This window comes from Anabrus simplex, chromosome 8 (genome assembly GCF_040414725.1).
Source record: "Anabrus simplex isolate iqAnaSimp1 chromosome 8, ASM4041472v1, whole genome shotgun sequence".
Classification (NCBI taxonomy): Eukaryota; Metazoa; Arthropoda; class Insecta; order Orthoptera; family Tettigoniidae; genus Anabrus; species Anabrus simplex.
This window is the reverse complement of record NC_090272.1, coordinates 79,212,091-79,356,269: the sequence shown is the minus strand read 5'-3', so window position 1 is coordinate 79,356,269 and position 144,179 is coordinate 79,212,091. Positions and strand designations below refer to the sequence as shown.

The 144,179-nt window shown below is 40.9% G+C and overlaps 1 protein-coding gene across 2 annotated transcripts; it reads left to right on the top strand.

Moving 5' to 3' along the window:
* The first annotated feature begins 52,382 nt into the window (after window positions 1-52,382).
* Window positions 52,383-121,965, top strand: RagC-D (Ras-related GTP binding C/D). 2 transcript variants are annotated; one of them, XM_067152297.2, is made up of 9 exons: window positions 52,383-52,687; window positions 58,701-58,837; window positions 66,622-66,850; window positions 79,804-79,981; window positions 80,057-80,193; window positions 94,622-94,764; window positions 113,408-113,556; window positions 119,759-119,952; window positions 121,651-121,965. In XM_067152297.2, the coding sequence occupies exons 1-8, from the start codon at window positions 52,685-52,687 to the stop codon at window positions 119,923-119,925; spliced, it is 1,143 nt and encodes a 380-aa protein (XP_067008398.1). In that variant the 5' UTR covers window positions 52,383-52,684; the 3' UTR covers window positions 119,926-119,952; window positions 121,651-121,965. The 2 variants fall into 2 exon arrangements, with proteins under 2 accessions (XP_067008398.1, XP_067008397.1); XM_067152296.2 differs by having other exon boundaries at window positions 52,393-52,687; window positions 121,645-121,965.
* Window positions 121,966-144,179: the final 22,214 nt, after the last annotated feature.

Sequence of the window (144,179 nt, the reverse complement as noted above, 5' to 3'; positions counted from 1 at the left end):
AGGTGTGTAGTGTTATGTGTTGGTGTATTTTAGTCTGGGTTTTGTAGTATGTCTTTTATTAAGAATATGTATTTGGGTAAGCGATATTTTGTCGTGACGGTCTGGTTCGTATTGGCCTAGTGTTCTGATTAATGGGTTGTTATGTTGCTGTGTTTTGTTGTAGAAGTTCGTTGTTTGGTCGAGGGCGAAGTCTAGTATGTATGGTATTTTTGTAATGGAGTGTAGATCTGCAATGCTTGTGTGAAAGTTTTTGACTGCTAATTTTAGTGCCCAGTATTGTATGTACTGAAATTTTTGTATATTTGTTCTGGAGAGAAAGCCTATTGCTGGTAGTGCGTATGTAATGATGGGTCTGATGAAGGAGGTGTAGATTAGTAGTACGTTCTTTCTGGATAGTGAGCTCTTGCTGTGTATGAGTGGGTAGAGTGTTAGTATTTGTTGTTTGGCTCTCTGTAGTGTTAGGTTTACGTGTTCTTGTAGGTTCAGTCTTGTGTCTAGTGTGACTCCTAGGTATTTGTGTTTAGGGACCCATTCTATGTTTTGATTTAGTAGTGTTAATTGTTGTTGGGGGCGGCGAGTTCTGCGTGTAAAGTGTACTGCCTTTGTTTTCTGTATGTTGACTTGTATTTTCCATTTGGTGAGCCAGGGTTCGAGTTGTTGTAGGTGTTGTTGTAGGTGTTCTGTGGCTAGATCTGGGTTTCTGCTTTTGGCAAGGATTGCTGTGTCGTCGGCATAGATGGCTATGAGGGTGCGTGCGTTACGTGGGATGTCGTTGATGTATTGTAAAAACAGGGTCGGGCCGATAATACTGCCTTGTGGCACGCCTGTGTGTATGTTTTTGAGCTGGGAGTTCGTTCCATCTAGGTGTACGAAGAATTTTCTGTTTGTGAGGTATTGGTTTATGATTTTAATGTATGTAGGGTGTAATTGCAGTTTTATTAGTTTGTATATGAGGTATGGGTGGTGTACTTTGTCAAAGGCTTGTGTATAGTCTAGGAAAACTGCAGCTGTGCCTTGGTGATGTTGGAAACCTTGTGTTATGTGTTCCGTGACTCTTAGTAGCTGTTGTGTGGTTGAGTGCTGGGGTTTGAATCCAAATTGTTCATTAATTAAGTTATTATAAATGGTGTGTTTTATTCTGTTGTGAATTAATTTTTCGAAGACTTTAGAGATTATGCTTAGTAGGCTTATGGGGCGGTAGTTAGCTGGGTTTTTGTGATCTTTACCTGGTTTGGGGAAACAGATTATTTTAGCTATTTTCCACTGATGTGGAAAATATTCAAGATTTAGCATTGCATTAAAGATGTTTGTTAGGATATTTATCATGTTATTATTGAGGTTTTTTAGCAGTAATGATGGTATTCCATCTTCCCCTGGAGCTTTATTATTAGGTAACTTTTTAATAATGTTTTTAATTTCAATAGGTTTAAATTGAGAGACGGGTGAGTGGTTCGGCGTGTTTAGGTAGTTTATTACTTTGGTTTTTATTTGTTCATCGTGGGCATTGTTTATTAGCTGAGTATTAGGAGTAAAGTTAGTCTTTAGTGTGTTGGCTAGTAGCTCTGCTTTTTCTACATGTGAAGTTATTTGTGTTCCGGCTGAGTTTACTAGGGGAGGGACTGGGCGTTCTGTGTGTGTGAAAATTTTGGCAGTTCTCCAGAGATTATTATTATCACTATTAGGTTTAAGGTTTTGCAATTTAGCGGTCCACTGTTCGTTATAGAATTTTTTAATTTCTCTTTTGGATTTAGAGTGTAGTCTGTTAAATTGTATTTTGTTTTGTAGTGTTCTTGTTTTCTGAAAAAGTGTACGGGCTTTGTTTTTGTCGTGTATTAGTTGTATTATGCGTTCCGGTAGTTCGTGTAGCTGTCCTTGTTTAGCTGTGGGTTTTGGTCGTGTACTAGCTTTAGCTGCGGTGGTAAGAATGTTTGTGAAATCGGTTATGGCTGTGTCTATTTCTGCTGTTGTTGTTGGGGTGGGTATGGGGTTCGATTCCTGTAGGTAGTAGAGTTGTTCTTTAAATTTGTCCCAGTCTATTCTATGTGTTTGTATTTTCTTGTGCGTGTTTCTGTAATAGGGGTCTACTCCCAGTTGCATGAGTACGGGTCTGTGGTCTGATCGTAGGGCTTGCATGGTGTCAATTGTAATGTTACTTGGTACGTTGCGCAGTAGGGCTATGTCGTTAGTGTCGGAAAGTAGTGTATTGTTGTGCCAGTAATAGAATGTTGGTTCTGCGGGGGCGATAATAAAGTAGTCGTTGTTTAAGTTATGGTTACGTAGTTTATTGCCAGATGTGTTAGTGGTTTTACTATGCCAGTCAGGGTGTTTGCAGTTAAGATCACTGGCTAGTATAACTTGATCGTGGTCTAGTAAGATGTCAATGTCTTGGGTGGAAGGTATGCTGATATGAGAGTTAGTGTGTCTGGTCCGTTTTGGATTTGTATGGCTGTTGCTTCTATGTTCTGTGTTTCTGGTAGTAAGAGATGGTTGTGGGAAATGCGTCTTTTAATAGCGACCATAGTCCCACCCCCATCCCCGTCCCTGTCTGTCCTGTAAATGTTATAGTTTCGGAGTGAGAATCGTTTTGTGGGTTTTAGCTTGGTTTCCTGTATAAGTATGATGTCAATGTCGTGTTGTGTGATGTAGTGTGTGAGTTCCGCCTTCTTGGCCGGGTCATTGAGACCATTTGCGTTCCAGTAGGAAACTTTTAATGGTCTCTTACCCATGTTTCGGTGTTTGAGAGTTGGAAGGCTAACTGTAGTAGGGAGTGATTAAGCTGTTGTATTGTTGTGAGTATGTTGTCCATGAATGTTTTCATCTGTATTTGAAGTGTCTCCAGGATGTATTTTACATAGGGTGGGGTGCTGTCTGAGATGGGAAATTTTGTGAAAAGTTTGTCAGTTGGTGGGTGAGGTGTGTTTGTGGGGGGGGGGGGGATTTGTGTAGTGTCGTTTGGTAGAGTGGCTGGTATTGTTGTGTTGTTGGCTGTCTGATTGGTCGTTGGTCCTGGTGTATTTCTGGTAGTGAGCGAGTTTTTTGAGTAGGTGGTTTCTGTGTTGGTGGTAGTTGTTGTTGTGAGTGATTGGTACGTTTCAGCCGAGGGAAGTTCTTTTCCAGCCATGTTTTATGTGTCTGGTCGGCTGTATTACTCGGTTCTGCGTCGTTGTCCGGGACTTCTGACGCGAAACCTGGAACATTCCAGCGGTTTGTAAGGGGGGGTGGGGCTGGAATGAATTGCTGGGGGGGGGGGTGTTGGTGGTAGTGATTTGCGGTGTTTGTGTGGTAGCTTTTTGTCTTTTCTGCATGTAGTCTAGGTATGCCTTGCACCGTTTGGAGGAGGCGGGGTGGGCTTCTTCGCAATTCGCGCATTTGAGCCCTTCTGAACCCCGCATTTGGCAGTTAGCTGGCTTGTGTGGTCCTGCGCACTTAACACACTTGGGTTTTAAGTGGCAGTGTGTTCTGAGGTGGCCGTAAGCTTGGCAGTTGTAACATTGTTGGGGTTGGTGCACTTCATCTATTCTTTTGGGTTCAATTCTGATCGGGATGTTGAGTATTTCCTTTAGTTCGGAGAGGTCCTTATTGGTTGGGGTGGTTTGAAAATTAATGATGTAGAGTGGCATTGGTGCTTTCCTGACTGTATTGTCTTCTTGTTCGACGTTTCTGTACATTTGTACTACTGTAAGGTGTTGGAATCCCTGTTCTGTGAGGTCATTGGTAATTTCTTGTGGAGTCAGATCAATTGGTAGTCCCCTAACTACTACTGATTTTCTGTTAGTTTTTTCTAACGCATGAGTGAAGTAGTTCATGTCATGCTTGTTGAGTGTGCCTGTGAGTAGTGCATGGTCTGTTTTACTTTGAACACGGACATTAGCTCCGGTCCTAGTTGGTTGAATTTGGAACTGTTTGTGTTTTAGCGCTCTTTCCAGCCCTGGTCATCCGTATGTTCCACCTATCTCCGTAGAGATAGATGGTTTGTGAGGTGCCGATACCGGTGCGCTATTCCGCGCTCCTCTGTCGGCTTTTATGTGTTATTGACTGTTGTGTGATTTTTCTTATGTGTATAATTGATCAGTTATGTGTTAGATTCATGTTGTAGTAGATTTCTGTGTGCGTATGTGTTTTGGTCACCCATCCAGTGGGTGACCATTCCCAATGTTGCTTAACTGTCTGTGTGTGTGTTTGTGTGTATGTGTGTGTGTGAGTGTGGTGCGTCTGAGTAGTAGTGTTGTAAGTGTGTTAGTTTGGCCGGACAAAACGTGACATTCAGTGATCATGGCTAGCACAGTTATTGTGTATACGATGTTGCTCGCCCTGATTATAGGGCTTGCGTAGCTGGTGTTGCTTTCTGAGATCTGCAACGCTACATCGTATTTACTGTCGCAGCATACTATTTTGTATTGTAAAATAGTAGCTATTACGGGTGTTATGTAATGAACAGCATTCAGGTGTTAAATTTGGAATAGTAGTTAGCATCTGATATGTGCAGTTGTTGGCACACCGCCTCGGCTGTACCCGAGTTCCAGTGCTTTGGAAGTGAGGACAATTACTTGGTAGTTCTTCTTGGCGGGAAAAGGGGGGGGGGGATTAGTTGATGATGAGCTGTCTAGTGGGCATGGGAATTGTGGTCTGATTCTGGGGTGTAAGGAGTTTGAGTAGTAGTAGGTGGATGAGGGTAGAGATGTCCTGGTTTATCTGGATGGGTTGCTCTGGGGTGGTAGGTACTGGGTTCGAGTGAGGAGAGACTGGTGTACTGCGTGTGAATAGGTGTCGTGAGTGTCTGTGATGTGCTTTAACTGCCTTTTTGATGAAGGGGCATCCAGGGAAAGAGGCGGCGTGGCCGCCTTGACAGTTAGCGCACTTTGCCTCCCTCCGTGGTACCGTGCAGACAGTGTGACGGTGGGAACCGCCACATCTGTTGCAGCGGGTGGGTTCAGTGCAATTGGCAGCTGAGTGATGGAGTTTGAGGCAGTTAAAGCACTGAGTTACAAGTGTGGGTCTGGGGGGGGGACGGGTTCGAGTTTCTGTAGTTGTGTGAGGTGTTGGTGTTTGCTTGGACTTGGGAGCAGGTTTTTTACGCCTGCTCCTAGTCTGAGTGTATTTGTGCAGTGTTTCCGTGCTCGGTGGTGAGACTGATGAGATCCCACGCCCGGGCTCGGTGGTTGTTTGGGGGGGGAGGGGAGGGGTCGAAAGGTGGGTCCACGACTATATCCAAAAAGTCGGACCGCGCTGGGAACGGCAAGATGGCGGCCGTTGCCGGGAGACTCTTGCTGCGGCTGGCGGTCGGTGACTGGGGGCGAGACGGGGCTCGCTCAGGCTGGACACTCGGCGAAGCGCTCCTAGCGGCTGGGTGCAGTACTGAGAAGTACCGCAGGCGAGAACAGTGACGGGAACTGCCGGTGAGCTGGCGGTAATCAGGAAGCAAGCTCGGTGGAGGGTTCTCACGAGGTCTTGACTGCTCGGAGCATAAGCATCGATCGTAGAAGGCCCGCACGCAGGACCGTCTCATTGAAGCAGGCAGGGCCTGCACCGTGAGGATTATAGCCTATCAGCCTACTTAGGCTTTGAGCGCTGTTTCTTGACGTTTCTTCTTTCTTCCAAGATTGACGCTCTGTTGGTGTTGGTCGGTTTGTTTTTACATCAGAACTGGACAGAATATGCCCTACGCCCAGAGGGCGAGTGGGTAGGGTGAAGCAAGGATCGGGCATATGGGCATTCACTCCACAGCAAGGATAGACAGTACCTTAAGCTTCTAAGTGGTGCCTTGTCCGATGTTGCTTAACTGTCACGAAGAGTTAGTTGATGAAGTCATGAGAATTGAAGAATAAAGACAGAATCAGGACGATTGGGGAGGAAAGGTGGGGGTCGGCAGGGAGGTGGATGTGGTCACCCATCCACTCGTTGACCACGGCCGATGTTGCTGGAGCGCTTCACGATACTACGCAAAGAGCTTAGTGCCTCGAGGTGGTGAATGGGGTCATGAGAGGGGCTTGGTACAGTTGGCAATCTTGGCGGGGTTAATTAATGAGGAGTTGTCTGGTAGGCATGGAGGGAGGGTTAAGGTTCATGAGGAGTCTGATTAGGAGCTGGCTGAGTAGAGTGGAGTTGTCTTGGCTGGGAGGAGTGACTGAGGGAACAGGTGGAGGAGCAGTGTGTAAGTGTTGTGCCCGCCTGTAGTGAGCTCGAATGGCCTTCTTCAGAAATGGGCAACCAGGGTAAGAGGCTGCGTGACTGCCTTCACAGTTCGCGCACCTCGCCTGAGCCTTAGGCACAGTGCAAACAGTGTGGCGGTGAGCACCCCCGCATCTGTTGCAACGTGTATCATTAGGGCAAGAGGCCGCTGAATGATACAACTGAAGGCAGTTGTAGCATTGAGTCACCAAGGCGGGACGGGAAGGGGGGTGGGTCCGAGTCGCTGTTCTGGAGGTGTGAGGTGTTGTTGTGGTGGGAGACAGCGGAGCAGGTTTTCTACGCCTACTCCGCGTCTGAGTGTATCTGGAGTGAGTGACCTTACTCGGTTGCGAGAGTAAAGGGGTCTCGCTCCCGGGTTCGGTGCTAGTTTGTGGCGGGGGGGGTGAGGTGGTTTGTGTGTCTTGAGAGGTGGTAGCTGGTGGAGTGAGGGTGGTGGCAGACTCAGGAGGGAGGGAGATGTCGGTTTGGTTTGGTCTGGAAATGGTAGGACGGGGTCGCATGGTTTGGGTTATTTTGTGCTTGGATTTGGTAGGTGGAGGAGTGTAATTGACGGAAGCTTGGGAATGAATTGTGAGATGGCTGACAGAAGGAGTGGTTTGGCAGGAGGTGTTGGCAGTAGGAGCATCATCAACACAGCGCTGGTAGGCAATGTTATGCTTGATGAGCTGGTCTCGGATTTTGTAAAATCCCTCATGGCTATGAGGGAAGATGAGAACATAGCCGTTGTTAAGTTCCTGCATGTGTTGGATGTGGTCCAGGACTGGGGAGGTGGCGGTGGAAATGACATAGCGGTGTGCGTGTAGGGCCTGGAGCTGTTGGAGGGGATTATCTTCAGGGTCATTGATGAACGGTAAGATGAAAGGCAGGTAAACGGAATCAGGTAGGTTAGTTTGATGTAATATTGGGTGGTGATGTGCGGAGTCAGGAAGAAGAAGTTCGGAGTAAGGGTCGGAGGTCATGATGGGAGTACCGGGGTCTTGGCTACTCAATCCACCAAGGGGGTCCCGGTGGAGGCAGGATGAGTAGGGGGGGGGTGGTGAAGCACTAAGCGGTCAAACTCCTAGGAGGACCAGCGTAGGGGCACTCAGCGGGCACCAGTCGTACCAGGTGTAGTTTTAACGGATCGCGCCGGGACAAGGCACGAACAGGTACCCGCAGAGTGCAGACAAATTGCTCTTTCTGATGGGCGAAGTCTTCACCGCGCTGGGCAGGACCAGTGGATGCTTGAAGAGCCGGTGGAGAAATGGCAGACCGCAGAAAGACTGGACCCAGAGTATATCTGAGAAGTCGGACCGCGCTGAGAACTTGGCAGGCTCGTCGTTGATTGGCTGGCGCTGGGTGCGGGCAAGGGCTCGTGGCGAGTGCGAGAGCGGGTGGGCTGTGCTGGTACTTGACGGGCGACGACGGTGAGCTGGCAGTTGGCAGGGTGCTGGCTCGGAGTGACGTCTGCTCAGGTCAGGTGCTGGCTCTCGAATGGTATGAATGATGGTGGGAAGGCCCGGAGACCCTAAAATCAGCAGTTTATATACTCTCGCGGAAAGTTCGAGGTGTTAGGGGAATGAGAACACCCTCCAAAAATCACTTTATTGGTTAGGGATAAGCAGCATATTCAAGTTGGGGGAAGATACATCAGATTGGTCAGAAATTAATTAAAGAAATTCGGGATTGGCTAAATACAAAACAAGGGGAAAGAGAGGGGTATACATCCAACTTAAACAATAACAGAAAGAAATTTAACAAGAAACAAACTTTTGAAATAAAAATTTCTCCAAAAAACAGTTCTTTCACATCGCACTAGGGTGCACCATTGTAGTTTTTCAGTAGTGTCCTCTAGAAGAAAAAGTTCACACTTCTTACTACAGGTAAAACAAAAATACATCAAAAGTGACACAGTTCAAAAACTCCAAAATTTCCAAGTAGTGACATCTTCTGAGAAACTTGAAAATTAATACCGTAGATAAAGTTCAGACTTCCTCCAGCAGAGGAGTTTCAAATGGCGCAAATTTTAAATTAGCGGCGTGGAGGTGTACCGCCCGGTACAATTATTATTATTAATATTATTATTATTATTATTATTATTATTATTATTATTATTATTATTATTATTATTATTATTATTATTATTATTATTATCATCATCTAATCAGGCTCTATTAACACTAATCAGAAGGAATCTAGAAGATGCCCGATCTTCGAAGAATGAAGGCATCTGCAAAAGAAAGGGAAGGTGGACGAAAGGGGTGAAAATTAAAGACACCCTAGGCCTTTCAAACCTAATGAAGTCGGGGTCGAAAAAGAACAAGTGTTCCACCAAAGGTGGTTGGATAGGCAAGTTGAAAGTGAGGAGTCTGACACAAGTGGATGCAATGCCAGAGTCAGCTAAAGTAGCCGTAGTTGCCAATCCACGCTCCCAAATTGAGTCCCCTCCTTCCCCTACCCAAGTCTCACAGACGAGGACAGTTATTGTACAGGGTGGTCCATATGGGGTAGGAAAGAAGGCCTGGGAGTGGGAATGGAGCGGCCGTGTCCTTCAATAAAGTACAGCCGCAGCATTTGCCTGGTGTGAAAATGGGCTGCTGACAATGGAGCTCGAACCAACTATCTCCCGGACGCAAGTTCACAGTTGCGCGCCCCTACCCACATGGCCAACTCGCCCGGTCATTCCGACTTTCTACAAGCTGCTAACAGTTGGCAGAGGGTAGCACGTGAATTGTGACAAAGACACCAGTGACATCATGCGGAGGGTTTCAGAACAATGTCTGCCACCGAATGTAAATTTAAGGTTGAATGCGTTACGTTCTTAACTCCATTTGCTCTCTCTTTCTTTCTACAGTGGATTAGATGGCGAGGCCTCTTCCTTCTCTTCTACTTTCCTCAACATCTGCCTCAACCTAATTCCTGGATAACACTCTACCCTGGTTCCCTTTCCTCCACACATTCTCCTCACATGTCTAACGATGAAATCCCCCATGACCAGAGCCTCAACCCTACCCACCTCATTTGATCCCCTGCCCTCCTTGTCAGCCCTATCTTCTCTCACTGCTGCAGAAGCTACTTCCTCCTCCCTTTTCTCCCTTCCATGACCCTGTTCCACCTGTCTTTTCCTTTCCACTACACTACATTTCCCTTTCCTACCTTTTCCCTTCCTCCTACTTCCACACATCTCAGCAACAGTTCCCTGTTCCTCATCTTCCCTCGGTTGTTCTACCTGTAGTGACTCGTACAGATTTCTCTCAGACAACTGTCCTGAATTCTGATCCTGAACAGAGCCCTTAGCCTGCAATCTCCTTCCCCTTAAGTAGTATAATTGGACAGATCGGCCGCCTCCTCCTCCTCCCGCCGCCTCCTCCGCCTCCTCCTCCGCCGCCGCCTCCGCCGCCGCCGCCCGCGGGAAATTTGAATTTTGGCGGGAAATTTGAATTTTGGCGCGAGATTTGAATTTGTAAACAAAGCCACGTGCTTTTTGACAGCTGTCATCGACAACAACGCAACGCAAACCTCACTGCTGCCATCTTGACGGGCCTAAACCTCACTAGTGCCAACTTAACCTAACTAGCATGAGGTAAACAAAGCCACGTGTTTTTTGACAGCCACGTGCTTTTTAACAGACAACAACGCATCGCTAACCTCAGTACTGCCATCTTGACGGGCCTAACCTTAGTGGTACCAACTTAACCTCACTAGCATGAGGTAAACAAAGCCACGTGCTTTTTGACAGCCACGTGCTTTTCGACAGATTTGTAAACAAAGCCACGTGCTTTTTGACAGACAACAACGCATCGCAAACCTCAGTACTGCCATCTTGAAGGGCCTAAACCTCAGTAGTGCCAACTTAACCTAACTAGCGCGAGGTAAACAAAGCCACGTGCTTTTTGACAGCCACGTGCTTTTTGACAGATTTGTAAACAAAGCCACGTGCTTTTTGACAGCTATCATCGACAACAACGCATCGCTAACCTCAGTACTGCCATCTTGACGGGCCTAAACCTTAGTGGTACCAACTTAACCTCACTAGCATGAGGTAAACAAAGCCACGTGTTTTTTGACAGCCACGTGCTTTTTTGACAGCTGTCATCCGCCATCTTTAAACCACAAAGCACTGTGCTGCCCTCTATATCGGAGTAGCCGCAAAATTCGTCACCTGTCATCAGCAGTGCTGCCATCTTGACTGGTCTAAACCTTAGTGCTACCAACTTAACCTAACTAGCGCGAGGTAAACAAAGCCACGTGCAGATGTCATCTGCTATCTTTAATCCAGAGAGCATCGTGCAGCCCTCTTTAGCTACTTACCTTTGAAATGTGGTACGTCACAGCTGTCATCCGCCATCTTGCATCGCAAACCTCAGTGCTGCACTCTATGTAGTGGCGGCAAATTCCACATGCTCTTGTTTGGAAACAAAGCCACGTGCAGTTGTCATCCGCCATCTTTAATCCATAGAGCACCGTGCTGCCCTCTTTAGCTACTTACCTTTGAAATGTGGTACGTCACAGCTGTCATCCGCCATCTTGCATCGCAAACCTCAGTGCTGCACTCTATGTAGTGGCGGTAAATTCCACGTGCTCTTGTTTGGAAACAAAGCCACGTGTAGCTGTCATCCGCCATCTTTAATCCAGAGAGCACCGTGCTGCCCTCTTTAGCTACTTACCTTTGAAATGTGGTACGTCACAGCTGTCATCCGCCATCTTGCATCGCAAACCTCAGTGCTGCCCGGTGGCGGCAAATTCCACGTGCTCTTGTTTGGAAACAAACCTATGCGCTTTTTTGTCAGCTATCATCCGCCATCTTTAATCTAGAGAGCACCGTGCTGCCCTCTATGTGGTGGTGGTAAATTCTACACGCTTTACAAACCCATGTGCTTTTCTGACAGCTGTCAACCGCCAGAGAGCACCGTGCTGCCCTCTTTATGCCGGTGGCAAATTCTACATGCTTTTTGACAGCTGTCACCCGCAAGAGAGCACCGTGCTGCCATCTTTAGCTAGATACCTGTGGTAGCGGTAAATTCCACGTGCTCTTGTTTAGTAAACAAAGCTACATGCTTTTTTGACAGCTGTCGTCCGCTATCTTTAATCAATAGAGCACTGTGCTGCGGGTAATTTCATCAGCTGTCATCCGCCATCTTTAATCTACACAACACCATGCTGCTCTCTGTAGTAGCGGGCAATTTGAAAAGTTCTGTTAGCTATCATCCGCCATCTTTAATCAAGAGAGCACCGTGCTGCCATCTATATGGTGGCGGCAAATTCCACGTGCTCTTGTTTAGTAAACAAAGCCACGTGCAGCTGTCATCCGCCATCTTTGAGCACCGTGCTGCGGGCAATTTCGTCAGCTGTCATCCGCCATCTTTAATCTACAGAACACCGTGCTGCCCTCTGTAGTAGCGGGCAATTTGAAAAGTTCTGTTAGCTATCATCCGCCATCTTCGAGCACCGTGCTGCCCTCTATGTGGTGGCGGCAAATTCCACGTGCTTTACAAACTCACGTGCTTTTTTGACAGCTACCATCCGCCCTGCTCTCTGTAGTAGCGGGTAATTTGAAAAGTTCTGTTAGCTGTCATCCGCCATCTTTGAGCACCGTGCTGCCCGGTGGCGGTAAATTCCACGTGCTTTACAAACTCACGCGCAGCTGTCATCCGCCATCTTACATCGCAAACCTCAGTGCTACACTCTTTAGTTGAAAAATGGTGGCGGATAATTTAAAAAAGAAAAATTCTACAGCGGCCATCTCTCGACGCTAATTGCACAAGATGGTGGCTATACATGACTCCTTAAAGGTGCTTATGCGAGATGATCGCTATACATAGACGCCCTTGGGATGCTTGCGCAAGATGGCGGTTATACATGGCTCCTTATGAGGGATGCTTGCGCGAGATGGTGGTTGCTCTTATGAGGCGGCTTAAGGATCCTTGGCTAGAGCCTCCCTAAGGATGCTTGCGCAAGATGGCGCATGCAAGATGGTGGCTATACATAGCTCCTTATGAGACAGCCAGTACAACATGTGATCAGAACATTGATTGATGTGTTCAGAACACAAAATAAGTAGAATCGAACACTGTACTCGATACAACATGTGATTAAAACATTGTTTGGTGTGTTCAGAACACTAATCGAACGCTGTACAACATGTTAGGGGATACCTTTGTTTAGATTGAAACATAACAAGACTAGAATTGAACACTGCACATTGATTGATGTGTTCAGAACACAAAATAAGTAGAATCGAACACTGTACTCGATACAACATGTGATTAAAACATTGTTTGGTGTGTTCAGAACACTAATCGAACGCTGTACAACATGTTAGGGGATACCTTTGTTTAGATTGAAACATAACAAGACTAGAATTGAACACTACACTCGATGTCGTTACATGTGTTCAGAACAATGATTGATGTGTTCAGATCACTAAACAAGTAGAATCGAACGCTGTACAACATGTTAGGGTATACCTTTGTTTAGATTGAAACATAACAAGACTAGAATCGAACACTGCACTCGATGTCGTTAACCTTAACATGTGATCCGATACAACATGTTAGGGGATACCTTTGTCCTAAGAACCGAACACTGTACAACATGTTAGGGGATACCTTTGTTTAGATTGAAACTAACAAGACTAGAATCGAACACTGCACTCGATGTCGTTACATGTGATCCGATACAACATGTTAGGGGATACCTTTGTTCTAAGAAAATTAGATTGAAACATAGCAAGCCTAGAATCGAACATTGTTTGATGTTTTCAGTACAACTTCAATGATTAACACACACACTGTGCACATATCGCATAGCTATCTCGCCTAGTATGAAAATCAAAAAACACACTGTGCACATATCGCATAGCTAACACTTCAAATGATTTGCTTAGTACGAAAAAAAATCTATACCGCGTAGCTAACTCGTTCATCACACTGCTCAGACGCTTAGTAATTGTGAATACACTCATACGAAAATCAAGAAAGCACACTGCGTAGCCAACTCGCTCGGCTCACTCGCTTAGTAATTACAACACTGATACACACACGGATAAGAATGTTCCGAGATACTACATACTTACATGTTTTTTAAGGGGGGGGGTGAAAGATCATAAATTATATGTACACATGTTGTCTCCTCCAAGTTGTAAGATGAAATAGACGCAGTACTGCGAGTTTCCGCTCTAGCTGGCGAACGGAAGTAGCATGATATCTCAGCAAAAAATAAAAATACGCGTGAGCTTGCAAGTCAGACACAATGATGGATACCGCGATTCAAATCCTGGTAACTTATGCCGTCGGGAAGGGTATCCGGCGAGCATCTAGCTGTAAATCCCCGATTCTCGACAGATTCTTAATCCCAGTTCTTTGACGTCAGGAAGGGCAACCGGTTGAAAACAATTATCGAACACGCATCGCGAAGGCAAGAGTGTGCAGCGATATGCTTGTTTAGACTTGTAGATTACGAAAGAAACATAACAAGACTTGAGTCTTAAAACAAATTCTTGCGATTTAAAATCTTAGTCAGGAAGGGCATCCAGCCGTAAAACAATAGTTCGTGATACTGCGATTTAAAATCTAGCTGTATATCCCCCGATTCTCGATAGATTCTTAATCCGAGTTCTTTGACGTCAGGAAGGGCAACCGGTCGAAAACAATTATCGAACACGCATCGCGAAGGCAAGAGTGTGCAGCGATATGCTTGTTTAGACCTGCAGATTATGAAAGAAACATAACAAGACTTGAGTCTTAAAACAAATTCTTGCGATTTAAAATCTTAGTCAGGAAGGGCATCCGGTAGTAAAACAATAGTTCGTGATACTGCGATTTAAAATCTAGCAGTAAAACCCCCGATTCTCAACAGATTCTTAATCCGAGTTCTTTGACGTCAGGAAGGGCAACCGGTTGAAAACAATTATCGAATACGCATCGTGAAGGCAAGAGTGTACAGCGATATGCTTGCTTAGACTTGCAGATTACGAAAGAAACATAACAAGACTTGAGTCTTAAAACAAATTCTTGCGATTTAAAATCTTAGTCAGGAAGGGCATCCAGCAGTAAAACAATAGTTCGTGATACTGCGATTTAAAATCTAGCTGTATATCCCCCGATTCTCGATAGATTCTTAATCCGAGTTCTTTGACGTCAGGAAGGGCAACCGGTCGAAAACAATTATCGAACACACATCGCGAAGGCAAGAGTGTGCAGCGATATGCTTGTTTAGACCTGCAGATTACGAAAGAAACATAACAAGACTTGAGTCTTAAAACAAATTCTTGCGATTTAAAATCTTAGTCAGGAAGGGCATCCGGTAGTAAAACAATAGTTCGTGATACTGCGATTTAAAATCTAGCTGTATATCCCCCGATTCTCGACAGATTCTTAATCCGAGTTCTTTGACGCCAGGAAGGGCAACTAGTTGAAAACAATTATCGAACACGCATCGCGAAGGCAAGAGTGTGCAGCGATATGCTTGTTTAGACTTGCAGATTACGAAAGAAACATAACAAGACTTGAGTCTTAAAACAAATTCTTGCGATTTAAAACCTTAGTCAGGAAGGGCATCCGGTAGTAAAACAATAGTTCGTGATACTGCGATTTAAAATCTAGCTGTAAAACCCCCGATTCTCGACAGATTCTTAATCCGAGTTCTTTGACGTCAGGAAGGGCAACCGGTTGAAAACAATTATCGAACACGCATCGCGAAGGCAAGAGTGTGCAGCGATATGCTTGTTTAGACTTGCAGATTACGAAAGAAACATAACAAGACTTGAGTCTTAAAACAAAATTCTTGCGATTTAAAATCTTAGTCAGGAAGGGCATCCAGCAGTAAAACAATAGTTCGTGATACTGCGATTTAAAATCTAGCTGTAAAACCCCCGATTCTCGACAGATTCTTAATCCGAGTTCTTTGACGTCAGGAAGGGCAACCGGTTGGAAACAATTATCGAACACGCATCGCGAAGGCAGGAGTGTGCAGCGATATGCATGTTTAGACTTGCACTTAATCCGAGTTCTTTGACGCCAGGAAGGGCAACTAGTTGAAAACAATGATCGAACACGCATCGCGAAGGCAAGAGTGTGCAGCGATATGCTTGTTTAGACTTGCAGATTACGAAAGAAACATAACAAGACTTGAGTCTTAAAACAAATTCTTGCGATTTAAAATCTTAGTCAGGAAGGGCATCCGGTAGTAAAACAATAGTTCGTGATACTGCGATTTAAAATCTAGCTGTAAAACCCCCGATTCTCGACAGATTCTTAATCCGAGTTCTTTGACGTCAGGAAGGGCAACCGGTTGAAAACAATTATCGAACACGCATCGCGAAGGCAAGAGTGTGCAGCGATATGCTTGTTTAGACTTGCAGATTACGAAAGAAACATAACAAGACTTGAGTCTTAAAACAAATTCTTGCGATTTAAAATCTTAGTCATGAAGGGCATCCAGCAGTAAAACAATAGTTCGTGATTTAAAATCTAAGAAGTGCATCTAGCTGTATATCTCCCCGATTCTCGACAGATTCTTAATCCGAGTTCTTTGAAGCCAGGAAGGGCAACTAGTTGAAAACAATTATCGAACACGCATCGTGAAGGCAAGAGTGTGCAGCGATATGCTTGTTTAGACTTGCAGATTACGAAAGAAACATAACAAGACTTGAGTCTTAAAACAAATTCTTGCGATTTAAAATCTTAGTCAGGAAGGGCATCCAGCAGTAAAACAATAGTTCGTGATTTAAAATCTAAGAAGAGCATCTAGCTGTAAAACCCCCGATTCTCGACAGATTCTTAATCCGAGTTCTTTGACGTCAGGAAGGGCAACCGGTTGAAAACAATTATCGAACACGCATCGCGAAGGCAAGAGTGTGCAGCGATATGCTTGTTTAGACTTGCAGATTACGAAAGAAACATAACAAGACTTGAGTCTTAAAACAAATTCTTGCGATTTAAAATCTTAGTCAGGAAGGGCATCCGGTAGTAAAACAATAGTTCGTGATACTGCGATTTAAAATCTAGCAGTAAAACCCCCGATTCTCAACAGATTCTTAATCCGAGTTCTTTGACGTCAGGAAGGGCAACCGGTTGAAAACAATTATCGAATACGCATCGTGAAGGCAAGAGTGTACAGCGATATGCTTGCTTAGACTTGCAGATTACGAAAGAAACATAACAAGACTTGAGTCTTAAAACAAATTCTTGCGATTTAAAATCTTAGTCAGGAAGGGCATCCAGCCGTAAAACAATAGTTCGTGATACTGCGATTTAAAATCTAGCTGTATATCCCCCGATTCTCGATAGATTCTTAATCCGAGTTCTTTGACGTCAGGAAGGGCAACCGGTCGAAAACAATTATCGAACACACATCGCGAAGGCAAGAGTGTGCAGCGATATGCTTGTTTAGACCTGCAGATTACGAAAGAAACATAACAAGACTTGAGTCTTAAAGCAAATTCTTGCGATTTAAAATCTTAGTCAGGAAGGGCATCCGGTAGTAAAACAATAGTTCGTGATACTGCGATTTAAAATCTAGCTGTATATCCCCCGATTCTCGACAGATTCTTAATCCGAGTTCTTTGACGCCAGGAAGGGCAACTAGTTGAAAACAATTATCGAACACGCATCGCGAAGGCAAGAGTGTGCAGCGATATGCTTGTTTAGACTTGCAGATTACGAAAGAAACATAACAAGACTTGAGTCTTAAAACAAATTCTTGCGATTTAAAACCTTAGTCAGGAAGGGCATCCGGTAGTAAAACAATAGTTCGTGATACTGCGATTTAAAATCTAGCTGTAAAACCCCCGATTCTCGACAGATTCTTAATCCGAGTTCTTTGACGTCAGGAAGGGCAACCGGTTGAAAACAATTATCGAACACGCATCGCGAAGGCAAGAGTGTGCAGCGATATGCTTGTTTAGACTTGCAGATTACGAAAGAAACATAACAAGACTTGAGTCTTAAAACAAAATTCTTGCGATTTAAAATCTTAGTCAGGAAGGGCATCCAGCAGTAAAACAATAGTTCGTGATACTGCGATTTAAAATCTAGCTGTAAAACCCCCGATTCTCGACAGATTCTTAATCCGAGTTCTTTGACGTCAGGAAGGGCAACCGGTTGAAAACAATTATCGAACACGCATCGCGAAGGCAAGAGTGTGCAGCGATATGCTTGTTTAGATTTGCAGATTACGAAAGAAACATAACAAGACTTGAGTCTTAAAACAAAATTCTTGCGATTTAAAATCTTAGTCAGGAAGGGCATCCGGCAGTAAAACAATAGTTCGTGATTTAAAATCTAGCAGTAAAACCCCCGATTCTCGACAGATTCTTAATCCGAGTTCTTTGACGTCAGGAAGGGCAACCGGTTGAAAACAATTATCGAACACGCATCGCGAAGGCAAGAGTGTGCAGCGATATGCTTGTTTAGACTTGCAGATTACGAAAGAAACATAACAAGACTTGAGTCTTAAAACAAATTCTTGCGATTTAAAATCTTAGTCAGGAAGGGCATCCGGTAGTAAAACAATAGTTCGTGATACTGCGATTTAAAATCTAGCTGTATATCCCCCGATTCTCGACAGATTCTTAATCCGAGTTCTTTGACGCCAGGAAGGGCAACTAGTTGAAAACAATTATCGAACACGCATCGCGAAGGCAAGAGTGTGCAGCGATATGCTTGTTTAGACTTGCAGATTACGAAAGAAAAATAACAAGACTTGAGTCTTAAAACAAATTCTTGCGATTTAAAATCTTAGTCAGGAAGGGCATCCGGTAGTAAAACAATAGTTCGTGATACTGCGATTTAAAATTTAGCTGTAAAACCCCCGATTCTCGACAGATTCTTAATCCGAGTTCTTTGACGTCAGGAAGGGCAACGGGTTGAAAACAATTATCGAACACGCATCGCGAAGGCAAGAGTGTGCAGCGATATGCTTGTTTAGACTTGCAGATTACGAAAGAAACATAACAAGACTTGAGTCTTAAAACAAAATTCTTGCGATTTAAAATCTTAGTCAGGAAGGGCATCCGGCAGTAAAACAATAGTTCGTGATTTAAAACCTAGCTGTAAAACCCCCGATTCTCGACAGATTCTTAATCCGAGTTCTTTGACGTCAGGAAGGGCAACCGGTTGGAAACAATTATCGAACACGCATCGCGAAGGCAGGAGTGTGCAGCGATATGCATGTTTAGACTTGCACTTAATCCGAGTTCTTTGACGCCAGGAAGGGCAACTAGTTGAAAACAATGATCGAACACGCATCGCGAAGGCAAGAGTGTGCAGCGATATGCTTGTTTAGACTTGCAGATTACGAAAGAAACATAACAAGACTTGAGTCTTAAAACAAATTCTTGCGATTTAAAATCTTAGTCAGGAAGGGCATCCGGTAGTAAAACAATAGTTCGTGATACTGCGATTTAAAATCTAGCTGTAAAACCCCCGATTCTCGACAGATTCTTAATCCGAGTTCTTTGACGTCAGGAAGGGCAACCGGTTGAAAACAATTATCGAACACGCATCGCGAAGGCAAGAGTGTGCAGCGATATGCTTGTTTAGACTTGCAGATTACGAAAGAAACATAACAAGACTTGAGTCTTAAAACAAATTCTTGCGATTTAAAATCTTAGTCATGAAGGGCATCCAGCAGTAAAACAATAGTTCGTGATTTAAAATCTAAGAAGTGCATCTAGCTGTATATCCCCCCGATTCTCGACAGATTCTTAATCCGAGTTCTTTGACGCCAGGAAGGGCAACTAGTTGAAAACAATTATCGAACACGCATCGTGAAGGCAAGAGTGTGCAGCGATATGCTTGTTTAGACTTGCAGATTACGAAAGAAACATAACAAGACTTGAGTCTTAAAACAAATTCTTGCGATTTAAAATCTTAGTCAGGAAGGGCATCCAGCAGTAAAACAATAGTTCGTGATTTAAAATCTAAGAAGAGCATCTAGCTGTAAAACCCCCCGATTCTCGACAGATTCTTAATCCGAGTTCTTTGACGTCAGGAAGGGCAACCGGTTGAAAACAATTATCGAACACGCATCGCGAAGGCAGGAGTGTGCATCGATATGCATGTTTAGACTTGCAGATTACGAAAGAAACATAACAAGACTTGAGTCTTAAAACAAATTCTTGCGATTTAAAATCTTAGTCAGGAAGGGCATCCGGCAGTAAAACAATAGTTCGTGATTTAAAATCTAGCTGTAAAACCCCTGATTCTCGACAGATTCTTAATCCGAGTTCTTTGACGTCAGGAAGGGCAACGGGTTGGAAACAATTATCGAACACGCATCGCGAAGGCAGGAGTGTGCAGCGATATGCATGTTTAGACTTGCAGATTACGAAAGAAACATAACAAGACTTGAGTCTTAAAACAAAATTCTTGCGATTTAAAATCGTAGTCAGGAAGGGCATCCGGCAGTAAAACAATAGTTCGTGATTTAAAATCTAAGAAGAGCATCTAGCTGTAAAACCCCCCGATTCTCGACAGATTCTTAATCCGAGTTCTTTGACGTCAGGAAGGGCAACCGGTTGGAAACAATTATCGAACACGCATCGCGAAGGCAAGAGTGTGCAGCGATATGCTTGTTTAGACTTGCAGATTACGAAAGAAACATAACAAGACTTGAGTCTTAAAACAAATTCTTGTGTTTTAAAATCTTAGTCAGGAAGGGCAACCGGCAGTAGTGATACAGCGATTTAAAATCTAAGAAGAGCATCTAGCTGTAAAACCCCCGATTCTTGACAGATTCTTAATCCGAGTTCTTTGACGTCAGGAAGGGTAACCGGTTGAAAACAATAGCGTATGATGTAAGAGCTTAGATACTACCAGTTTTGCGTCAGGAAGGATAACTAGTCTTAAAACAAAACAGATTCTTAATCCGAGTTGTCAGGAAGGGCAACCGGTTGAAAACTATAGTGTGAGAGGTTAGATACTGCTAGTTTTGCATCAGGAAGGACAACTCAACACATTCATGCGATTTAAACACATTTTTATTCCCAAGAGAATCGAACCCGAGACTACTGGGTGAGAGGCATGCACGCTAAACTAAACTGTAGGCTATGGGTTTGTTCTACAGTCCTCGAAGTATCGGCACAGTCATTCTGAGCGAGTTGTGTGGAATGCATGTGTTAGCTGAAATTGTACACGTATCTTCCGGCTCAACCTTGAGCGAGGACACTGATAAGCGACTTGTAACTCGCGAACGTCTTCTTAGCTGAGTAGCATGTAAGCTCTTAAAACACAGTACCAATTAAGGTTGTAAAATATTCTGAAATAGTCCTCCTCTGTGGTGTAGTAGTTAGTGTGATTAGCTGCTACCCTCGGAGGTCCGAGTTCGATTCCCGGCTCTGCCACGGAATGTGTAGCATTTAGCCTATGTAAGTTCCTAACGTAAAATATCATGATTGTACGGAGAGGTTAAAACACACACAGTGCCTACTCCTATTGAAAGAACCTGCACGGTACCGGCATGTAGGCTTCTCCTGATGAAGGAGCCTGCACAAGGTTTAACGCCTCCTATCAACAGCCCTTACTTAATGCTAGCTTTTGCACACCCCGCCTCACACCATAGTTTTATACGACCGGTTACCCCTCCTGACTAGGATTTTTAAATCGATAACTAGATGTCCCGACATAGCCTACTCCTACCGAAGAAGCCAGCTTAACGCCTCCATCCGACGAATGAATCACCCTCAACACTCTTCAATCATTCACACTACTTCGGAAGATAGCGGGTTCGAACTACAAGCTGTAAATGCTAGGCGAGGGGCCTGCGCGATCGTCATTACATTATCTAGCTAGATGCCCTTCCCGACGGCATAAGTTGCTAGGATTTGAATCGCGGTATCCATCATTGTGTCTGACTTGCAAGCTCACGCGTATTTTTATTTTTTGCTGAGATATCATGCTACTTCCGTTCGCCAGCTAGAGCGGAAACTCGCAGTACTGCGTCTATTTCATCTTACAACTTGGAGGAGACAACATGTGTACATATAATTTATGATCTTTCACCCCCCCTTAAAAAACATGTAAGTATGTAGTATCTCGGAACATTCTTATCCGTGTGTGTATCAGTGTTGTAATTACTAAGCCAGTGAGCCGAGCGAGTTGGCTACGCAGTGTGCTTTCTTGATTTTCGTATGAGTGTATTCACAATTACTAAGCGTCTGAGCAGTGTGATGAACGAGTTAGCTACGCGGTATAGACTTTTTTTTCGTACTAAGCAAATCATTTGAAGTGTTAGCTATGCGATATGTGCACAGTGTGTTTTTTGATTTTCATACTAGGCGAGATAGCTATGCGATATGTGCACAGTGTGTGTGTTAATCATTGAAGTTGTACTGAAAACATCAAACAATGTTCGATTCTAGGCTTGCTATGTTTCAATCTAATTTTCTTAGAACAAAGGTATCCCCTAACATGTTGTATCGGATCACATGTAACGACATCGAGTGCAGTGTTCGATTCTAGTCTTGTTAGTTTCAATCTAAACAAAGGTATCCCCTAACATGTTGTACAGTGTTCGGTTCTTAGGACAAAGGTATCCCCTAACATGTTGTATCGGATCACATGTTAAGGTTAACGACATCGAGTGCAGTGTTCGATTCTAGTCTTGTTATGTTTCAATTTAAACAAAGGTATCCCCTAACATGTTGTACAGCGTTCGATTCTACTTGTTTAGTGATCTGAACACATCAATCATTGTTCTGAACACATGTAACGACATCGAGTGTAGTGTTCAATTCTAGTCTTGTTATGTTTCAATCTAAACAAAGGTATCCCCTAACATGTTGTACAGCGTTCGATTAGTGTTCTGAACACACCAAACAATGTTTTAATCACATGTTGTATCGAGTACAGTGTTCGATTCTACTTATTTTGTGTTCTGAACACATCAATCAATGTGCAGTGTTCAATTCTAGTCTTGTTATGTTTCAATCTAAACAAAGGTATCCCCTAACATGTTGTACAGCGTTCGATTAGTGTTCTGAACACACCAAACAATGTTTTAATCACATGTTGTATCGAGTACAGTGTTCGATTCTACTTATTTTGTGTTCTGAACACATCAATCAATGTTCTGATCACATGTTGTACTGGCTGTCTCATAAGGAGCTATGTATAGCCACCATCTTGCATGCGCCATCTTGCGCAAGCATCCTTAGGGAGGCTCTAGCCAAGGATCCTTAAGCCGCCTCATAAGAGCAACCACCATCTCGCGCAAGCATCCCTCATAAGGAGCCATGTATAACCGCCATCTTGCGCAAGCATCCCAAGGGCGTCTATGTATAGCGATCATCTCGCATAAGCACCTTTAAGGAGTCATGTATAGCCACCATCTTGTGCAATTAGCGTCGAGAGATGGCCGCTGTAGAATTTTTCTTTTTTAAATTATCCGCCACCATTTTTCAACTAAAGAGTGTAGCACTGAGGTTTGCGATGTAAGATGGCGGATGACAGCTGCGCGTGAGTTTGTAAAGCACGTGGAATTTACCGCCACCGGGCAGCACGGTGCTCAAAGATGGCGGATGACAGCTAACAGAACTTTTCAAATTACCCGCTACTACAGAGAGCAGGGCGGATGGTAGCTGTCAAAAAAGCACGTGAGTTTGTAAAGCACGTGGAATTTGCCGCCACCACATAGAGGGCAGCACGGTGCTCGAAGATGGCGGATGATAGCTAACAGAACTTTTCAAATTGCCCGCTACTACAGAGGGCAGCACGGTGTTCTGTAGATTAAAGATGGCGGATGACAGCTGACGAAATTGCCCGCAGCACGGTGCTCAAAGATGGCGGATGACAGCTGCACGTGGCTTTGTTTACTAAACAAGAGCACGTGGAATTTGCCGCCACCACATAGATGGCAGCACGGTGCTCTCTTGATTAAAGATGGCGGATGATAGCTAACAGAACTTTTCAAATTGCCCGCTACTACAGAGAGCAGCATGGTGTTGTGTAGATTAAAGATGGCGGATGACAGCTGATGAAATTACCCGCAGCACAGTGCTCTATTGATTAAAGATAGCGGACGACAGCTGTCAAAAAAGCATGTAGCTTTGTTTACTAAACAAGAGCACGTGGAATTTACCGCTACCACAGGTATCTAGCTAAAGATGGCAGCACGGTGCTCTCTTGCGGGTGACAGCTGTCAAAAAGCATGTAGAATTTGCCACCGGCATAAAGAGGGCAGCACGGCGCTCTCTGGCGGTTGACAGCTGTCAGAAAAGCACATGGGTTTGTAAAGCGTGTAGAATTTACCACCACCACATAGAGGGCAGCACGGTGCTCTCTAGATTAAAGATGGCGGATGATAGCTGACAAAAAAAGCGCATAGGTTTGTTTCCAAACAAGAGCACGTGGAATTTGCCGCCACCGGGCAGCACTGAGGTTTGCGATGCAAGATGGCGGATGACAGCTGTGACGTACCACATTTCAAAGGTAAGTAGCTAAAGAGGGCAGCACGGTGCTCTCTGGATTAAAGATGGCGGATGACAGCTACACGTGGCTTTGTTTCCAAACAAGAGCACGTGGAATTTACCGCCACTACATAGAGTGCAGCACTGAGGTTTGCGATGCAAGATGGCGGATGACAGCTGTGACGTACCACATTTCAAAGGTAAGTAGCTAAAGAGGGCAGCACGGTGCTCTATGGATTAAAGATGGCGGATGACAGCTGCACGTGGCTTTGTTTCCAAACAAGAGCATGTGGAATTTGCCGCCACTACATAGAGTGCAGCACTGAGGTTTGCGATGCAAGATGGCGGATGACAGCTGTGACGTACCACATTTCAAAGGTAAGTAGCTAAAGAGGGCTGCACGATGCTCTCTGGATTAAAGATAGCAGATGACATCTGCACGTGGCTTTGTTTACCTCGCGCTAGTTAGGTTAAGTTGGTAGCACTAAGGTTTAGACCAGTCAAGATGGCAGCACTGCTGATGACAGGTGACGAATTTTGCGGCTACTGCGATATAGAGGGCAGCACAGTGCTTTGTGGTTTAAAGATGGCGGATGACAGCTGTCAAAAAAGCACGTGGCTGTCAAAAAACACGTGGCTTTGTTTACCTCATGCTAGTGAGGTTAAGTTGGTACCACTAAGGTTTAGGCCCGTCAAGATGGCAGTACTGAGGTTAGCGATGCGTTGTTGTAGATGATAGCTGTCAAAAAGCACGTGGCTTTGTTTACAAATCTGTCAAAAAGCACGTGGCTGTCAAAAAGCACGTGGCTTTGTTTACCTCGCGCTAGTTAGGTTAAGTTGGCACTACTGAGGTTTAGGCCCGTCAAGATGGCAGTACTGAGGTTTGCGATGCGTTGTTGTCTGTCAAAAAGCACGTGGCTTTGTTTACAAATCTGTCGAAAAGCACGTGGCTGTCAAAAAGCACGTGGCTTTGTTTACCTCATGCTAGTGAGGTTAAGTTGGTACCACTAAGGTTAGGCCCGTCAAGATGGCAGTACTGAGGTTAGCGATGCGTTGTTGTCTGTCAAAAAGCACGTGGCTGTCAAAAAACACGTGGCTTTGTTTACCTCATGCTAGTTAGGTTAAGTTGGCACTAGTGAGGTTTAGGCCCGTCAAGATGGCAGCAGTGAGGTTTGCGTTGCGTTGTTGTCGATGACAGCTGTCAAAAAGCACGTGGCTTTGTTTACAAATTCAAATCTCGCGCCAAAATTCAAATTTCCCGCCAAAATTCAAATTTCCCGCGGGCGGCGGCGGCGGAGGCGGCGGCGGAGGAGGAGGCGGAGGAGGCGGCGGGAGGAGGAGGCGGCGGGAGGAGGAGGCGGCGGGAGGAGGAGGAGGCGGCCGAACTGTCCAATTATACTACTCCCTTAAAACATTAGACCACCTGTATTCTACAATTCCCCCGTTCCCTTCCCATCCCTCCTTTACACCTACTGTATCTTGTACATTATTTGAGGGAGTCCTACTTTCCTTCCTGTCCTCTGAGAGAATCCTAATTCTCCCGCTCAAACTCTCCAACTCCTCCCTCATACTCCTTAATGCCTGGCCACACCCACAGTTTCTACACTTGCACTGCTTAGCCATTATTTATGGAATAATGAGAAAAAAGGTAAAATAAAATAACTTATTTTGTGCAAATAAAAATGAAAGGAAAGAAATATTGTCCATAAAAATGAAAGGAAAGAAATATTGTCTAGGATAGTTCGCAAAAGATCACACAACAACAAGGTAATTAATAAAAGCTACTACTACACTACAATACTACTTAGTTGTACGAATTTTTTTCTACAACACCCTAACAGAATGAAAATTGCTGTTAATTACTAAAAACCGAAAATAATACACAAGAATTAGGTCTACACAATTCTAAACTGCAGTTAAGTCTACCCTAATTACTGCTACAGAATTCTAGTAAGAGAGTTAATACAGATACCACAGATGCTATAGATACTACAGATACTATAACGCAAATGATGAATCAATCAGGACATGTTACTTTATAAATATTTTTAGAGGTGCCTCCATTGATATATTGTTATTTGATGAAGAAAATAAGAAAACAACAGTACATAAAACAAATTATGTTTATCAACATTAACAAAGAAACGTAGTTTTAATACGTTAACGTATAAATTTCACTTAGTGTTAGTGTTCAAATGAACTCCAAGTAAGTTTCATATGCATTATAAAATATGGTGTTGTTGTGTACCGTGCAGTAAGTCCGACTCGTCAAAGAAAGGAGAACATTGGAGTTTTCATTCTTTTCCTGCCGATCCAGTTTTAAAGGAGGTAAGGTAAGAGTGTATTCTGCCCGAAGGCAGGTCTGAACCTCCGCAGAGGTGGAGAAGTGGAGAATTGCTATATCCAGACAGAGGGCAAATTAGGTTCCCTTTGGTCACCTAGGACGTCATCCAGAGTCTGTAATTTACGTTTTAAAGTTTAAGTACTTAAAAAAGACTACTTCCGAATAGAGTCCCTTTAGTCTTCATAGGTTATCCCGCCTACAAAGCGCAGGGTGTCACACCTCTAGTCGAGCGTAGAAAGAGACATTTCCCGAAATCGGGAGCTACATGTACAAGTCCAAATAAAGTAAGAAAACAGTGTTCCATAGATGATTGTGAAAATGTAATGACTCCGCCGGATTACGCAAGTAGGCCTGCCATAAATAAAATAGGAACTCAAGTCTCTTTCTCACTTGCTGACCATAAGGCTAGCACTCGAAATATATACTGAAAAGGAAATCAAACTACCGACTGAGACAAACAATACGCAAGCAAAGAAATAAAATAAAAGATCTGAAGTCCTCGAAGAAAGCTAAAAATTCTGCATTTGATGAAAAAGTTAATAAAATGAGGCGTGATGGTGGAAATGGAAAAATGAAGGCATTATTCCTATTAGAACAAATAGAATCTTATGGAAAGAAGTATGTAAGATATGGGGAAACAACTTTAAACATTTCTGCCCTCTGGCAAAGGAAATCGCCAATGGGCTACAGATTCATTAGATCACTTCACCGCCTCCAACTTCCACATCAAAACACACTTAAGGATTATGTTGGTTTTTCTGATGATGAAACTGGAAAAAGATCCCTCATTAAATAAAGGCTCCATTAAGGAAGTCATGAATTTTACATGCGTGGAGGAAAATTTAGGATTCCTTATCACAGATAATTGGCTATCAAGCCCAGAGTACACTATTATCGTAATCCTGACCGATTTCTAGGGTACTCCGAGGCTGAACTTGAAGGATCTACCCTTAGTGACAGGACTGCAAACAGGCTTCTGTGCTTTCCGTTTCGAAAGCTCTCTACATCTTTTCGGATTTCTGTGGCGTTCTATTTCACTCGCCAATTAAAGCGAAATTCGCGCACTCGGGCGTCGCAGCGCGACTCCTCACATGCCAGCAATAAAAAAAATGTCTCTCACAAAAGTTCGTCCTGCGAGTATATCCGGCAGAAAAAGGAAGTTGAAGAATGGCAATCTGGCAACACTGTAACCACAGGTAGGGTAACTACCTTTGTCAGCATATTTTAGACGTTCTCTACAGATGGTGCAGTGGGTAGAGTTTTGGGTTAGCATGCAGAAGTTCGAGGGGTCGATCCTCGGTTGAGGAGTATGTTTTTTTATTTCGAAAATGTAGTCCAGGTGGTATGGTATCTGGCCACAGGGGTCTCTTCCCGCATCGCGCTCACTTGTTTCTCTCCCTGTCCGCCTTCTGCGTGACGTCATGTGGTATGAGACAGCGGTCGCCCGTACTGCTGACACGTATTGCCACTACAGTCTAAAATGGTCATAACTTCTGAACCATTCATGCAAATAATATCCTGACAAGGTTATTGTAATCCTTATAAAATACTGGAGTAGGTCAAACAATTTATTTTGATGAGGAACTCGAGGATAATATCGATATATTTATTTAATTTTAAGGAGTTACATTTTTTACCGCGGACTGTAGCATAAAATCGCTTCTAGAGGGCAGCCGGTTGGAAATAGGTATGTGCCATCCCGGACTTTTATGTAGAGGATTCTATGCTCTACATTTCGTACGACCGGGCGAGTTGGCCGTGCGCGTAGAGGCGCGCGGCTGTGAGCTTGCATCCGGGAGATAGTAGGTTCGAATCCCACTATCGGCAGCCCTGAAGATGGTTTTCCGTGGTTTCCCATTTTCACACTAGGCAAATGCTGGGGCTGTACCTTAATTAAGGCCACGGCCGCTTCCTTCCAACTCCTAGGCCTTTCCTATCCCATCGTCGCCATAAGACCTATCTGTGTCGGTGCGACGTAAAGCCCCTAGCAAAAAAAAAAACCATTTCGTACGCTTACACTTGGGGTCTATCGTTGATGGTTCACGCAGCGTAAGCCGAGAAAGCAAGTGACCGACCGACCGACATTTTTATCTCTTTCTACGTATTTACTGTATATCGGATCACGGATATATAGTTATTTTATAGTGGTTCACTACGTGAACAGTGTTCGTGTTGTCAGTATCTGAAGTAGAACCACTGTACTGATTAAAATGCAGTCAACATGTTATGGAAACGTGTGTGGCGCTATAAATTGTCGGCACGTAAAAGAACTCCCGTGGGACAAAATGACGGCACCTCGAGTCTCAGAAAACCGTAAATATTAGTGAGACGTAACACAAATAACATTATTATTATTTCGCATATTATAAAGACAATAACGACAACAACCATCATAGCCAGTTAGTTTGCTACTGCGATGGCATAACAATACTTCCTCGTCAGCAATGCTTGGTTATTGAAACACTTTGTAATAAACTCTTGAATATCTCCATTATTACAGCTCGTACGGTAAAAAGGTGTCAGATATAAATGACTGAATGAAAATCATATTTTCTATAATTATTGTTATGTGATAATAGCCGGGCTGAGTAGCAACTCAAATGGTAGATCGCTGGCCTTCTTAGCCCAACTTGGCAGGTTCGACCCTGTCTCAGTCCGGTGGTGAAGGTGCTCAAAAACATAGATAGTGGGACGTAAAATCCAATAACATTAACATTATTATGTGCTAATAACTTATATTTCTGAATATATTTCGAAGCTCGTGAAATAATACAGTATCCGTGATCCGATATACAGTAAATACGAAGAAAGAGACGAAAATGTCGTGCGAGAAGAGACCTGTTACTGGATCTCGGTTATTTCAAAAGGGGGCCTCACACATCCCAGTCATGAGTGGTTAAAAAATATAGCCCAGTTCGAAATTTAATTTGGTGTATTTCACGGTAAGACTGTATCCAGATGCAAAAAAGTGAAAACTCTTACTTCTATTATTAAGTCAAAATTTCCAGTTTTCCATGACAAAATAATTTGTTTCTACGTAAGGACCAGGACATTTATTAGCTAGCACTGAGAAAATATGCCAATAAGAAGGCTAAGCTTTGGGCTGGTTCATCAAGTAATTAAGTCTCCTGACACGTACGTTTTAATAATTTAATATAATTCCATAATGATGTCGATGTCCGCCTCTGTGGTGTAGTGGTTAGCGTGATTAGCTGCCACCCCCGGAGGTCCGGGTTCGATTCCCGGCTCTGCCACGAAATTTGAAAAGTGGTATGACGGCTGGAACGGGGTCCACTCAGCCTCGGGAGGTCAACTGAGTAGAGGTGGGTTCGATTCCCACCTCAGCCATCCTGGAAGTGGTTTTCCGTGGTTTCCCACTTCTCCTCCAGGCGAATGCCGGGATGGTACCTAACATAAGGCCACGGCCGCTTCCTTCCCTCTTCCTTGCATATCCCTTCCAATCTTCCCATCCCTCCACAAGGCCCCTGTTCAGCATAGCAGGTGAGGCCGCCTGGGCGAGGTACTGGTCATTCTCCCCAGTTGTATCCACGACCAAGAGTCTGAAGCTCCGGGACACTGCCCTTGAGGCGGTAGAGGTGGGATCCCTCGCTGTGTCCGAGGGAAAAGCCGACCCTGGAGGGTAAACAGATGATGATGATGATGATGATGATGATGATGATGTCGATATGATGCATATTTTCCTATGCCATTTAATCTAAATATTTACTTCATCAGGAAATAAATTAATTATTTGAGTTGCATGGCAATATTATTTCTTATCGTATTATATGTCATGTATTTGATAGTTGATGTTCTAACTGCTCAGCATGTGACGAAATTTAACGCATTTTCACGTTTTTAAATCTATTGGAAGTCCCGTTGATTATCGAATCGGACTAAACCAGACTATTATTTGATGAAAGATTGAGAAGATGTTTCACAGGCACGAGAATTCACAGGCTTGCTGCGACTGTGTTCCTTACTCGCTATCATTCATACCGCGTGACGTCAGAGCGCTCCAGCCAATGGAAGCTTCAACCGCCGGAGTAGCCTACCTTATATTCTAGTTACCTTGGTATCTGGCATCTTAATCGTCAACAGCGATTGTAGCGGGTCCTCTTGAAACCATTTGCCCTTGCATACTACGATCCTAGAAATGGACGAACAATCGTTTTCATTTGTCAGCTTTGAAAGACGCCCTTTCCACATTGTGGACGTGAATTTATTCGCAACACTTCATCTACTAGATGCGTAACAACATGTTCAGTGTTCCAAAATTTTGTAAATTGAAGATACATGTGACCTAAGAAACGGTGTCTCACTGCATTACAGTATGTAATGTCCGATGGAAATTAGCAAATAGAAAAATGCGCCTCAACGCAGGATCGAACCCTCGACCTCCTGCATGCTAACCCAAAACCCTATCCACTACACCAACCGTACAACACGATTATCGGGTGCTGACAGGGGTATTTACCGTACATATGGTTACAGTGTTGCCAGATTCCACTTTTCAACGTCCTTTCTCTGCCGGATATACTCGCAGGAGGAACTTTTGTGAGAGACATTTTTTTATTGCAGGGATGTGAGGAATCGCGCTGCGACGCCCGAGTGCGCGAATTTCTCTTCAACCTGTATAGAAAGGGGTTAGCGCAAGGCCATCCAAACAGCGTTCCCCGAGCTCTGGCTCTGGCCGCGCTCTAAGCCAGTGCTCCGAGCGCTTTAGAAGAAGGTAGTTTCAGTAGTGGTGAGAGGATCTTGGCTGGCTGAGAGAGCAGTCGATCCATCAGTCGCTAGTCTAGTCTACAGTGACTCTATATGTATATGTCTAGTCCAATGGGCTTTGTTGACAGCGTGTAACTAAATCAATTTCATTTTTCTGTACACTTTATCAAGGCCATGCCAAATTTTAGTGTGCCTCCGAGGTTTAATGTGTTTAGAAAACGCAATTTGAAACGGCACTACAGTGCCAACCACAGGAATGATTACGGTACGGTGATTTGACAGACGCCAGTCGCCAATTGAAGTTGGAAGAATTGAAAGAAAATTTCAAGCAGCATGTTTTGTAAGTATTATTGTTTTAATTTTTAAATGCTTGTTTACAAACGGGAATGAAGAAATGATTGAATTATCTGAAGAATACTAAAATTGTGACTTGCCGTATTTTTGTCTGATAGGAGATTGATGAGAGTGAGGTTGGTGGACCCATTTCACGAACAAGCTACAAATGTTCGCCGCGAATTGGCAAAGATGGAGAACCTTTCACGGAAGGGAATGTAATCAAGGAGTGCCTAATGGACGCGGTGGCATGTATTTGTCCTTTAGAGCTAGTTGAGAAATTTGATAAAATTTCTCTTTCTCCTCAAACTGTGGCTCGCAGAATAGACGATATGGCCCTTGATATGGAACAGCAATTAATGGAGAAGGCAGCAAATTTTGTATCCTTTTCCATCGCCCTCGACGAATGAACCGACATTGCGGACACAGCTCAGCTCATTATTTTCATTCGAGGGGTGGATGACGATCTTCGCGTCACTGAGGAGCTGACAGTACCGGTTTCGACATTTTCCAAGCAATGGAGGGTGTTTTTTGAGTCAATGGGATTAAAATGGGAGCGGTTGACGAGTGTAACGACGGATGAAACTTCTGTTTTACGTCGTCTACGCACGGGGTCTCAGCTATGTAAAATGAAAAATGGCTGACAGCGGTAGTACCCTAATGGTGGCGATTCAGTGCTTGATACACCACGAGACAATCTGTGCAAAAGTCGCCAAGTTTAAAGACGTAATGGGGACAGTTGTGCGAATGGTAAATTTTCTTCGCACCATCAATTCAAAGAGTACCGGGGGAGTTGGCCGTGCGGTTAGGGGCGCGCAGCTGTGAGCTCGCAATCGGGAGATAGTGGGTTTGAAACCCACTGTCGGCAGCCCTGAAGATGATTTTCCGTGTTTTCCCATTTTCACACCAGGCAAATGCTGGGGCTGTACCTTAATTAAGGTCACGGTCGCTTCCTTCCCATTCCTTGGTCTTTCTTGTCCCATCGTCGCCATAAGACCTATCTGTGTCGGTGCGACGTAAAGCAAATAGCAAAAAAAAAAAAAAAAACCCAAAGAGTTATGGATGACATCGAAGCGGAGTATCCGGATATCCCGTACCATGCAGAAGTAAGATGGCTGAGCAAGGCGAAGGTGCTTCATCGAGTTTTTTGCTTGTTGAATGCAATATATACATTTTATGACATGAAAGGGCGGCCCGAAGTTATTTTGTATGATCCTAAGTGGGTGGCGGACTTGGCCTTTTTAAGTGACACTTCTGCCCATCTGAATACTTTGAACACCTCACTTCAGGACAAAAAGCACAATATCTGCGATTTGGTGGGGGAAAAATTGAAGCGTTCGAAAGAAAATTGATTTTGTGGGAAAACCAGTTCGTGCAAGGAACACAGGACATTTTCCATTGTTTGAAACAGTGAAATAAGGTGTCGACTTTGATGAATACTTGCAGGTAATTCGCCAATTACAAGAAGAGTTTGAAAAGAGATTTTCAAAATGATTATAACTTCAAGAGGTGTTAGATATATTTGAATCGTTTTTTTCTGAAACAACACATGTCAATAAATCTTAGTTTGGAGATATCCACCTAAAACGTACAGGAATGGTAAACAATATACACGTTGTAAAAACACTATGTTTTATAGGTAGAGGACATTGAAATCTATGTTTTATTGAAAAAAAAGGAATTAATATTGCAGTAGTTTAGGTTTGTCGGAAATTATATTCCCTTGACATGTGCTGTTTTACCAAAAAATGGGCGGCAAAAATTAATTTATTACAAAATATCTTTATTTTCGCTCTTTTACAAAAGTGTTTGGTCAGTATTCATTCTAGTCATCACCGAACACATTATCTTTGGTAACTGGCCAATTAATAATCTCATTGTAGAAATCAAGATGCTCTTCTGGAATATACTGCATTGTTTTCCTTGTATCCTGTATTTTCTTCTCCTGAATAGGCAGTCTTTCTCCTGGATATGCTAACTTTGTAGGGAACGTTATGACACTCATTGAATTCATGATACCTAGATTGAACGTATGTACCACTAGACCGTCAATGAAATCTCGAGCTTGAACAGTATTCGTCATTTCACTTGAGTATGTGAAGTGACTGAAGAACGATATCTGGAACGATTATTTTTGGTCTCGTGGAAGTCTGCGATTCATTGATTCCACAGATAGGCAATTGTTTTTAAAAAATGAAGGCCACCAATATTTGAAGTCAATAATATCTTTGGATTCAACCATTTTAACTGTAAACTTTCTTTGACTTGTGGACGGTACAATCATCTCTGTATAATCTTTGGGAACGTAAATTCTTGTCATTTTTCCTTACCACTCTTTTTACTCCAGCAAAATGCCTGTCATTGGATAAATAAGAGTGTCCTCTTTGAGGAAAATACTGATTAATTGTCTGAAATCTGCCCATAGTCACCAAAGCTAAGAAAAATCGTATGACCGTGTGGTTACGATTTTGTCCAGGGCAAGAGTCTGAAAACACATGGAGGTGTTGTACCGAATTAGACATTACATTGTTAATGAAGTCCAAAAGAAAAGAGACAACCTCATTCGGACCTTTATGTCCTTGCCCTTCATGATATGTATAAAACTTCGTCTTATTAGGACCCAGTGATGTGACGCTAAATATATTCACTGTTAACTGGCGGAAGTAAAAAATATCCTGCACAGGGATATCTGGCAGGGGCAAATTTTGCATAAAATCGAATGTAATAGCAGCAATTGAACGGTCTTCCAAGCATTTCTCATTTCTCTTCTCCATGTCTGTATATTGCACATTCCCTCTCATTTCAATAATAGGTGCAATGTCTGCCAGCTGGATGAGTGGAACTGCCCATTGGATACAGCAAGCCAGTTCATTTTACGGATAAAGTGCACATGTCAGTGACAAGTGCTGTTTCTCCAACAAACTATTATTACCAGGCAGAGCTACCGGATAAAGCAATGCAGTGACGTGTGTAGTGTCTGCAGAAAACGATAGATCTATACTTAAAGACTGTATTACTTGCCTTAACTCAATTTTGGCAAAATCTTGACATGTGTCGTTTCAAAAAAAAAAAAAAGATTCATTTGTTCGAGCATTTTCTCTTAGTGCAGACAGCGTTCCTCAGCTATTTCAATTAGAGTTGCTTGAACTGCAGTGCAATATTCGTCTTAAAGACCGCTTTCTAGAAGTTTAGAAGAATTTTGCAGCGGCTTTCCGCAAGAAGAATACCCCCTTTTGTATAAACATACATGTAAAGTTCTGTCAATGTTCGGCTCAACGTACATTTGTGAGCGTTTCTTTTCGGTTCTTAAGCTTACCAAAAGTAAACATCGTGCAACGATGAGCGACAGAAACTTGCGCAATTGTTTAAGAATAGCTGTGTCCAGAAATATTGTAGGCCTACTCAATATGGAGAAGATTGCTTGCTCCAAAAGTAAAAGCTCATAAAAACGACTGGGGAAAGTCACTCAAGGTCTGTACTATCTGTTCACATTGGTTTTGTTGAATTTTCCTCTCAGATATGTTCAAATTTCAGTTTTGAATAAATCACATTACTGTTTTCTTTACTTAACTCTTGATTTCGTTTCCTGCATATTCCATACATCGGAGTACCTTTCGATTTGTATATGCGGTATATTTGTTATGGCAAAACAGCCCTATCAATATGATGTCAACAATCCCACAAACGCCGTCAGACGCACGACTGCCCATCTGAATACTTTGAACACCTCACTTCAGGGCAAAAAGCACAATATCTGCGATTTGGTGGAAAAAATTCAAGCGTTCGAAAGAAAATTGATTTTGTGGGAAAACCAGTTACGTGCAAGGAACACAAGACAAACGTATCTAGTCAGCGCGGTCCGAACATAGTCCTTCTGTCTCAGGTCTCTTCGCTGCCACCAGTATAGTAGTGGTAGGGGAAGGAGCACTAGTCTGACTGCTCAGTCCTACCCGAGCGCGGGCGCGCCCTCAGAGCGCAATGGCTGGACGGCCCTGGGTTAGTGTTACTTGTGAGTGGGGACAAGGGTCCCCGGGAATTAGTGAGGATGGAGGAATCATCGGACGGTGGCCTAGGTACTTTATCTAATCATAATTTAGTTAGCTCAGCTGTAGGAACCGCATTAAATAGCTGGCCAAACACGGAAAGGAATTGTGACAGACGAGGCCTTTTGTGACGCGACCCGACAGGCTAGGACTGCTCGTTAGTGAGCGAGATCAGTTCGAGGCGTTATCTGCTACAGGCGAGACCTGTTGTCAGCGCCTCAACTGAAAGACCTCGCCTCACAGATCAAGCCTCATGTGATGAAAGCATGGAGTGGACAAAGGCACTGCTAGAGAAATTTATTGAAATGTACAAAGAGCGGCCGTGTCTCTGACAATTAAAACGTGAGGTGTCGCAATCAAGCGTTTTTCAGTATCCTCCTTTCTTCAGCTTAGAAGCTACAATATCCACGATACATACGCATTCAGCTAGACTGTTCTCCAGTAATAGTTACGCAAAACAAGTCATTTTTACTAGTGGCTTTACGTCGCACCGACACAGGTAGGTCTTATGGCGACGATGGCATAGGGAAGGTCTAGGAGTTGGAAGGAAGCGGCCATGGTTTTAATTAGGGTACAGCCCCAGCATTGCCTGGTGTGAAAATTGGAAACCACGGAAAACCATCTTGAGGGCTGCCGACAGAGGGATTCGAACCCACTATCTCCCGGATGCAAGCTCACAGCCGCGTGCCCCTGACCGCACGGCCAACTCGCCCGGTACATGCTTGCCTAACAGCATATCATAATCGCTGTGGTCCATTCGCAAATAATTCTTGTAATCGTCCGGTTCATTTTCTCTCAGGTGTTGTATCAGGCTCATGTAACTAAAACTGTCTAGCTCTCCTATTCATGATTTCATACACTTCGATCGATTTTACTGTTTGCATAATTTAACATATAGCAAAATGCACATTCCAACAACCTCAACAGCAATTTTTCTTTTCCCCTGGACACTGTCTGCTTCGATGTCCATCGCTCAGTTCTAAGTACGGCAGATCCGACCGGCAAGGATTTCAAACTAGTTTGAAAGGCCAGCGGATGAGGTTTGGCCTGCCGAGAACGAAGGGATCATTCCATTAACGCGAGGGTCTGGAATGTTGACAGATTATGTTGCATAATACGACAGGTTTGGTGTCACAGTTGATGGCGAGCAACAGGCCGGGTCTCTGAAGGTCACGCCTGGCAGGCGGTCTGTCGGATCTCGCCCCAAAGGCGAGGCCTACGAAAAAATCTGTCCGTGTATGGCCAGCTAATGTGTGCTATTCAAACGGACCGAAAAGTGATGTAGAACAAATACCTTCTCATATGTCTACACTACGCAAACATGGTCTCCCGGACGAGCGTCCTGATTATTGCAATGAAGAGGGACTAAGTGTGAAGAAGCTATCAGTGACAGTAAGTGCCGGCGAAAATTCTCAAAAACATCGAACTAGCTGCCCAATTCTGCCAGCCCCATCTGTGCAGTCTGTGCAGTTGAATATGTCCCAGCATACAGCTTTCCAGCTCGCTCCAAGTCAACAGGTACGAAGCAGCCCTCACCATAAGTCATACATGATGAAGGTCCGTTCATTGTGTACACGGAACATAACCCGATGCGGCAGGTATGGCAACTAAACATATCGGCCGGTTACATCCAATGTCCGTGGGAAAGTGTATTAAGGCCTTAATACCAGACATGCGTACTTCTATAATGAACATTAGTACAAAGGGACGTAATACGGTTCAAATAGAACTTTCTTCCGCTATCTGTGCAAACAGGCTTACTCAGTTACAATCCCCCTCACTCAGTCTTTACATACCAAGGCACCTAACGGTGAAGACATGTCTATTTCTCGCAGTAGATACATCCTTCTTGGAGGAAGAATTGCTTTCAGAAATTCAGTCAGATAAAAAAATATTAGAAGTACATCGCTTTCACCGTAAACTTGTGCGAGATGAACAGACTGTACTAGTGCTTCGGCAACTGTTGCGTATTGTATTTGAAGGTCGCGCTTTACCTCGTTATGTGTATATATTTAACACTCGATGTGGTGTACAGCCGTATGTCCTGAACGTAACCCTTTGCTACCAATGTCTTAAATACGGCCACGTAAATAAAAACGTGTCGTAGCAAACCACGCTGTGCATGCTGCAGCGACAGTCACATCACTGCAGACTGCCTTACTCCATGTCCGCCTAGATGTATTTACTGCTCTGGCCCTCATCGTACAGATGGCCGTTCCTGCCCAGAATACGAACGACCGCGTAGGATTAAATATGATATGGCCCACTTAAATATCACTATTGAGCAAGCCCTCGAAACGGGATCCACAAGCACATATGCTGTGAAGCAAAATAACACTCCTCCTGCAAGTACATCTTACCACAAGTAATTTCCATCCCTTCCTTCCCCTGCACTGGCGCCACTTCCCACCAATAACCTTTCCAACTCTTCCTTCCCTAGTACCTCTAAGATGTCCTCTCGTTTTACACCTAAACGTCCTTCCACCCCAAAGTCTAGAGTTTCATTTTTCAACCAGTAGAAAACATACTACAACGGACAGCGTTATCCTGCCAACTCCATTGGACCTATATACCCTTCACAACAATTTCAACCAAGATAACAGCATCAAACAACACCACAGGCTCCACCTACAACTCCATTGCTTGAAAATATTGCCCAGCTTATCTTGACGCTTAAAAACACGGCCTCGTCGGAAACTAGTCCCTCACATATACGTGACGTAATTTCACTATTTTTTGAATCAACATAACCATGAATACCGCACCTCAACTGAATAAAATGATACAGTGGAACTGTCACTCAATACGAGCGCATAAACTTAGCCTACAGACTCTACTGCAAGATTACTCCGTTTCAATGTGTGTATTTAGTGAGACCTGGATGAAGGATACTACCCCCTTTCAGCTTCCAGGGTACAATTTTATAAGAAGTGATCGTGATGATGGTTATTGAGGGGTGGAATTCTCCTCCAGAAGAACATCATTTATGATCAACTAACTCTTAATCTTCGAGGGTCTAGATTGGAAATATGTGCCATTAAGCTTAATTACAAAGGTTCACCGTCAACTATTGTTTCCGTATACCAACCACCTAACCAAATGGTAACTGTTCACGAACAGCGTCGACATTTTTCCCAACTTTCACAGCCTGTACTTATCTTCGGAGACTTCAATTCACACCACTTAAATTGGGGAAATTCTCCTACTGACTCACATGGAATACAACTAATGGATGTATCTGAAAAAGAAAACTTAGTGCTACTGAATGATGGGTCCACTACCCGAGTTTGCCGACCTAATCAAGCTCCTTCTGCAGTATGCCTAGGTGTTGCTTTTGCATCTCCTTCAATAGCACTCGACTTCTCCTGGCAGGTTCTACAGGACACTCTAGGATCTGACCACTTTCCAATATTATTAACATCGACCAATTCATCAACCACCCCTCATACCATCTACCCAACATATCGCTGGAAAATTCGACAAGTTGACTGAGCAAGTTACAAGGAGGCAATAGATATCATCCTGGAAGAATACCACGAAACAAATTACATTGCCAGAGACTACGAAACATTCTGTGACTCCATTAATCGAGCAGCCTGCCTTACAATACCACAAAACAGACCATATGCTTACAGCAAACGACCTCCAACTCCCTGGTGGGATAACGAATGTCAAGCTGCGCTGCATGACAAGCGTGCAGCACTCCATCAGTATAAACAGGACGCTTACGAAGCCAAACTTCCTCACCGTACAACAAACTCAAGCGCAAGCAAAACGCATATTCAAGCTTGAAAAGCGGCAGGGTTGGTGCAAATATTGTACTTCTCTCACCTCATCTCTCTCTTGCTATGATGTGGCGGAATATTCGTCTATTCCGAAACTCATATAACTGCCCTCGGTTTACATCTACATGTACGATATCAATAAAAGAGGCTACCTGAGTCAAATGCCGCCCCCTTCAGCTCATATAGGTTATTTACTACGCAACGGTCATGAAGAGAACTTACATCCACTACTTCGTCCCTTTGAACTTCAAGTAATTATTAAAGCCCTAAAGACGAGCAATAATATTTCCCCAGGCCCAGATAACATCCATTAGCCAATGTTATTGAACTTGTCCAATGCTGGACATAAGAAACTACTTAAGCTGATGAACAGGATGTGATTCCAAAGAGTGCATCTTCCGTCATTTAACTTATTCGTCTGGTACCATTATTGAAGAAAGGGAAAAATCCACGACTATCTTCATCATATTGCTCACTGTATTGATATCCTGCTTGTACAAGACTACGGAAAGGATGATTAATCATCGATTAGAATGGTGGCTAGAACATCACAAGCTGCTACCACCTCAAGAAATGGGGTTTCGACGTGGGAAAGGTACAATAGATACACTTGTACATCTAATTACAGATATCCATTGGTCTGAGCAATAAAAATTACCTTGTAGCATTTACACTAATCTGTCTTCTGCGTATGATAGCGTGCTCATTCCCGTCTTAGAAGTCAAATTACGCTTCCTACATCTCTCAGAAGACTTTACTGGGGACCTCAGCTGGCTTCTACAAGATATATATCTCATCATGTTTCACAATGGCATGACAATTGGCCCACGAATGACATCCAAGGTCTTCCACAAGGCTCTATCTTGGCTCCGTTGCTTTTTAACATTTACACAGCAGACCTCGCATCTATCATTTCTCCTGAGATACAAGTTCTTCAGTATGATGATGATAATTGCATGGACAAGTGTCAAGAACAGATGACAGTTGCCATGAGGACATTCACTCCTTGGCTTCATAACCATTGTTTAACGATACCAGCAGGAAAATAAGCAGTCTCTATCTACACTCGCCATCGAAACACCCACTGGACACGCTTCATTTTGGTGCCTACTTATTTCCCTACAAGGTGGTGGTACCTTATCTAGGACTTCTCATCGATCATAAATTAATATGCTCTCCACACATACATCACGTCCTCCGTAAATGAGATATTTCAGTCAATATCTTACGAGCCATTAGCGGCTCTTGGTGGGGCTGAGACACGAAAATTGCGCTGCTTTTGCACAGATCCTTGATTCGACCACTCCTGGATTATGAAAGTGGATGTTTTACTACGGCCTCCAAAACATTGTCAATTAAACTAGACACATGTCGGCATAAGGCCCTTAGACTCTGCATAGGAACAATGCAGTCAACACCTACAAATGGTCTGCTAGTTCAAACACTTGAACCTCCTCTCTATCTACGAAGGCAGTATCTAGCGGGGAACTATATTTTCAAGCTGTTTGAATACAGGAAATCTCCAATACTCCACAAGATCTCCAAGCTGACTACCCTAGTACTGACTTCACGCTGTTGGAGAAAGAAACGTCAACCGATCCTAGTGGATGAATTTACCAATCTCAGTGGTTGCAGACGTATTATAAGTACTACAAATATCCATCCCAGTTTTAACCGTTCTTTTGAAACCACTATTAAGAACCTGGATATACGATTAGAAACATCATTTGAGATCACTGTGAACTGCAACGATGTCAGCCTGAAACGTTACCTGGCAGAATGGCCACATGCCCGACATATCTACACAGATGGATCAAAGGACGGTAATACAGTGGGTAGTGCCTACATCGATGTTCAATCAGGCAGCTGTGACAAATTCAAGCTAACTCCGGCAGCATCCATATTTACGGCTGAGCTTACAGCCATTTTGGGGGTCCTCGAATACACTGCAAATCTTCCTGAGTGGTTGTTTGTGGTGATGTCCTATTTCAGATCGGCACTGCAGGGTCTACAAACCATAAACTCACGGACAACATCCTTGATTCTCGTTCACGAGATTATTGCAGTGGTATATCGACTTGAGACAAAGGGGAATACAGTTTCATTTGTGTGGGTAAACTCGTTGTCCCACGCCATCAATTGATGTCGGTGATGCAAGGAGGTTTAATCCGATGCTGGAACTGTAGTAAATGTCTGTTGGCCTTCAGTGGCAACGGATCGTGCTGCTTTGTCTGCTAGGTCATTGCTTGAGATTCCTACATGGGCTTTTACCTTCCAACAACGTGGAAAACACTGTGCTACGATCCATCCAGATATTCCGAACGTTCTTTGGTACCATAAGTGTCCCTATACGCGTCAATTCATCACAGCAATCGCAAGAATAAAGTTTCATCATGGTTGTTTCCCTCAGCACTTGCACAAAATCCAAGTACTACGATCTCCCTTCTGTTCATGTTCAACTGATACAGTTGCCGATCTTAATCATGTATTCTTCGGGTGTCCACACCACTTTGTTTGCACTACTTGCCTACAACAAAATGTATTGGCATTGGCAGTAGCGGTGATTGGGGATTAAAAATGCAGTGGCAAAAATTTACAATTCAAAAAAATTAGGGGAACATGTTTTGTAACGTCTGGTATGTGATCGTTAATTTGATAGATAGGGTTCCAATGGTCGTACAGCATACCTTGAGACCTTAGCTACTCAGGTTATGTTAAATCGAAGTTATACTCCATCTGTAGGCGTGCAATTTTTTGCAAGTTGCTTTACGTCGCGCCGACACAGATAGGTCTTATGGCGACGGCGGGACAGGAATGGGAAGGAAGCTGTCGTAGCTTTAATTAAGGTACAGCCCCAGCACTTGCCTGGTGTGAAAATGGGATACCACGGAAAACTATTTATTCAGGAGGTGGTGACAGTGAGGCTCGAACCCACTATCTCCCGAAAACTGGATATTGGCCGCACTTAAGCGACTGCAGCTATCGAGCTCGGTATCTGTAGACGTAGCCATGTATTAAACTATCAGGTGACCCCTCAAATCAAAGTGAATAGGGTGCGCCCGTATGTCGTTGTGAGGTACACAGACTATTGCGGTCATTTGAGCACGTTCGTCACTCAGCACATCCCATGAGACATCTTAACGAGATTCAAGTCGCAAGGGCCGTCACTTTGATCCAGGAAGGATGGACTTTTCGTCGTGTTGCTGTGGATCTCAATGTCTCTCCGTCAGTTATTCACTGCTTGGGGAATCGGTACAATGAGACAGACCAGTTCACAAGGAGGGTAGGACAAGGTCGTAAATGCATGAAAATCCCACAGGATGACCAATATATGACCATCTGTGCGTTGCGGCGTCGTACAGCAACTGCCAGAGAACTGCAATAAGACCGCAGGGTGGTCACTGGAGTCACGGTGTCTGACCAGCCAATAAGAAGCAGGTTAAGAGAAGCGTCCTTACGACACAGACGTACTGTTCGAGTGCCCCGTTTAACGCAGCAACATCGCGAAGCTCACCTTCTGTATGCCTGTACCCACGTCAACTGGCAACTTCGCCAATGGAGACCTGTGTTGTTAGCAAACGAGTCCAGATTTCCCCTCACACAGCGTGATGGATGTCACCGTGCATGGAGACGCCGCGGTGAGCAGTACATGCCAAATGTTGTTCAGGAAGGCGACCGATTCGGACATGATTCTGTGATGATGTGAGGTTGCATCAGTATTGTTGGCCGCACGGATCTTGTCGTCGGCCGTAGTACTCTTACCGCTGCGGGGTACATCGAGCTGATACTGCTAAAACATGTGTTGGTTGCTGCATACGGTATTGGCCCTGAATTCGTACTCATGCACGACAATGCCAGGGCTCATGTAGCGCGCATCACCAAAGCTGTCTTGTGAAAACTGGACATTCAAGAGATGGAATTGTCAGCAGTGAATCCCGACCTTAATCCCATCGAACATGTGTGGGATAGGCTTGACAAAAGTGTTCACGGGCATCCTGTTCCATCACAGACTTACCGAGACCTCGAACAGCCCCTCATTGAAGAATGGGATCTGATACCGCAACGTGACCTCCGTCGACTGATACGGAGTATGCCACGTAGGGGCCAAGCTGTGATAAATGCTCGTGGAGGACGAAGCTCTACAACCGTTATAAAAATCCACGCTGGAGGACTGTTATCATTTTGTTTTCGCCCCTATTTGGATATTTCCGTTTGTGTTCTGAAAATGAACGCGATTCCATCGGTGTTCTTTGTATACTTCAACGGTAAAGAATTAAGGTTGAGTTGGTAATATACCTGGTTGTGAGGTATTGTTTTTTTGGAGCCTGGTATACGTCCAAAACCTTTTTCCCTAATTTTTTGAACTGTGTATATACAGACAACAAACAGTGCCGGCTTTGTGGGATGTCGTGGACGAGGGGAGGATTTATATACATCGAAAATGAAAAACAAAAGCTACAAAACGGTAAAAAAATTTATTCTCTCTGAACAAATTTTGACAGAGAGGTAAAGGTTGACAATTTTCCAATTTAACTGCGGTATTGAAAGTTTTGAGATTTTGATCAATACTATACAATAAAACCTTCACCAAAGGAACAATGTTATGCATTTATTACAATTAAATAGAACTACGGCGTGATTATACACTCGTGTTCACAAAATCCAGAACAACTTGAAAGACCAGAGATAGGATATTCATATTCACAGGACGTGTTCAATAGGATGTTCTGAAAAAATGATTAGCATTTGAACCATGTCGGCCCTCAGATTCAAGATCCACATTGATATCTCGGCGCAGCACCACCAACTGGTTAAATGTGTCTGCAGCTCCCGTTGTCGCTCTAAACCGAAGGTAATGGATCAATGTGACTTCAGCAGACGTGCAGGATGCCTCGCAGACGTATGCGAGAACTGTACCATCAAATGAGTGAGTTTGAAAGAGGGCGCATTATTGGAATGAGAGAACGTGATGCATCCATCCGGGAAAATGTTGCTCGTGTGGGACAAAGTGTGTTGGCAGTGCAACGGGTGTGTACAGAATGGTTCGCAGAAGGCCGTAGAACACGAAACGATGGGTCTGGTAGCACCACCCAGACCAGGTGTCTAAAGAATCTTATTCACGCCGACAGGGAAAGAAACCGCGAAGTCAGCGCAAGTAGGCCAAACCACATGACGATTAAGTGTCACACAAATTATTATTTTATTCGCACGAAAATAAATTTCAAAGAAACAAGTACCTGTGAAATGATACACTATTACACTTTATGAACCTCCCTGTGCAGCCAAAAGCTGCCCTGGAGACTGACAATTTCCTTAATTGAAGTATAGGACTGCAATTTATCGAAAAACTCCAGTAGTGACAATGCCAAATAATCCAGCTTTTGCCAAACAGCGCGATCGTTCAATTTCACATTCACACGCTACTGCAGCGCCAATGCTACCTCTAGTGTATTATTTACTAACTCTATGGGTCTCTCAGTTTAGCAAGAGTTTAATACAGGAAAATATGAAGGTGACCAGTATTGTCTATAGTGTATTTGGACATAGTTCCTTTGTACTACTGTTAAACTTATAGCCCTAATGTTCTCTTATACAAAATACTCTCCAACATTCGGTTATGCCTTTTCAATAAACAATCTCATAACTGCTCAACCCAATCTTATGGAAGAAAGAAGGTAGAACTGGCTGAGTCAGCAAAGAGGATGCATCTGGTTGTGCTAGGAGTAAGTGATATTCGGGTAAGGGGAGATAATGAGGAAGATATAGGAGATTATAAAGTGTACTAGACGGGTGTTAGAAAGGGGTAGGGCTCTTTATCAGGAATACCATTGCACGCAGCATAGATTCTGTTAGGCACGTAAATGAGCGAATGGTATGGGTAGATTTGTCAGTTGGAGGAATTAGGACAAGAATTGTGTCCGTGTATTCACCATGTGAGGGTGCAGATGAGTATGAAGTTGACAAGTTTTATGAAGCATTGAGTGACATCGTGGTCAGGGTCAACAGCAAGGATAGAACAGTGCTAATGGGCGATTTCGATGCGGGAGTTCGGAATAGAACTCAAGGGTACGAAAGGATGATTGGTAAATGTGGGGAAGATATGGAAGCTAATGGGATTGGGAAGCGTTTGCTGGACTTCTGTGCTAGTATGGGTTTAGCTGTTACGAATACATTCTTCAAGCATAAGGCTATTCACCGCTACACATGGGAGGCTAGGTGTACCAGATCCATAATAGACTATATCTTAACAGACTTTGAATTCAGGAAATCTGTTAGGAATGTGCGAGTTTTTCGCGGATTTTTCGATGATACAGACCGCTATCTGATCTGTAGTGAACTAACTATCTCTAGACCTAGGGTAGAAAAAGTGAAATCTGTCTGCAAACGAATAAAGGTAGAAAATCTGCAGGACGAGGAAATTAGACAGAAGTACATGGGTATGATTAGTGAGAAGTTTCGAACAGTAGACAGTAAGCAGGTTCAGGATATAGAAAGTGAATGGGTGGCATACAGGGATGCTGTAGTAGAAACAGCAATGGAATGCCTAGGAACAACTGTGTGTAAAGATGTGAAAAGGCGAACATCTTGGTGGAATGATGAAGTGAGAGCAGTCTGTAAACGTAAAAAGAAGGCTTATCAGAAATGGCTCCAAACAAGGGCAGAGGCAGACAGGGATTTGTACGTAGATGAAAGAAACAGAGCGAAACAAATAGTTGTTGAATCCAAAAAGAAGTCGTGGGAAGATTTTGGTAATAACCTGGAAAGGCTTAGTCAAGCAGCAGGGAAATCTTTCTTGACAGTAATAAAGAATCTTAGGAAGGGAGGGAAAAAGGAAATGAACAGTGTTTTGAGTAATTCAGGTGAACTCATAATAGATCCCAGGGAATCACTGGAGAGGTGGAGGGAATATTTTGAACATCTTCTCAATGTACACTGACTGACAGAGCAAATGCAACACCAAGAAGGAGTGGTCAGAACTTTATGCCAATTGCAGGGTAGACTGACGTCACTGAGGTATGCTCATGGTGTGAAATACGCCGCTGTGCTGCGCACGTACCGAACGATAAATGCGACACGGCGTTGGCGAATGTCCCACTTCGTACCGTGATTTCTCAGCCGACAGTCATTGTAGAACGTGTTGTCTTGTGCCACAGGACACGTGTATAGCTAAGAATGCCAGGCCGCCGTCAACGGAGGCATTTCCAGCAGACAGACGACTTTACGAGGGGTATGGTGATCGGGCTGAGAAGGGCACGTTGGTCGCTTCGTCAAATCGCAGCCGATACCCATAGGGATGTGTCCACGGTGCAGCGCCTGTGGCGAAGATGGTTGGCGCAGGGACATGTGGCACGTGCGAGGGGTCCAGGCGCAGCCCGAGTGACGTCAGCATGCGAGGATCGGCGCATCCGCCGCCAAGCGGTGGCAGCCCCGCACGCCACGTCAACCGCCATTCTTCAGCATGTGCAAGACACCCTGGCTGTTCCAATATCGACCAGAACAATTTCCCGTCGATTGGTTGAAGGAGGCCTGCACTCCCGGCGTCCGCTCAGAAGACTACCATTGACTCCACAGCATGGACGTGCACGCCTGACATGGTGCCGGGCTAGAGCGACTTGGATGAGGGAATGGCGGAACGTCGTGTTCTCCGATGAGTCACGCTTCTGTTCTGTCAGTGATAGTCACCGCAGACGAGTGTGGCATCGGCGTGGAGAAAGGTCAAATCCGGCAGTAACTGTGGAGCGCCCTACCGCCAGACAACGCGGCATCATGGTTTGGGGCGCTATTGCGTATGATTCCACGTCACCTCTAGTGCGTATTCAAGGCACGTTAAATGCCCACCGCTACGTGCAGCATGTGCTGCGGCCGGTGGCACTCCCGTACCTTCAGGGGCTGCCCAATGCTCTGTTTCAGCAGGATAATGCCCGCCCACACACTGCTCGCATCTCCCAACAGGCTCTACGAGGTGTACAGATGCTTCCGTGGCCAGCGTACTCTCCGGATCTCTCACCAATCGAACACGTGTGGGATCTCATTGGACGCCGTTTGCAAACTCTGCCCCAGCCTCGTACGGACGACCAACTGTGGCAAATGGTTGACAGAGAATGGAGAACCATCCCTCAGGACACCATCCGCACTCTTATTGACTCTGTACCTCGACGTGTTTCTGCGTGCATCGCCGCTCGCGGTGGTCCTACATCCTACTGAGTCGATGCCGTGCGCACTGTGTAACCTGCATATCGGTTTGAAATAAACATCAGTTATTCGTCCGTGCCGTCTCTGTTTTTCCCCAACTTTCATCCCTTTCGAACCACTCCTTCTTGGTGCTGCATTTGCTCTGTCAGTCAGTGTAAAAGGAAATCATCCTGGTGGTGTTGCAAACAGCCAAGCCCATGGGGAGGAGGAAAATGACGTTGGTGAAATTATGCTTGAGGAAGTGGAAAGAATGGTAAAAAAACGCCGTTGTCTTAAGGCAGCAGGAAAGGATGAAATTAGACCTGAAATGGTGAAGTTTAGTGGGAAGGCAGGGATGAAATGGCTTCATGGAGTAGAAAAATTAGCGTGGAGTGTTGGTAAGGTACCTTCAGATTGGACAAAAGCAGTAATTGCACCTGTCTATAAGCAAGGGAACGGGAAGGATTGCAACAACTATCGTGGTATCTCATTGATTAGTATATGAGGCAAAGTATTCACTGGCATCTTGGAAGTGAGGGTGCGATCAGTCGTTGAGAGGAAGTTGGATGAAAACCAGTGTGGTTTCAGACCACAGAGAGGCTGTCAGGAACAGATTTTCAGTATGCGCCAGGTAATTGAAAAATGCTACGAGAAGAATAGGCAGTTGTGTTTATGTTTCGTAGATCTAGAGAAAGCATATGACAGGGTACCGAGGGAAAAGATGTTCACTATACTGGGGGACTATGGAATTAAAGTTAGATTATTAAAATCAATTAAAGGCATTTATGTTGACAATTGGGCTTCAGTGAGAATTGATGGTAGAATGAGTTCTTGGTTCAGGGTACTTACAGGGGTTAGACAAGGCTGTAATCTTTCACCTTTGCTGTTCGTAGTTTACATGGATCATCTGCTGAAAGGTATAAAATGGCAGGGAGCGATTCACTTAGGTGGAAATGTAGTAAGCAGTTTGGCCTATGCTGACGACTTGGTCTTAATGGCAGATTGTGCCGAAAACTTGCAGTCTAATATCTTGGAACTTGAAAATAGGTGCAATGAGTATGGTATGAAAATTAGCCTCTCGAAGACTAAATTGATATCAGTAGGTAAGAAATTCAACAGAATCGAATGTCAGGTTGGTGATACAAAGCTAGAACAGGTTGATAATTTCAAGTATTTAGGTTGTATGTTCTCTCAGGATGGTAATATAGTAAGTGAGATTGAATCAAGGTGTAGTAAAGCTAACGCAGTGAGCTCGCAGTTGCGATCAGCAATATTCTGTAAGAAGGAAGTCAGCTCCCAGACGAAGCTATCTTTACATCGGTCTGTATTCAGACCAACTTTGCTTTACGGGAGAGAAAGCTGGGTGGACTCAGGATATCTTATTCATAAGTTAGAAGTAACAGACATGAAAGTAGCAAGAATGATTTCTGATACAAACAGGTGGGAACAATGGCAGGAGGGTACTCGGAATGAGGAGATAAAGGCTAATTTAGGAATGAACTCGATGGATGAAGCTGTACGCATAAACCGGCTTCGGTGGTGGGGTCATGTGAGGCGAATGGAGGAGGATAGGTTACCTAGGATAATAATGAACTCTACTATGGAGGGTAAGAGAAGTAGAGGGAGACCAAGACGACGATGGTTAGACTCTGTTTCTAACGATTTAAAGATAAGAGGTATAGAACTAAATGAGGCTACAACACTACTTGCAAATCGAGGATTGTGGCGACGTTTAGTAAATTCTCAGAGGCTTGCAGATTGAACGCTGAAAGGCATAACAGTCTATAATGATAATGTATGTATGTATCTATTAAAATCCCATTGACTGGATGAAGAGCTCTGCTGTGTTCAACAAATTCAAAGAAGGAAAAATATAAGGAGAAGATAAGCGGAAGAAGAAGACGGTAGAGGAGGATGTCAGCTCTCTTTGGATCGTTATGCTTGTAACGGCTTGTACTTTGTGCTCACTGTCCTCAAATACAGTAGAGATAATACGCGACACTTTCGGATTTCGCCTTGCTAAAATGGGAGACAATTCGACGGTGGCGCTCCTAGTGACTTGACCTGAACAAATCGCGCTAAATTCAAATATCAATGAAAATGTATATACGGAAAAGGATAAATAAATTACGTCTAGAAAGAAAGTGTTATTGAGATATTGACGTCAGAAAAGTTGGATGGCGCAGCCACGCGGTAGAATGTTGAAGCTGCAACATAGTGACTGGTGAGATTTATTTACATGGCGAAGCATTGACGTCGTGATGGAAACAGAAAGAAAATAGTCAAATTTGAGGAGGTACTGCTCTGTATACGGTTGCAAATCGTAAAAAACGGATGCGAAATCTGTTCACTACTTTCCTGTACAAAAAGTTCAGAGAGAAAGACGTGCTTCACGCGCTGTCAATTCGAAAACGCGTTACGCGATATATGACAGTGTGCAGTCTGCATTCTCGTGAAGACGACTTCTTTCCACAGCGTAGGTACCGGTACTGTTTATTGTACTCATTGATACTTATTGTCTCTAATTTGTATTCACAAAAACTTAGCTACATCAAAAATACTGATAAACTTGTAGCCTAATACTTCTGTGCCGCACATAGAATGTAATCCGCTCTTTGTAAACTTCTTCATATGTGTAACAGCAGACAGTAAATTAACTATCTACATGTGAGTAATATCTTTAACTGGTAGTAATTAAGCGCTGCATTTAAATTGCCTATAAAATACTTCTAACAATGAAAGAAAATATGTAGTATTTTTCCATCATAAATTAACTTTTTTTGCTATTTGTTTTACGTCACACCGACACAGATAGGTCTTATGGCGACGATGGGAAAGGAAAGGTCTAGGAATGGGAAGGAAGCGGCCGTGGCCTTAATTAACGTACAGCCCCAGCATTTGCCTGGTGTGAAAATGGGAAAAAACGGAAAACCACCTTCAGGGCTGCCGACAGTGGGGTTCGAACCCACTATCTCCCGGATGCGAGCTCACAGCTTCAGGATCCTAACCGCACGGCCAACTCGCCCGGTGATCTTAAATTAGAAGCCATAACCTAATTATTTGGTAGAATTGGACAAACCAAGTATTCTTCAACCCCAAACAGCTGTGACTATAGAGGTTATAGTACTCTTAAATTATAATTTTCCAACTTTGGTCTGCATATTCTGTAGGTAGTTATAATTTTTATACTTATTATTGTCGGTTCTAAGTTCTAAATTTTGTGCTGATGGTAAAAATGGAAGAACATTAAGAATATGTGGGCTATTCCAACACAAGCCTGTATAAAGCCTAGGATTTATTTGCTTTACAACATTTACTTAGTAGAATTATTATTTTCTTTCTTCCCCAAGATTACAGTTTACAAAATAGGTAACTCCCCCGTCACCTGGCTAAGGCTTTGGCATGGACCAAATCAACAAGAAATTACTCCATAACCTCTAATAGTGGAAAATTACAGTAGCTTAACTGTTAAGGTGAATCAGCGTGTCATCGGTAACATTTCTCTGACAAACCCGCTTTACATATACAGTTGCACTTCACATTTTTACCCCCTTGTTCAAGACAACATTAACTTTGTGCGGTTTTGAATCGATGTGGGATGATTGTAAAGACAACGCTACAACACCAGTTTCATCTTCGGTTTCAAACTTTTTACCTACACATATCAAGTAATTACGCTTGAATATTTATTTCCCTTCCACCAATGGACGCGTGAAATCTCCGACAACTCTCAACAGTTGCGCATACGACACCAAAGACATTTTGAATATTTAATAAATCCTACAGACGCACACCCGATCACTGTCATGTTTACTTCCCGTCACTATCTCGCCGCCATATTGGAAACAGCTGGCCGTAAGCTCCTCCCCCGTTTCGGACGTCAATTAACTTCGAAGTTGCTAAAGCAATTCTGGATAAATGAATGAAGAATTATTTAAAAGGTTATTATTCAAAGACTGAAATTAGACATATAAACAGGAAGTGAAATGGACTGGTGTGAAATGGCTTGATCTTTTATTTATGCATTCCTTTTTTTTTTAGCTTTAGCATTCCTGCCTGAACTCTTACGGTTGGATTTGTCTTTTTTCTCATTTAAAAACATTGTATCATCACATTAAGACACTTGTCAATAAAAATATCGGCACATTCTTTACACATATGATGCAATGAATTAACATTTAATAGCTGGACAATTTTCCTCTTAACATGAAGCTTATTAACAGAAAGATATTCCTTACACATACGATGCAATGAATTAACAATAATAATAATAATAATAATAATAATAATGTTTTTTTGGTTTTACGTCCCACTAACTACTCTTTTACGGTTTTCGGAGACACCGAGGTGCCGGAATTTAGTCCCGCAGGAGTTCTTTTACGTGCCAATAAATCTACTGACGTATTTGAGCACCTTGAAATACCACCGGACTGAGCCAGGATCGAACCTGCCAAGTTGGGGTCTGAAGGCCAGAGCCTTAACCCTCTGAGCCACTCAGCCTTGCGAATTAACATTTAATAGCTGGACAATTTTCCTCCTAACATGAAGCCTGCTAACAGAAAGATAATCTATAAAATTCCGGCTTTAATCTGAGAAGAGGGATAAAGAAAGAAAAATATGAAAATGTTGTCGATAGTGATGCTTTAAGGAATATTTACGTACAATTAGAGCAAAAATGTAACATACCCTTGGCTGTATTGTCGAGGATTTCTAAAGTCGCTGGCCTGGAAATGATCTGAACAGATCTTATAATTCTTATATAAGCGTAACGTCCCTTCTTTCCTGTACACCTTATCCAAATCGCTTCTGTGACATTTCAAAACCCACAGATCACACCTACAACAACACATCGGTATTGAAGGTTAACTGCTGCACTATAGAATAAAATATGCGTATTATATTTTATGCCAGTTAAAATATGGGTCGAGCAGGTTAGAAGATTATGAAGTACTATAAAAATCTCTGTCACTGGAAGAATGTATATGCAAACACATTATTACTTACATGTTCTTGTCACGAGGGAACCTGAAGAACGACCGCGCATTTTTCTCTACTTCGTAATTACTACAGCTAAAAACAGCACATACCTTTCCCCTCATGTTGAGAGGAGATATCAAGGAATGACACACACTACTATTTATTTATGCCAACTTACTGAAAACGCATAAACAACACCAAAAACTTCACACAAAAATACACGTGCTCTTATAAGAGAATCAGTACTGTTCAGGTCTATCCGCTAGAGTGATCTCCAGTAGCTGTCCCTCGATATCTCGCTCAGTGTCGCGTATTATCTCTTTGGTGCTCACTGATCATCGCTCATTTCTTCCAATGAAACTGATAAGTCAAATTGTACGATAGAATATTATTATCGTTCTGTTTTGAAACTCACCAGGCTACTTCATTTATATCAGAATAAAAGTAGATTTAATTTAATTTTCTTTATTTGTCATAATCCATGAATTCAAAATAAATATTGCAATGCATATGTTTATTTGTAGTTCCATTACTTCCGGTCAGATCATATGATCGTGTTGATTTTGAAGTCTTGTGGTAATGACTACAGCTGGAGTTAAGGTTTCATGGATGTGACCGGTATCCTTTAGATGTAGAGACTTTTAATTGATTTTGCCACTCGAGATTTTGTTTGAGTGATATTTATTTAGTTGAGAAGCGATCGGTGGTCATTTCATCTCAAAGAATTATAATGGTGAGTTTTGGCATTTCTGTGTTGTTTTGGTTTGTCTTTGTTTGAGAAAATAACTTCTAATTAATATCTGGTGGACAATTAGGAATCCTGTTCTTCAAATTTGTGCATGTGCCACGGACAGCTGATTGTGTTGGTACTGGGGATTGTGTCTGGTGGTACATGACAAGGTGGCTGGAAAACGTATTCAAAACATTAATGCGATCTGAAAATGGTTTCTTTTATAATAAATAACTGGTGCATTGCCTCTAATGTGGAAAGAAAAAAAAAAAAGAAGGAATCGTTGAACTTTCATGTGATTCTGCACTGAAAAATGTATGTTAGTATCCTCAGTATGGCTTTTGTATTAAAGCACGATGCGACTACTCCAAACTCACCAAGAGGGAAATCAAATTCTGGGTGCGCTGTTTGATGACTTATTTATATGAGCAAGGATTTTCAAGACGTGTTCATCAATGGTAAATACTATAAGAGATTGCATGCAGAGGCTGACTTAAGGCTAATTCTGAGTGTAATATAAATAAACTGTTTTCAGTGATGTATTTCACTGTCTGTTTAAAACTAGGCGTACTCCACTGATGAGCAATTAAAGTAGAGATAACTGTCGTTTTGTTCAAATGGTCTGGTGATCGACCCAATAAATATAGTAGTATGGTGTAGCATGTGACTGCGATGTTGTCAGACCTCATACTGGCCGTGTGAGTAACAGTTGACCACAAGATGGGTAAAACTTGAGAACTGTGCATTTGATTGCGGCCATATTATTGATGACAGGAACTTGGACCATTCCACTCCAAAGTTATGCAGGCACTGGGCTGACCATGGGCCATGTATCAACAGTGTTCCATGAGTAGTGGGTTCCACCACTAGGATCAATTGCCTTGGGGTACTATGTGTTGATGACGAGGGTCTCTGTCGGCTAACTTGGATGGTAAGAGGTGATAGATGGAGCTAGAGTGCAGCAGATCACTAACGAGTTCAGTGCTGAGCAACAATGGAATGTGAGCAGCTGTGCCAACCAGAACCATCTCCTCACAATAGGGTACAAGAGTCGCCTCCCAGAGGGGTACCTCTGTTCACCATGTCAGAAGGCACAATGGCTGACAAGGGCAAAAGAACACCATCTTTGGATATGGGAAAAGGTTGCCTGATCAGATGAATCGAGTTACACAAAGATGGCAGGGAGAGAGACATGGGACAGTGTGTCCTTCTTGACAGTAGGTTACAGCTCAGCTAGTGGTGGTAGTATCCTCATATGAGGACTGTTCTCATGGAGTGAAATGGGACCCTTGGTATATTTGCTAACATCCTGACCAGCAAATGTTACAGGATCATGTCCACCCATTTGTTCACCAGCAGCCTGCAGGAAACATTTTCCTGTAGCAAGACAATGCACTCGCCCATCGCTCCCAAATTGCGGCCGATTGGTTTACTGAACAATCTACAGACATGGGGTGTTTGGTTAGTCCCGAAGGCACTCTCCCTTGATCCTATCAATTGCATCTAAGATGCTATCAAAAGGGATCTGTGACCTTGGACCCTGCTCCAACCAATCTTGGTGCATTATCTGAGGTGGTGTGGCGGTCATAGATGACTGTGGCTCCCTATCGCCTTCGATACCTTGTGAAGTCCATGTCGCACCACATCCTTGCCATCATCAGAGCGCTACTAACCAGGTGTATCTAATTCAATTGCTCATCATTGTGTGTACATAATTACTTACCTAGTCAGTAATAATGAAGAATGTTATTTTCCAGAATAGGATTTAGTGTATAGAAATTTGTTTCTCTATATTGCCTAGTTAGAATTCAGATACCGGTGGTACTTTAAAAAGAACAGGACAGGTGGGGACAATTGTTGTTGTTGTTGTTGTTGGTTGTTTGTTTGTTTGTTTGAGTCACCAGTCCATGGACTGATTTCATGCAGCCCTCCATGCCACCCTATCCTGTGCTAACCTTTTCATTTCTACGTAACTACTACATCTGTTCTAATCTGCTTGTCATATTCATACGTTCTTACCGCCTAACTTCACTCAAAAACCAACTGAACAAGTCCTGGGTGTCTTAGGCCTAAGATGTGTCCTGTCATTATACCTCTTCTCATCAAATTTAGCCAAATCGATCTCTCACCAAATTAATTTACTATCTCTTCATTTGTCATTCAATCTGTCCATCTCACCTTCAGCATTCTTCTGTAACTCTACATTTCAAAACCTTCTATTCTCTTTCTTTCTGAACGATTGATCGTCCATGTTTCACATCCATACAATGACACACCCAAAGCGAAAGTCTTCAAAAACATCTAATGCCTATATCGATATTAATAGTAAGCAAATTTCTTTTCTTAAGAAAGTCTTTCTTTGCTTGTGCTAGTCTGCATTTTATCTCTTCCTTACTTCTGCCATCGTTAGTAATTTTACTACCCAAGTAACAGTATTCATCTACTTCCTTTAAGCCTTTATTTTCTAATCTAATATTGCCTGCATCACGTGATTAAATTCAACTGCACTCCATTACATATGTTGTGGACTTATTTATTTTTGTCTTGTACTCCTTCCCCAAGCCTGTTTCCTGTCATTCGACTGGGTCAGAAATAGATTGAATGAACCCCCCATCTAGCGATGAGGATAGGAATTGTGCCGGCTGTCGAAGCCCATCACACTCCTCCGGGGGGATGATTAATGAATTGACAGAGAAATGAAATTACATTGGAGAGTGTTGCTGGAATGAAATATGACAGGCAAAACCGGAGTACCCGGAGAAAAACCTGTCCCACCTCCTCTTTGTCTAGTACAAATTTCACATGGAGTGACCGGGATTTGAACTACGGAACCCAGCGGTGAGAGGCAGGCGCACTGCAGCCTGAGCCACGGAGGCTCTCATAGCCTATTGATGTATTTGGAAAATAATGTTTGCAGGTTATCTACAATGTTTGTTTTCAGTATTTTCTTGAACGGTTAATTGTCAAATTAGTGCCTGAAACACATCGTCAATTATTTACTTCTTGTAAAAAAACTTTTCAGCACATTATACTAAAAGAAACATGCTGTGTCTCATTTTTACACTCCTATTGCTCTAGCCCTTTTTTTTTTTTTTTTTTTTTTTTTTTTTTTTTTTTTTTTTTTTGGTATGGAGATATGCTGTCTTATTTGCTCTACACTGTCTTCTTTTTACCCCAATTGTCGGGTAAAAATAAGGCACAGTTTTAATTTTTTTTAACAGAGAAGTATATACACTGGAGCAAAACTGCTTTTAAAATTGAATTCAGGATGCCGTTTAACATCATTTTAATCACTTACAATAATTTACATATATTTCTTTGTATTTCAAAAAATGAAAGTTTTAATTTTGTCTCATCTTTACCCCTCCCTACCCTAAATAAAATGTTGCTGTTTCAAAAAACAAGAAAGGAAAATGAAAACTAACACGTAAGACACAGTAATTGGAAATGTAATTTCAAATAGCTCAAAATTCAATCTAGAAATAACAGTGAACATGATAAAATAGTATTCAACTTAGAATTTGTTGAAAAGTAACAAAAAAATCTTCAATACGTAAAACAAACAACATACTTGGTTATACTTGATGGAAAAATAGCATTTCCATATACGAAGACAGTAATAGGCCTATGTCTTTTTGCTAGTTGCTTTACGCCGCACCAACACAGATAGGTCTTATGGCGACGATGGGACAGGAAAGGGCTAGGAGAGGGAAGGAAGCGGCTGTGGCCTTAATTAAGGTACAGCCCCAGCATTTGCCTGGTGTGAAAATGGGAAACCACGGAAAACTATTTTTCAGGGCTGCCGACAGTGGGGTTCGAACCTACTATCTCCCGAATACTGGATACTGGCCTCACTTAAGCGACTGCAGCTATCGAGCTCGGTTCCTTCTTTAAGTTCTGTGATTCATCTAGGCCTAATATTATTCTTACTCTTCCATAATTTTTCTATTATTTTTCTACTGATTCTTTTTTCTGGTGACCGTAGTAGATGCCCTATTCGTTTATTTTTCATTGTGCTAATTACATAGTCTATTTCTTTATGAACTGTTTCATTGGAAGCTAGTCTCCAGGCTCGGTTTACTTGATAATTTCTATTTAAACTGCTTCTTCCTATTCTCCGTTGTAACTTGAGTACTCTATCTATTGCAACTCTATCTGAATAATGTTTCACATGCATTTATGTAATTTGTGGCTGGGTGACTGTTTTGTAGTGTTTCCATTTGGTTGCTATTGAGAGACACCTTTTATTATATGTATTTTTTAGTAACATACTGCTGTGCTGTAACCAGTTTATCTATTCTATTTTTCCATGCTGGTTTCTCATTCAGGTTATATGTGATTATGTCACTTAAATATTTAAATTTTTCTACAATTTGTATTTCTTGGTCTCCCAGCTTAATTTTGTTTGCAAGCGGAGGTTGAGTTAGCATAATTTCTGTTTTTTCAAATGGATATGATTAGTGAAAAGTTCCAAACAATGGACAGTAATCAGGTTCAGAATGTAGAAAGAGAATGGGTGGCATACATGGAAGCTGCATTAAAAACAGAAAGGGAATGCCTAGGAATAACTGTGTGTAAAACTGGACAAAAATGAACATCTTGGTGGAATGATGAAGTGAAAGCAGCTTGTAAACATAAAAAGAAGGCATATCAGAAATGACTCCTAGCAAGGCCTACCTGATAGCAACCCTATATGGACAAATGTATTAACTTATGCATGTTTCTGTGATGGGTGGTACTTTGGTGCCTTGTACATAGATGAAGAGAAGTATATTAAGACAAACACAAATACTCAGTCCCCAAGCCAAAGGAATTAACCATACACAGTTCTAACCCCTCGTCTGGCCAGGAATCAAACCTAGGGCCCTGTAAACCGAATGCCAGTAACCATTCAGCCAAGCAGCCAGGCTAGAGTAATGCTGACCGACTGCAGTAATACCAATTTCCCTGTTTGAGCTAGTTTGTTAAACACTAGGCACTTCCTCTAACACTTGCCATTTCTATGAACACAGGAAAAAGGCACTCTGTGTTGTCGGGAGTTCCTTTGCAGTTCGTGCAGATGAGTTCCTGTCTTGCTACTGCCTTTGTTGCGGCAGTGTTTTGTATTAATGTTTCTTCCTGGAAGTGCACAATTGAAATGTCAAAGAGGTTCAACCTTTTCAATACAAAACGTGTTGTATAAGAAGTTCACAACATAATATTTATTGAATAATAAGGACCGGTTTCGACGCTCACTGCGTCATCATCAGCTAACAAAGATCAACAAATAGGCAAAGTACATGTCATGAATGATTTACATTAATAACTCTTGTATGGCTGAATACAAATGGTAAACTGCTTTGTCATAAAAGCTAGGAGAAACTTGAGTAAAATATGATGATGTGTCACATCACATTTGTATTCAGCCATACAAGAGTTATTAATGTAAATCATTCATGACATGTACTTTGCCTATTTGTTGATCTTTGTTAGCTGATGATGACGCAGTGAGCGTCGAAACCGGTCCTTATTATTCAATAAATATTATGTTGTGAACTTCTTATACAACACGTTTTGTATTGAAAAGGTTGAACCTCTTTGACATTTCAATTGTGAATCTCAGTTCAATACGGGAAAATGAAGTTTTTAACTTATAATTCCTGGAAGTGCTCGGACAACTACAATCGTGCAGGATATCTTTAGGGTGTTTGACCATTCTGGTGACAAAAAACCGTTCCTGGTAATTACCCAGCTATAGAGTTTAGGGCAATTGACAAACCTAGTATTTTCGCACCTTTACTCCTTCCTTGTACCCTAATGAACGTATCTAATAACATATGACTGCACCTACAAGTAAACTGGAGATAGCAGGCTTGTGTACTGTAACCGTAGTTTGATGTCAGTCAAAGGATCTCTGAGGTTGAATCTCTGTGTTCCATGACAAGGCAGAGCCCACATTTTCTTACTTCCAACTAGAAGATATGTTGAATTTCAGCTGAGATTCATGAGAGTAATACTGTTCACTTGTTGTTAACAGGATGAAGATGACCAGTATCCTTCGGGCTCTTTTCCTAAGGACTTTGGCTATGGACCCTTCGACCAAGATGGAGATGGTCCAGCCGGTCCTCTCGGAGGTGAGCAGAAGCCGAGGATTCTCCTCATGGGACTTAGAAGGTATTACTACATTTGTTGTTGGACCTTTTGTAAAAAAAAATTAATAGTTGTGAAGACTGTGATATGTGCATTGCAGGAAAGTTTCTGAAGCTGGAGGAGGAGGTTGGTTGGATGCAGTAGGAGGTGCAGCAAGATATTAGGCCGTTGTTGTAAAATGTCTTATACACAAAACTAACAACCTGCCCCCCCCCCAGCTTTCCACAGGGAGCAATTTTGAATTTTCAACAATAGCTTATAAAATTTTCTTTGTAGATGATTTTAGTTATATTTCCTCCTGATGTACTGTATATACCGGTATGTAGCACAGTGCAGAGTTTTTCCAAAGCCCTCCTGGCAGTGTGTTACCTCGTTCCTTTCTCACCATGTCATATTTATTCACTTATTAAGAAATATATTAAAACTACCTTTTCACTGTAAATCATGATAAAAAACTCTATATAGTCTTAAAAACATTAACTATATGTTCGACAATGCCTCAGTAAAATGCAGTACTGTTACATTGTTCTATAATGTAGACACACTAAAAAACTTTTTTAAGTTTGATTGATTATTAATTGTGCAGAAGTTGTATCAAAGTCTCATTAAAATAGCTGGTTATTGTGCATACTTATAATGTGCAGGTGATGGACAAGTTGAATATATGGGGGTCCTGATTAGCAGGAAACATCTCTCATATGGGAAAGTTAATAACGTTCTGGAAGAATCTTATAATGGCATGGGGGCTCTGAGTTTGCATCCGGGAGATAGTGGGTTCGAATCTTTCTGTCGGCAGCCCTAAAGATGGTTTTCCATGGTTTCCCATTTTAACACCAGGTAAATGCTGGGGCTATACCTTAAGTCCACAGCCGCTTCCTTCCAGTTCCTAGGCCTTTCCTATCCCATCGTCGCCATAAGACCTACCTGTGCCGGTGCAACGTTAAGCCCCTAGCAAAAAAAGGAAAAAACCTCAGTACTTCGAATTAAACTAATTTCTGTGTACCAAAAAAATATTTAAAATATGTAAGTTGTGTTGTATTCGCGACTCGAAACCAGATACCTCCAATCCTCAAAACGAATATAGCAGAAATTGTAAGAATGACAGTAATTCCCATTCTTTTCAGTCTAGAATACAACAAGAATAAAAGGGGCAAAAATTGTGTATACGGTACAGAGACTTAGTTAATAAATAAAGAACTTCAGGGTTCATCAGTCTTAAAAATGTATGTACCTAAATAAAATGGCCCGCTCTTCCTGAATGTTTAGAACACTCCTATCCATTATTTTGATTGCTTTTTCGTAAATACGAAACTATAAACTGAAGCAGCAGAACGGTTGTCAATCGCATGCTATCGGCAGAAAGGATGTGCGATTGTAGCAAATTCCATTAGAAGCAATTCATAGGCAGTGTTTACAATCACGAAAAGAATACAGTAAAAAAAAAAATACGGATGCACAAAGAATTTTGAAATTGGAATAAGTGCGTCACCAAATCATATCTAGTCTATGATGCTTTATATTAAATACAGTATTTACAAAGAAAAATAAACCCTGCAGTTATATCTGGTATGAAGTACTTGCGCAAGAATTGTAAGTGGATTATAATCCAGCATGCAATCTTACTTACATCCTGATACAATGCACACATGATATTCTATTTGACTTTGTTTGAAACCATCGATACCTTGATATGCAAAACACACAGAAACAAATGAAAATACAAAACAACTATGTATGACAAGCTGGCCAATATAAAGTTATCCTAACACGGTAGAAAGCATAGAAATTACGTTTCAACAATAATGGATTTCAGCATCTTCCTTGTTAGGCAAACACTAAAAACAGTGTCATTCTTTTATGAAATAAGAGTCGTTGGTGCGCTGCTTAAGTGCATTTCTATAAGTTGTCTAAATGAAATCTTCTATTTCATCCATTGCATACACAACATTTTCTGGGCATTGCTGGTAGAGATGACACTGTCCAAAATCTCTAAGGCTGTCATTCCATGTTTAGCTGGTGGGCGCATGAGAAGACTCCGTTTCTGATTTTTCGTCTGCTTGCGATTCCACTTCCGGTAGCTCACATGGGTCAATTGCGTCATAAGGGATACGATGTGTTACTGGTACTTGATGGTCAATGTTCACAAAGTCTTAGAAAGTTTCTTCTAACTCCAAATGCTATTGTAAATCAGTCCAGTCCTGTTATTGCCATCGGTCACGTCTGTTTCTTTTGTATCGTTCACAAAGAACCCGCACTTCCGGAAGCAGTTCTTTATAACAGATGGTGTTACAGTATCCCAAGCCACAGCTACAGTCCGTATATCGTCCAGGACATTCCACTTCCTGACATCAGAGTAGGGCACATTTCTTGATACCGCTCTTCCTAAAAAATGAATGAGCCACTTCCGATATTCATGTTTCACGCAATAAATAATCCCTTGATCTAATGGTTACATGTGGCAGGTAGTGTTTGCCAGTAAGTACAGGAGGTGGATGTTTTTAAGTTCCAGTCTATCATCGTTGTGGGCAGCACATCGATCCAGAATAAAAAGAATATTGCAGTCTTTACATACCATCTTTCTTTCCAAACAGAGCAACCATTCACGGAACATATTTCCTGTCATCCAAGCATTTTTAGAACATCTATAATCGCACGCAAAATTCTTCACACCCTTAAAACAGCGGACTTTGTGAACTTGCCTATAACAAGAGGGCGTAATTTCTCATTGCTATCTGCATTACAGCACAGCAGCACTGTCCGTCTGTCCTTAAAGGCTTTTCCGCTGTGCCAAGTCTGTCCTATCAGCGAGAGTTCTCTTTAGTTGGGCATTAAAAATGAGAGCTGTCTTGTCCATATTGAACACGTCCTTGGGTGCATAATTTGCTAAAATAGGGGCCACTCATTCCCACCATTTGTCAATACTCTCGGTTCCAACACTTGCATGTCTGAAAAATAAAGAAAAGGGGGAAAAAAAAAAAAAAAACTCTGCGTACAGCTCAGGCCCTGGAAAACGGTAAGTAAAATAAAAGTATGTACATGAATTATGACACATCTCACAGAATTTCTTCTACAGATGTCAGGTCTGCATAAAGGAAATGGTAATCATTTTTCAGCAGCTGCTGTGGCATGAAGATAAGAAAAGTGAAATCATTCCCTACTCTTCATTTCTTTCCTGCTTTTTATGATGAGATTATTTCCTAATTCCTTGTTGTTGAAGAGAACAGCAGCTGTCTCCAGTGGGAAGGACTGTTAGGGTTCTGGGGGAATACAGCCTGTCCTTCCCAACAGGTCCCTCTGCACATCTCGCTTCATTTTGCCGTAAACGCTTGTTTGATGGTCACTGTGTAATGTTCCTATTGATTCCCCCCCCCCCCTGGTGGAATCATCATTATTTTCTCATACAATCTCATTCAAACTATTTACAATCTTCTTCTTCACCTTGTTTTGTTACGGCTTCTGTAGGACCACGGGCAGCTTTGTCATGGTTTGGGTTTTTTTCTCCTCCCAGAACCTCTTTATCCTCTCTCTCTCTCCTCTCCCGTTCTTCATTTGATATTTTCAGTATCATCTTTGTCTTTCCTACTGGGGCTTCTCTATCCTATTTCTGTACGATTCTGTCATTTAGCTCTGGTATATTGGTTGGTGTATATTTCTTCAGTTCTCTGTCCCTTCCACCTTGATTCCCATCTCGTCCAGTCCTTCCGGAGTTTGACAACCCACTTATTCCAGTCTTTCCTCTCATCCTACCCATTGTCTCCCATACTCTTCTGGTCATTCTCTCCATGTCCAGCAAATCTTGCTCTTTTGAGTCTGATTTCTTGGGAGATCGTCCTCGTGAATCGGTATATTTTGTCGCTTGATCTTTGCTCCCACCTTTCATCTCCTCTTCTTGGTCCCAGTATCTTTCTCAGAATTTTTCTTTCTCCAGTTGCTCTGCCCTATCCCTTTCTAGAGTCGTCGTCTCGGCCGTGTACAGTACTGCACTGTTGCCTTGTAATACCTGAGCTTTGCGTCTGTTGATGTGTTTCTTTTATTGTACAATTTCTGGTCGCAAGATAGGTAGTCCTCATCTTTTTCACCCTCTCTCTTGTCCCATCACTGCTCCTGTTCCTTCCTGTAACATATTACTTACACTCATATCAGCAGAAGACAGTTTTTGTTTTGTTTAGGGGCACCACAATATTTACACTTTGAGAACATACTGTGACCTTTTTGTATTGCCTTAATTGATCTCATTAAGGCATTTGACTCTGTAAACTATGATGTGTTGCGGAAGATTTTAGCATTGTATGGTTTTCCAAAGAAATGTACTTCCATCTTGAAAGTATTCTACACTGATATATGGCAACTGTAATTGGTACCAACTCTGTTGGAGAGCCATTTCATATCAATATCAGTGTTAAGCAAGGCTGTTTGAATGGTACTACTGTCATAGGTACGACATCGTAACTGGTGTAAAACCTTCAATTATTATGTTTAATATATTTTAATTATAGTTTATTTAATGCTAAATTATATTTTATTAAATGTTAAAGATGACTAGTACATGGTTTCCCTGTAAATATGTATTATGTACTTGTTTCTCTAAAGAACCAGAGAAACAAGGAAATGCCATTTGGTCCTTGTTTCAATGACTGTGAAATCCTGACATTCACCACATATTTTATATGCAGGCGGCTAACGAATGAAGGGACCGATTATCGATTATCTCCCGGTATAAGGAGATCCCCTATACCAAGTGCCGACAGTCTCTTTGAGAGTGGATGAGCGGGTATGGGTAAGAGCACTCTGTTGTCCTGGGGACAAGAAATTGTTCCCAAAGGCGGAGGAACCAGTTTGGTCAACGGCATTAGGATGCAGAAGGCAACGGGAAACCACTGCATTAAAGATCCTGAGAGATATTCCAATAAATACACATGGCATGGCTGCAACGTCAAGATCGGAGCTGACCGTGTGGATCGTCTACCTCCGTTTGGAGACGACTGATTAAGAAGACGACTTTGTATAACCTCAAATACATATTGTGTATAAGTTTAACCTCAAAATCCATATAGCCGAAAGTGGTAGAAAATTCCATAATGTTTGTATGTTAGACTTATTGTACTATAATTTGGTATATATGAAGGATTCTGGAAACTTACTGTAAGTTTTTATTATCCAGAGACATTAGGAATATTGGAGAAATTTCTGTGTGTATTATTAAACAGAAAACGAAAGTTTGAGTACCCATTCGACTAGCTGGTCGATCAATGTTTGGAGTGTGTTCCATTAGAGTGTTGTAAGAACTCTTCCAGAAATCGATAATTCTAGATGGTTGATCGAATAGTATATATATCGAGCTGTCAGTCGGTGAGGATTCAGGAGGTTGGACTCGGAGTCAGGTTGGACTCGAAGGCAAGTGATGGACTGCGAGTGACTGTTGGGCTCCGAGGTGGAGTCAAGAAATTCAAGAGTGTGCTTCAACTCCGAGGTGGGGTCGGTGAGTTCAAGAGAGTGGATGTTATAGTGCGCAAGTCAGTGTTGTTGATATCTGTACTTGTCAGAATAGACTTCAGGGTACTCTGCCATTAAGTGTTGTAGTGTCATTTGCTACTGTATATAATTGTGTGTTGTGACTTACCATGTAAATAAAGTAATTTATACAAGGAAGTGAACGTGTTCTCGTGTGATATTTATTTACATAAAATAAAATCGCATAGCAGAATGATACTACTTCATTCTCATTATATATTGCCACTGTCATGCAGCTAGTCGAGGACTTTCTTCCTCCAGGAATACAGGTAACTTATAGAATGGATTGAAAACTGTTTAATTTGAGCCGTGTAAGGGTAAGGACTTGTACACTTTCTGTAACTTTAGTCAAGTTACAGAATGCTGATCATAATGCAGTTGTAGCTCAGTCTGATGAAGAACTAGTGTGAATCTTGAATGCCTTTTCCACTGCATACAAAAAGATTGGGTTCAAACTGAATACCAGTAAGACACATATTCTCTACCAACCAGCCCCTGGAGAAGGATGTAGACATATCAGTGTCTCCATCGACGGAGTGAGCCTGCAAGTAGTAAACACCTTTCCGTACCTTGGCAGCATCCTCTCATCAAGCACAAATATAGATTCGGAAATCCAATTTATAATAAACTGTGCTGGAGCATCCTTTGCCAAACTTTGACGATCATGATGTCGTAACAAAGATCCTCATGTACATATATACAGTTCAGTTGTAGTTCCCAGCTTACTATACGGATTTGCGTCCTTGATATGCAACAGACGACATCAATATCGCCAGTGATGTTTAAGGAAAATCATATATATAACCTGGCAAGACAGATGCAAAAATGTCAGCGTCCTTGAAGAGGCGCAGACCGTCGGTATAGAAGCCATGGTTTCAAGATGGCAGCTACAATGGACTGGGCATGAAGTACAAATGTCCAATAATTGTATTCCCAAAGGAGTGTTTTACTCTGAGTTAACAGTGGGAAAACATTGTTTTAAGCGATTTAAGGATGTGATTAAGGCTAACTTAAAGACGCATCACATTGATAACTAGAACACCTCAGCCGCTCATCCTGGAGATCATTAGTTCATCACGGCACACTACTGTTTGAAGAAAGCCATTAGAGAATAGTGAACGATTAGAGGCAATGTAGAAAAGAAAAGGAGCTGTGTGCCTCCTGGATTGGGGTGTTCAGTCACATGCGGACTCGCAGATGAAGAGTCCTGCTTGGAAGATCAACCTACTCGTTTTCGAGCATTCGCTATTGTTGTAATTGGTTCTTCTATCTTTGAGAACCTCTTTTATATGTTTCATAAATTCATTTTTGAAAAGGCTTTCTGAAGTCAGTAATGCACATCTATTCGGATAATCAACAAAAAAAAAATAGAGAACAAATGAAAGACTTAGTGCACAAACAAGGCTGAAACATCTGTAAACAATATTCTTCAGTTCCTAATCTATTATAGGCAAGATGTTTATTGGAGAACTGTTCCAAGGAAGAAATGAGGGCATGTCAAGGACTGCTGGATGACTTTTAACTTATAGTTTTAAGCTTCTGGATATGAGTTTCAAGCAGAAAACTGTTTTCTTATTTTGTTTTTTCCAATAAATTAGAGTCCAAACTACTGTAACATGCAAAAAATATACAATTTGTCGAATGTAATCTGAACTTGATGAGACCTGTGTATCGTCGCAGGCTGTCTAAGACTTACAACCATAAAGAAGCCCATTGTCTTACTGGCACGACTCCTCTTGATGTTGGAAGCAAGATAGTTGTTAGGCGTAAGAAAACTGATGTAGTAACTGTCCAAGCCTACCCTAATGCGGCTATCAACCTGCACATCCAGGGTTGAAATCAAGAAAAAGTTTCTTAATCACTGAAGCTCCCAAAGGTTCATCATAGCGAGCAAGAGCTTCCTCCTGACCCTTTGGAGACATGTACAACATGGGAGGTTCTCCATAAGCTATGCTCTGGACCACAAGGTGCAAGATGAAGCTTCAAAAGTGGGGCCTTCCTGTTGAGTCAGTACTTTGTGAGTATGAAGCTGTGCAGATAGATGTCTACTTCCTACTGTATGTTATACTGTATCTCTATCCACATGCGCCATGAAAGACATACATACTGCACTTGACATGGCCAACTTCTGGTCATCTAAAATGTGAAAAGCTGTTAACATCAATTTTTTTCATCATTACTTTTTTCATTCTTGTCTTTTTACTTCTAACATTATATTTAATAAATTTAAACTGGTAAGTAAGAGGTCTTTGAATGTGTATGTTGTCAGAGTCTAGACGAAGTAATTATTCTTTCAGAAGTGGCAAGTCATCAATCCAGAAAGTAGTGTTCCACAAGATGTCTCCAAATGAAACACTGTTTCTCGAAAGCACCAACAAGATTATAAAAGACGACATCTCCAACTCAAGCTTTGTGCAGTTCCAAATCTGGGATTTTCCAGGCCAGATAGACTTTTTTGATCCATCCTTCGATTCCGACATGATCTTTGGTGGATGTGGAGCCTTGGTATTTGTTATAGATGCGCAGGTAAGTAAACTTAGGACATTTCTACGCATATGTAGTTCTTTAGTTTCAATACATCAGGTATTTAATATAAATTAATTGTATTGAATGCTCGGCTAAGAGAACCAACAGAGGTACAATACAGCTTAGGGTTTACACCGCCCAAGTGGTTGACCACCAGATTTCCTGGGCCATGAACTCTATTCCCAGATCGTCCAAACAACCAGACTCTGTACCCTTAATAACCACCTATCATCCTGGTCTGCACAAAATCACATTTTAAAAGAACTGTACAGATGATCTTCCAAAAATTCCCCACAATCACATTCAGAAGCCTATCAAACCCCAAAAACATTTTCACTTGCTATGAACCTCTCCAGTTCCCACTAGTAGCATCACCAACAAATCTTACCCCATTCAAGGTCGTCATGACTGCACAGTGTTCTCCCTAGGTCCATTTTAGTGGGCGCATCGCCCTGCCGTTTCTACAGACCGCCCGGCTAACATAACCTAGATACACACTAATTATGTAATAGTAATACATATTTAAATCATTGTGTGCTTCAAATTAAACTGTAAATACTGTAAAACTGTTCATTTAAATGATAAATCTTCATTATTGTTAGCATAATTGGATTAATTACATCAGATTTCAAATGTTTAGCTTGACTAACATAGTGTCATGCACGAGCGGTGTCTGGATTAATGTGGAATCGCACCTCATGAGCACTCAATTCCTCATGACTTCAGAAACCTGTATGACACTCTACATGCCCTGGTGTTTGATTATGAACAAGCAAAAGAACACTAGAATGTCTTGTTCGTGATACTAACACTAAAAGAGTTTACCTGCCTGATATTACTGTTAATGCCTTCTGTGGATCAGTGGTAGAGATACCGGGTTCGAACCTGGCAGATGTTGTCAGATTTTTGTAGGGCACCACTCCATGTCGTACGGTGTTGACATGTAAGAGATATCTGGTGACATATTTGTTATTTACCCAACAAAATTCACTAAAATTCAACCTTAGATGCCCAAGAGAGATTTGGTTTACCCTGCCATCTAGTAGGCCTAGAGTAAAACGGAACTTTGAAATTGATGAGCAAGCAGCTATATGGCGTCGAATTAAGATGTTTGCACACAATATTTGAGGCCATATTATTATTATTATTATTATTATTATTATTATTATTGTTAATGCTCTGAGAGGAATAAAACAAAGTTTTTTCCTATGTAGTATCCCCCGCCCAGCTACTCATTCTGCCACCTGGCTGACGAAAATTTCTGGGGAGAACACTGCTGCATCTGCCAGCTTCAGTGCAGACTGTCCATCTTTCTACATTGGCTTAAAACTTTCGCGACCGCTTCGATGTTGGTATCGTGATACGGTGGACGCCTTTTAATCACACTCCAATGAGAGAAGATTTGAATTATCCAAAATTCGAATTAACCAAGAATGATATTTTAATGAAAATGTAGTACGGTATTATATAAATACATAAAATTTAATAAATTCATCATAATGAATACAGTATTATCCATTCTACCGTATCTTAATAGCTGCCATGTTGTCCTGTACTGTAGATGGAAGTTTTCATATGAAAATATATTGTATGAACACTAGTAAAACAACAGCATTAACACACAATTCAGCACACGTAACAATATACTAATTCCATTGCTCGCCTTACTGCTCATTACTGCTCTCCTCTTCATCATTGGATGGATTGGAATTTTGTAGCACGTCTGACAGAATCTTGTCTTCTGTCAGATCTCCGCGTACTGCAACTTCAATATCATCAGCTAATTACACATCATAACTTACATCAGTCATTATTTCTTGGCATCACTGAGGTTCCAGATGCATTTCTAGTTCTCCTGGAACAATGTCTGCATTAGTTACTTTATTCCAAGGTTGACGATATCAAGGTGGGGGAAGGGGAAGATTTCCGGTGGCCAAGTGCGGATGCCCGTAGACGAGCCATGGTCAAGGCCATGCCGATCCTACACTCATTCAATCTTGGAGATAAAAGTTCAGTCCCTTAACAATAGTGACTACCTGATCGTAACTAGGAAGCTATAATAAAACTAGGGAATTCTTGGGAATTATTTGTAGACTTCAGTTTGTGGAACCGTTACAAAAGTAACTTGCTATACATTTCTGAGTTCGAATTGTCCAAATTTAAGTTTCTAAATTCAAATTAAATGCGATTTAGGGCCGGTTCTACCACCTACTGGTAAAGTAGCACATAACTTGCCCTCCGCGTAAAAGGATGTTTCCGTTCGACCACCCCCCAGGTATCGTAATCTATAATCTTCATTTCCATATTGACGAATTGCACAATTAAAAATAGGAGAGGATTTCCACCAATCAATACTTATTTATTGCATATATTAAACTACAGGACCGGTTTCGACAATAAACACAGGCACACCAAACAAACTCATAATACGCAAAAAAGAACAAACAAAATCTGGCTGAAAGAAGAAATAAAGTTTTTATACCGTTAAAAAACAACATCTTAACAACGAACTATACCGAATACATTTAAAGGCATCTAACGAGTTACCACATAGCTATTGGGATGATTTTCAGCAGATCACGACAGAAAAAATAAGGAACTTAGCCACCAAAAAACAGAATACACTAAATAAGAAATTAGAAGCACTTAAACAACCATCCAAACCAAACCCAAAAACCGAAACTCCGAACACGAACTCTCCTACCTTTCCCAATGAAATCACTGAACACAAATTCCACCCACCCGTAAAAAATCTCACAAATACGACTTTTAACGAAATGGAAACTGTTATCTTGAGCAAGGGACCCAAGCACAATTGGGGTAACACATCAACTTTCCAGAACATTACAACTACTATCACCGAAATAGAAAACGCCATACAGAAAATCCCACATGAGCTACGAGACGAAGTCAGATATGATATTAAAAAAAGGCTCCCACAATATATCGACAAAATTCACAATAACTCCCAAAATAATAAATCAACCAATAAAGTACACATAAACAAACTCAAAGATAAGATAAAACAGAATAATCTACTAATAACGAAACCCGATAAGGGCAATACCACAGTTATTATCGACAAAGACCAATACATATTGAAAACCAAAGAATGTTTTCAAGATAACACTTTCCTCATCAAACGTAAAGACCCGACTAATAACATACAAAGGAACCTCAAATTGTAGGGTGCACCATTATACGATGAATATTTAATACCAGTATTTGTATTACTCAAAAAATGTATTTATAACTAAATTGTATTTGATATAAATTTAAGATGAACGTAATACTCGCGTTTATACATCAAAATAATTAAAATAGTCTAAAACAAAATTCATAATTTTTCGCAACAATGCAGCGAACGTTTTTCCAACCTGAAAATAAAAATGAACGTATTAAGTTAATTTGTCATTAATTTGAGTATTAAAGTTAAAATATTACTCTTGCAAAAAATTATCGCTTTGTTGTGAAATGCGGACTTACCGGTACGCAATTTATTCCAAATCTTCGGTGTCGCTATCGCAGGTTTCGCTATCTGATGCGCCGTCCTCGCCTCTGTTAATACCAGTATCAGATTCTTCTCCGTGCCACACTGCGTCATCTTTGGAACCGTCTAGTGCATTCGAAATCCCAGTCCTTTTGAAGCTCTTGGAGACTAGTTCAGGTGGTATAAGATCCCAACTCTTCTTCACCCACGAGCATAACAAGTCCAAGGGTGGACGCCTGATATTTTCGGTGGGCGTCAATTGCTGATCGCCGCTCATCATCCACTCGTAAAATCGACGTAAGTGGTCTTTAAAGGGTTTATTAACACATACGTCTAGTGGCTGCAAAGCAGATGTTAGGCCACCAGCAATTACTATCTGTCGTGTCTTATTTGTAGTGAGAATTTGCTTCACTTCGTTCACAAGGTGACCTCGGAAACTATCTAAAACAAGCAGAGCTGGTTGTTTTAGTAGTGCACCAGGTCTTCTATTCCACACAGTTTTAACCCAGTCCAGCATGAGTTCTACGTCCATCCAACCCTTTGGTTGCACTCGTACATGAATTCCACGGGGAAACTGTATATTCTTAGGCATCGTTTTCCTCTTGAAAATGATGTAAGGCGGCAACTTTCTCCCGTCAGCTGTAATGGCTAGCGTTACCGTGCATCGCAACTTCTCACTACCGCTGGTTTTCATTAATACACTCCGTGATCCTTTTAGCGCAATAGTGCTGTTGCGAGGCATATCAAAAAAGATTGGAGTCTGATCGGCATTACCGATTTGAGAAAGCAAGTACGAAGTTTCCTTGCGCAAACGTATGACAAATCGGTGAAAATTTACAATCTTGTCCGTGTAATCAGCAGGCAACTTTTGGCTTAGTGTTGTTCTCCTTCGCACTGACAGATTGTGTCGTCGCATGAACCCCTTAATCCACCCACGAGTCGCCTTAAACTGAGTTACCGGTATGTTGTGTTTGCGCGCTACCTCCTGTCCCTTAATTTGTAACATTTCATATGATACACTGCAGCCATTGTTACGTATTTCACTGACGTACCTAAACACTCCTTCGTCAATTATAGGAAACTTCCCTGTTTTAGGACCTCTAAACGCGCGTCTAGAAGGGTTTGTGCTTTTTAGCTTGTTTTTTACTTTCCGCCAGTCACGCACCAACTTTTCACTCACAGAAAATTTTCTTTCTGCAGCTCTGTTCCCGTGCTGTTCAGCGAAGGCAATTACGCTTAGCTTGAAGCCCGCAGAATAGTTTCTATATTTACGCATAATCGCTTATAAATGCTTCACACGTTAATGTTTTGCGATATAAATGACTTTCCGTAATTGTTCACTATTAAAACAAATTATTTCTGCAAACACCCAAAACACACATTAAAAACTTAAATTCTCATGCACACATGTCTACAGTAATCACGTAAATCTGAAACAAATAAATGCATCTGTGATCTGTCCATTCCAGAGCAGCCAATACTGTTAGGCAGCAAGGAAGCATGCAACAATTTATCAGTTTAGCTCGTTGGTTGCGACACACTACTGCGTTTGCGCAAAGCTCGCAAACCGGAGCTCTAGCTAGCGCGGTGTAGATCTACTGTATAGTTGACTGTATTCCGAGACGTCAGTAACAAACATTCATTTTTTTTCAATTTCTTTTAAACATACGGTAATTAGGTTAATATTTCTTCCCAGTTATTGATGATTTTACATTACATTACTGTCGAGTTTATAAAATAAAACTTTAATAGCATTGGATAATAATTATCTTGACTGCTTGGATAAAAGTTTTCATCCCATGCCCGGACACTTATGACGTAGTAGTAAGATAAGAGTCTAGCGATGACAACTGAGACATCGTAAATAATTCGGCTGAATAATTCCGTGGAAATCTGCGTTATCGTCTTGGATTTCACTTCGTGCGCAATAACACAGGAGCCGGCCCCATGGTGTGGGGGTAGCGTGCTGGCCTCTTACACGGAGGCCTCGGGTTCAATTCAAGGCCAGGTCAGGGAATTTTACCTGTATCTGAGGGCTGGTTCGAGGTCCATTCAACCTACCTAGCCGGTATTTCCTGGCGACGTTGCCGATAAGCGATAACTTACAGCCTTACGTATTTCAAATGGGAACTCATAATATGTAGGTGGTGAATAAATAGTACACTGTCTCGCGACCACGTTGTCAAACTGCCGATAGCCTACCGGTAAGCATAATATGTAGGTGGTGAATAAATAGTACACTGTCTCGCGACCACGTTGTCAAACTGCCGATAGTCTACCGGTAAGCCATGCGTCGTACATGTACCGGTATTATTTATTTATACGTTGTGCAACATGTCGCAAACGTGACTGTGTTGCCAAATTGCCCATAAACCATACACGTATTTAAATTGCGCATTCATGTGCAACTTACGTTGCAGTTCCATTTACCTTTTAACCAGATTAGTGAACAAAATTTGGACGTGCGACGATCATGTAATTAAAGGTTTTAAGTCCGATTTTTGTATTGAAAATAAAGGATGCGACGATTACGCGGTGGCGACGATTATGCCGTTAAATACGGTATTTTTTTGTGTCGATTTGTTGATGACCTCTTTATCATCCTCGACAATAGGTCCACAAATGAAACTGATATATTAGATAAACTCAATACAATAGATTCCCATATAAAATTTATCATGGAATCCGAAAACAATCACAAACTGAACTACCTGGACATAACGACAACTAGACATGATGACCACCTTTCTTACAGAATATACAGAAAACCCACGCATACCTCAAATACAATTAAAATGGATTCTGTTCACCCCAACATACACAAAAGAGCAGCCTACTATAGCATGATACACAGAGCATTCAATATACCATTAACAAAAGAAGATCTAAACAAAGAATTACAATTAATTCATGACATAGCTAAAAACAATGGATTCAAGAAAGAAATGGTTAACAAAATCATTCACAAAATAAAATCCCAACCCAAAACCAAACTAACAAAAGTAAACGAATCCAAGAAAGATTATGCACTATTCACTTTCAATAATGTACACATATACCCCATAACTAACATTTTTTAAAAACATAACCTAAGAATAGCATTCAGAACTACACACAATAGTACCAACATCATACACAACGTCAGGACAATCAACAGCAATAACAAATACAACCACTCAGGGGTATACCGTATCAAATGTAATAACTGCGAGACAAGCTATATCGGACGTACCGGTAGAAACTTCCTAACCCGATATAACAAACACATAAACGCGGTGAAATACAATCATTTTTCCTCAATAGGACAACATGTCGCAGACTATAAACACAGTTTTACAAACATCGATAACGATATGCAAATCCTAAACATAAACCCCAAAGGCCCCCTGCTCAACATAACAGAAGAATTTTACAGCACTCTAGATCAGTACACCAATCCAAATTACAACATAAATGAAATCACAGAAAAAACTAACATCATCTTCAATACAGTTATCCCCGCCCTAAAAAACCCTTACCTTAAGTTAATCGATAAACAGAACGCAACACGCAACAGAAAAACACCAAACAACACACCCAGCTCCACCCCTACCCCCAAAACAACAACTCTCCCTACCCCTCCTTCCCTTCCCCTCACAGCAGCTAGTATGAGCCCAAGAACACGAAGTAGTACATTAAAGGCTCGCACGTGAAACACAACTCAGCTACACCAACAACAGTAAGTACATATTCTAATTCACACACATAACCCTTAGACATTCCTCCAACACGATATCACGTATAACTCAATCTTATCTTCCACAGATAAACATAACATCATTGCACAGCTACAAAAGGGAAAGGAGCCACTACTTTGAACCCAATGACATCCAAATTTACGGACGCCACAGGACAACATGAATTGGTTCCAATAAAAGGGCAACACACACAGCAGAGCTGAACATATTTTAGTTGAATTTCATCCATACATTTGGCAACTTTTTAAAATTGAAAGTGTTTTATCCCACATATACACAGGAAGACAAAACTTTTTATCCATGCAATTTTACAAACTCCAAGAATAGCAGCTGAAGTGCACAACTGTAAATAAGACTTAAATACGGAAGTTAGTCGATGTATTGACCAACAAACAAGAACGAATGTTCATATGCATGAAGTGTTTTGATATATTGTATTTATCTTATATATATATATATATCACATATATATCATATATATATATATATATATGTGTACAAGATAAATACAATACAATATATATATATATATATATATATATATATATATATATATATATATAAGTTTAAGTAAAGACATATTTTATACACTAATTTTAAGACCTTCAACATAATATTTTACACATACAGTTGCAATATTGTACAGAATGACATGTACGCCAGTTCACGCTAAGACGTGCCCCATTTTATGTGACTAAATGTACATCATCATCATATAGCATTCCTTTAACAACACGATCTTAATCAAAGCTTCATTATATAAATATGTATGTATGGTTCAGCTGAAGATGACCTTATATGAGGTCGAAACCGGTCCTGTAGTTTAATATATGCAATAAATAAGTATTGATTGGTGGAAATCCTTTCCTATTTTTAATTGTCACCCCCCAGGTAGCGCTATCGGCAGCATAAATCGTAGTTACCGGCGCGTAAATTATCGGCCACTTCGAGGGCCCGATAGGACTCTACCCCCACGAACCTGCTACGCTGGCGTAGCAGGGGGAGAGGTGATACTCCCACGTGGCGCGTTCCAGGTGGCGGATAGGGGGGTCCTAACCGGCTTGCCGGTGGACTTGAGGGAAATAAAATACCTCTCGTGGACCAAACACACTACCCCCTGCGGGTGGGGGACGCACATGTAGAATACACCCGCAGTATCCCCTGCCTGTCGTAAGAGGCGACTAAAGGGGGCGACCAAGGGATGATTGAATTAGGACCATGAAACTACTTTGATTTGTACCATCATGCGGGGAACACCATGGGTTGCCTGTACTTGCGAGTAGTACCACTACATTATGTACGAAATAGGTTTGTGATTAGTAGCAGCAAGAGGGGGTTCTCCTGTTGGTTTCCAGTACCCGTGCGTCGTACCCATGTGAGCAATACTGAGGGTCTAGGTGTTGCCTGTGAGTTGTACCACTATATGAGCGACACCGTGGGTCTGCGTTGCCTTTGATTAGTACCCACTACTTGAGGAACACCATGGGATAGTGCGAGTCCCTGTGGTTAGTACACTTAGGTGAGGAACCTCATCGGTTTGCGTTGGCTATGAGTGGCGCCATTGTGTGGGAAACACCATAGGTTTGCGTTACCTATACGAAGTACAATACTTGTGAGTAGTACCATCTTGTGTGGAACACCGTGAGTCTTCGCTACTTTTGATTAGTACCCCAAAATGACAAATACCATGGTTCTACTTTACTCGCGACATGTACCATTCTGAGGGGCCTTAGACCTGGTTTTTGGACCCCTTTAGACATCAAGCACCCTCGATTCAGGACTGTGCTTTATAAGTGGTCCCCTGGTAAGTAATAGTGTTATTTATGACCTTTTTTGAGTCGGATCCACTGTTTTTTGTTTGTTTTTTGTTTTTTGGGTTCATGTCCATCTATTCATTTTTCATTTTTTTTATTTTGGTCAGTGGATTTTTTGAACCTTTTGTTGTCATTTCATTTCGTACCATTAGGGGCCGATGACCTCGATGTTAGGCCCCTTTAAACAACAAGCATCATCATCATCATCAAGACTTTACCTGCTGGGCAGGTTTTGAGAGTTGAACATTATTAGCTGTATTTCTGGTGACATACAACTTAAATTAGCGTAGTATACTGAAAAAAGCATGATACTGTAACAGTGGCCGATATTGTATTGCAGGATCTTGAACATTAATGCTTCCCTTGAGTTGCAACGGTCACACCAGCCTCTCGCATCTGTATCTTAGGGAACACATTTTATACGTCAAGCTTTCGTAAATAAACTTTAAAAGGATATAAAATCAAAATCTATTTGGAAATCATTCCAAATAGGCTTTAATTTTTTACTTTTTCAGTTTTCAGACACGAGATATAACTTAATGTATCCTAACAACCTCAAGCATTGTTGTAGCGTAATGGCTACCACGCTCACTTCGTAATACAAGGTATGCAGGTTCGAGTCTTTATTATGACAAATCTTTTTTATTTCCATTATTAGCGTTGTATTAATCTGTATGCCTCTTTTCATACGTTCTTTTGTTAATAATATATTTCATTGAAATGTTTAATCACAGTATTATGTCTACTAGAAAATTGCTTTATATCTATGCTACTTATAGAAAGTGATGTTATGATTAATAGCACATAGGACTGTCACCCAGGTAGCAGATTCCCTATTAGTTGTTTACATAGTCTTCTTGTAAATTATTTCGAAGAAATTGGAAACTATTCCATTCCCGAATTTCTCTTACTATGAATGGATATTTATCCCGATTAGTTCTTTACATTTACAGTACCTCCCAACTTTATCTTCATAAAGTTAAACATTAGAATGAAATGATTTATCAATGAATGGAAGCATGTGGAACTAAACGAGGTCACAGAACTAGTTGCAAATAGAGCATCGTGGAGATACTTAATCATTTCACAGAAGCCTGCAGATAGAATGCTCAAAGGCAATAAGTCCGTAAGGAAGATGTGGGTGTATACTGTATACGTATATGGAAGCGCGTGAAAAAGAGTTAAGAACAACGGCAGAGAACGAAAATACATTTTAAAATGTAAATTAGAAATGCGATGAAATCTGCGTACCTTCTATTACGGAGCAAGCGACTTGACCAATCTACTACGAGAATACTTTTCTAAACCGCGGCCTTTTCACGCCTGTTAATACTCTCGTCTTTAGAAACAGTACATAGCCAATCTCTTTCACTGTACCCATACATACAAAACGTAAAATGTACTTGCGTCGAAAAAAGGCTTTTCTCTGTTGGATAGTTCTGATTCGTGCATTCAGTAGTATGTTTTCTCGCTCAACTCATTCTTGTTCCTTGTCCCCTGCATAAACGTCCAAAAGAGGTTTTTCATAATAAACTAACCTCTGATGTCAGTCATCCTTTCTGTGCCGTATTTTTAAAATTAGTGTTATAGACTTAACGTCCCCATAACTGCTTTTGCAGTTTTTGGAAACGCTGATGTGCCAGAATTTATTCCCTCAGGAGTTCTTTTACGTGCTATTAAATCCACCGACCCTGACGTTTTTGAACACCTTCAAATACCACTGGACTATGCCAGGATCAAACCTGCCAAATTGAGGTCAGAAGGCCAGCACCCCAGCTGTCTGAGCCGCTCAGCCCAGCCTGCTGTATTTTGAGATGTATCACAATCTTAGTTAATTTCATTACCCAACATTAAATTAATTGATTATTTACTTCAGCCTTTATTTCTAACTACTGTCAGCCAGGTTATTTACGCATTTATTACGGGAATATGTTCTCTTTCATTTTCGAATTGTATTTACACAACAACAGTCGATGAGTATTACTAATAGACTCTAACATTCCCTTCGAGTTCAAATGTCAGCGAAAGAGCTCGCTGGTACACATAGCATGAAAACTACACTGAAGGTGATTGTTCACATTCATTGTAGTCACTGGAGTCCATAAATATTGATAATGGAAATTTAAAAAAGCACGCATAATCGCTCGTAATAACGGATGCATCTGTGATAGGGTTCTCGCTGTAACTGAAGGATAATACACATTTTAATATAGGAATTTTCAAGGGACATTTTAAAAATGTCATTACAACGGCGTTCTCGCTATATGCCGTACTCGCTCTAGCAGACTTCTACTGCATGCACCACGCTAGTCAATTTCACATGCTTATGTTTCTAATCCAGAAATAGGCTACCGTATCACGCAACAAATATTAGCTATACTTCACTGTACCACTCTACACAAAATACATTTCTGCCTTCTGAATGGAATGTGAAATACAAGCACAAACAGGCTTACTCTGCTATTCAGCAATCTCGCTGCTAACCGGCAAGCAAAACTGAACATTCCTGCAGCTAACGGTTTGCTCCCCAAAAGTGCAACTTATCCTTTGAAGTTCAGGAAGGCCTTTTCCCGTAATCAAGCAAGTGTGGCGACGGCTCTTACCCGAGTTGGAAATAAAGTTTCTTTTGGAAGGGGTGACAAATACAGTTACATTTTCAGGTCTAAGAAAAATGTGATCATACTAAGCGGTAATAGCAAAAATTAGTGACGTGATAAGTGAGGCATTTTATATATAGATTTAATAGAATGAGAATTTGGACTTTGAATTTACGATGTTCTAAGTGGGAAAACATGTTAATGAGGAATACACTAATGAGGTTTCACTATATTATCTGAATTATTTCAAAAATATCTCTGTACATAGAAGCCATGACGCTCATTGTGCATCAGCATCATCGATGTACTTTTCGCTTGAAGTGCTATTTGACTGGTAATGAAATGGAATGAGGGAAAGAATGTTTTGTTCAATTATAGATATTCTATACGTTTGTGAACATTTTTCATAAAAAAATTCTGTATTATCCTTATTGTTGCTGTGTGAACAATCGTTGTATAGCGAAACTAGTAAACATGTATAGCTACTAATAGTGTGCTGCAACAAACACAGGCAGATATGGCATTGTTTGGAGTATCAACTACTACTGCCTTTTGTGGAATTGCTTAAAGCATTGCTCAAGGCACAAGTCTGGCTGTCCTGGACACTCCCTGCAGTAGAACATAGTGTCTCTGCACTGACCCTCTTTGTAACACTCCACCACTTCCGCAATGTATGCCTTACTATTCTCTTTTTACATTGTATAAAAGTATGCTGAATTGTAATAGCTACGGAGATTGATCTAATTGATCTAATACCCAGATCGAGCATATTATGTTTAACAGCAGCTTAATGCACAGATAAGAAGTCTGTTTTGGATGGGTACTGGCAAAAATATTAGCTTTAATATTCGGCACAGAGTGTGATGCACGTGTCGTTATCAGCCGTGAACATGTTGACTACCGATGCTGTAGTCAGATGTGGCCACTGCAGTACCTGCAAAACCTATAACGCTTATCTTCCTACCCTCATTCACTCCTCAGATCATCAAGCCACATAGATGATTCTTTCACAATTAAAGTCCTTAAATTCTTTCCTCTGTTTCACCCCACCCTCTTGTCCTTAGAGATTCAGAAGTTGAACATCAACTGATGCTCAGATCTAGGGAAGTACAGAGTTTTAACATTAGATAACGGCTCTCCTCCTCGCAACAGTATCTACATGTCAACAGTGATCACCACCATTCTTAATCCATCCTCAAATAAGAAAGCTGCAGCGAAAATTTTGTACTCAGATTTTTTTTTTTTACCCTGTCCATGCATGTTTACACAGTAAGAGTTACTGAATTTGTATTAAAATGTAATATTATTATTCCAGGATGACTATATAGATGCACTGAATAAATTACATCTGACAGTCACAAAAGCATTCAAAGTAAACCAGAACATCAGATTTGAAGTGTTCATACACAAAGTGGATGGCCTGTCAGACGATTACAAAATGGAAACTCAGCGGGACATTCACCAACGTGCTAACGATGACCTCACTGATTCAGGTAGAGGGTAGATTTGGTTTCAATATTTATTAATTAGTAGTATTATCAAGTGTGGTAATTCTTTTTTAATTGCAGGTTACGACCAGATTCACCTGAGTTTCCATTTAACATCAATCTATGACCATAGTATATTTGAAGCCTTCAGCAAAGTTGTTCAGAAATTAATTCCACAGTTACCAACTCTGGAGAATTTGCTGAACATCTTGATATCGGTACGTATCCAGTGTTTTGTTTGACTTAGATCTGTTACACATTAAGTTGTAATAAATGGAATAAACAACTAGCGATCAAATATTATTTTAGGTGACACTCTCCAGGAAACCGTATGGTAATCGTGCAGCAAGATTTTACTGTAAATACTCTCATATTTAGGCCCGTATTGAAATTCGTTATAAAATAATACAAATATTTACTTGTTTTCCACCTGTTTAAAACATAAAATGTTTTTGTTGTTAGGATTTTATCCTTGACATAATACTACAGTTGGGAAATGTTTCACTCGTCTACCGAGCATCCTCAGTCATTACAATGTCTCAAGGTTAATTTATAATCTTGATGTACTTATAATTAATCGTATTAATTATAGTCTTAACACTAATTAAATAAAAACATTTTGCTAAAATGCAATTATGATATACCATGTATAAATTGACAGTTTAGTTGTGATTAAAATAACAATGCCAAAGTTAGAGTAAAAGACTTGATTCATTAACACTGATGTCTAAAACTTAATGGTAACTTGACACAATGAGATTCTGGCTACAAAGTTTCATGCATTTCATCTTTCATTCTAATGGTGAGTGAAACTGTGTGTACTATAATATATTAGTCTATTGTCTTGATTAAAATTACAATATCGTCTCAAACTTAAAACTTCTGAAGTTTTTGTCTTTATAAACGTGTTAATTTAATTGGCATTTTACGTTAATCCTTATGTGGCTTTAAAAGTTAGTCATTCATTAATATTGACGGTCAAATATGTCTTTTTTTTGACATTGTAGAATCATCATTATCTATAGGCTTTGCCTTGTCGCTGCAACCATTGATCGCTTTTCTCTGCGATCCTTTTTATCTCTCCATAACCTTGGCATCTCATCTACCTCTTCAATGATCTTCCATGGTTTCCCTCTGCCTTTCTTTCCCATCACCTTGCCTTCAAACAAGTTCTTTATGAAATTATGCCAGAGAATGTGACCAAGAACTGATGCTTTTCTCCTTTTTATCATTGTTATTAAATGTCTCTGGGTGTTTATTTCTCTGAGTAATGCTTCATTAGTTTTCTTCTCAATCCAGCTAGTTCTTGTCATCTTCCTCCTCGGCCACATTTCCACTGCCTCTAGTCATTTCACGTCCTCCTTCAAGAGAGTCCATCCTTCACAGCCATATAGCAGCACACTCCAAATGAATGTTTTGATAAACAATTTCTTTTGTTCAGTATCTAAGGACTTATTAAGAGGTGCTGCTTCTCCTCAAAGGCTTTCTTACACAGGGAAATTCTTCTTTTTATTTCCACAGTGCATCTGCTGTCATCGGTAATAACTGATCCTAAGTAGCAGAACTTGTGCACATGTTTTATTAAAATATCTTCAATTCTGAGGTGTGCCTCTGGCTTCATTTTCGATTTGCTTACAACCATAACATTAGTTTTATTTACATTAATGTTAAGTTGGAAATTTTTTTAAATGGATGTTAATTTGTTGAGCATGATCTGCATGTTCTTCTCATTGTCAGCCAGAAGTGCAATATCGTCGGCAAATCTAATACAGTGTACAGTCGTTCCATTTATTTTAATGCCAGGTATTTTTTATGTAAAAATTTTCATGGCCTCTTCAATGTACAGATTAAATAGAAATGGTGATAAAGAACACCCCTGTCTTACTCCTTTCCTGATCCTCACCTTGCATACTTTTTCATTACTTTCAATGTTTATTCTTTGATGGATGTAGAGGTTTAGTATTGCTTTTCTGTCTTTTCAGTCCAAATGAATATCCTTCATACTTATGAAGTCTTTTCCACTGAACATTGTCAAAAGCTTTTTCCAGGTCTACAAAAGCTATATATGTATTTCTGTTAAGCTCTAGTCTTCTCTCCAAGATGGTTTAAGTCCTATAATAGCTTCTCTCGTTCTTACTCCTTTCCTGAACCCAAGCTGATCATCTAGATTCTGCTCAATTTTCATTTTAATTCTGTTTTTTAATATACATGTGAATATTTTTGTTGCATGTGAAACAAGGCTTAGTATTCTATAATTGGAGCATTCTGTTGAATCTCTTTTTTTGTGCAGAAGTACTGCTTTGCTTTCTACAGAATCCTCTGGCATATCTCAGTTTTCATAGCAGTACGTGCTGATTTTGAAGAGTTCATCCTTCAGCTTTTTTCCAAAGTTTTTCCACAGTTCAGCAGGCAGTTTGTCTGGTCCAGGAGTCTCTTTCTTTTTCAGCTGTTGCAGTGCTGTTTCGAATTCACTTCTCATTATGGGAGGACGTAGTTCATCTTGTGAAACCTGCTCTTGTTTTATGATGTACTCATCTACATTGTCAATTTCTTCTCCATTATATAGATCCTCCAAATACTCTTTCCATCTCTTCATTACCTCTTCATCTTCGATTAACAGATTTCCTTCCTTATCTTACACTGGATTTCATTTTAGCCTTGAATTGCGTTCTTTTTACTTGATTGTATACTGTGTCAGCATTTCCGATTTTCATATCACGAACATCAGAAACGTCCAAAGATTTAAGGAATGATTTTAGTTGCAGAAAGGCCACATGCGAAATATGGCAGTACTGTATTTGTAAAGCCAGGTCTCCAGATCAGCAGTACTCATACTGAAGATAACATCGAAATAATCACCTTGGAGCTAAGCAACATGACCATTACATCTGTGTACAAGCCTCCAAATGAAATGTTCTCTTTCTCGCCACCTGCAGATTTTGGTAAACACACAAAGTCAATAGTAATCGGTGACTGTAAAATCCGTAGTCACATCTGGGGATATGCTCGAGAAGATGAGAATGGAGAGATCGTCATTTCATGGGCTGAAACTCAGGAACTTTCCCTTATTCACGACAGTAAGCTTCCCCCCTCCTTTAACAGTGGAAGATGGCACTGATGGTATAACCCAGATCTTCGCTTTGTGCAGCAATGTTCTAAAGAAATGTGCTCACTAATCCCAGGAACACAACATTGGCCACTAATGTCACAGTAGAGTAAATTAATGCATTAATGTATTAACCTATCTTCATCCATAAGACCGCACGAAGTTCGGTTCAGATGGAGATATAACTTTCGTAAGGCTGACTGGAAAAAGTTTTCCAGTACCTATGTTGCATGAGAGGATAAAAACTGTCTTTTCTACACCCGAAGATTATGACAAATTCATTGATATCATGAAATTCTGTTCACGGGCATCAATTCCCAGAGGCTGCAGGACATGCTACCTTTAAGGTATAACTCGTGAAACAACTGGTCTGCTGCATGATTACTACAGGCTTCACAAAGAAGACCCATTTAGTGAGCAAACTATTCAAACAGCACAAAGTGTTCTTTCCTCTATCTCCCGGGTAAAGGAGACATGGAGTTGATGTCTGAAGTTGATATGGGTAGGAGCAGTCAAGAAGCTTGGAGACTTTTAAGACGCTTGAGCAGTGATCCTACTCAAGCTAACACACATGCCAGTCTAAGTGCAGATCATATGGCACACCAACCTGAGTTATCTAAGCATTTCACACCAACTGAGAATTAGTTGGTTGGTAGAACTCGTGAACAACTGTGTTCAGTCTTCCATGATACCTAAAATATGGAGGAAGGCTAGGGTCATAGCCATTCTAAAACCAGGCAAAGATAAAAATTACCCTGAAAGCTACAGACCAATCTCCTTATTGTGTAGTCTTTTTGAGATTCTGGAGAGACTTATCCTTAATATACTGACTGATAAAATTGAGCAGCAAGCTGGTTTCAGGAGAGGGAAAAGATGCACATCGCAGGTGTTCAAATTAAGTCGGCTGGTAGAAGATGGTTTGAAAGCCGGAAAATCACAATAGCTACATTTATATGATACTGTTAATCACCAAATTCTCCTAGAAAAGAGATACAGCATCACAAAGGGCTTTCATCTGACTTGTGCCATTAGAAACCTACTTCAAAATCGAAGTTTCTTCGTTGAATTCCAGGGAAAAAGAAGCAGGTGGAGGATACAGAAAAACGGACTACCTCAGGGAAGCGTGTTGGCACCCGTGCTTTTCATTATTTATACCAATGATCAGCCTCTTCCTGCCGGGACGAATAGTGTCATCTATGCTGATTGTGTCATCACTTCTCGGGGGGATAACTTTGAGACGATTGAATAAACATTGTCCAAAGCTGTAGACACTCTCACTGGCTATTACAAGAAGAATCAACTAACACCAAACCCAAAATGCAAACCTGTGTTTTCGATCTAAACAACAGAGGAGCTTCCCAAACTCTGAAGGTCACTTGGCAAGGCATAGCATTACAACACTGTCCTACCCTGAAGTACCTCGGAATCTCACTGGAGCGTGCCTTAACCTACAGAAAACATTGTTTGAACATCAAGAAAGTTGCTGCTAGAAACAATATTGTGCAGATGTCAAATGCAACATCTTGGGGAGCACAACCAGCCACAGTGAGGACATCTGCCCTTTCGCTCTGCTATTCCGCAGCTGAATACGTATGCCCAGTGTGGTACAAATCTTGCCATGCCAAAGCAGTTGATGTAGCACTCAACAAGACATGCTGCATTATTACTGGATGTTTGAGACCTACAGCTTTGGAAAAAGTGTATTGCCTTGCAGGGATAGCACCTCCCGATATCTGCCGTGAAGTGGCAACCAAGGAAGACAAGGGAAAGATGTTGACACCTGAAGCCCACCCTTTGTTTGGATATTAGCCACCACGCCAGCGCCTTAAGTCTAGGAAAAGCTTCTTGAGAATAACCAAAATATTTGTAGGAACAGCACAACAAGCAAGAATTCAGGAATGACACGCCAGGAGTCAACGTACGAGTATCAGTGAATGGATGACCCCAAAAGAGAAACTCCCTCCTGGCCATGTTACTGATGGGGGGTGAATTGGAGAGCACTGAATAGACCACACTCTGGGGTGTTACATGGTGCAGGGTCAACCAGAAGAAATGGGGTTTCGAAGTGGACAGTACCTTGTGTATGTGGAGAAGAGCAGACCACAGCCCATATGCTGCAATGTAGTTCATGCCCATTCAGTTGCACAACAGAAGCCAAATGCACTTGATGTTCCAAGGTTTTGGGCTCACATAGTTTAATGTGGCTCTTCGTCATGGAAGAATTTATGTTATGTTTCCTCGTATTTAATTTAAAACTTATGTATGCTTCTGACATGATATAAATAACTGCAGCACGGTGACCGTTTGCTGCCGCGCCTCTACTCCTTGTGTTGTAAGTGTGGGGAGGAGGGGAAGGGAAAGTAGGCGGGGGTCTGGTAGCTGATGTAGCGCATGGAGGGGAGTCTATAGGTGTTGTTGAGGTGGGAGATGTAACCGGAGGAGTAATTGTTTTGGGGTTAAATATTTTGAAGAAATTAGTTTTTCTGATTTGAACATTTGTATTAAGTTCGATAATTGTTCGAGTAAAGGACTCTGTGTTTCAGTCGCATCATTTAAAGTTTTCTCCTTATTAAAATGTTGATCCAGATGGAGATATATATATATTCAAACTCTGTCATTAGTTTACCCTTTTCAACCCTTTTGATGATTTTTAAGCCTCTCTTTATTGATGTAAACTGATGGCCAGTTTCTCTCATGTGAGAGCTCATAGCTGAGTATTTATGTTTTAAGGCATTAAAGCGTTCTAGGTATGTAGTGAGGAAACTGCGGCCAGTTTGGCCAGCATACGAATAATTATACTGTTACATGAAAGTCTATAGATCCCGGATCCCAGGTAGCGGTTATTCTTTGAATTTATGATGTTTTGGTTAAAAAATATGTTCTGGTTAGTGTTATATGCATCTTAAAAGCTATACCGACATGTTGTTTCAGGGGATTTGCAATGTGGTATGTGGCAGGATTAGTATAAGTGAAAGTTGCATTTTTATTTTTTTTTTCTTTTTTTTTTTTATTTATTTTTTTTTTTTTTTTCAGGGTGAGATTTGTTGCCAACTTGAGCTGTACTTTGTGTATGATTCAGTTTATCATCTCTATTTTATACCCATTAACTAAGGCTAGTTCTTTTATGAAATTGAGTTCCTTCATGAGATTACTGGGTGAAAGGGGGATTTTAAAGGTCCTATAAACTAGGCTAAAAAAAGGCCACCTGTTTATGTGAACTTAGGAGAAGCGAATCCTTTTTTGTTTTTTTTGGGGTATATGATGGTTTTCTGTATATTTGAAAACTGAATTTAGTGTCTGTACATGTTACATTGATGTCTAGGAAATTTAATGAACTGTTATTTTCATCTTCCTTTGTAAACTTTATACTATGGTCAAGATTGTTTAAAAAATCTAGAATTTTCTCACTATTGTTTTTCTGATTGTCTATTATCACAAATGTATCATCCACATATCTAAGCCAAAGGCATAGTCCTCCTATATTCATTTTTATTTTATTATATTCGAAGTTATCTATGTAAATATCAGCCAATACACCTGAGATGGGGTCACCCATAGCTAAACTCATTTGATGATAAATTTTGTTGTTGAAGGTGAAATAATTATTTAAAATAAATTTTAGTAAGTTAATAAATTCATCTATCTCGAACTTAAGTTACTATGTTTGGAAAGGTTTAGTTTAATAATGTCGACAGTTTCATTGATAGGGATATTCGAATACATGTTAGTAATATCGAATGAGCACATTTTATGGTGGGGCTGTAAGTTGAATTTTTCTAGTCTTTCACAAAATTCTATTGAATTTTTAATTGAATATTCTGTATTAAACTTATAATAGCTGCCTCTGTGGATCAGCGGTAGAGTGTCAGCCTCCGGATCCCAAGATAGCGGGTTCAAACCCGGCAGAGGTAGTCGGATTTTTGAAGGGCGGAAAAAAGTCCATTCGACACTCCATGTCGTACGATGTCGGCATGTTAAAGATCTCTGGTGACACATTTGGTGTTTACCCGACAAAATTCATTAAATCTCAGCCATAGACGCCCAAGAGAGTTTCGGTTTACTCGGTCTGCCATCTAGTGGGGGCCTAGAGTAAAACGGAACGTCGAAATTGACGAGGAGACAGCCAGATGGCGTCAAATTGAAATGTCTGCACACGGTAGCTGAGGCCATACGATTATTATTATTATTATTATTATTATTATTATTATTATTATTATTATTATTATTATTATTAAACTTATAATGTCTTTTGAGAAAGTTATGTATAAATTTTGACATTTTATACGTAGGACTGTTCGTGCTGTTTATAATCAGCCGAATGGGTATGTTGTTCTTATGTATCTTTGCCTTAGGAAGTTTCGGGTTCATATTAATCATTTTTTGTTCTAGTTCTTTGAGTAAAAATAGTTGAATTTTTTAGGATAGTTTTTAAACCTTGATGAATTCTAGTTCTAGGGTCTTTATTTACTATAGTGTAAGATATATCTGAAAAACTCTTCGGTCTTTTTGATATAGTCACTTTTATTTACTGGAACTATAGTCGTGCCTTTATCTGCTTTAGTTACAATCACGTTATTTTCATTTATTTTACCTCTTAAATCTTTAATTTGTTTTAAGAGGGCAGGGTTAGAGTTGACTTTCATTTCTTTTGCTAGGGTAGGAAGTTTCTTTTTATTTCAAATTTGATATTCTGTTTTTCTAAAGATAATCTCCCTATATTTGATTCAGGTTTCGCAATTGTGGTTATTAGGTCCTCCGTTTTTTGTGGATTAGGCCAATTAAATTTTGCACCTTTGTTAAGTGGCTTATTTCTTTGTCAGTAAAGTTGGTGTCTGATAGATCGATTGTAGTGGGGATGTTTATCAGTGATGGAATCGGTTTTGTTTCTCTTTTATCATGACCTTTGGACTTTTGTTTAGTTTCTTTTAGATATTTAAGTTTGTTTTCTGATGTTTTCTTACATGCTTTCACAGGATGTGTCAAAAGTGGTCACAATCTTTTTCCAGGCACAAGTTGCATTGGCACAGAAGGTTTTGGAAAACATGTTGCAATTTATCTGTGGTTGTACTCCGTATAACATTTGTGATCTCTTCCTCGAGCTCCCAAAGAGTACACGGATTGTTGCTATACGCTTTTCGCTTCAAGTAATCCCCAATATAAAATTCAGGGGAACGAGGGGGGCCAAAATCACGGGTAATTACCTGTTCATCAAAAATCCCACATACAACTTGCAGTGAATGTGTCTGTTTTTCTTCTTCCGTGAGCATTTAAGTGAATGGTTGCAAAATGGTATTCACAAACACCAAGTGTTTAGGGGCGCGCAGCTGTGAGCTTGCAATCAGGATATAGCGCTTTCGAATCCCACTGTCGGCAGCCCTGAAGATGGTTTTCCGTGATTTCTCATTTTCATACCAGGCAAGTGCTGCTATTTAAGTTTTTCTTATGTTCTCTTACCTACTTTTACAAGATGTGTTCCTTCCTGCTCCTAGCCCTTTCCTATCCCATCGTTCCCATAAGACCTATCTGTGTCGATGCAATGTAAAACCAATTGTAAAAAAAAAAGCTATTCATATAGCACTTTGAGTTCACTGTCTCTTATGAAATATAGGACCAATTATCCATTTTGCACAAATCGCACACCTAGCTCTGACTTTCTCGTCGTGCAGCAGATTTTTACTGTCCAAATGCAGATTATTCTGACCGTTCACATAACCACTCAGGTGAAACCTGATCATGCATGAAAAGAAGTATGGAACCCACTATTCCATCATGTATGGATTGTAAAACCCAGAGCACACATGCGGATCAGTAATACAATTTAATTTTTTTTTTAACTTCGCACTGACAGATAGGTGTTATAGCAATGATGGGATAGGGAAGGCCTACGAGTGAGAAGGAAGCGGCCATGGCCTTAATTAAGTTACAGCCACAGCATTTGCCTGGTGTGAGAAAGGGAAACAACAGAAAACCATCTTCAGGGCTGCTGACAGTGGGGTTTGAACCCACTATCTCCCAGATGCAGGCTCATAGCTGCGCGCCTCTAACTGCATGACCAACTCGCCTGGTATGATTTAATTTATGAACCACAGATGCTTTGTATGGGTGAAACTTAGATCGTTTTAAGGCTTTTACAGTTGGCATTAATGTCAAGTACATTCATTTGACTCAAGACACAGTCTTTATTTCTCATCAATCTACAATTGCATTTTAGAAGTAAATAGCTATTTACGACGAGTAAGCACAATCATAGGAGGAATACTTTCTCTTAAGGCGGCTACACACGTTACTGTATAACTGCGATTCAACTGCACCAAGCGAACTGCGGAGATTTATCTCGCGGGTGGATGATAAATTGTTGCAGTTATTTCTGCTTGCACAGTTCATCGGAGCACATTCATTTTTCTAACCAACACATCTGTGTCGATTGCGTTTGCACAGTTTTATCGCAATGTGTGGACCGTAGCTACTGCTGATTGCTCAGTTCAAGTGAGTCACTCGTTAAGATAATGCACGTTTCAAGTTATAACATGTCTCAGGAAGACCAAAGCGGATATTGTGATCATTTAGAAGCTTTCATTGAATGCTATAGAAATTAATCTTGTCTCTGGCAGACAGTCTAAAGATTATCACACTCGGAACAGAAAAGACGCCGCCTACAGTAAGTTGATTGAAAAATATAAATTAATTGACTGCAAAGCCAACAGAGACGTCGTTGTAAAAAAGATTAATAACCTTAGGAGTTCTTACAAACAGGAGTTAAAACAAAGTTAAACAATCTCAAATAACGGGTTCAGGCACTGACGGGATATACACTCCGTGTTTGTGGTACTTTCGTCTATTGGACTTCTTATATGAACAAGAGACCCCAAGAACTTCTACATCTAACCTGAGCGATGATGAAATTGAGGTAAGACATTATTTTACATACACACATTATATATTATATTCCATATATAAAATACATTTAATTTAGGAGAATTTCCTTGCTAGTTAGAGCTACCTAGCAAAGTAACTACATACCTGCTAAGTATTCCGGTTTTTCTGTAAAATCTACGGATTTTGAGTGTGTATTACGGTTGTACGGATGAACGTTATTGTACAGATTTTGAATATCCGCGCTTGGTTTTGCGTTCTGCGGTCAAATCGAATTTGTTTGACTTTCGATAGTAGCTGGTAATACGAGATGCAGTGTTTGAAATTCGACCGGTAAATATATCGATAATCACATTATTGATTATCACCGTGCTTTTGTCACCTGCTCGACCTCAACTGCTACTTCCTTCAATGACATGTTCCCAAACAAGTAGCAGGCTGCGATTTTGAAGAAAAGAAATCTGTGAAAAGTAGCAGGCTGTGAATATATATAAAACAAATTTAGTAACTACGTCGTGCTTCGTAGCAGCTGAAAGGCTCTGTTTGTGTACGTATGTATCATTGGCGGTAGTTCTGAAACTCGTGAAATTGTGTGGTGAATTTCTAAGCGATCTAGTATTTTTAGTTGTGTTCGTAATGAGTTACTAAGAAACTATTATCAGTCTTTTCGTGAGGCATATTCTGCTTAATTTCCTTGTTTTATACGATGTTCCCAGTGTTAAGTGAAAGCAGATGAGCACTCATCAAGATGTAACTTTGTGTATTTAATTTCAGGGTTGACCATAACATATACAGTAAAACCTCAATGCATCGTTTTTCAGGGGGCAGGGGGAAAATGACGACGGATGCAGGAAAACTATAAATGTGGGCAACATGAAAAACAAGGGGAAAGCAAAATAATAAAATACGGGTACTGTATTGAAACATTTTTCGTTATGTAAATATATGATGATGATGATGATTAATATTATTAAAACAACAATGGCGCGTGGCCTCCGGAGCCGGGTCTTTCAAGTTGTTGCGTGATATTTAACCCTGACAGTAACACGTCTATAAATATCGCTTTAGTTACACCACACGTTTCGAAGACGTGTCACTCAAAGCCTATTATTTATAGTTACCAGATGGAATGAACAAGGAATAGAGGTGGTGAAGGGGATAGCTCTCCCCTCCTTAAGAGGAATAGATGGCATTCATTCACACAACACGTCAGAAAAACGTATGGTGTTACTGTCAGGGTTAAAGTTAAAAATTTCATTGTTCCATATTGAAGAATATTACAGTTAAAATTGAAATAATTGATAAAGAGATTCAATCTATTCAATACAAAAGAATAAGAAATGTAGTGAATTACATTCCCATTTAATAATAAGTAGAAATGGTACCGGTTTCGACCCTAGTCCAGGTCATCATCAGCCGATTAAAACATGAAAAACAATGCATAGGAAAAGGAAATAAAAGATTAAGTAAACTAATTGTTCATAGACCTAAACCTTCCTCAATAAATGCTCATTTCTGCTTCTCAGCTACATGAGGATGGCAGCCATCAATACTCATTGAAGGATGATATACAGTCTTAATGTGGGAAGAGTAGTACAATAAGCCGGCTGGGTAAATTCAGGAAAAAATTATAAACATCAATACAAGTGAAGGCTAGAAACTCAGGACAGTATTTCTATTGCTCCATTATTGATCCTGATCTGTCATTGTGTTTATTCAATTACTAGCTGCAGCACCCGTCCTTGATGGGACAATCTTATAGAATGTGCAAAGTTATCGTAACTCCCCCAGCTGTTTTACTCGGGATGCAGCGGTAATCCCATGTATCGAAGATGAGTGGCAGCAGAAGAGACAAGTCCTATCACAGCAGTGGTCAATATAATGTTATTGTTGATCAGTTTTATTAGCTTTTGATGTCATTGGCCTTGACATTTAGTTTTTTTCCGACTCTGGGACATTAGAGCATCTAATGTAAAGGCAGTCCTTTCTTCTTGCATGACTTTCTCTTGTCTTATTTTACAAGCGATCGTTCCTTCATGATTTTTCTCATATTTTTATAATAATTTTCTTGTTTTTCCTTATTGATACGGACTGATGATCACGCAGTTTTACACCTTAAGGAAATCATGACAAAAACCATTGCCAATTAACACGATTAAACAGTATTTCCATGTTAGTAATGCTAGGCGTTGAAATGGGCTAAGCAACAAAAGTCTAAATTTGTGAATTCCACTAACATCACTTGTATAAGACATAAATGATTGGAACTTGTATTCTCTATAACTTTTGTTAGAGAATGTAACACTGAGCTCAGTAGCTTCAGTCGCTTAAGTTCGGCCAGTATTCGGGAGATAGTAGGTTCAAACCCCACTGTCGGCAGCCCTGAAGATGGTTTTCCGTGGTTTTCCATTTTCACACCAGGCAAATGCTGGAGCTGTACCTTAATTAAGGCCACGGCCGCTTCCTTCCCACTCCTAGCCCTTCCCTGTCCCATCGTTTCCACAAGACCTATCTGTGCCGGTGCGACGTAAAGCAGCTAGCAAAAAAAAAAAAAAAAAGAGAGAGAATGTAATACTTTCCTATAGGATCAGTAACATAGGTATTTAAAATATTAAATTTAAGGCACCTTCCCTTAATATATAATTTGATCCAGTGTGAATAAAAATTATTTATAACCTATATTGTAGCACCTTATTCTTAGACTTTACATACCGATTTCCATTAAATTCTATTCAGCCATTTTCTCGTGGTTCAGCATTGATATAGACTAAGCAACAAAAATCATAATTCATTAATATCTTTGTTATAGCTGGTATGGTAAAAATGTATAAGACATAAATGATTGGAAATTTAATTCTGTGTAACTTTAGTTATGTAGTATTTATCGGTAGGACCTTTAATAACATGAATATTTGAGAATTAAATTTTAGGCCTTCCCCTAAACTATGATTTCACTCAGCATGAATAAAATTACTTATAGCCTAGGTTGTAGTGCCTCATTCCCCAACTTTCCCTTCCCTGTCCCATCGTTGCCGCAAGACCTATCTGTGTCGGTGCGACATAAAGCAGATGATAAAGAGGTGATACTCCCACGTGGCGCTTCCCAGGTGGCGGATAGGGGGGTCCTAACCGGCTTGCTGGCGGACTTGAGGGAAATAAAATACCTCTCACGGACCAAACATACAACCCCCTGTGGGTGGGGGTTGCAGATGAAGAATACACCCACAGTATACCCTGCCTGTCGTAAGGGGCGATCAAGGGATGATTATATTAGAACTATGAAACTACTTGTGATTAGTAACACCACGCGGGAAACACCATGGGCCACTTTTACGTGCACGTAGTACCGCTATGTTAGGTACCAAATAGGTACGTGATTAGTAGCAAACGAAAGTGCGACGGCTTATACAGTACCTGTGATTAGTAGCACTATATGAACGACACCCTGGGATGATGGAACCCATGGTTCTGGCTTGCCTATGATTAGTACCCACTCCTCGAGGAACACCACGGGATAGTACGAGTCCCTGTGGTTTAGTACACTTATGTGATTAACACCATATGTTTGCGTTACCAGTAAATGGCATCGCATTGTGCGAAAATGTAGGTCTGTAATACATGTGCAAATTTCATTACCGGTACCTGTGAGTCTACGCTACTTTTGATTGGTACCGCGACATAACAAATATCATGGTTCTACTTTTCTAGTGATAAGTACCATTATGAGGGGCCGCTGACCTGGATTTTGGACTCCTTCCCTCTACAAGCATCATCGATTCTGTATTGTGCTATAGAAGCAGTCCCTTGGTCAGTGATACTATTTACGCCAGCTTCTGTGCATGTGGGGCATTGTGGGTTGGTTCCACTGATCGTTTTTAAATTCATATCATCCATCCATTCAATCCTCGTCCTCATGTTTTGAATTCTGGTCAGTGGAGGATTTTGTACTTTTAACTTGTCATTCCATTTTGTTTCATTTCGTACCATTAGGGGCCGATGACCTCAGTGTTAAGCCCCTTTAAATAACAATCATCATCATCATCATTCCCCAACTTTACACACTGATTTTCATTCAATTCTCTTCAATTTTCTCATGATGCCCGTACATACATGCCTACAGACAGAAATGGCGGAAAATTAAAAAGTGAATTTCCTTGTTACTGTGAACACGACCAGTACGGAAATACCACTCTTTTTAAATTCCGAGCAATGTACAGGCAAAACTATTATTTTATATATGGTATGGAGATGTATTCCTGTTCATGTTCCTACCAGTTCTCATTAAAGCCTGCCCTTTTAATGAATATGGGAAGCAGAAAGGAGTTGTGCTGGTGAAATAGATGTAAAATTGAGACTGATTAGGGGAGAGTTCATTTTTCAAGATGGCAATGTATTGGGATTGACCTTTTCCTTTTGTGTTTTCATGTTTGCTGTCAACTCTTTTTTTTTTTACTATTCCATCTTCAATTCCGACCTGCCATTGTGTTTATCCTATTCACGTTCCTGTCGTTCTGTATGACATGATTTGTCACTTGTTTGTTCCTTTCCATTACTTGCATTAAAATTGGGCGATGGTAGGTAAGAAACCTCTGTTCTATGCCATGATATGTTTGATTTCTTTTTATAAAAGTATATTTTGTAATGAAGGTCCGTTCATTTTCTTGTAGAACTCGGCTATTGAAAAGGCATTCCTTTTTGATGTTGTCTCAAAGATCTACATAGCAACAGACTCGTCACCTGTCGACATGCAGAGCTACGAATTGTGCTGCGACATGATTGATGTAGTTATTGATGTGTCCTGTATATATGGGTAAGTTAGTTACTTAGATGATATTTGTGTTCATCAGGGCGAAGGAACATGATGCATCTTGTTAGTGTTTTCCGGGCTTGTAGGCCATGGTCCAGGAGCATGTGACGGTCCCGACGTTTTACTGAAGACTGCGCTCGGCAGTATCAACGGTTACAAATCTCCTGCTAATTCCGTATTTAAATTTATATTAAGTCAGTAATGTTACAAACGTTTATTATTGTCCACCTATTCAATACAAATTAGTTCTTAAATTTGTCATATTGAACTATAGGAACATGTTTCGCCCATACTATAACAAAAACCTAAATCTTAATGATTCCATTGAAGTAAAAAATAAAACCTTTGTATGAGATTTTACCCAACTTATTTCAAACATTAAATTCAAAACAAAACAACATCCTCAAAAATTTTAAATTATTTTCCTCAAAAACTCCCACTACTTTAATAAACTCAACTCCCTCCCTGCCCGCTCCTATTTACCTCCCGCAGCCAAGAGTGCTTGTATCTAACGCTCTGACCATCTCCTCTCCTTCACCACACCCCCTTCCCCTAATCCCACACCAGTATAACACAAGAAGCGCGTCAGTCGTTCCGACGCTGCCAAAGCAACAGGTCAACACCACAACAGTCGAGGGGGTAAGTAAACATGCACGCAACGTTTAACTTAGCCGTCATTTTCTAATCCTAAGTTTTCTACCCTCCTCTCGTTACAGACAAATCACCTTACATCCCTCAATATTCAGTGTCAACATCTAAGTTCTAGTCAACATAAAATATGAAAGTTCCCTTTTGACTAACGGTATAAGAGGTAGCAGTCACTTCTCAAGCAAAACATCACACGGCAACACATAGTCGAGAACCAAACATCACTTCTACAACGAAAACAAGACTTTAGATTCACGGTACATATAAGGACGAAAGTTTGGGACAGTCTGGTGCAAAAAGGAATTGGACAGGGATTAATAAAAATGATCATGGCATTGTCTAAGGAATGTTGTAGTTGCGTGCAAACACAAGTTGGCAGAACAAGTTGGTTCAAAATCACTAGCGGGCTGAGACAGGGACGTGTTCTATCACCAATCCTGTTTACAATAGTAATGGATGACATCATGAGAACGGCAAAAGCAGCATATGGAGGAAGAGAAATAAACATGATGTTATTTGCAGATGATATTGTGATTTGGGGAGAAGACGACAGGAAGGTTCAAGAACAGTTGAATGTGGTGAATGGGAAGATTGAAGAATGTGGATTGAAAATAAGTGTAGAAAAGAGTAAAACTCTTGTTATGACTAGAGGGGAGAAAGAAGGGAAAGGTCAGATTAGACTTGCAGACAAGCCCTTGGAAGTAGTGGAAATGTTTAAATACCTGGGGAATGAATTAATGGAGAATGCTCGACTGGATGCTGAGATTAGTAAAAGGATTCAAGCTGGAAGTTGTTTCTATCATAGTGTAAGAAATATTTTATGGGACAAAGATGTGCCAATGGAAGCAAAGGATACTGTGTACAAGATGTATTACGTACCCATAACAACTTACAGAGCAGAAACTTGGACAATGACAAAGAAGGATGAGAGTTGAATACAGGCAGCCGAAATGAAATTCTTGAGGAGTATGATACAGAAGGGTAGAAGAGACAAAATAAGGAATGAGAAAATCCGGGAAGAAATTGGAGTGGAAAAAATGAATGATAGAATAGAGAAGAGCCGACTAAGATGGTTTGGGCACATAAAGCGAATGAGCGACGAAAGAATGCCAAAAAAGGTGATGGAAATGCAAATCCAAGGAAGGAGAGGCTGTGGACGACCACGATTGAGATGGAAGGATACCATCCAATGCAGCATTATAGAAAGAAACCTGGACTGGGACACAGTGTTGGAGGAGGAGTGGTGGAAAGACCGAAGAAAGTGGAGAGGAACCATATTTGCCCCTACCCGACTACAGCTGGATAAAGGGAAATGATGATGATGATGATGATGATGATAATAATTATTTCACAAGTTAAACAGCTTAACACACTATGTTAAACTCTTATAAGTGATCAGTTAAGGCAAACCACATCATCACCCTATAATTAAGCTGTTCAAGTTCTAATTATGTATATTTTACAGCCTCAACTAGATAGGGTGCCTTCAACCAGGTTCCATTTAAACGCATTGTATAAAACACAAACATGTTTAAGTAGAACTTTCAACATGCAACATGAGGCCACAATTTTAGCCATGGATATTCTCATAAATCTTGTAAATAAGGACATTTTGGCTAGTATTAAATTTTAAAGAAGATTTTAACGTAAGAGTGCACCAACAGCAATCATGTTTCATAATTATATTTTAGACGTATTTTAATCTATAAATTGTCAAACGAGAACCTACAATAAGTGTCCTCAACTTTAAAATATACATTTGTCTGTTTAATACCTTGGTCAGAGCAAATCAGGATCCTGATCTTAGTCTGACAGGTATGAGATTGAGACTGATGATGCCCATAAAATGGGCAAAACATGACCCTATAGTTTAATATGACAAGATTTAAGTCTTAATTTTTAAGAACTAAACTGTATTGAATAGGTGGACAATAATAAACATTTGTAACATTATTGACTTATTATCAAGGGTTCCGACTGACTTTGTTTGCTGCAAAGCTCATGGTGGAATGGAGTGCTGTTGCAATTGTACCTCATTATATACTGTAGGCTACGGCGCGCTGCTCGCCTTTGTGGCAGAGCGTGATACAATACAATAGTTGGCAGTACTTTGGTGTAGCTGTACTGTATGTCATGGCCTGCTAGCAGCGAGTGTTCAGCGACTGATGATCTTTCTGCTTGCCGCAGCTGGGAGTGTCTGTTATGCTCCTTCAATCGTGTGGCGATGCTGCGTTTGGTAGTGCTTATGTATACCTGGCTGCAGCTGCACAGGATCTTGTAGACACCTGTTGTGGAAAGAGGATGGTGCTTGTCTTTAGCAGACCTTAGTAGTTTCTGGATTTTCTTTGTTGGCCCATATTTGGCTTTTACCCTGTGGGATTCCAGTAGCCTCTCTATTCTGTCAGTTGTCTTGCCAATATACAGCAGAAAGGCTTTAGCTGCCGGCTGCTCCTCTTCTTTCTCCCTGGTGGCCCTACTCGCTAATAGGTACAACCATAAAAATATCCAGCGAGCACTCCATCCCAGACGTCCCACAACCAATAGGCTAGCAGCGCACCGTAGCGTGCACTATATAATGACATGGAATTACAACACCACTCCATTCCACTGTGAGCTTCACTGTTATCGAAGTCGGTCGGAACCCTTGATAATGCCAAACACAGTCTTCGGTGAAACGTCGGAACCATCACATGCTCCTGGAACACGTCCTACAAGCCCAGAAAACACTACATGATTTGTAATGCTGGCCGTGAAAGCCTCAATGCTATATGATGTATCGTGTATTCTGGCTGGTTCAAACCCCACTGTCAGCAGCCCTGCAGATGGTTTCTGTGGTTTCCCATTTTCTCACCAGGCAAATGCTGGAGCCATGGTCTTTTTCCTTCCTACTCCTAGCCCTTTGTTATCTGATCGTCACCATAACAGCTAACACTGTGTCTGTGCAACATAAAACAAAAGTGTAAAAAAAAATCTAATTAGAACATGCATAATTAAATGATATCAAGTTAATTGAACAATGGAGAATAAGATTAACTAAAACTGTTTGTAAGGAAATTTAACTAGTATTGAGCACAGTAAGGAAAAAAAATATCATTCTCTGGACATCTTATCAGAACACTTGACACCAGAATTTTTTTCTTCATTCCTGACCGAACCATACATTTAACCGTTAAAATGGGCACTCCCGAGGTCGCTCAGGGTCGGCTCGTCTGACTCCGAGAGAGTATATCTGACATTCCTGTGCCATATCTAATGGCACTTGACTTTTCCTGACACCAGAATTAGCAGAAGAATAATTGAAAGTTTATGATATTGCAAGTCCAAGATTAAAATGGATTACGGAAATTAAGAACAATAGTAAAGAACTCAAAATAATAACAGATGATCTTAGAACAAAACAGACAAAATTAAAATATGTCAAGACACACACATCAAGCTGTAGACCAAGATGAATAAAAGGTCTAATGGAAGGGTGTTCTCAATTGAAGCATCTCTCAGAATGAAAAAAAATATTGGGCTAATGGAAAAGCAAAAATTCCTCTGTTGTATAATTGACTAGAGTGGTCCAATATAAGCCATAAAATGTAAAATAAATAATATTCTGGTTGATGCTATGAAAAGTGAACTGTATTTTAAAATGCCATGTGAGTAATTCGAGTATATGAAAATTACTCCTTATGAGTTGAACATAGTTTAAGAAAGCTTATTGTGATGACTATGCCCATACTTACTGATGGCATGCTGTCTAACGAAGTATAGGAAGTACAGGCATGTACAGCAATGCTGCCTTCACTTGTCTCTTCAAATCTGGTTCAAGAAAGTCAAAATCATGAAATATATACAACTTACAATGCATAACTTACTCCAGCTAGGATCACCTCTGAATATTTATGTGATGTTTAAGGTTGTCCTTTCGATACTTGTTCTATTTCTGGTTCTTCTGATTATTGTGGTGAATCATTTGATAACCCATTCCTTTTGATTTTAGTACAGTGGTTTGTTGTTTAGTATTTCTTCTACGCAAAGACTTGTTTGTTTACAAGGGTTGCTATGAGATTTTTGGCATATCAGAAGATTTATATCTTTTGAATTCAAGTTTACAGATTTCGATAGCTGCAGTCGCTAAAGTGTGGCCAGTATCCGGTCATCGGGAGATAGTGGGTTCGAACCCCACTGTCGGCAGCCCTGAAGATGGTTTTCCATGGTTTCCCATTTTCACTTGCCAATCACTTGAGCTCTCCTCCATTAGTTGTCTGATCTAGTTCAGTGTAGGCCTGCCTCTATGTTACCTCTACTACAGTGGTAACACTAAACAAGGCACAAACACAGTTAAAAGGGAGGGTAAGAGCACAATACACAATATAAGTAAACACTACACACTCGGAAAAACAGTAGCTAGCATACGCAGATCTCCAACAAAACAAGTACGTAACTATCAGTAGGGCCAACTAGTGAACGACAATAAGGGAAGATGGAAGGGCTGGGAACCTACCAAAGGCATGGACATGGCTTAGATAGCGGATTCCGAAATGAATCACCGTGATCCTTAGTTTTAAAAATATTATTTACAAGATAATTCTACATATACATTCCAAGTTATGAACTATAAGTTCAGTGATATACATAGGTTGTTCGTAGCAGTGTAAATTCAAATTACAAATCAGCTGTACATCTAGTTACCAGTGCAGTAGTACAATGCAATTTACAGGTTATCCAAAATCTAGCGTACCGTACCTAAAGTGATACAAAACTATGAGAGGCAAACCCCAAGGGAAATATTATTAAACTACAATATACATATTTTAGTGAAACAAAACGGGAATGCCTCGGAAAACGAACAGGTAAGTCTAGCAGAAAAACTAAGGCGTCATAAGTAACTAATTTGGTGAATCTAGGCGAGGTTAGGGCAGACTCCTGTATGAAAACCAAATCGGAACATTACGGAATTTTTAGCAGGAACGGAATTCAAGAGTGCTTACCCGAGGAGTGTGCCATCCCCGAAGCCGGGGAACGTCAACCAGATAGGCTGCTCCCAGACGGATAAACCGAGATCGACAGAAATCCAGATACAGAATTCTTTTTGAACACTACCTCGCTCACTATATATAGGAATTACTGGCCTTGGAGGCAACCAATCAGCGTGCACGTATTCCCTATCGCCACCTAGACTCACCAATCACAATCTTACTTTCGATTGTGAACTTTGCCTAACATTCTAGAATACGCACGATCGCGAAAGTCGTATTTTTCCAGAATAAACAGAACACACTTTCTAGAAGACATACCAACAAAGTAACACACCCAGTACAAAAGTTATGTAACTTTCTAGATCTTTCCAGTAACTATAGACAGAATTCTACTATTTACAAATGCCTATGTTACAACATTATACAGTACAGGTTAGGTCATTAAATTATCTTATGCTCTACAAATAACAGTACAGATTAGGTCATGATAAATAAAACAGTATATGGTACTTCGCCAATAAAGTCTTAAAAAAATTACATTCCACTCATCCTACATAGTTAACTTGTAACATCTTCCTCCCCCCGAAAGTCGAGCCCTGCTCGACCAATAATATAACATCACTGGGGAGCAAGCGATAGAACGTTTTCACACAGTACCAATAGTAAAGGTACATTACTTTAACACACACGATTTCTTGAAGTAGCCTTTGCGATAACCAACCAACACAAACTGTCACATAATTTTCAAAAATAATATAGATCCACCTCTTGAATAAATATCACAAAATCCACATGGATTGTCACATTGCACTTCAATATGCCTTCTTTCACATATGATTAGACAATTTGTAGTCTGTCCACCAAATCATGTACACCATACTTTCTTCCAAATTCTAGAAATACCAAAACTCCTCACTTGTTGCTAACACTTTTGCACTACTTTCCCACAACAGTCACAGCACAGCTAGGGCACAGGTTCTTGCTGATGATGCGGCTGCCGACACGGCCGTTTGACGCCAGCCTCCATTCAATGTCAGTCCAAACCGGACACCTAGGTAAGATGCAGTTCAGTGGTCTCTTGCACCAAATAAGCAGGGGTGAGACACCGTCCAGTCCGCCTGCCACCAACAGGACATTCCCTGCAGGATAGTGATGCTGGATGTTGATACCCAAGGCACACAGTGTGCCTCCCAATTTGGCACTTCAGGTTGCTGCCCGAAAAAGCTGGTCACTGCAGCCACTGTAACACACACAAACCGCAGCAGACAGGGGAATACTTTGAGGTAAAAGTATGCTGCTGGGCTCAAGATCTCGCGTAGAGTCACCCGATGGGTGGCTTAATGAATATGCAGTAGGGACTCCCTCGCATACCAGGGATATTAGGGCACTAGCCCCGGGGTAAGCACTGCTATCTAAAATTCATGACAAGATTATGGTGGGGGTGAAAAGAAACTACAGGAGGGTGCCCTAAACCTGACCGTAAAAGGAAGAAAATTCCAAGTAGTGACCCTAAACTAAGACTTATCTAACTTATAATACTAAATCGATTACACTAGAGGATACCTAAAGTATTCACTTACACAATTACTTACAACTAACTTACAATAAAACTTATTATTATCTTATTACCAAAACCTTATAAATAACCTCACAATAAAATTATTTTATAACTAAATTCTTACAAATAACTTACAACTAAATCTACAAGGTCACCAACAATGGTATTTACCCTTCCCTACCAGACTTAAGGTACCTTGATCTGGGAGAGATGTACTCTGCTGATCCTTTTCCTTTCGGGATCGCTCACCAATAATGTCACCGGGGTGAGGAACTTTAAAATGGTGCAGGGACCTCGAAATCTGGGGGCCAACTTACTGATAACATGGTCCGCAGCACTACTGACGGGATGTGTTCTAATAAATACCTGGTCACCCACAGAGAGATCGTGCGGTCTTCGCCCGTGGTTGTAATTACGCTGGACCTTAGCGTAATAAACCTTCAAGTTCTTTCGTGCACGGTGCCAATTAGCTCGGATCTTTTCTGGGCTGGCATCGTCGGGCAGAAGATCATTAATTGACCGTAGGTTAGATAGAGGAGAATTTGGAGTAAAAGCCAACATCAACGAAGCAGGGGTTTGCTTGTGGCTTTCATGGACAGCAGTGTTAAATGCAAATGACAACCAATTCAATGAGGAATCCCACTTGGAATGGTCTGAGGAGTGATAAGCGGTTAGGGCAGATCGCAGGTTACGATTCACTCTCTCAGCATAATTGGGCTTCGGGTAATACGGAGTAGTGGTTACATGAGCAATGGATAGATCAAAACAGAAATTCCGGAACTGGGCAGAAGTAAAGGCTCTTGCGTTATCACTTACCAAGAATTGTCAGGGTCCAAACGAGGCGAATATCTGTTTCAAGCACGAGATGGTGATGTTGGCGTTAGCCGTCCGAGTGGGGAACAGCCACGTAAAACGCGAAAAGGCGTCAACACACACGAGTATGAAACGATGACCATTCCGAGATCTCGGGAAAGGACCAATATAGTCTATGAACAGTCTTTCCATGGGGCGAGAAGCTTGCTCAGAAGACAAGAGACCTAGACGAGTATTCGGGGCAGGTTTACTAATGTTGCAAATCTTACAGGATTTGACAAGGGTACGGATCTCACTATCCATGGATTTCCAAATAAAGTGGTTATGGATTTTTTCTCTTGTTTTGAAAACGCCCAGATGACCGCCCACTGGGGATTCATGAAAGTATTTGAAGAGAGCCGGGACCAGGTTAGTTGGGACTACAATTTTGGGGTCTCTGCGACCACGAGCAGGACAACACAAGACACCATTCTTAAGAATATAGGGCTTAACATGCTCACCGGATTTAATCCTGTCGACAATGGCTTTTAACTCAGGATCATCCTCTTGATGTTTGGCAATATCCTTGAAAAGGAAGGGAGAGTCAGTGAGAACTACATTGACAAAAGCTGATACTTGTTCGGGAGATGAGTCAACTGGCTCGGATTGAGGGTCAGAGCTGTCTGGATGGAACATCCTACTGAGGCCATCAGTCACAACGTTTTCCGTGCCACGAATGTGGCGGGCTTGAAATTGGAAGGCTGAGATGCGCACTGCCCATCGTGCTAGACGACCGGTCTTTCGCGGCTTGGCCAGTACCCAACTCAACGCCTGATTGTCAGTTTCCAGATCGAAAGGGAGATGTTCCAGGTACATTCTGAAGCGTTCTAAGGAGAAGACAACAGCCAGGGCTTCCAACTCATAAATGGAATAATTGCGCTTAGCAGGATTTAGGGCACGGGAAGCATAAGAAATAGGACGACGCCCTTCTTGAAATTCCTGTAGAAGAACTCCGGATATGCCTGAGGAAGAGGCGTCAGTCTGAAGGATGAAGCGTTTAGAAAAGTCTGGCATAGCCAGTACAGGGGCATTACATAAGGCAGATTTCAAGTCCATGAAGGCTTCACGTTGGGCATCACCCCACACAAATTTGGCATCCTTTCTTCTCAAATCGTTCAATGGAGCTGCACGTTCAGCAAAATTAGGAATAAACTTGCGAAAGAAATTCACCATGCCAATGAATCTGGCTACAGCCTTGACGTCCTTTGGAGGGGGAAAATTCTGGATGGCGGCAGTACGAGACTGATCGATTGCGACACCCCTCCCCGACACGATATGTCCTAAGAAGGACATCTGGGGTTGTGCGAAGGAAACCTTGGATGCCTTGAGGGTTAGACCTGCTTTACGCAGTCTTTCCAGCACTTCGTTGAGATGGAGTAGGTGTTCCTCGAAGGTTTCGCTGAAAATTACGAGATCGTCCAGGTAATTATAAACAAACTTGAACTTAATGTCCGATAAGACATAATCTAGTAACCGTGTAAGGACAGCCGCTCCAGTTGCTAGGCCAAAAGGGACGCGTTCGAATTCATATAGGTTCCAATCGGTTGCAAATGCAGTGAGATGCTTGGATTCTTCGGCAAGGGGTATCTGGTAATAAGCCTGATTTAAATCGAAAGTGGTGAAAATTTTTGCATTAGCGAACCAAGAAAAACAAGAGTGCAAATCAGGAAGTGGGACAGATTGGAGGACTACCTTACGGTTCAACATCCGATTGTCCACTACAGGCCGATAACCACCTTGTGGTTTGGGAACCAGAAACATTGGAGAAGAATAGGCTGACTTGGAAGGGTGTATCACTCCATCAGCGAGCATTTGATCAATGATAGCCTTCAGGGCTTTCATTTTGGGAGGTGACAACCGGTACGGAGGAGAGCGAACAGGTATGTTATCCGTAACCTCAATTTTGTATTCTAATACATTGGTGATGCCTAACCTGTCGGTGAAGACATCAGGGAACTTATCGCAGAGTTTCCTAAGTTGATTGGCCTGCTCTTCGGGTAAGTGATTAAAATCAAAAGCCTTGGGTTCATCGGAATCTTCAGGAACAGCGTTAACGTGGCAAGGCAGAATAGGGGAGCGATCACACAGCTCAAATGTTCTTGCAGAAAATTTAAAATGGAATCTGTTGAACTGGAGGTCCAAAATCATGCCTGTTTTAGCAATAAAGTTTGCACCCAATATGAATTGGCAGGATAAATCTTTTGCCACTAGCACTGGCATTTTCCAGGTGAAATCACGGACTCTAATCTTGACCTGTAAGGACCCTACAATATTCAATGAATTGGAATTAGCAGTATGGCATGTTAAGGACACTGGTTGTAATGTAGGTAGCTTGCAAACAGTTTTCATAGAATCATACCAGGTCTTGCTCATCAAGGTGACACTACTCCCAGAGTCTAGCAATGCACAGACAGGTTCATTATTTACCTCTATGCATAAATATGGTAGTTTACAAGAAGGTATGGCATAAATCCTACAAGATTGTAAGAAATGAAGACCCGAGTCAGCCTGGGAGCAATCATTAGCCTCAGAATAAAGTAAATCAACCAAGGTACAGTCATGATCGATAAGACAAGAAGCCATGCTTTGGGATTTGTCATCAGAACAGGCGGTTAGTCATCTAGCACTACTACGGCCTGGCGGTCCAGAGCCAGAAGTGTTACGTGGGCACTGCCTAGAGAAATGCCTAGTTGATCCACAGTTACGGCAAGAAGTACTGGTGGACGAGCCTCCACCCATCGCAGGTTTCCTATTGTCTAATGTCCCGGCCTTGGGACAATCCCGCCTGAGATGAGCCGTGGAGCCACAGTTGAAACATGAACGGGGATTACGCGCGTTGGAAGCAGGTGACGGGGTGGTTATATAATCCTGAGTAGGGGGTACGGTTATAGGAGGTGGGGCTAATGCCAGGCGTAGCTGGTCAGCATATCGAATGCCTTCAGCGGACACTGTAACTGCTTCCAACTGGGCGAATGTTGCAGGTCGGGGTGAAAGAGCCAGATATGATCTATAGTTGGGGGCGAGACCTTCAACTATGTTGGCAACAATCTGAGCCTCTGAATAGTGGAGCCGGAAAATTTTAGCTTGGAGCTTAATGTCTTGAACATACTCAGATAGTGACTCATTAAAATGTTGTACTCTAAAATAGTGCTTCTGCACTAATGCAGACAAGGCACGAGCAGGAATGAAATATTCAAGAACATGGGCATGAAATTGATCTACTGACCATCTTTCAGTAATGGCCCTGACAATGTGCTCAGAAAGAGCTCCAGAGACATGTGGGTATAGAATTTGAAATACATTGTCGTTACTGACATTATACACTATTGCCTGATCCTTGAATTCGGTTAGAAAGCGAAGGAAGGAAATAACTTCATCAACGGAGTTGAAAATTTCAAGGTACCTTTAAACACAGTGGTCAACGGGTGAGGCAGATTGGAGAAAATCTGGGGGAAGACAGGTGTAGGGGGTGCTTGGGAAGGCTTAGAATAATCCAGAGGGTTTAGCAAGGCCTCGTGCCTTTGATTCGGGTGCCCTTGTGAAAAGGCCGGAGTACAGGATAGGTTAGGATTAACGTTATCCTGCAATGTTACGGGCGCAGACAACCTAATTTGAGAAAGGTTCCTACTAATCTGAGAGACCATTTGGGCATTCACCGGTTGTGTAGAGGTTATGCAACTCGATACGGGTGGCGCTAGGACAGGTGGGTGGTTATGCACCACTGAATCAGACCCGGGTTGATTAGGAATAGAAGGTAAACACTGAGCTTCAACGGAATTAGCAGGAATCATAGGAAAACTAGTACGGTTACCAACATGCAAAAGAGATGTATCATCAGAATGACTTACAGGTGTCTTAGGTCCAGACAATGAAACAGAAGATTCCAGGGCAGCATTAGTCACCTCAGACTCCTGAATATGCCTAACACCAGCACTAGGTGTCAGATTGCCCACTTGAACAGCAACAGATGCCTCGCCACAATTAACACTTCCTCTAAAGCATTACTTTGTCAATTTTATATATTTTTCATCTAAACAGTGTTATGTGGCTGAAGATGTTGATAATATACGAAACATGTACCACTTTTGACCATTAAAAATTGCCTTAAGCAATCATTGTATCGACTAGGTGGAAAATAAATAAATACTTAATTGTGAATCTATTGAAGTGCGATACGGACCATGAAGCTGATTTTATGTAAACAATTAACACTGTCACTCATTGCAGATGGGGTCGACACTTGAATTTGAGAAATGGTGTTATTGCCTTCAAACAAACCACTGATTCTGTTGAAAATTGTGGAAAGCTGTTCTAGTAAGTTTTGACATTTCTGCCGCTCAATTTCCGGCAATTCAACAGACAACAAATCCTTAATCCTGTCTAAATAATGTAATAACTGCCCCTTAACCCGCGCTAATTGGCCATGCGAGGGCTTCGAAGCACTAAAGGACAAAAGAATGGCGTTAAATTCGGGTAACCTGTCTTCAATCACGGCCAAAGACTCACGCAACTCATCTGTAGTTAACTCAGGTATGGTTACTGGTAGGTTAAGGGACTGCTTCAACAGGCTAGTGTCATCTCTGACCTTCCCTGTCGAATTAATTTTGCGAATTTTTAACTCGTAAATCAGTTCTGCCTTTCTTAAATGGAAAGGATTAGGAACAGCGCGAGCCATCCTGACAGGTAGAAACAAGATTTCAAGCGATATACGAACCACAACTTTTACGGAGTTTTAGGTTAGGTATGATCACGGTTCACTTTTCTTCTTGCGCAATCTAGCGCTTGCCTCTGCTACCAAAATGTTACCTCTACTACAGTGTTAACACTAAACAAGGCACAAACACAGTTAAAAGGGAGGGTAAGAGCACAATACACAATATAAGTAAACACTACACACTCGGAAAAACAGTAGCTAGCATACGCAGATCTGCAACAAAACAAGTACGTAACTATCAGTAGGGCCAACTAGTGAACGACAATAAGGGAAGATGGAAGGGCTGGGAACCTACCAAAGGCATGGACATGGCTTAGATAGCGGATTCCGAAATGAATCACCGTGATCCTTAGTTTTAAAAATATTATTTACAAGATAATTCTACATATACATTCCAAGTTATGAACTATAAGTTCAGTGATATACATAGGTTGTTCGTAGCAGTGTAAATTCAAATTACAAATCAGCTGTACATCTAGTTACCAGTGCAGTAGTACAATGCAATTTACAGGTTATCCAAAATCTAGCGTACCGTACCTAAAGTGATACAAAACTATGAGAGGCAAACCCCAAGGGAAATACTATTAAACTACAATATACATATTTTAGTGAAACAAAACGGGAATGCCTCGGAAAACGAACAGGTAAGTCTAGCAGAAAAACTAAGGCGTCATAAGTAACTAATTTGGTGAATCTAGGCGAGGTTAGGGCAGACTCCTGTATGAAAACCAAATCGGAACATTACGGAATTTTTAGCAGGAACGGAATTCAAGAGTGCTTACCCGAGGAGTGTGCCATCCCCGAAGCCGGGGAACGTCAACCAGATAGGCTGCTCCCAGACAGATAAACCGAGATCGACAGAAATCCGGATACAGAATTCTATTTGAACACTACCTCGCTCACTATATATAGGAATTACTGGCCTTGGAGGCAACCAATCAGCGTGCACGTATTCCCTATCGCCACCTAGACTCACCAATCACAATCTTACTTTCGATTGTGAACTTTGCCTAACATTCTAGAATACGCACGATCGCGAAGGTCGTATTTTTCCAGAATAAACAGAACACACTTTCTAGAAGACATACCAACAAAGTAACACACCCAGTACAAAAGTTATGTAACTTTCTAGATCTTTCCAGGAACTATAGACAGAATTCTACTATTTACAAATGCCTATGTTACAACATTATACAGTACAGGTTAGGTCATTAAATTATCTTATGCTCTACAAATAACAGTACAGATTAGGTCATGATAAATAAAACATTATATGGTACTTCGCCAATAAAGTCTTAAAAAAATTACATTCCACTCATCCTACATAGTTAACTTGTAACACTCTATAATTTTTCCCCTGCACAGAACCCTCTAAGATCATGGCCAGTAGATTTCTGTACTTGATTATGTGCCCAATCCAGATGTTCTTTCCTTTCCTCGTGTACTGTGTCAAGCACAGCGACTCGTGGAGAGCTGTTACCAACCAACCTCGAGGTCCCTTAGAAAACAATGCAAGAGATCAAAGCATAGATATAAGAAGTCAAACGGTAAATACAAGAATGAGATGCAACATACTGCTGTCACCCATCCCTCCCTCAAACATTGCACTCCACATCAGAGTTTTCAGTTTCTTTATTTAATCACCATTGATACCCAAATGTGGCTTGAAGTATTCCCACAAGGTTGAGTCACAGATAAAGTCTGCATTTTGATTCCTCAGAGTTAGGGGAAATAAACACACCTCTTCTAATTGGTCCTAATAGCGACTGCTCAAGCATGTCTATCTCTCCCTGGAATGAGTTCTTGAATCACCTCTGCAGGTTGCTGCAGAGGAGAGAGTTTGTCTTTTCATAGAAGACCCCAGTATTGCCTCTGCTGGAATTTCCTGTAGATAGTCTGAAGACCATTGACTCCAAAAGTGCTGGTCTACTTTGTTGTTGTTTCCATCTGCTGAGAAGATTCATATTGGTATGACTTTATTTCTTCGTGTATTAGACCCTCTCCTTCATTAGACCTCGCTGGCTTTTAGAGATAAAGAAAATGAAAAGAAATTAGTTTACATATAAGATCCCCCAGTGGAATTCATCAGAGAATGAGGGTACAGGCCATACTCCAGCTCTGCAAGCACACATCAAAGTCGTGCGAGATGTCTGTTTTTTGTAGGTTAGAAATTTCTGCTTCTGTAGCGTACAGTAATGGTTAGCACAATTAGCTGCCGCCCTAGAGTTCAATTCCCAGTACTGCCAGAGATTTAAGAATGGTAGAAAGCCTGGTATATGCTAAAACTGTATGTGTAGCTCGCCTCTGTTCGGGGTGTGCCCGTAAAGAGCTGCACCACCTCAGTGTGAGGATACGGGTTTACTTTAGTTAAGAATGTTCACGGATGTTGCACTAATATAGCATGCGGGATCATTAACACTGGTCATTTAATATCTTGTCAGTTGGGTAATAGGTAATTTTAGGAGAAGTAGGTTTAACTCTTTCCCACTCTGCCAGTCCATCCGCTCCACTTCGGGATGGCTATATTAGTGACTTGGCGAACTCCCAGATGTCAGGAGAAAATTGAAATAATGACTTTTGGGTTTGGTTTACGTTTCACTCAACAGATAGACACTAAGTGCATTTGTGTGAAACAGATTAAATTAGCAAATCGTGTATGTTTATCACATGGCAAGTTGAAGTGTGTTGTATGCGAGTATTGTCTTCTGAAAGCTTATTCAAAATATGTGTTTTCCTTCAGTATATTTTTTCCATTTTAATATTAGTTTCTTTGTTATATTTTCTGTGTATTAAATGTTTATCAGTGTTTTCAAGCGAAGTATAGTTTATTATTTTGTGTTATTAGCTTTCATGACTTGAGTAGTCCTAAATTCTTTTTCCATGGCTGACCCAAGTTCTTGGCTAAATAATTCTGAATTCTTGGATTATTTAGATGTATTAGATCATGACAGCAACTTTATTGCTGAAAGTGATTAGGATTTTACAGAAAATTATAATACTGATCCCAATAGCCACTTGCAATATATATGACTGTGATGGTGGTATGAATGATGAAGACTACAAGGAGATTCTGTCACCTGCAAATTCTCTCCTTCTCCTTCTCCCATATCAATATCATGAAATATCTGGGCCCAAGCACATGCCCCCTCCTGATTCTTTTCCAATAGCCTAGTTCTTTTTGTTTTTCACAGATTTTATTCTTTCTCTTTTGACAGAATCTAATTCATACGCCCAGTAGTTCGTCACAAGAAAGAGAGATAATGTTTCCACCTCTTTAAAGAATCATCTAAAATGAAAGGGCTTATCGCATGTCCTGTCAACATAGGTATCAATAAGAAACCAACCATAGCCTCCTATTAATGCACATTGCCTTCTCATTTCAATCCATGGTTCCCTAAAATGTTTACTAAACATAGATTCTCCGACTTGTTGCAATTTTTTCATTGTGTCAATAGTGAGGGATTGCCAGGGCCAGGAGAAACAGGATATGATCCCTGTGCAGAGTATCAACCATTAATGGATCGTGACAACAGGATATGTAGGCACCACTATACACCACATCAGATTAGCATTGATGGGTCTGTTGTAGGAACTAGAAATAAAACCATCCTTCTGTATTACCTGCCCAACAAACACCGCCACTGCTGGGGGATCAAATTTTGGATGTTATCTGGTTCTGTTTCCAATTACTGCCAGGTGGTGGTATTTTATTTTTACCTTCAGGGGTGCCAGATCTCAAGACGCAGACAATATTACTTTTTTTTTTTTTTTTTTGCAAGTTGCTTTACGTCGCACCGACACAGATAGGTCTTATGGTGACGATGGGACAGGGAAGGGCTAGGAGTGGGAAGGAAGCGGCCGTGGCCTTAATTAAGGTTCAGCCCCAGCATTTGCCTGGTGTGAAAATGGTAAACCACGGAAAACCATTTTCCGGGCTGCCGACAGTGGGGTTCGAACCCACGATCTCCCGAATACTGGATATTGGCCGCACTTAAGTAACTGCAGCTATCGAGCTCGGTGACAATGTTACAAAACATAGTTTGGGATACATTGACATTTCATTTACCAAACCATCTCAGACATAGTGTATATAACAGGTACTGCTAGGAGAAATAGGAAATATTTGCCCTGGACTGAAACAGAATTTTAGGTCAGGTTCAATGTTAGCATGTTCATTCCATGAAAAATAAGTCCCAGAAAAAATCAGGCATTGTCCTATCTAGCCATGCAATGGCCCTAGAACAGGAAATTCCAGCAACGTACAATAGTGCCAACAGCAATATAAACCGTCAATAATAACATCCTATAATAAATCTGTGGGTGAGGTTGGCACCTTTGGCATGATATTGTGCAGCTACCTTGATGGGAGGTGATGCTGGAAGAAGATGGCTTTCAATATCGTTGTTAGAATGGTACTGAACCGCTACATTCTCTACCAGGAAAACAATTAGGGATCAGGGAAAATAAAATCTAGGCTGTACTACACAGTATCAATAATTGAGAGGCTAGGGGAAGAGTGGATTACTATGAAATTAAGTGCCATCCATGAAATGTCGTATGGCTTTTAGTGCCGAGATATCCCAGGACGGGTTCAGCTTACCAGGTGCAGGTCTTTCTGTTTGACTCCTGTAGGTGACCTGCGCGTTGTGATGAGGATGAAATGATGATGAAGACACACATACACCCAGTTCCCCTGCCATTGGAATTAACCAATTAAGGCTAAAATCCCCGACCCAACCGGGAGTCAAACCCGGGACCTTCTAAACTGAAGGCCAGTACGCTGACCGTTCAGCCAATGAGTCGGACAGTGCCATCCAAGATCTAAGAGGAACAAAGGAGGGTGAGAAAGCTTCCTGAGAAGAAAGAGTCTAACCATATTGTATGCACCACGAAATAAGAGGTGGGGGGGGGGGGCAGATCACTCAAATGCTTGAGACTAACCAGTTTTTCCTGATTATTTCCATGCATAAATGTGCACCTGTAAGTGGTTGCTGTTAGTAATTTGTAGTATTCACTTTTAAAATGGTTGAAAACTTTCAGAAATACCTCGAGTAAAGGGATGTCGAAATCAGCTGATTTTAAGATGCAACGCCATCTATTAACAAAAATACTGTTAAATATAAGCTTTTGTTTAATAACAAGATACAGTGTAATCTCCATAATCTGGCCATTGAATAGTGCAGCACGTCCAATGATCCAGCCTTTCTTTCTTGCCTTGCATACTATGCTGAACCATTGCATAGAGATTACAAGGAAGAAGTCTTCAAAACATCTCTTATGTGAAGAAAAAACTACAGGTGATAGTGTTCTTACTGAAAGTACAATATGCCATGTTATGTTTATTCCAGTGGTTTGCTAGTAGTATTAATGGAAATGTGTATTTGTGAGTTATTACCTTATATATCACCAGTATGTACATAAAATATAGAACATTCAGTATTAAATGAAGTCTGCATAAACTGTCTTCTTTGAACATGTGCAGTGTTTTGTTTTTTCCTATAAAACCAGATGTTAGTCTATAAATCCCAATAATCTGGCTTTCCCAGTAATCCTGCACCCATCCAGTTTCAAGACGACCAGATTACTGAGACTGTACTACAAATTATTCTTTTGACTTTTCTATGCCAAGTTTTGAAACAGAAAACAATAAATTGGGGTGCCTGGAGCATTTTGAAAAAAGATCACCTTTACAGGGGAAAGTAGCCATAGTTCCAAAAATTAATGCTCAACTTAAAACATTTTTTTAAATTTTCTTAATTTGGACTGTGTTAACTGTGTTGTAAATAAAGCTAAAATGAATAAAGATAGAAAATTCAGTAGGGTGTCCTCTTTAGATGACTGCACACAATTGATAGAGAGAGAGAGAGGAGACTTCTATATTGAATTAATGTGAATTTTACTTTTCAGTCTACGTGAAGACACCGACGCAGCTGCATTCGATTCTCAGAGCTCGAGTCTCATTAAGTTAAACAACGGCACAATTCTTTATCTGAGAGAAGTGAACAAGTTTCTAGCATTAGTCTGCATTCTTAGAGAGGACAACTTTGACAGACAAGGTATGTTCATTTAACTTCAGTTTATCCTGGGGCTGTGCCTTAAGACCATGGCTGCTTCCTTCCAACTCCTAGCCCTTTCCTGTTCCATTGTCGCCATATGATCTGTGTCGATGTGATGTAAAGTCAATTGTGTCAACTTCAGTTTCTTTCCTTTTACCTCTTCACCCTCTTCAGTTTCCACAGTTGTTACCAACCTGTTTCCTTTTTCTTTTTCTTTTTATAATGCCATGGTATACTGGCTACTTGTCTGTTGTGATGATGGTCACTTTGTGATCTTCATTTATTCGTGTGCCACCTTGGTCATGATATAAGTTGCCTCATAGATGATCATAATGTGTTGTGTTATGTAGATTACGAAGTTCAGAGGGAGTAAAACATTGTTTTGGCACTTAACCTGCTCCTATCTAATAACACCAAGTAGGCTCAACAGCATCATATGCCTTCCCTCCACATAAGCGCTGTGGAAAAGTTTGGAATTGAACCGAGGCTTTTTGCTCGCAGTCCACCTCTCCTACTAGTGAAACATTTTTCCATCAATAGGACTTGATCAGTGAAAGAGGCAGCATGTTTACTCTTACAGTTAACACCGATGATTTTCTTTTTAAACACACACCACATAGAGTAGGGAGTGGTTGGTGCCACATCTTTTGTACATGATTTAGTACTGATAGCTGGATGCTGTGTGGTGTACAACTGAACTGTCAACTGAGGTGGTGGTGGTGGTGGTTGTTTTGCTTTTGGCATTGTGCCTTGTTTTGGGTGTGGGGCTGGAGACCAATCTAGTAGTTTTCCTCTCACATTCTAGTTGAGAAATGTTAGCATTCAGTACTGGGACAGGGTTTGTTGTTGTTCCCTTCCCAATGTAGGCAAAGTTTGTGTTGTTTTAGTACATAGCACCATAGTGATTAGAATACTTCTAGTTTTGTGTGGTTGTAGTGTTTTATTGCTTGTTTGTATATCTGGGTGTCAAGTGTGTGTAGATTAGCTTTCAGTTTGAATGCTGTCAGAGTTGCCATCGCATCTACACAGGGTTGGTTGCTTTTTACGTGTCAAAGTGTCGTTCGTCTTTAGAGAGGTAGAACAAAGATAGGAGGGTCGAACCTGGGGATTTTGTTGCTGGGGTAGAGGAATTTGTTTCTAAGGGGAGTGATATAATCATATCTTTGAGACCTTTCAGCAGAAGTCCTGTGGTAGTGGTATAATGTGATATTTGAGAAGGGGGTGTGATATAGTCACAACAGGAGGAGAGAGGGATCTTCTGAAATCATGCACACAGGAGTGGTGAACAGAGGATTGGGCGGGGCTGCATCTTCTTATTCTTCCTCACTCGGAGAAGAATATTTGGCTGATGTGATTGAGAATAATGGGAAGCTAGAGAAGTGATGTGGTTGGTTTTTTTTTTTGAGTTTACATGGAAGGGATTTTTTAAGTTGTTGGCTGCTTCATTTAGAGACAGTTTTAAAATGTCTTATCATTGAAAACCAGTCTCACTATGACACCTTTATTAAGCTGGGACCATCTTATTTGGAAACTGTTTTAAAGAACCAATGGGTGATTTCCAGGCAATAGATGCACCAAATAGTCTCCCTTACTACCAAACACTTAATTCTCTACTGGTAACAATAACACTCATTAAAGTGTTAGTAAATTTATTTTGAATCTTTGGGCTGTTTTCTTATGTCAAGTGCCATATTGTTGTGAGACTTACAATGAATGCTCTGGTCAGTATCTCTGTCCTAATAAACTGTTGTAATTACTCTGTATATCACATTATATTCTAAACTTGTATTCACACTGGTAAATTCCAGTCTACTTGAAATCACCAAGCACATGATAGATAGATATATATATATACAGGGTGAACAAAAAATGCCACACTTGGAATTCGGCATGCGATTCCTCATCCCATTGCAAGACAAAAGTTTCTATAGCCAAATCGGATCTGGTGCTGTTGGAAAACAAGTCGAAAACGAGAAGCTGGCAACACTTGTCACATCCTGCAGTGTATCGGAATGTAATAGAGAAACGTGCATCATCCCACTCTACCGTATCCGCTGTCGCAGCTCACTGAGTAGACTGCTGGGTTATCAAACCCACATGCACCATGGAGCTATGGCTCGAATCTACTTAAGATTGTTTTTTTTCTTTTGTGTGTGTGACGTCAGGTCCCTAGTTCCCGTTGTGTAACTACGTTTGTAAGCATGACATTCTGTTGTCACATGACAATGTGATCCATTCAACTGAATGAATGAGTCGACTTACCACGCAGTGCACAACCATAACTGGTCATGTCAAGTGCATGTAGGGCGGCCTCCTGATGGAGTACACAAACGGCGAATGCGTCGATATGCTTTTAGTGTTAGGTGCATCCGATAACCAAACTTCTGCTGCTGCTCGTGAGTATGCAGCACGGTACTGTCAAAGGCGCTATCCCGATAATGTCTTTCGTCGCCTTGAGCAACGCCGATTCACAACTAAGTATTTTTTTATTTTCCACCTTGTCGATACACTAAATTGACTAAGGCAACTTATTGGTTAAAAGTTTGCAAAGTACCTGTGATATTGCAAGGCAGTTCTAGGTATCTCAAACACTGGTTGTTGACGTGTCGCACGACGAAAAACTGCATCCATATCATTGCATGTTAACTCAACACCAGCGGCCAGAAGACCGCATTCAGTGAGTACAGTTCTTTGAATGGTTTTTGCAACAAGTTGAAGATAACAAACATTTTATAAAGAATGTGATATGGTGTGACGAATGTAGCTTCACTTGGGAAGGTATTTTCAACCACCACAACAGCCATTATTGGTCTGACCACAACCCACGTCACCCGTGAATGTGGCTTCCAGGCACGCTTTGGCATAAACCTGTGGGCTGGAATCGTGGGAGGAGTGCTTTTAAGCCCTTACCTATTGCCAGACAAGTTAAATGTGCCCAGCTATTGTATGTTTCTGTGCAATACTTCGCCTGACGCTTTAGGAAACATTCCACTTGATGTTCGGCGACAGCTATGGTTTCAGCATGATGGTGCACCGCCACACTTTGGAATGACTCTGCATAACTGGTTACATGAAGCGTTTCCAGGGAAATGGATTGGTTGTGGATTTCCAATGTTCTGGCCTTACCTTCCCTGGACCTTAATTCACTAGATTTTTATTTGTGGGGACACTTAAAGGAACATGTTTATAGGACTCCACCCATGATGTACAAGACCTAATAGCTCGCATGCATGCTGCATCAGCAGTGGTGGATGCAGATGTGTTGCGTAGGGTCCAGCAAAATATGCTCCAGCAAGTGGCAAAGTGTTTGCAAATGCAAGGTGGTCGCTTTGAACATCTGCTGTGAAGTGAACATTGCTCGTAAGTGTACGTACTGGCTCTGTGAAGATAAGACTGGACATCACACGAACACTATGGAATTATTGTGCGTAGCATAATGGGCAATCCAGTGTAGCCTACCTACTGTACTGTATTGTGTTTCCTTGTACCGCATTGGGTAGAGACGATGTTACTGTATCCACTATTATGTTCTACATATTGGCTTTATTTTTGCCATGGACGAAACAAAGTGGTCGTTTACGTCTGTAAGAAGTTCATGTTATGTTCGAATGTTTCAATAAAGGTAACTGTAACGGTAAGACAGAACATAGTGTATTGCATAGTGGAGGTATATATTGGATACAATTTGATACATTAGCTGAAAAAAAATTGGCGCGAACACGACTCGAACACCGGTGCGTCCGCACAACAGGCATTTATGGCATTACCTTGTCTCACTGAGCTAATGAGATAGCTCCGGCAGAGCGTCGAGTTCATGCGACCTGTGCTTGGTCACTCTGCATGCCGTTACAGCGTTACCAGACTCTCGTTTCTTAACTCACATTTCTGTTATGCCTATTGATGGGACTAGGTTTTGCAAAATAAACTTTTGTCGTGAATTTTGACAAGGACCGCATGCTGACCTTCACGTGCAGCATTTTTTGTTCACCCTATATTTACTCACATTATACTGAAGCAAGCCACTATACTGCTCGTTGCATTGTATTATCTTACGTAAAAGTATTGTGCCATCCATATGATTGCAGTACAACATTCCATTTCACCCTGTATAGAGAAAGACAGAAATATAAAAAATAGAACGACAGTCAGAAGATACTGCAGTAGGAAAGGAGATAAGGACAAACATTAAAACACAAAAAGACAAGGACATTCTCCACATCTTCAAGCATTTTTTTGTTCCTTTCCATTACTTATGTTGACCCATGGGGGTTTCTTTCCTCTGTTTGTGTCAGTCCTGTATTCCTAATCTTTTACTGCCTGTCTTCATTTTTATCTTTTTTATCTTTTCCCTTTTTGTGTGCCTATTGGGCTTTCTACACTTCAAACATAAAGACTGAAGATCTGTTGAGTACTGATAAAGTTGGGAAGTAGAAACAAGCTTACCAGAGGCTGAGAGGGAGTGGATGTGGAGGAACTCTGATTGATGAGGAGAGATCAAAATCTGTTTGAAGACAGCAGTGTATGAAGATGTGGATATCGTCCTTGTCTTTTCTTTCCACACGAACCTGTCATTGTGTTTATTCATGTTCCTATTTCTCTGTATATATGACTTGATAAGTGGACAGCTGTGTGATGTTTCAATTGATGTTCTCTTGGCCCATAATTTTTTGGCAGTGGGGTTGTGCCATGTGAAAGGGAAAACATGTAGCGAGCCTTACGTTTCGTGAAGAATTTGCTCTGTGTCTTCAGAAAAGGAACAGTAGCCTACAACAGCCATTCTGATAGTGTGAAATCAATTTGTCATTGCTGTGTTGATGAAATTATACTCTAGTTCATCACCAGTTGGCTCACCGTACAGTTATATTATGAGAAGAAATTGTCACAGTATTTGCTCCATGTCTGAAGTCTTATTTTTTCACGTTGTGTGTTGGGGAACAGACAATCATCAGACTGATCAAAGACCAGTATGTATGAGTATGAATGAAAATTTAAATGAAATCAAGATCATTCAAGGAAGACAAAAAAGAAATAGAATTGAGATGGAAATGCAAAGAGAAGTAAGTCCAAAATGAAGGGAGGAAAGGATTGAAGAATATAATGAAGGTTAAAGAGATGAATGTTTAAAAAAAAAATAATAATAATAATAATTAACGGGTGCATATAGGTAATGAATATAATGACATATTAAGTGAAATTAATAATGAGGAGAGTACAAATTTGGAAAACTGAAATGAAATGGAACAGATCTTTAATGGCTGGCAATCAGTATCCTTACTAAAATTGTTACAATTTTTGCCTGTTTCCACCCCTTCTGCTATGATCCTAGACCTGTTGTGTTTCATGTGGGTAAGAGCTCAAAGATCCTTAAGCACGACATCATGCCCTACAGATTGGGCATGCTTAGCTATTGTTGATGACACTGCCTTTCACTTCACCAGTATCCACTTCCTGGCTATTACAAATCTGGGTAGAAATATCACTTCGCCTCTTTTTTTGTTTTAATTTTCCAAAATCAAACTCTTAATTTCTAGACAGTTCACTCCAAGTATTGTATATTTATTTTCTATGTGCACCAGTTACTTAAGAATTTCTTTTTTACTGTCTTTTCTTTAACCTTCCTTATATTCTTCAGTCTTGTCCCATTTTAGACTTCCTTCGCCCTCTCTCCATTTCAATCATTATTTTATTCCCTTCTGTCTTCCTTTTCTTGATTGCTCTTGATTTTATTTTATTTTTCATTCATACTCCTCTTACCTGCTCTTTGATCAACATGGTAACCTGGTTAGTGTCTAGTCTCCAACTCAGACATAAAATCAGAAAACTTCAGATGTGGAGCAAATATGGCGACTATTTCATCTCGTAATATACAGTAACTGTCCATGGAGGATCATCTGGTGACGAACGAGAGGATCATTTCATGAATAGTGCTCCAGTCTGTTGGTTTCAAATTTGGAATTTTGTTGCTGGGGTAGAGGAATTTGTTTCCAAGGGGAGTGATATTATTATATCTTTGAGACCTTTCAGCAGAAGTCCTGTGGTGGTGGTGGTGGTATAATGTGATATTTGAGAAGGGGGTGTGATATAGTCACAACAGGAGGAGAGAGGGATCTGTGTTGTGTTTCTCTTCTTATCTCTTTCACATGACAAACCTTTACGATGTTCCATTCAGAGGCTCTTTTAAATCGTGTGTGTTTATTTTCAGGAGTAATAGACTACAACTTCCTGTGCTTTCGTAAAGCTATCCAACAGGTGTTTGAGTTGAGAAACAAGAACCAGGCAGCTGTTAATATGACAAACAACCACAGCTCGAACCACCTGAGCAGCCAACAAGTGGCAGTAGATTCTCAACCAGCAGCGGTGCAGAGCTGAAGTTCTGTCATTGGCTTAATTCACAAGGTAAGAATGTTTCCTCTTTCAGGAATTATAGCTTTCCATTTTGGGATCAGAGCAGGACATCACAGTGGTGGAAGAACAGACTTCTTTATCAATTGGAAGCTCAGATAATCTGCAGGTAGGGACCTCAGAAAATGGTGAATAAAATGCTGTCAGTGGAAAAAAATACTTCTAAAATGATGTTAAAAAGCTGTAAGAAAAACAAGACAGGAAGGTGTAAACCAGTGAATAAAGTTATTAAATAAGCTGAGAATTTTAATATTTAATGTATCATAAAGTAAATGTAATCTTATATATGTCTAATAGCAATAACAATACAGTGAAACCTTGTTAACACGTTTTTGCAAAGGACAAGGAAAAGAATGTGTTAAGCGAGAAAACATACTTATAAATATATGAATAAAAATCATCCAACAGGGATATGGAAACACTAGATAAGGTTTTTTCCAGCATGTGGTCATTTTACATTGTGTATCTGCGGGTACAATGAAAACTATATTCCTATCTACCATTTCTAAAGATGAAAGTATTAAAAGGTGTGAAAAACACGAGAGAACAAATGTGAAAACCTTTTCTGCTGGGAATTTTAAAGTAACAAGTACTAGTACACTAAAAGGTGTGAAAAACACCAGACAACAACTTGTGCACAGGGGCTAACAAAAATATCAAAATATTATTGCAGATCACACTCTTTCTAAAACAAATGAGTCTTTTTATTTTGGAGCAGTGAGTAATTAAACATTATTTTCTAGTCACACTCTTAGTGGATTGGAGGTTACACTCGACCATTTGCAACTGCGATGAAAGACTGGCTGGCATTTTGAATCAAACCAACTTGAGTTATCAATACCAATATAAATGGTCCGTTATTGGACATTATAAATTTTCCAGTTAACTCATTCCTGGTTTCGCCCTCGTGTGCTAGGCTGGGCTCATCAGTTGGTACCTACCAAGATGATGGCTAGTGCATACCGTGGAGGACACTGCGTAGGTTACGTGGGTACCTAGCACACCTACCAAGGCGATGGCTAGTGCATACCGTGGAGGCCACTGCGTAGGCTATTTGGAGCCACCGGCAGTGCCAGTGCACTATGAGAGACTTTGTCTCTTTACCAAAAATTGATGCCTGCTTGGCCATCAAATGATATAGACGTTGATTCCCATAGGGAATCTGAAATATTTATCCCGGATGAGTAAATTTATAATACCAATATAAATGGTCCGTTATTGGACATTATAAATTTTCCAGCTAACTCATTCCTGGTTGCCAGCGTTTCACCCTCGTGCTAGGCTGGGCTCATCAGTTGGTACCTATAAATTTACTCATTCGGGACAAATATTACAGATTCCCTATGGGAATCAACATCTGTATTATCTGATGGCCAAGCAGGCATCAATTTTTAGTAGTGAGACAGAGTGTCTCATAGTGCATTGGCACTGCCGGTGGCTACAATTGGCCTACGCAGTGGCCTCCACGGTATGCACTAGCCATGCGTCTTGGTAGGTGTGCTAGGTACCGACTGATGAGCCCAGCCTAGCACACGAGGGCGAAACGCTGGCAACCAGGAATGAGATAGCTGGAAAATTTATAATGTCCAATAACGAACCATTTATATTGGTATTATGACTTCACCATTTCTCATTTACAAAACTGTGCACATGTTTTGCTCATTCTGTCAAAACGTTTTGTTTCAGTTACAGGTATAATTTGCTTATGAAAGAAGAAATACAGAGGTGTTTCCTCGGTCTTATGCTATTCACATGGAAATGCAGTGAAGCTGTGAACTGTTGAGTGTTCGCTTACTCAGACCCTGCACACACAGGACCGTTCTCTCTGCAATAAAAGGCACTGCGTATGTCTTGCTATGTATTTTTATTTAATGTTTTTATATACCTGTATGTTTGTTTGAGCAGATTGCATTTGTAATCCTCGATCTCTCTGTAATAATGTAAAGTATATGGTATTTTGTTTTGTAAATCAAATGTTTCTTTTTAAATATAATAGTGTTTATCTGATATGCTGTGTGAAAGTCATTTTCGTCAGTTCTGTTAGTGTCATTGAACTCGTTCTGAAAGTAAATTCCAAATTGATGTTTTGGCCAATTTTGGTGCTGTTTACTGATTTCACTTGGAAGCACAAACATCCAACCAATCCCAAGCTGCCATTCATATTGATTTATGTCGGTAGCGCACAATCTCAAAACCTGGTTGCCAGCTTTCATTTATACATTCCCCATGTGATTAAGCTATCTTGCTCGGCGTGTATGGGTTTTATGTTGCCACAAAAACTAAAAGGTTCACAGTTTCTGAAGCAGATAACCTATTAGCCGAAGCCATGGTGAATGTTCGTACCAATGATAGGAGGAAAGTTGTGCGCCATATACAAACAGTAAATGAAATGAAATGGTGTATGGCTTTTTGTGCCGGGAGTGTCCGAGGACAGTACAAACAGTAATATGTGAGTAGTGAAGCACTGCTACAAAAGTTTAGTTATCTATATGGGAGCTGGTGATATTGACAGTGATACATCATTTGAGGGTTCAGTGATTCTGAGATCAGTGGAATGTTCCCTTTACAAAACATAACTTCTTCTTATGGGAATAATTTTTTGATTTTCTCATTCTTTTAACCCTTAATAATTTACTTTTCTTGTTATTAGTGTCGGATGTGGGTAGTAAGTGCATACAGAATCTTTTAAGTATCTGCGAATTTGTTTTCACTCACGATTCATTAACTTTTCTGAGTACAGTATTACATTTTACAGGGACTGTGTGCCACGGTCGTATTCTATCAACTGTTAACCCAGCAGTAGAGCACTGGGGACATAGGTAAGGTGTTGGTCACATGGTATACGAATTGTCGGTTTGGAAGTAAAGCCATATAGAGGGGATAAATGTACCTGAACTTGTTTCAAGACCATTTTTGTAGATTCATATCAAAGAAACTATTTTGCTGAGGGAATTGGTTGTGTGGTTAGGGTCGCGCATCTGTGAGCTTGCATTCTGGAGATAGTGGGTATACATAAGAGTATTGACTTGCGTATTAGACCCTCCCTTTTATTCACTTTTACAGCCAAAAAAGTAAGGGGGGGTCCAGTATGCAATAACCTCAAATTTTGTGCAGTGAACACATGGCTTCTAGGCTATAAATTATACTTGTAAACATTCTACACTATTCCTTAAACTTATGAATGTATTTGAGTTATACTGGCTATATTCTTTGGAAGGCGGTATTTCTATAATATAAAAATAAAATAAATGGTGGACGACTTTTAGGCCTACATATAAAGTAAATATATATCTAGGGACCTGAAAAATTAGCATCTATGTGTTTCCAAATTAGCATTTTTTTTTTATTAGCATTTGTTTACAGAGTTAAAAATAATCGCATGGTATTATTAATTTTAACGATTCCAAGTTTATGAAGTGCAATTATTGTCCTTGGTTCACACAATACAAATTCATTGTTCAAATGAAAGCATTGTCAGTACTTCGGCATTGCTTTTTTTCAAATTGCACCGTCTGTAACCACTGTGTTGTAATGAGACAACACGTGCTCGCTATCTACATTGTTTGTTGGGGTCCACAACAACTCAATACAGTATTTAGCAAATATGCGAACTCTGTCTGAGCTACAGTTAATGCAAGCATGACGTCACATTTTTCACATTCTTTCATCTGGGTTTTAATTGCATGTTTCAGAGAACAGTAACCAGACCAGATATAGTTTCGTGAGAGATCTGTTACTCCAAACAATTTCTCAAGCTCATCTAATTTATCAGTGTTATTTAAAATTATATTTTTTGGATACAAAGCTTGAGAAATTGACACAAAATGCTTGTGGTTGGGGTCTTCAGCTTTCAATTTGGCTAGCTTGCACTGTGAAGAAAGAGCAGCTATGAAAAATGTGTCTCTACATGCAGCCTGCAGTAGAGGAGTGAGCTTAATCAAACCATCATTAGTTGCCACAGAAAAATTCCCCTCACAAATGAAGGTAAAACTGGCATCAAGGCTATGCAGTTTGGGATAAAGGAGATGGTAGGTAGGATACAGAGACCCTTCAAGTTCAGTAAGGAGGTCAACCAATTCAGCTGCATGATCTGTGACAAAAACCATGTGGCAGTGAAGCCTATTCGTTTCTCGGTCACTCAGATCAGTCAGGTACTTAATATAACAGTTGTTGATGTCTTTCATGTCAGACATCTTGAAAAATGTAACATCAGTAAAGTAAGCACTCAAATGGAAGACAGCTATTCCATCAGGTTATGACAGGTGCAGGAAAAAGCTTTGCTTCCTTTGAAGCACCATACTTGGATGTTAAGAATTGTAAATATATATTTTCGCTTTCTTGTGTTCAAAAATGCAGACTTTACCATCGCAACCACATGATTTAAATCTGTCATCACTGCGACCCAACTATTGCCAACCAAGCTGATCTTATGTGCCCAGCACTGTACATTAGGGTGTCCCTTAAAAGGGCCTTTTTTGTTGAAACGCTTACCCTGTTATTGTGTTTATTTGTCTATTAGTTACCCAAGTACAGAATTTCAACTTCCTACATTAATTTTAACCCGTGCCGAGGTGACCTAAAAGTTTTAGAAAATAGCTGCGTAAAGTGTCTCTTAAATGTAGTTGTAGATCACTCAAAACAATTATTTTAGAGAAATATAAATGAAAACAGAAATTTATATAATGCTTTTCTTGTAAGCAACAAAAAAGATACAACTTTTATAGTTATTCATTTGGATATTACCTCTTCAAAATCTCTTTTTTTACAGTCTGAGTAAATTTTTGTATGTTCTTGCACACAATGTAATTAGAACTGCTTCTGTTCTTCATCTGTGGTAATCAAACCATGAATGTCTGTCATTAGTTTAACAGCTCTTTCAGCTGTGTCATAACTGCTTTTAAGGTAGAAACCACCTTTTTAGCGTCCATAAACACCACGTTGTCTTTCCATGAAGATACAATTTCCTGAAGGAAACCACTGTCAAGTTTCAGACGTGAAAATAAATCTTTACTCTTGACAGAAACAAAATCACTCAAAAATTTCCCTGAAACAAGATAAATACTTGTAGTGCCTATAAATAAAACAAATAAGTTCTAAATTAAATACCAGATTAAACACTACTAGTCTACTACTTACCATATAGAGAGCCAGACATCTCTTCTTTTGATGGAACATATCTCTTTCTGGAAGCACCAAAGTTTTCTGTTTGTAAGTTTTCTACAATGTTTCCTTTGGTCTGCTCATCACCTTCATCATCAAAAATTGAAAGGATGGCTGTTTCCTCTGACAAGTACCACAAGTTTTGACTGAACTTGTTTAAAGCCGCATTGGAAATCAACTTGTCAACTTTCTCGTAATCTTTTAAGGTCTCTAAAAAACAAAAATATTGATTCGGCGCTTATATCGCCAAACTAGATCCAAGTTAGGGCTTCACGTAAACTGCCACAATGAATAAACAAACATCTTGTAAAGCTTATTTGTCCTTAGCGCTCATTCTAAACTGGGACTGCAGTAAACACATTTTTGAGGAGTAAATAGCTCTTGTCATCCATCGTGCTTGATGCTTTGCACCAGGAGGTCCGATTTTTATTTTATTTTTAATGTGTCCACTCAGAAAAACAGCGAGGCGTTAATCATCTCGTACAGTCGATTTTGCCAGCTCATTGTTGAAAAACGTCACCAATTCAATAATATTTGCCTCGCAGAGATGTTGTTGGACAAATTCAATGCACAGTTCGATGGCACAGGATTAATATTCTTCCAGTTGTCTAAACTTTTTGAATAGCGGAATATCAGGACTGCTAGTGATTTGTTGGATCTTTGATTCAAACACACTTTTGAGCACCAGTTCATAAATATGATGGCGGCAAGGAAAGAGTAACAACTCTCTTCCTAGTTTTTGCTCTAAAAGCACACAAGCTCCGTTCAAGCATCCTGTATTAGATGCTGTTGTATCACAGCACATAATTTGTACCTTATCATTCAGGTTCCAGTCATGAAGGGCATTTGATACTGCTTTCGCTTGCTCTTTGTCGGAAGAGTTGTCTAACTTCGGCACAGCAAGAAGTTGTTCTTCCTCATCATATGAAATAACAATTGGTAGGCGTTCTTCTTTAGATCTTCTTACGTCCAGAGCAGGTAACAATTTTCCATCCCAATGAACAGTAACTACTTCGGGCACGTTATTCTGAAAATCGGATTTAATGGGTCCCGCTCTATCTTTTCTCATTTGTTTTTGAATGCGTTGAAGAGAAGATTTATTGATCAGGTAATTGTCAGAACTAAAACCAAGTGCTTCTACTACAGACTGAATTACACTATATAAACAGAATCTCTGATGCTTAGTTGACATCTGTCTAAAAGTTGCAACTAATTTAGATGTGATAAAATCTTCCTCTTCTTGTCGACGTAGCTAAAGAACGTACAGATTGAGATGTGGATGGCAGAGATTCTTCCAGGCTTTCTTCAGAGCTTGTAGATTGTTCTTCTATGTCTTCATGTGTATCAAAGGTCTGTAAAGTTGTAGATTCCAATGAGCTCTGCGAGTTTTCTCAGCCTGGCCCTTTCTTCATTTTCAGCCAACTTTTTGTCAACACCCGTTAGGCATTCTCTTTGCTTTTGCAAAAATATTTTATCATCTTCGATTTTTATTCTTTAAAAAACATCAGCATGTGCGATATTGAATAAATTATGTAATTCAAGTTGAAAGTTCTCCTCGCGGCGCCTATGTAAATCCTGAATCTTCTTGCCATATTTTTGCAGTTCTCGCCAGACCTGATAAAGATCCACGAACTTCTTAACACAATTAGGCACAGCTCTGGTAGGTATTCTAGCATTTTCCCAGAATATATTGCACTCACAAATGACAAGATTTGCACTTTCTCTAACAGTCAACTTGTTGCAAAATAGAACTGCGAGATCTTGATGATTAGATGGTAATTTTGCCCCTGTTATTTGGTGATTTACTTCACCAACCAAGAAAATACTTTTTTTATTGCTCCTTAGTTCCACTGACATCTTCGAAATATAAAACAATCCACGCTAGCTACCCGATAAGTGAAAACTAAGTGACAATAACAATGAGAACGCGCCACTCTTGTGACGCAACTTGTATGGACATGTTTGCGTGCGAGTCGGCATGGGTTGCACTGTTCTAAATAAGGAAAAAAAATATTTTTGAGTGTTTTAGGCCCAAATGAATAAAACAATAACCTATGCATTGCAAAATTAAAATTTTGAAAAATAAGGGACACCCTACTGTACATGCATTAAATGATCCCCTATGACCACACTTAATGTTTCATAACACCGGGTCATGTACGGGGCACTGTCCCTAACAAAGACTTTAACTGCATCATATAGTACACTATAACTGCACAGAGCTTCTAAAACGGCACGAGAGCAATTTGTAGCATTTCCTGCATCAAGATAGTTCACAAAAACACAGCTCTCTTTTCAATCCGGCTGGGACTTGGAATATGATGATAAAAACACAACGGCCCATTCTATCTGTAGTTTCATCACAGAGTATGTTGATGTTCTTCCCAACTAGAGCCTCTACTGTTCTTTTCTGGTGGTCAGATGCAACGTTTAGAAAGGAAGAAAGACCTCAAATTGTAACAAAATAATTTAAAATTACTGGATCAATTGGGTACGGATAAGATAGTTCAATATGGAAATCGTACTCAAATTCGGTATCCTTCAATTTTTAAATGTTAAACAATTAATTTATTGAAACCACCTATTCAATACTAGTACTACCTAGTAATACTTATTCATTACTAGTATTGAATAGGTGGTTTCAATAAATTAATTGTTTAACATTTGATAATTGAATTTCAATACGGTCAGAATGAAAGTATTTGCTTGTAATCCTTCAATTTTGCAAGAGCTTCTTAGGGAATTTATCATAGAGACAACTCACTTATGGCAACCAAAGTTCTCATAGATGAAGCAAGCCATCGCGGTGAAGGCGGTGGAATTCCGCATCATCGACCTAAGCCTTTTGTCATTCATCATAAAGAGTCTTTGGCAACTTAGGGCATAGAGGTGAGAATCGTGGAGAAAATTAACCAGCAGATACAGTCCATCTTGGATAATGTTCACATATTGGTTAGAAATGAACTGAAAGAGACGACCCAACAACCGTCTGTATTTTATAATCTATATTATGAATCAAGCCCTCTGATGAGTAATTCATCAAACAAACATGAAATGGCCATTGAAAACACGGAGTATGCTACAGTAACAAGTCGACAGCAACCTGACAGGCACATCAGAAATGAATGTGTGACCCAAAGTAGCAGATACCAGTTAAGATCTGCTAATCAAGAGCTTCGCCCCCTGCCCCCAGCCAAAATAGGGAAGGGGAATAACAATGGTGGAAAACTCAAATCGGCACGAAGACTATACTGGATGTACATCGGACATCTAGATGAAGAGTCCACGGAAGAAATCACCTCTTATATGGCAGAAAAGGGTATTAATAGCGTCAAAGTTTACTTCTCTACTCGAACAAGAGGTAGGAACAAAGCGTTCAAAATAGCACTTCTGGAGAAAGACGAAGAAATAGTTTGCAATGAAACTTTCTGGCCTTTCGCCCCTTTGAGTTTTAACTCTGAAATCAGGTTATCTTCAATATCTACCGTTACAAGAGGTCATCCGGTGCATAGATCACCCAGCAACAAATTCAACAACCAATATCTGTAAATGCATCAGATTAATGACTTGGAATGTAGAAGGGTTGAAGAATGTATTGGCCTTGACCCCCTGGCACATATTTCTAGAGAATGACATATTGCTCTTCACAGAAACTTTCAGCATGGAAGAAATAGACATTAATGGCTTCTACGGTACTCGCTCTGTAGCCAAGAAAGGTGTCAGGCCGCCCCTCAGGCGGATTAAGCTGCTACATAAAGCCGCATCTACAGCCTATCAGTCAAATTATCCGCACATTCAACACTTTAATAGTAATTGTTAATAGGATGAACATAATAAGAGTGTACTTCACGCCCAACACAGATCCTGAGGTCATAATAGATGAGCTAGGGAAGACACTGGAGATCACAGATAATAACAAACCAACCCTGTTACTTGGTGACCTGAACTGCTGCGTAGACAAATGGGATACAAAGTCTCAAGCGATAACAGACTTTCTTCTAGACTATCAGCTAAGGCTACTAAACAGGAAGAACAATTACACATATATTGCTCCAAATGGTAGGAGCACAATTGACTTAATCTTCTCAAATACACAGGTGATGCAGCGAAAAAGAAGCAATCAGAAAACACCTTCCAGTAATAGCGGAAATACAATTAAGTAATGGAACACTGCGTCAGTCTGGAGAACCCCCTAAGCAGAGAGTCTCTAGACGTATAGATGAGGAAAGATGGCAAAAGGGCAGAGAATTAATTCCAACAATCGTGCATATGATAGGGCTGGGGAACCTGGATGGAGTGACAGCAGCATTGAATGACACAATTCGACACGCTTCCACTATATTTACTTTCATTTGATCGCACTGCAAAGCCATGGATTGATAAGGAATGTTCCATTATGAGACAATCAACGTTACATTTACTTCACTCTGCTAGGGTATATGGTTTGGACGCGCTAGCGAAATATGCTGAGGAACATCGGAAATATAGAACTCTGCTAAAGGAAAAGAAAACAAATTATGATTTATATATAGAACAGAAGTTATTATTCGAGGCAGAAGCGAAGCCTTATAAAATCTTAAAGTACTCAAAGAATCAGGCATCAACTCCTCTTGTAAACATGTCGCAATGGGAGTCGCATTTTCGTCATCTTGGAGAAACGAACATAAGAACAAGCGGCTTCACTCCACAACTGACAAACATCCAAGACGCGCCCAATCACAACAGAGGTGGTCAGCCAACTTATAAGCAATGGGAAAAATAACAAAGCGGCTGGACCTGATGGGATTTACATAGAACATTTAAAAGACACACTCCATGACCTGCTAGATCTGCTAACATGCCTATTCAATGAATGCCTAAAACGTCAATTCCAGAACAATGGAGGAAGACACTCATAATTGTGATCTACAAAGGAAAAGGGAAGGAGGAGGATCCAAACTCTTACAGGGGAAATGCCCTGAAAAATGTTATGTTCAAAATGTCTAAACTCCTAAGACAGATGGAACAAAGTCTACATGCTAACATAACATCGAATCAATACGGCTTTACCCCGGGGAAATCAACTCTACAGGCTGTGCAGGATCTTCTGCAAGAAATAATAAGGACCTTAGCGCAACCTGGTAGACCGCTGTATGCATTCTATATATACTATTCTAAGGCATTTAACAGTATTAATAGAAGGATACTGATTCATAAGTTGGAAAACATTAGGCACTTCCAGTAGTGAATTACAAACATTGAAATCGATTTTAAATGTGAACTATATAACAATCTATGATGGCATCACCACGACGAGGAGTATCACTCAAACCTCGGGTGTTCTACAAGGGGATCCGATGAGTCCAGTTCTCTTTAACGTAATGACCTTGGATATTGAGCAATTTATAGAATCGAGATCAGTCAAACTGCTTATGTATGCGGATGACATGGTCATCCTTTCAAGATACTGTGAGGACCTACAAACTGCCATGGAGAACATTAGGGTACGGGCGAAAGATAATTCTATGGAAATAAATAGTTCCAAAACAAAGGCTATGAAATTTAGAAGGGGAGGAAAGATATCTAACATGGATCAACTAAAATGCAGAGGAGAACCTTTAGAATTCGTATCCAACTTCAAATACCTGGGTGTCGTACATTATTACAAACTACTGGAAGTGCTTTCTCCCTCCATGTACAGGAGCGAGCTACGGCAGCAACGAAAGTCTCTTACGACATCCCCAAACTCTAAAACCTATCCCTGTCAACAACAATGAAACTATTCAAAATTAAAGTTATGCAGACTGCCACATATGTTATTCAGTTGATTTGGCCTTACTTGACGATGAACAACCTTAGGAAGCTAGAAAGCGTCAAAGCGAGATTTATTAAGAGAGCTCTCTCAATATCAAAATTTTCAAGAAATACCTGCGCCTATAAAATAGCACAGAAAACATTCTTCATGGAAGACATAAAGCACATTTTTGATATACCGGAAACGCATGCATATAAAACTATCATCGAGGAGAGATGGGGAAAAAAGCCGACGAGATACCCCAAGAAATAATGGAGACTGATGCAATGAAGTCAGAAATTTGGAAGGGACCGAATTTCAAGCTTCGACATCTATATACACGATTCGCTGTCCACGGGTTTCATGGAAGGATCTGCCAGAATGAGGCATTCCATGAACCCAAGGAGGATTGCGTCCGCAAGAAATGCAATAATCCATGCTCTAAATACCATTTAGTGGAATGTGTAAACAGACCTCAATCTCTAATCACAGAAATTACAGAGTGGTGAAAAACTTAATTGTACCCATTATGTTTAATAAATTAATTAATTCGTGACCAAGATGCTGATATAGCATTGTTACAGGAGGTTGCTACAGATGATTTAATTAATGTATTTGGGTATGAAATAATAGTAAATATCAACGAGACCAGAAGAGGTACAGCTATATATTGTAACAGGAAATGTCCGTACTTTAGGCTTGAAGAGCACGAGATGGTACGCAGGGCGTGTACGATACATTAAATTGGAGTGGTACAGAGCGCGAGAGGATTTGCTTTCAATGAAGTTCTAAAAAAAATCAAAACTATTTGTTTTATTGTGAAAAGTCAAGTTCATATCACTTCAGTACGGTAGAAGATGAATTGGGCGTGACCTTTCTCCGTCCTGTGGCTGGCGATGTACCGTGTTGTTCTGCTACTCCTCTCGTCCTCACCATGGAGCAGCTCTCGGCACCATGGGACCGCGTACACTCCAACGAGGGAACCTCTAGAAGATCTTGGAGGTCTGGGAGTTTGGTTCGCCAAGATCACTCATTCGGAAGAATAGCGTGAACATACGTATTTAAGCCCGTGGACATATTAGACGTCTTAGTCTGAGGTGTAGTTCCTGAACTGAAGAGAATAAATGCACTGATGCCGTATCGAATGTCAGTGAAATCGAAAAAATATGTTTCATTAAGGCAAATAAACTGTTCACTTGAGAAAATACAAAAATTATCTTTCATGCGGCCGAATGTCAATGGAATCGAACCCGCAAATAAACTGGTCACTTGAGAAAATAAAGCAATTAACTTTCATGGGGCCGAATGTCAATGGAATCTGAACCCGCACTCTTTTAACGTGCATGACACTTGGTGCAAATTATTATATTGTTCACAAATAGTTCACTTAGGCTTTTACCATTCGAAGAATATAGCACAATTATTTGTAGAGTTCTACGGCTTTGCAATTGTTTTGTATGTATTTACAAAGTGAATCTAACACTATTGTGATGCTATGAATCGCAATTACTTCACTTTCGTAGAAGAAGTTAAATGCTTTGCCTGTGAAATTCGTTCCGTTCACACGCACTGTCATGTTCACGTTCAAACACGAATAATAATGCTGGTAATGCCTTATAATGCTTTGATAGTGAAAATTACTTCCCTTCATTCCTAGTCCTGGGTTCGTTTAAATACACCGTGAAATTAGAAGTTAATTCACGCGTGGAGTTTTGATGTTTTCCTAATATTCAGATTTTACTTGAAAGATACAAGTCCTAATGCACTGTTCAATATTCTAAGTTCGCTATTTCAATCACTTTGAGGTAGCCTATTTAACACTTGAGAAAATACAGGTCTTAATGCACTATTCAAAATTCTAAGTTCGCTATCTACAGAAATACTTCAGTCACTTTGAATGCAAGTCCCAATGCACTGTTCAGTATCCTAAGTTCGCTATTAGCAGAAATATTTCAATCATTTTGAGGCATTTACCACTTGAGAACATACAAGTCCTAAACCTTTGCTCCAGATTCTAAGTTCGCTATCTGTAGAAATGTTTCAATCACTTTTAGATATTAACCAGCTGAGAAAATACAAGTCTTAATGCACTGTTCAAAACTATTGAAATGTTTCAATCACTTCTCACCGAAACTTCGTTGACTGTAGACTTCGATTCCGTACTGGCACGTCGCGACACGAACTTCCACCGGCCAACCGTCCTGGTTCGACTGTGGGACAAGACTGTGTCGTGTTGAATTTTCGCTCCTCTTTTATAGCAAAGTCGTGGATATTGAAACTGTTTCATTTCTTTCAATATCTTCCTTAATCCGAGGTAGGTTTTAACGAAACTTGGTGGTGTTGGAAATATTAGAACGGTGTATACGGTGATGTTATTATTATGTTCGTATTGTATTTCCTGTACGGGTTATTTATGATAGAAAGTTAGGAATGTTCGATGCATGATGCAACTTAGCCTTGGCGAGCCGAGGCTGGCTCCTACGTCACTCGCAGCATGCTCGCTGTCGCCAGCTGCTCTCTTGGTGCGCGGCACGTATTTTAAGTTTGAAATACTTAAACTTTAATGCTGGACCAGCGTTCCTTGTACAATATATATATAAAAGATACAATTTCCCAAAAGAGATCCCGTATGTCTTCCCAGTTCCCGTAATATAAGCTTCAGCATAAAAGGATTTCTTATTGTAAATATGTATGCACCTTCTGGTTCCCAGGCGAGAGCCGAACGAAATGACTTCTATACCAGTGATATCATACATCTAATTAAAATCATTGAGATTGAATGGTTATTGACGGGGATTTTAGAACGGGAGTTTTCAGAAATGTATAACATTAGCAATCCTAGTGAAAAGGCTCAAACTGATAGACACCTGGGAATTACAAGCATCGTTCGACCCAGGCTATACTTATTATTGCCCTACTGGAGCATAGAGATTAGACCGAATATATGTCAGTCAAAGTCTGCAAGAGTATGTTGGGAATGCTGATGTGTGCCCCATCGAATTTTCGGACCATGCAGCATATATATGTAAAATAAAACAATCAGAGCTGGGAGTAGCTCGAGGAATGGGTGTATAGAATCTCAATACGAATATTCTCAACAATAAAGAAAGGAAGGAAAATTGTTTTGTGCGGTGGCAACTATGGAGGAAACATATTTCACTTTATAAAATGAGACTTGAGTGATGGTTATTTTATGCAAAGCCCAATATAATCAAATTCATGAAACGGTTTAGTGCTCAGTATGATCGACAACTAAATCAAAAATCCGAATTATTTTACAAGGCTTTTTACAAGGGCCTAAATTACGAGCAAGAGATCATCGAAATAATACTGATGAAATGTCATCGATAACCTTGAATGACGTGTTATATTTTCGACCAAATATAAAGTAAGTCGCCTAAAAGAGGGATTGATTGTACTGGTACCAAAAAGCCTAATCCTAAATGTAAAGACGATTACAGACCAATTAGTCTGCTGAACTTCGATTACAAGTCACTAACCTGATGTCTTACACAGGGAATGAGCCTCCTTATGTCCGATGCTTTAGGTGCACACCAATAGTGTGGAGCTCCCGGTAGAAGCATTATACACTCAGTATGTGCAATAAGAGACATTATCAGCGACTGTAGGGTAAGAAGGCTGTATAAGCAACTAATATCTTTAGATTTCGATCACACATTTGACAGAGCGAATCATACCTATGTAATTGCTGTTCTACGTGCATTGGGACTAGACAACCGATCTGTTAATATCCCATAACATGTTCTTCAGGGAGGATCTACGAAGTTCCAGTTTAATGGTTTTTCCACTAAGGCAATTAGCATAAAACAGGAGTGCAACAAGGATGTCCGTTATGGATGTTATTATTTGTGCTATCTTGAATCACTGTTGAGTAATTTAGCATGTTTACGCGACAGAGAGATGATGGAAATCCTTGCCTTTGCTGATGATGTCACCATCATTGCGGACCGCAGAACAAACACACAAGATCTTCAAAATACTATCAGTGACCACTACAATATATCTGGCGCAAAGCTAAATGTTAAAAAATCGTGTTTGTTAAAATTAGGAGTAAGCCATATATGGGATAAACATTTGTTAAACTGGGCAACGGTGCAGAAAAAGGTACGGACTGTTATCATTAATGCAGAGAAATCAGTATATCAATACATACATAATCAGTAAACTGGAATACATGGGTCAAATCCAGTGGCGGCGCGTTCTATATGTTCAGTGGTTCAGTGAACCCCCTAGAAATATATAACTCTTAGTAAAATGGTTAATCAAGTGCATATTTCTTTAATTACGTCTGTAAATTTGCGCTCGGAGCGATAATTTTGACATCAACACTTGATTGCTCTCCGGAATCAGCGAAAAGGTTCAATTTCTGGATTGCGGGCACACGGCGGTGGGACGTAAGGAGGGTGAGCAAGGCGCAGGGACGTGTGAGGCAAGGGGGGTAACCCGAGAACAAAGCTAAACTATCGCTGGTGACTAGACCAGCTCTTGGCAGCCCTCGACACGATCTACATCGAACAAGCCCGAAGTTAGCCGATGTATTGTCTCAAAGCGCGCGGTTAAAATTTGCTGTATATGGTACGTTTTGAAGGGATTTTAATTTCACGATTTTGCGTTTTAGACGTAATTAACCGCAATGAATCAAAATACTTTGGTAACTAGGATTTGTATAACAAAAATAGGCATACGTAGCCTATGTGTATGTAATTATCGTAAACTTTTAATCAGTAAGAAGTGCTCATAAAAGCAAAATACGTCAATAAAGGAACACAAGTAACAACAGGCTGACTAACACGTTCTTGAAGCAGTATTTATTTCTGACCCTTCAGTTCAACCACTTCCGGAACAGTATCGTAGCGAATATCTACTCAAGACTGTGTTTAGTAAAGTGCTCTATTGTATCTGACGTTCGTTATCACTGTGTTTGGCGGTGTCTTGATTCGTGTGTCGTGTATTCATCAGTCTGGAAATGAATACCGTTCAGTTTCTTCTCGAGAATACCTTTCCAACACTTGGTTTAGAAGAAAAATGCAGAATAAAGCAGCTGGGCAGGCCTCTTCCCTCCCTGAATATTATTCGGAAGCAAACTAGTAGAGGTAAGGATTTTTGTAGAACATTTAAGCCACAGATTTACGAGAGGAATACTTGGCTATGTGGTTGCGATACCATTAATAGGCTTTTTCTGTTTCCCGTGCTTGCTTTTTGCTAAGGGTAAGGACACGAATTGGACAACAACAGGGGTATCAGATCTCAGCCATTTAACACAAAAGATCAAAAAGCACGAAGCATCTATTACACATAAGACTGCATGTTTGGATCTTTCAGTTCTGGGGAAAACAGGTATTAGGCAGCAGCCAAGTAGCGCTTTCAGAAGGAATATTGAGAGACATAATGATAGTGTGAGAAAAAATAGGTACGTGCTCTCGAAGATCATTGACTGCGTGAAGTTCTGTGGTGAATTTGAACCTGCTTTGAGAGGTCATGACGAAACACTCGATTCAAACCATCCAGGCGTATTCAGAGGACTCATTAATTTTACTTCGGCATTGGATACCGTTGTTAGGGGTCATTTCAACAGTGCTACAGTCTTCAAGGGTACGTCGAAGGACATTTAAAATGACATTCTGGAATGCATGTTGCAAGTGTGTCGCGAGAATATTTTAGCTGAAGTAGCTACTGCAGATTTCGTCTCCGTAATAGCAGATGAAACATCTGATGTGTTTTCAAAGTGTCAGTTAGTCATTGTACTTCGATATGTATTAGCTAATGGGGAGCCTGTTGAAAGGTTCTGGACTTTCTTAAACCCAGCAGGAAACGACGCCTTCTCATTAGCCGATTGTATAAAACGGGTCCTCACTGATGTAGTTGGAGAGCACAAAGAAAAAGTAGTCTCCCAAAGTTACGATGGTGCCAATGTTATGAGCGGCCGACACTGCGGAGTACAAACAATTGTAAGGCAAGACTACCCATTTGCTTACTTCGTGCAATGTTACGCCCATCAGTTGAATTTAATTCTGGCCTAGGCTGCTAGCCACAGCAAAGAAGTGCGATTGTTCTTTGCCACCATTGGGAAGATTCCAGCATTTTTTTCTCATTCGCCTCAGAGAGTGGCTATTCTTGATGAGGTTGTGGGCAGAAGAGTTCCGCAAGGCTCAGCTACGAGAATAAAGATGTTTTCTTACATTGCATGAGCATAAGGAAGCAATAGTGGAATGCTTGGAGAAAATTGAAGACACGAGCAGACAAACAGCTACTATGAACCAAGCACACGGACTGCGTCTGAAAATACAACAGCCAACGTTTACTTTTTGGTTAGAGTTCTTTTACAGGGTTATGCCTCACGTGGACATTCTATACAACCAAGTACAAAAGCGTTCTGCTAACCCTGTATCAGTGCGAAGTGCAGTAATCTCCTTTGAAACGGCAATTTCGAAAGTAAGGGACAATGTTGACAACATTGTTGTGGAGGAAAATGTGCAAGAAGACGACAGAGGGAAAAGAAGATGCGAAAATAGTTACTACTCGAGGAACATTGCGGCAAAAGAGGTATGTGACGTGATTATAAATCACAGCAAAGAGAGGTTCAAATTCTCTAACCATTTACTGGCCTCCAGCTTCTTTGATCACCAATTCTTCCCATCCTTCCAAAATAATTTTCCAGAGGAGAATCTTACGTATATTATACAATCATATTCTTTTCTTGACAAACATAAACTGAAAACCGAACTGCAAGTGATTTACTCAAGAAGTGATTTTAAAGAAAAGAACAATGCAACTGATTTTCTTGTTTTTTTTTGATAGAGAACAATCTCAAGGAACCTTTCGGAGAAGTGATGAAACTTTTGAAATTAATTATTACTGTCCCCATGACTACTTCTGAAGCAGAAAGATGTTTTTCCACTTTAAAGCGGATTAAGACATTCCTAAGGAGTATAATGGATGAAGAAAGACTGTCTGCTCTTGCTATGTTGTCCATCGAGAAGGAGATGACCCATAAATTAGTCGATTTTAATGAAAAGGTAATGGACTTATTTGCCGCCAGGAAGGAAAGGAGGATGGATTTCCTGTACACACAGACGACAGCTGTTATAACAACGCCAGCAACGTCTTCAACATTAGACGAAACTGGATCAACTTAAGGTAATTACACTTTATATTCTCTGTCTTTCATTATTCGTTCTGGTAACTTCTTTTTTTTTTGCTAGTTGTTTTACGTCGCACCGACGCAGATAGGTCTTACGGCGACGATGGGACAGGAAAGGGCTAGGAGTGGGAAGGAAGCGGCCGTGGCCTTAATTAAGGTACAGCCCCAGCATTTGCCTGGTGTGAAAATGGAAAACCATTTTCAGGGCTGCCGACAGTGGGGTTCGAACCTACTATCTCCCGAATACTGGATACTGGCCGCACTTAAGCGACTGCAGCTATCGAGCTCTGTGGGTAACTTCTTCGAGCTGCAGCCGTCTGCATTCAAACGAAAGTGATCTTTCTAGTCAAACAATGTCACTATTTTACATCTATGTAAATATCAAGTAACATTAAATTTGGACACGTTATTTTTCAAAGTAGTGAACCCCCAGATGTTTTATCCACGCGCCGCCACTGGTCAAATCCTACCTCTTCCCCGGATATCGAGTATTAAGATAATGTCTGCTATAGGATGGTACATCTGGCAAGGTTCAATCCTAAGGGTGAATCGTGACACTGTAACTCTGTCAAGACCTAGTGGTGGATTAGGACTCAAGGATATCGAGAATCATGTGACAGCCTTATTCATCAGTCGACACATAAAATCCCTTATTGTTGAAGGTCATTCGTATTCTCATGTTACAGCAGATGCTAAACTCCCCCTTACTATGATGTGAATTAATTAGCTCCTCATGCACGATATTTGAAATATGAAATGAGCTATCTACCACAAACTTGTATGAACAATGACGTGACGTCGAAAACAATTTATATGTTTCTGCAGAGTAGCCAATATGTAGCTCCCAGGATTCAGCAGTCTATTCTGATATGCAACTGGAACCGCATCTGGAGGAATATTACACATAGGGTTCTTCCCCTTGTTGTTCATGCCATTGTGCCGACAAATAGTAAACTGCATAATATTCGTTTGGCAGAAAGTTCACTATGTACCGTGTGTGGCAGAGGAGAAGACACTCTCCTCCATCGTCTGCATTATTCTACCCGTGTTACGCAAGCTTGGCGATACGTGACGTACATCATCAAACGGACTGCTCGATCCCGACAGTTTCAATAGGTTTGTTCCAACAAGAACGGGGACAGTTTGCAAACTGGCAGACGCATGCGCAGTACGGAAAGAGCGTTCCAACAAACTTCAAACTCAAACGCGGACTCGGAGTCGGTTGTTCCAACAGACTATGGATCGTTCATGAACCAGTTTGCGGACTGGCAAAGCAGTTCGTGCTCCAGAGCAAGTACTGTTCGTCAGTGACATGCGCAGTACATCAAAATAAGTGTGAGCTGTGCATTGTGGTCCTAGCTGTCACTTGGTGAAGCGTGAACAGCTGGTCGGTATCTTCTGGCGCGAGCAGACGACACGTTACACGTAAAATTAAATAGAAGTTCGGCGTTGTTATACAATTATACAGTAAAAGTTAAAAAGTTATACAGTTAAAAAGTCATATTTGACTACACACTAATCGTAAGAGGCACGAGATAAAAACGAGAACGATGCATGACCATTTTGAAGGCGGTTCCTTGAGCCACTAGCTCACTGGGACACTCTATAACCAATAAATAAATACATAAAATAAATAAATTCTGATGATGATCTTATGAACACGGACTCCAGTGAAGATGATCTAGGGATATATTACAATATCCCAAAAGCGAAAAATGAAGATTATTTAGGTAAGTTTTTTTTTTTACTTGTTTGCAATTATGTTTAAATGATATTTATTTTCACTACATGCACGAGTAACTCATAATTTAGTAACCAAAATTCTCTTTCTCTCTCTCGCTCTCCGCCTATAGAAGAAACAGTACCTCGCTATGACAATGAAACGTTCAAGGAGCATTTTCGCGTCAGTAAGGAGATAATGGAAAATATTGCAGAACGGTATGAAGGAAGTGACCGGTACAAACATCAGTCTGGCCAATATGGAAAACTTTCTGCACTGAGTCAGGTTTGTCTTTAGCTGCTGCAATAATAATAATAATAATAATAATAATAATAATAATAATAATAATAATAATAATACCGGGCGAGTTGGCCGTGCGGTTAGGGGCGCGCAGCTATGAGCTCGCATCCGGGAGATAGTGGGTTCGAATCCCACTGTCGGCAGCCCCGAAGATGGTTTTCCGTGGTTTCCCATTTTCACACCAGGCAAATGCTGGGGCTGTACCTTAATTAAGGCCACGGCCACTTCCGTCCAATTCCTACGCCTTTCCTGTCCCATCGTCGCCATAAGACCTATCTGTGTCGGTGCGATGTAAAGCATAATAGCAATAATAATAATAATAACAACAATAATAATAATAATGTCCGCCTCTGTGGTGTAGTGGTTAGTGTGATAAGCTGCCACCCCCGGAGGCCCGGGTTCGATTCCTGGCTCTACTACGAAATTTGAAAAGTGGTACGAGGGCTGGAACGGGGTCCACTCAGCCTCGGGAGGTCAACTGAGTAGAGGTGGGTTCGATTCTCACCTCAGCCATCCTGGAAGTGGTTTTCCGTGGTTTCCCACTTCTCCTCCAGGAAAACGCCGGGATGGTCCCTAACTTAAGGCCACGTGCACTTCCTTCCCTCTTCCTTGTCTATCCCTCCCAATCTTTCCATCCCCCCGCAAGTCCCCTGTTCAGCATAGCAGGTGAGGCCGCCTGGGCGAGGTAATGGTCTCCTCCCCAGTTGTATCCCACGACCCAAAGTCTGAAGCTCCAGGACACTGCCCTTGAGGCGGTAGAGGTGAGATCCCTCGCTGAGTCCGAGGGAAAAACCAACCCTGGAGGTTAAGCATCAGACTTCAAGTTTCCGGGGTGTTACAGATCGGTTTGACATTTCTTTGAGCTCTCTACATAGAACTGTCAAACGATTGACTGTCTTCATTAGCAACTTATCTCCAAAAGTGATCACTTGGCCTACAGAAGATGAGAAAGTAAATAATGAGCAACATTTCAGGGAAAGTGGATTTCCAGGTGTCATTGGTGCCATAGGTGGCTGTCATATTGAAATTGATAAGCCTGTAAATGATCCTGACTCTTACATAAATAGAAAAGGACACTATTCCATACAGTTATATTTTATTTATCAACATAATGTCTTCATAATAAACCACTGTTATTATTAATGAATTAATGAATGCAAGCTGTTTGTGACCACAGGCGAAAAATTTTGGATGTGTTTCCGAATATTTTTTTTAATGCTATTTGTTCGGGGCGTCGACCCATGTGGATCTTTTGCCCCTAATGGCACCATAGTGTATGAACCTGCGTGTAATTGGAATGGCGGCAGTGTGGAATGTTCTGTGTGAGGAAAGGAAGATTAAGGACGTCATTACAATTAAAAAACCCTGACCCGCCCGGGAATCGAACTCGGGGCCGCCGGCTGACAGGCGGACACGTTGCCCCCTACACCCCGGGGCCGGACTAGCAGAGCATTTAGAATTTCATCTCTTGGCAATAATTTAGGAGGGAAAAATGTGATCAGTATTTGCTTTTTGATGACATGGTTATCCTCTGAATAGAACCGTCTACATCATCGGTTTTTACGCTGCCAGTACTCGTGGTAAAATTATACATTCACGTAATTCTGGAATAAAGTAAAGCAAAGTATTTTAGAAACAGGTCCATTAGTCTATTATTTTATTAGTTGAGTCATTTTATTGCCAATTACCTTCCACTGAGTAGACCTAACAAGTTTTTTTTAGCAGAGATGAACAAGAACAGCTGTTTGTTTATCCTCAAACAGGAATCTCCCGCGTAATTGTGAACCCATGCGCATTGTAGTTTTTCTTGACGGTACACGAACCGTTCCAACAGACTGCTGTTTAGGGACGGTTCCCAACGAGTACATAGCTCGCGCATGCGCTTACATCAGTTCATGAATCGATACCAAACCGTACGCAAACTGCTTGTTGGAACAAACCTAATATCACCGGAATGGGACAACTTCAGCTCATTTTACATCTGTGCTAGTGTTAGTGATTGCAGTGTACGTGCATAGTGTTAAAAACCCATGGAACTTCGAACTTTCGACATCATAGTTTGTGTCCACATATCCAAGATGGTATTGGTCAAATTTTACTGTCACCAAAAGCTAAATATTGAACCATACTGTTCATGGCGAGAAGGATTATATTTAACGCAACTATAGTATTGCACAATAGGACACAACGATTATTGGCGCGAAGCCATATTGGACACGGGGGCTTGGCTGCAGTCCGATAGAACGGGCGTGGCATCATATATGTGATAGAGAAGATTTTGTCAGAGTGAGACAGGAATATGTGGATTTTGTTTTCGGAACCACAATGCCACCTTGACGAAACTAACAGCGGCAAAAACTAGGCTTGTCACTTCGAGGGAATCGAGCCATATCTACTCTCCCTCGGGGTTCTTAGAGAAGATAAAACGACAGGAATGATTGATCCTCAGAATTTTCGGAATATCATGATGTGTCTTGTGACATTAATAAGTAATGTGTTCTATAATACAGTATTAACGCGCACACCGTGGAAAACAGTCAAGAGTATTTCTTGGTGAGTCCCATAGCGTTGCGTGTCTTGATGCTCCCTATAAGAACTGAGTGATCTGGAGGGAGGTACCTCATTCTGTAACAAGATTTACTTCTGTGTGTGTCGTGAGTATGTCGGTTTGTTCGAGAAATTTCGCCATAAACTTTGCATAGGGCAAAGACTCAGCTTACCTTAGTGCGGTTGCGCAGGTATTTATTCGGCTGATAGGTGATTTATAAACTTATTAGGGACCAGTTCAATCAAACGATTACGTTGAAACATTTTTCAGTGTGGTCGCGGTTGTATAACTATTTGGCTGGAGATAATGCCGTATGCATAGACTTCATGATAAAAGCGGTACGGGGAAACCGTGTAAATATAGAACAATGTGCGGTATAGCTGGAGATATTGACACGAGCAATTAATATTGTTATCGCCAGACTAACATATGTGTGTAGTTGAGAAGGAGGTAATAACAATTTGTTCAACAGATTAGGCTATTGATTTCGGCCTAAAGTTGAAGTTAGCCAATACACGAGTTCGTGCGCGGTTAAGCAGTCGACAGAGAACAATGATACTTAGCTTTGCAGATCGCCAATAACTGATTTTATACCTGTGAGAGTTAATAGGAGTATCTGTAGCGCAGTGCTATCAGTTAATTAGGCATTTGATTGCAGTGAAGACCTGTATCGATTTCAAGAGCTGATAAAGCACGAGACCTTCCTACCTTTACCTCAAGAAGACGACCTCACGATGGAGCCATCCATGGAGACGGGACCAAGAGGATCAACCCAGGACGACAGCATCATCACGACGGGCTAAAAAGGAGTAGCCATGTCCTGACGGAGGAAGCAGAGAGTCATCAGCCATGAGATAAGTGAACAGGTGTTTTGGCATGTGTTAGGGGTAGTAATGATTTCGCAGCTAGTTAATCGTTTTGTTATGTAGGTAAAAAGTTAGTTAAGCCCTTCTGGCAATCTTGTAATATACCTAAGATGTTGATTAAGCCCTCCTAGCAACCTTGTAATATAGCTAACAGATTGAGTAAGCTCTTCTGGCGATTAGTTAATTTCCACAGGAGTATTGCATGTGGGAATTGTATTGTTAGCTATGCTTTACGGGAAAGGAGGGAGATTGGTATAGTATAGGATTGTCACTAGGGAAATATTCCAGTTTATTCTTTATGCGTGTTAATGTAATCAGTTGAACCGTAAATGTCTTCAAAATGGAAAGTTCTGCTGCTTTAAGTTGATGTACGAGAAGGTAGTAAAAATGTTAGTTAATTTAACGTCAGGATTTGCACGATTTGCGTACATGATTTTCAGTGACTTGGCCTATGCTGTGTGTAGGCTGTAGCAACGTCGGGACAGAAAGGATTATCTAACATTTCCTGTAGAGTTTTCTACCACTATGCACTCGACTTGCACCTGCGACTTAAGTACGAAATGTTATGCCGTATGGAAGATCATTTATAGCGTTTATGATGAACTGATACATGACAGTACTGTTATTTAATGGAGTAGACCCGAGAAGAGGTCAGGCGGTGAAGCCTTTATATTGATGAGAAAGAGTGATCC

What these genes read in the sequence shown, in the direction of transcription:
- RagC-D (XM_067152297.2), top strand. An exon ending in CTCCTCATGGGACTTAGAAG is followed by an intron (nt 58,838 to 66,621) that starts GTATTACTACAT and finishes TTATTCTTTCAG; the next exon opens with AAGTGGCAAGTCATCAATCC. An exon ending in TGCTGAACATCTTGATATCG is followed by an intron (nt 80,194 to 94,621) that starts GTACGTATCCAG and finishes ATTTTCTTGTAG; the next exon opens with AACTCGGCTATTGAAAAGGC.